General features: G+C 42.0%; 5 protein-coding genes, 1 long non-coding RNA gene and 2 pseudogenes across 10 annotated transcripts; 4 read left to right on the top strand and 4 right to left on the bottom strand.

Moving 5' to 3' along the window:
* The first annotated feature begins 17586 nt into the window (after window positions 1–17586).
* LOC116760176 (C-type lectin domain family 4 member E-like) lies at window positions 17587–23233 on the top strand. The gene is made up of 6 exons (XM_032644644.1): window positions 17587–17783; window positions 18595–18687; window positions 19289–19378; window positions 21228–21379; window positions 21992–22107; window positions 22907–23233. Exons 1-6 carry the CDS (start codon window positions 17747–17749, stop codon window positions 23055–23057), a joined length of 639 nt encoding a protein of 212 aa, XP_032500535.1. The 5' UTR covers window positions 17587–17746; the 3' UTR covers window positions 23058–23233.
* Window positions 23234–27080: 3847 nt separating this feature from the next.
* CLEC4D (C-type lectin domain family 4 member D) lies at window positions 27081–29459 on the bottom strand. Its single transcript, XM_032644645.1, is given in 4 exon segments — window positions 27081–27682; window positions 27964–28054; window positions 28057–28078; window positions 29129–29459. Coding segments are annotated over 4 exon segments (537 nt in total). The 5' UTR covers window positions 29378–29459; the 3' UTR covers window positions 27081–27507.
* A 3472-nt stretch (window positions 29460–32931) lies between these two features.
* Window positions 32932–45138, bottom strand: NECAP1 (NECAP endocytosis associated 1). Of its 2 annotated transcripts, XM_032644642.1 has the most exons (8): window positions 45024–45138; window positions 39669–39769; window positions 39409–39513; window positions 38639–38720; window positions 37486–37594; window positions 37206–37389; window positions 34970–35072; window positions 32932–34643 (listed from the first exon to the last, which is right to left on the bottom strand). In XM_032644642.1, the coding sequence occupies exons 1-8, from the start codon at window positions 45116–45118 to the stop codon at window positions 34595–34597; spliced, it is 828 nt and encodes a 275-aa protein (XP_032500533.1). In that variant the 5' UTR covers window positions 45119–45138; the 3' UTR covers window positions 32932–34594. The 2 variants fall into 2 exon arrangements, with proteins under 2 accessions (XP_032500533.1, XP_032500534.1); XM_032644643.1 differs by lacking the exon at window positions 34970–35072.
* Window positions 45139–45167: 29 nt separating this feature from the next.
* Window positions 45168–64738, top strand: C3AR1 (complement C3a receptor 1). Of its 3 annotated transcripts, none has more exons than XM_032644638.1 (3): window positions 45168–45298; window positions 49643–53834; window positions 61407–64738. In XM_032644638.1, the coding sequence occupies exon 3, from the start codon at window positions 61409–61411 to the stop codon at window positions 62861–62863; it is 1455 nt and encodes a 484-aa protein (XP_032500529.1). In that variant the 5' UTR covers window positions 45168–45298; window positions 49643–53834; window positions 61407–61408; the 3' UTR covers window positions 62864–64738. The 3 variants fall into 3 exon arrangements, with proteins under 3 accessions (XP_032500529.1, XP_032500527.1, XP_032500530.1); XM_032644636.1 differs by having other exon boundaries at window positions 61402–64738; XM_032644639.1 differs by lacking the exons at window positions 45168–45298; window positions 49643–53834 and adding an exon at window positions 57031–57143 and having other exon boundaries at window positions 61402–64738.
* FOXJ2 (forkhead box J2) lies at window positions 64239–84926 on the bottom strand. The gene is made up of 11 exons (XM_032644631.1): window positions 84549–84926; window positions 78236–78582; window positions 76244–76318; window positions 75358–75426; window positions 75035–75175; window positions 74361–74559; window positions 71749–72144; window positions 71231–71332; window positions 70213–70422; window positions 69558–69656; window positions 64239–68214 (listed from the first exon to the last, which is right to left on the bottom strand). The coding sequence occupies exons 2-11, from the start codon at window positions 78566–78568 to the stop codon at window positions 68126–68128; spliced, it is 1713 nt and encodes a 570-aa protein (XP_032500522.1). The 5' UTR covers window positions 78569–78582; window positions 84549–84926; the 3' UTR covers window positions 64239–68125.
* A 7529-nt stretch (window positions 84927–92455) lies between these two features.
* LOC116760178 lies at window positions 92456–92764 on the top strand (annotated as a pseudogene).
* Window positions 92765–107630: 14866 nt separating this feature from the next.
* LOC116760180 lies at window positions 107631–141330 on the bottom strand. 2 transcript variants are annotated; one of them, XR_004351674.1, is made up of 3 exons: window positions 141173–141330; window positions 109986–110152; window positions 107631–108700 (listed from the first exon to the last, which is right to left on the bottom strand). It is a non-coding gene; the product is annotated as an uncharacterized LOC116760180 (long non-coding RNA). The 2 variants fall into 2 exon arrangements; XR_004351673.1 differs by having other exon boundaries at window positions 110005–110152.
* Window positions 141331–141732: 402 nt separating this feature from the next.
* Window positions 141733–142456, top strand: LOC116760177 (annotated as a pseudogene).
* The last annotated feature ends 1723 nt before the right edge of the window (window positions 142457–144179 follow it).

Below are 144179 nucleotides of genomic sequence, written 5' to 3'. Positions count from 1 at the left end.
GATATATCCCTATATGTATAAGCAAATCACTTTGTTGTACACCTGAAACTAACATAATATTGTAACTCAACTATACTTCAATTTAAAAAATAAAACATTTACTTGGTGTAGCAATTTCTGAACATCAGTTATTTCCAATGCCTCTATTATTTGGGGTATGGCCGCCATACCTCTGCAGGGACCATTACCACCATGGCAAATTCCAACTTAAGCTCCAGAAATCAAGTTGGAGACACTTGCCCATGTGCACACTTAAATGATGAGCTGGCACTCGAGAAGAGCCAGCAGAAAGGGCAGCCCAGTCTCTTCCTGGTATTCCCTTCCCAGTCCACCTGCCTTCTGCCTTTAAAGACTTATATGAGGGATTGGTTTATCACTGGAAAATAAGAAATGACCTGTGCAAAGGAATTTCTTGGCCAAAAAAAATAAATAAGTAACTGAAAAACTACATCTCCCAGAAGGAATCATTCTACAGTTACAGGTCCTTTAAATTACAACCATTATCTTACTTTACTGGATTTAAACCTCATCTCCTGATTCACATCTCACCGCAGTCACATTTCAATGTCATTGTAAGTGATATCAGATATCAGTGGGGAAGAGATGAAAGAGAAGATATTTGAATGTTATGACTATATTCAAAAGCAACCCTCTTCATGAAGGACGGTTCCTCTCTCTCAGTAGGTCAAGTTTCTCCACTTAGATGTTACCAGGATCTTTGATAAAGCATTGTCTTTTTCTCCAAATAGTTCCTTCTGTTCCTCTCTGGGTTTTGTTTAAGCTTTGATCCATGTTTCACCTGGGCGTATGGAAGCATACAGGGTGCTATTTAAATCATCCAAAGCTCCAATTTCATATTGTTTTGCGTCTATGAGTGGTGTAATGATGGACAATTAGACATCACTAGCTTTCTACTACCAGAACTTATAATTCCTTAAAATTCAATTTTTATTTAAACAAGAAGGGAAAAGACAGCTAGAGTAAGACTAACAGAAGGGAAGCATGTTCTTGAGCACCCACTATAGTTTCACATAAATGATTTAATTCTCACTCTAGCCCTTTTACAACTTGTTAACCTGCTACATGTTGTTTAAAGATGAGAAAACTGTGATTCAAAGAATGTTAACTGGTTACACTGACAGAGTCAGTCAGTAGGGGTGTTGAATTTGAACATTGGTCTACCCGACCCCAGTGCTTTCTTCACTGTGACTTGCTGTCACAATGATAGTGCCACTTGATTAAGGAGCAACTGTCATTGTTTAAATGGAACGCATTTATTTCATACCACCCTTTGGAATATTTCCAAATAACATTTCCAGATTATTGCTCATTTCATCTCAATGATGCCACTTTAACACTAATTCCTTTATCTTTTGCGAGGAATTTGTTCAGGTAATTTTTCTCTTGAATTCCAATCTGATCTTAGTCGGATCACATAGTACTTGGGGAGAAATATACAACCCAATAAACCAACACTGGAAGCCAAGATGGAACCTGTTCCCAAAGGCACAGTGGCCTTTCCTTTGGTGCTCAGATATCTGGGTATGAAAGAAATCCACACACGACAGAAAACCAGCATGCTGCGTGTGATTATTTTTGCCTCATTGAAATTGTCTGGTAGCTGTCTGGCCAGAAAAGCAATAGTCAAGCTCAGAAGGGCTAGAAAGACCAAGTAACCCAGAACACAGTAGAAGGCAGTAGTGGACCCCTCGTTACACTGAAGGATGATTATGTCCAACTCTGATTTTGTGTCAATGTCAGGAAAAGGGGGAGAAGTTCCCAGCCAGATTGTGCAGGTACATACTTGAATGAGGGAACCACTGTAGATGATAGTATTTGAGCATTGGGTCACCATCCATATTTGCAGGGTGTTTCCTTGTTTCATGGCTTTGCAGCCTACAAGCACAATGAAGGTCTTTGCTAAAATAGCAGAAATAACCACAGGAAATATAAATAACTCCAAAGAACGTTTGTCCTAGGAGGCAGGTAACTAGACTAGGACAACCAAGTAAAGTCAAAAAGCAGAGGAAGCAAAGTATTAAGGAAACGAGGAAGATATAACCAACATTTTGATTTTTGCTCTAACAGTGGGTATGTCTCAGTACTGGATAAATAGTCCTAAAGTCAGAGCAGTAAAAGACAGAGGAACTATGGCCATAGAATCCAAAACAGCTCCTAGAAGATATTCATGGGACAAAAAAAGTTATAATTTGGAGGAGGCACTGCTTGCTTATTTGCATATTGGTCTTCGGGATACTGATACATTGATCCATATCTGAAAGGGATACAGCTTGATTTATTCTAGTCCATCAGTCATTTCCCAAATATATGTATAAAGCAAATGTATCTTGGACAGAAACATATTTGAATTCTGAGGTAAATGTACCTAATTACATTCACTAGATCATAACATTGAAAAATGAGTAACCACCTCCATTCATGGGAGAGATATCACCTATTATACATTTAAATCCAAAAATATACAGAAATAGTGAGTTGAAAAAAAAAAAAAAAGAAATAGTGAGTTGAATTGAGCAATAAGAGAGCCAAAAATTTAGAAAGTAACAATGAAGGAAAAACACAGACCATATAAAATCATATTTGATAATGTATGAAAGGAAGAGAGAAGACCTTCTGAGGCTTCTGGGCTTTAATTTAATTAACCTAGAAAATAGATAGTCCTAATGTTTATTGAGCATCTATGTTATAGTAAGTGCTTTCTTTAAGGTTATATCTTGATTTTGATAGCAGTTTTACAAGGAATTTTCCATTATTTAGTGTTTAAAGAATAACAATGAAAGGAAGAAATTTTAGAGGTAAATATTTTGAAGAAATTTCAAAACAAACAGTGAAGTGTTAAGTTTTGTGCATTAACATCTGACCTCATTCAATCTGAAGGACAATTACAAATGGTACATTTTAAATTAGAAAGACAATTACATATGCAAATGTGGGTTTACATTCTACAAAAACTTTACCAAAAATATTGAAAAAATATTGATCACTTCTACACTGTTAATCTCCCTTCCAAAAGAGTGATATAAATCAGTTTCTTTTAGGAACAATGACTTCTTCATAATCATTATCAAAACTTACTAGGTTTGGTGTCACTTCCACTCATTCTGCCTCTTGCTTTCTTATGTTTTCCTTTAACATGAACCTCTAGGGACTGGAGAGTCCAAGAAGAACACAGGAAACCTAACTTCAGGATAGGGGGATAGAGAAGCAGTATCATTAAACAGACTACTACAATAGTATGTGGAAATGTTTTAATAAGTATATTGAGGATGATAAGCAGCTAATGAAAAGACAATGGGCCATAATAACAAGATTGAAATTTATCTTGAAAAAGTTTTTTACGTATGCCTGTATTGTGCCTGGAACTATTTTCACTTTGCTCTTTAAAATCTGGTTCCATTTCATCACTGAGATTGTAGCTTAAATATCAACCACATAGAAACATCTTCCCTGACTACCCTGTCTACATCAGCTATCCCATGCTAATTCTCTATCATAAGACTCCATTTATTCTTTTATACCACATAACACAATTTACAATAACATGTTTCCTTTTTTGTTCATGTGTTAAATACATACTCCCTTCAATAGGCCATAACCTACATGAAAGCAGAGGCATGCCTTTTGACAACTACTGTGTCCCCAGCACTTAGTAGAGTTACTACAACTAGGAAATGCATAACAAATATTTGTAAATAAATAACTAGGCATATGTTATGGATTCAGTATCCACTGGGTCCCTGGACTGGCAGGATTGCTAGTGGACTGTGGCTAGGACAGGCTGGAACCAAGTATAAGTCTATTTCAGGATCTCTGGAGGCACAGATGGGCATGTCTGCCTCCAGATCACTGGGCCGACAGGACTGCTTGGGGACTATGGCTAGCAGGGTCTATGGCCCAATTACAGGGCCATTTCAGAATCTACAGTTGGACTAAGTTTGGCAGACTTGTCCAGGGGCTCCCAGACCATGGCTGAGAGGGGCTGGAGCCAGGTCATGGGCCACTTCAGGGCCCATAGCCATTACCGTCGTCTGTGGGCACAGATAGGTGTGACTCATCCCAAGCCCTTTAGTGTATGGTGCCGGGGGAAGGACCAACGCCAAGTGATGCTATAGCCAAGTCCACAGGGATACAGAGCCTTTCTGGGTCAGCCCACCTGGGCATGGGCCTGCATACTCAAAATGGCCCTCATCAATCTTGACCAAGAAAACTAGGACATCACAGTCTCCTACCTGGATCCCAAAACTTCCACAAAGGCACTTTTGTCTGTGGATGGCTGCCCAGTTATTGTTGCTGAGGAGGGAAGGGGTTCAAGAAGAAGACCTCCTGTTCTGCCATCATGCTGACCTCACCTGCTTGCAGTACTATGTTAAATAGAAGTGATAGTGGGCAACCTTGTCTTGTTCTGGATCTCAGAGGGAAATCTTTCAGTTTTTCACAATGTTCACTTTTCATATATGGCCTTTATAGTGTTGTGGTAAGTTCCTTCTACACATAATTGGCTGACAGCTTTTATCATGAAATAACATTGAATTGTGTCAAATGCTTTTTCTACATCTATCGAAATGATTGGGTGTTTTTTCTCCTTCATTCTGTTAATGTGGTGTATCACATTTATTGATTTGCATTTGTTGAACCATCCTTGCATTCCAGGCATAAATTCTACGTGATCATAGTGCATGATTCCTTTAATGTGATCTTAGAGGGAAAGCTTTCCATTTTTAATCATTGAGTATGATGTTAGCTATAGGCTTTCCATATATGACTTTTGTAAGAGTGAACTTGTCAAAAAAAAAAAAGAGTGAACTTGTCGATATGTAATTATATCTCAATAAAGCTGTGACTTAAATTTTAAATAAATAGCTTTCTGTAAGCCTTAAAGAATCAATATTAAAGAAGAATATTAAAGAAGAATCCTACCCCCAGGAAAAGATTTAAGAATACCATATAATGGGAAAGTTCTCTAAGCCATATGTTCCTGCAATAATAATTCTGAAATACAAATGGGACTATTTATTGTTGGAGGAAAGGATTAGAAATTTCAACTAAGATGCTTTAGAGTGGATCTGCTCTAAGAAAATGAAATGAGTCTTTGCATGCTATTGGTGAGGCTTCAGACTTATTGCATGTCCATATTTCTTTTGCTCAGTTTATAATGAAAGATTATTTATGAAGTTTACGATCAAGAGTATAGTTAACATCAGAGTCATAGTTAAGTCTTCTGCATAAAAACTTATCCCAACAATCTAAGGACTAACTTGCCATAGTGTCGTTTTATTCACATTGAAAAGCCCTCTGGGAAAAAGTTTTAAATGCCTATTTTAAACGTTTCATTTAACAATCAAACATCCATATTGTCTGTAAAAAATGTCCTGAAAAAACTGAGGTGATTCAAGAATTGAGAGACGTCTTTAAAAACAGGAATTTGTCTAGATAACTGAAAATGACAATGCATATTTAAAAAATAATTCGGTTTTGTTAGTTGAATAATTTGTTTATTATAATTAAATAATTAATATATTAATACAAGGTTTCTCAACTTTGACACTATTGGCATTTTGAATTGGATAATTCTTTGATTTGCTCCTTTGCGTCTTAGAATGTTTAGCATCATCCCTGGTCTCTACCCATTGGATGCCAGTAGCACCCCCCTCTGAGTTGTAATAACCAAAACCGTCTCCAGACATTACCAAATATCCTCAGTGGGAAGGGAGCCAAATGACCATCAGTTTAGAGCCACAAGACTATAGGTTATTTGGTTAATTGAAACCTGATGTCATCCAACCTGTATTAAAGATTTTAAAAACAAATAAAATCTTGATACAATTGTATTTATTTATTCTTTCAATAAAAAAATACTGAACACCTACGAGGTCTGAACTGTTCTATGCTCTAGGAATACAGTGATGAACAACCAACTAATTCTACGTCATGTGGAGCTTATATTCTAATGGAGGGTGGTGAAGTTGTTCTTGGGAAAGCTTGACGCATTCTCTACAATTTGGTGATAACTTATAAAGAGAGCTTGTACCTTTTGAAGGCAGGAAGCTGCTGGAGCTGTCTATACCGGTAAGGGAAAGTGTTTCATGATGTAGCATGCCTGGAAAGAAGAGGAAGAAGAAGACCCCTGGTTTCCTTGACGCCATATGAAGGCCCTCCAGAGTGTAAACAAGAAGAAAGGAGCCACATGGCTGCTCAGACAGCTTCCAAGTGAGGAAATTTCTCGCCTTGAGCTATGGGTGTAAAATTCATTTCCTTGAGGCAGTATTAGGTGACAGAGACAAAAACTGAAACATGCCTCCAAGAAAATTAGGTCCCAAAACTACACGTTATACCACTAGGGTGCAGCGGAACCAAAATCAGCCTAAGCAAATGCTTCTTCACCAGGAATCATTGGCCCAAACCATAGAATGACCACTCTCCTCTCTGTTTCTCCTCCGTGTGCCCTAAAACAGAGGCCAAATGCAGAAGCCGGAAGGAAGGGGCTATTTCAAAGAGGAAATGTATTCAAAGAGCAGAACACATCCTCCTTCCTTTGCTGCAGATTCCTCAGGCCATGGCCTATGCCTGTGGTGCAGTGGGTTAGAAGATCCACTGGAGAAGGGGGAAATAAATATAAATAAGATATGTAAAATCGGCTTTAAGATAGATAAGACTAGAGTGGAAAATTTTTTTTGTTGGTCATACCACATAAACTTCCCGAACCAGGGATTGAACCCATGCCCCTGCAGTGGAAGCACGGAGTCTTAACCACTGGACTGCCAGGGAAGTCCTAGAGTGGAAATTTAACAAGTGAAAGTGACCTGAAAACCAAGGGATCTGCCAAATTATTATTAAAATATCTGGTACTCAGCAGGGAAGAGAAGTTTGACACAGCACAGTAGAGGACGTTGCTGGGAAATAATAACGTCGTATCATGTACACACCCCCTCTGAGTTGTGACTGCTCAGTCTACCTGACTGACCAGCTGACGGTTACCCAAGTCTCTCTACACAATATCTCTCTCTTCACTTACAAAAAGATAGCCTGAATAAGCTATTAGCAAACACCTCACAATTCTGATGGGTTAAACAAATTTTTGTGTTAATTTGAGGGCCTATTTATTTCTATGGGGAGATATTTTACATATTCTAAATAATTTAAAGATTATTTAGTACTTATTAAAACCAATACTTTGGAAGCACACACAGTTGTAAATTAACAATTCCATATATCTATCCTAACTTAACTAAAGATGGCCATTTCCACATGGAAGCAACCTAAATGTCCATCAAAGAGGAATGGATAAAGAAGATGTGGTAAATACATACAATGGAATATTACTTGACCATAAAAAGGAACGAAATTGGGTCATTTGTAGAGACATGGATGGACCTAGAGAGTGTCATACAGAGTGAAGTCAGAAAGAGAAAAACAAATGTCGTATATTAACATATACATATGGAATCTAGAAAAAATGGTATAGATGATCTTATTGGCACAGCAGAAATAAAGACACAGACATAGAGAACAAATGTATGGACACCAAGGGGGAGGGGTGGGAGGAATTGGGAGACTGGGATTGACATATAAACACTATTGATACTATGTATAAAATAGACAACTAATGAGAACCTACTGTATAGCACATGGAACTCTAGTCAATGCTCTGTAGTGACCTAAATGGGAAGGAAATCCAAAAAAGAGAGGATATATGTATATGTATAGCTGATTCATCTTGCTGTACAGTAGAAACTAACACAAAATTGTAAAGATACTATACTCCAATAAAAATTAATTTTAGAAAATGATGGCCATTTCCACTCTCCTTAAAAATTCTGAACTCTTCTGTTCTCTTTGAGACCTTCTACATCTTCGCAGTTAGCCTTAGAAATTTCCAAATATTTCATCTGTTCATTGACAGTTGAACAGACCTGGGGAAGCTAAAATTCCTCAGAATTTCTATGAAACACTCCTTTAACTTACACATCAACAGTCCCTCTACAACATGAAATTCCCAACAAATTTTATTGTCTTGGGATAATATAACTAAAGTGAAAGCAAAGGATTTCAGAAGCCTCTTAAAATTATATTTTGCCTTGAGAAAGAACTGAATCAGATTATTCACAGGCATTGCTTAAATATTATTACAACAGCCTGTTTCACTCCTTAGAAACATGTTCCCGGGTTTTAAAACAGTTATACATAAAGATGTAAATTATTAAATCTGTTTGTAAAATATCATTCATTGCAGCTCTCTGTTAATGTTGACCAGAATGCGCTATTGGAAAATATCCCATGCCCCCAAATTAACCTAAGCAGGGACAGCTATTTAAGAAATTTATATGATTAAATGGTAGAATAAAAAAAAATTTCAAAACCTCCTTCTCCCAAAATTCTAACAATGAGCAATTTGGTAATTTAAAACAAAGAAAAACAAACAATCCAAGATGCAAAAATCAAACAATCAAAACAATAGTAAAAGTCAACCAGGACCCCTGCAACTGCTTGTAAGCCCAGATCTCACCCTCTCTCCTTTCACTGGCCTATACCACTGGGCTCACTTACAGTTGGCCCCTGCATCTACATACCTACGTGCCTCTGGGCTTACTCCCATCGCTGACCTCCACTGCCAAACACATACCCATGGGGAGACTGTACAGCCACAGGAGGGCACATTGACAGCCATGGCCTCTACAGTTGCTTGTGGGCACAAATCCGACGCTGCCCCTTGTCACTGGGTGTAGCACTGGGCTCACCAGCAGGTAGGCCCTCTAGCTGTATATCTGCATTCCCCCAGCCAGTCCCCATCACCAGAAGCCACTGCCATGAGCCCATGGTGAGAATCTGCAGCCACAGGAATGCACACCCACAGCCAGGGCCCCTGCAGCTGTGCCCCTGCAGTCAGTCGCCAGTGCAGTGGCCCCAGCACTACATATGTGTATAAAACTGGCCCCTGCCACTACACGGGCACCTACAGGTGGCCCCTTCAGCTCAGTGTGTGCACACCATCAGCTCCAGCCACTACAGCTGCCAGTCCTGGTCCATACTGTTGGACCTGGAGGTGCTACTGAGGATCCCAATAGCCTATAAAGTCTCTGCAGGACCCCACCCTCTCAGTGTTCACCAAGGACCACACACTTGTTGATGATGTAGACCTCAGTGATCTGAGCTGGTGAGTCACCATGACCCCCTCCTCAAAATAAAACCAACACAAGCCCCCACATTTTTTTTTTACATCTTTATTGGAGTATAATTGCTTTACAATGGTGTGTTAGTTTCTGCTTTATAACAAAGTGAATCAGTTATACATATACATATGTTCCCATATCTCTTCCCTCTTGCGTCTCCCTCCCTCCCCCCCTCCCTATCCCACCCCTCCAGGCGGTCACAAAGCACCGAGCTGATCTCCCTGTGCTATGCGTAAGCCCTCACATTTGATGATCTTCACCTCTAGACCCAGGGTCAGAGCACACTCCGGCATGCCGCCACCTACAGGTGAAGGTCTTTCCTTACCAATCATACCATAAAATCTGGAAGAGGTGACTACTTCTTGAAATGTGCAGATACATATGCAAAGCTACAAGGATCACAAAGAATCAGAGAAACATGACACTACTAAAGAAACACAATAAGGGCTTCCCTGGTGGCACTATGGTTGAGAATCCACCTGCCAATGCAGGGGACATGGGTTCAACCACTGGTCTGGGAAGCTCCCACCTGCCGCGGAGCAACTAAACCCATGAGCCACAGCTACTGAGCCCGCGTGCCACAACTACTGAAGCCCACATGCCTAGAGCCCATGCTCCGCAATAAGAGAAGCCACTGCAATGAGAAGCCCGCACACCGCAACGAAGAATAGCCCCCTCTTGCCGCAACTAGGGAAAGCCCACACGCAGCAAAGAAGACCCAACACAGCCAAAAATAAATAAATAAATAAAATAAATTTATTAAATAAAAAGAAACACAATAAACTTCCAGTAACTGACCCCCAAAAATGAAGATACAGAAATAGCTCAACAAAGAATTCAAGATAATCCTTCTAAAGAAGCTCTGAAAGCTACAAGAGAGCACAAGAGAGCACAGAAAGACAGTTTAGTGAACTCAGGAAAACAACAAGAACAAAATAAGAAGTTTGACAAAGAGGTAGAAGACATAAAAAAGAATTAAACAGAAATCTTGGAGCTGAAGAATGCAATCACTGAACTGAAAATTCAATAGAGAGTTTCAACAGCAGACTGGACCAAGCAGAAGAAAGAATAAGTGAAGACAGATCATTTGAAATTATCCAGTCAGAGTTTCAAAAGCAAAAAAGATGAAATGGAATAAATAAAGCCTATGGGACTGATAGGACAACAATAAGGGAAACAATATATGCAAAATTGGAGTCCCAGAAAGAGAAGAGAAGAAAGGGTAAAAAGCTATATAAAGAGGTCATGGCTATGTAAAGAACTTGCCAAACCTGGGGCGAGATTTGGATATGTAAATTCATGAGATTAATAGGTCACCCCAAAATTTCAATCTGAAATGTTCTTCTCCAAAACACATTGTAATAAAATTGTCTAAAACCAAAGACAAAGAGAGAATTTTAAAAACTGCAAGAGAAAAAAATTGGAAAATTTAGGAAAAGAATTCTCTCATACAAAGGAACCTTGATAAGGCTATCATGATATTTCAGAAGAAACTTTGCAGGCCAGGAGAGAATGGAATGATCTATTCAAAGTGTTGGGAAAAAACTGCCAACCAGGTATACTTTACCCAAAAAGGTAAGTCCTTAGGAAAACAAGGGAGGTAGACTTTGCATAAGAAACAAGAGCCAAGGGAGTTTATCACCACTAGACAAGCCTTAAAAGAAACACTGACAGGGCTTCCCTGGTGGTGCAGTGGTTGGGAGTCCGCCTGCCAATGCAGGGGACACGGGTTCGTGCCCTGTTCCGGGAGGATCCCGCATTCCGCGGAGCGGCTGAGCCCGTGAGCCATGGCCGCTGAGCCTGCGCGTCCGGAGCCTGTGCTCCGCAACGGGAGAGGCCACAGCAGTAAAAGGCCTACGTACCGCAAAAAAAAAAAAAAAAGAAACACTGGCAGATGTTTTTCAAGCTGAAATGAGAGTATGAAAATATACAAACACACCAATAAAGGTAAGTTTAGAGTTTCATTCAGAATGCTCTAATTGTAATATGGTAGTGTGTTAACTACTTAACTCTACTATAAATGTTAAGGGACAAGTGTATTGAAAATAGTTATAGCTACAATAGCTTTTTAATGGATAGAAATATGTAAATTGTGACACCAAAAATATAAAATGTAGGTGAGAGAGTAAAAGGGTAGTTTTTGTATGCAATAAAAATTAAGTTGTTATCAATGTAAAATACTGTTATATCTGTAAGATATTTCAAATAAATCTCAGGTAACACACAACAAAAACCTATAATAGTACACACAAAATAAAGAGAAGGTAATCAAATTATACTACTATCTAAAACCATTCAATTCACAAAGGAAGACAGCAAGAGAAGAAGAAAGTAACAAAGGAACTACAAAGCAGCCAGAAAACAATTAATAAGATAGCAATAGTAAGACCTTACCTACTGATAATTACTTTAAATGTAATGGATTAAATTATCCAATTAAAAGGCACAGAGTGGCTGATGGGGTTAAAAAATAAAAAATAAAAAACAAGACCCGGGGCTTCCCTGGTGGCACAGTGGTTGAGAGTCCGCCTGCCGATGCAGGGGACGCGGGTTCGTGCCCCAGTCCGGGAAGATCCCACGTGCCGTGGAGTGGCTGGGCCCGTGAGCCATGGCCGCTGAGCCTGCGCGTCTGGAGCATGTGCTCCGCAACGGGAGAAGCCACAACAGTGCGAGGCCCGCGTACAGCAAAAAAACAAAGAAAAAAAACAACAAGACCCAACTACATGCTACCTAAAAAAACTCATTTCAGCTTTTAGGACACACATAGGCTCAAAGTGAAACAATAGAAATACACATTCCATGTAAATAGAAACTAAAAACGTGTATTCTTATATCAAACAAAATAGACTTTCAGTCAAAAACTTCAATAGGAGACAAAGAAGGTCATAATATAGTGATAAAGTGGTCGATTTATCAAGAGGATAAAACAATTATAAATATATGTGCATCCAATATACCTCATTTCCACAATACAAACCAACAGGTGCTCTCATAGGACTCAAAAATATAACTCACTGGCAAAAATCTAGCAGCTTGCATTCATCCTGTCTATATTTGCCAGCAAATTTAAAGTATTTTCTAATATTAGTTTCATATTCAATCTCGTCATAGTTCAGGAGTGACCTCTGATACTCCACTTCACGCCTGCTTACAAGTTTTCTCATGGATTCTGGCTATCATCTTAAAATGACTTGTACTCAGTTCTCATCTAGGTTTTATAATCAGTCTCTGTTACAGAATGAGCTGTATGAAGAGCTCCTGAAATCCCAAATGTACTTGTGTCCATCAGAGTTCCTGCAGAAAGAGATGACATATTCAAAGGGGGTGATTGACAAGAGTTTAATGAGAGGACTGTTTACAAGGTGTGGGCAGGGTTAAGGAAGCCAACAATGATGATGAAGCATCCGGGAGCTAGCAACAGCTAGAGAGGAATTATCCACACACCCTACGACCTGAAGAGCAAGGGCTGCCATCACTACTAAATCTGGAGAGAGGATTCAGAACTGTAGGCAAGAGACTTGGATAGGCTCTGTACCCTTCAGCAGAAGAATACAGCCCCCCTCCCATGCCCTGAAGATGCTTCCCATGGTCAATCCTAACCAGGAAGCCAGAGAACAAGGGAACCCACTGATGTCCTCCATAACGGTCAGCCTCTCAGGGCTCAGAACAAGGTGCAGAGGGTAGAGATTGGACCTGGAAGCCAATGGGCAATATTCATCACAATCAGAATTGTATACTGTGAAAGTGTCATTTATTCCTAAATTAGTTTACAAATTCAATGTATTTCTATGTTAAAATATTATTTTTTGAAACATGACTTTAAATTTTTCTCATAAACCTGTGATGCAGAACAAAAGTGTGGAAACTAAAAGCAATGAATGTGTATATGTCTTACCAAAGAGTTAAACACATTAACACACTACAATAATAACATAATTTTGAATGTAGTGAAGGAATAGTCCAGTAGTAATGTAAATATAAAAAGGGAATTTGATGTACAAAACAGATGTGTATTTCAGTTATATGTGTAAAAATAAATAACCACTTATAAAATATTAAAGCTGGACTCCTATGTCAATTCTTACATAAAATAAATTTCAATATTATTTTATAATACTGGTGAATAATTTATCATCTTGAATTGCAGAAATCTTTTCTAAGCATAGCACAGCATAAAGGAGTCATAAAGGAGATCTTAATAAATTTTACTACTTGAAAATGTAAAAGCTTCTATACCACCACTAAATAAATAAATACATAGATAAATAAATAAATAAAGTCAAAGACAATAAACTGGGGAATTATTTGCCACACATGTGAATAATATATGGATAATTCCTAAATATGTAAAGTACTTTCACAAATCAATAAGAAACAGATGAAATATACCCTCCCCCAAATTATCTATAGTTATGAAGAGTTTCTAAGAAAATAAAGACAAACAAATTGAACTAAAAGATTATTAACGTCATTTGTAATTAATGAAATGCAAAAAAAGATTGAGATAATATTTTCTGCCTCTCAGATGGGATATTTTAAAGTTTGATAGTGTCCAATGTTGGTAAGGGTTTAGAGAAACTTGTAAGTTATATACTACTAGGTAAGCGTGTAATTTGGTACAGAATTCTTAGATGGCAATGTATTGTTGTCTATTATAAATTTTAAACATGTATACTTTTTAATAAGACAATTCTACCATTAGCAATTTATCCTGTGACTCTAATCAAACAAGTATACAAAGGTAGGAGATGTGCCGTTGCCTCTAGGCAACCTTATCATCAGAATCTGCATTTTCACGGAGGCCTTACCCTCTATCTTTGGAAGGTCAAACAGCTGAATGTCTACCTGTAGGTCATTTCTGGAGCCCCATGATTTGTGTGTCATCATTGTTCACGTAATCACATAGGTAATCATCTTAATACAAACTTAGCATTTGTTTGAATTTATTAATATTTGTACATTTGTTTAAATATAATCAAGCATTTGACCTGTAAATTGAATCAAAAAACTCTTTACATGATTTATATGTTGAAACTCTTTTCGGTGTGATGAAATATAAATCTATATGTATTATCAATAATAAAATGCTACAGTAATGGTTTTGAAAAACCTGCTAAATTTATATACAAAGTTAAATATCAAGAACTTCATTTAATAATTAACTAATATTAAATAGAAACTTTTATTAGAAAAGTTCTTTATTTTAAAATTATAAAGTTAATAAGGACATTGATAGTAGATACACTATTTAAAAAGTGAAATATCTTTGATAAAATCATTCATAAAAATTTAAATAATATACTTAACACACATTTATAAAATTTGAGAAAGTAATACAAATGTAATAGAAATTAATTGTATCATAATTCTAATCTTTGCAGAATACCTCTGTTAGACGTAATAATCTTTAAAAATGAAATAAATGATTTTTAACACTTAATTTCCATTTAAGTCTTTTAAGATGAATTCTATTGGGGAATTTTTCACATTTTACAAAGATAAATTAGCAGCAGAATATCAATTTTGCCTCACAAGGGAGAAAAATTCATGAAAAATCATATTTAATAAGGAAGAATGTTTCACTGTTGTTAAAGGATATGAATAAGAAGGGATTAAAGAAAAGTGAAGTATCCAAAAATATCTTGTTCTCTACTCTCCCACAAGGAAGAGGAAGTGTTTGTCTTGTATGGAAAATTTGCGGCATTATGGTCACAAGAGTAATATACCACCCGCCCTGTTGAGTAATTAATGTTCCTACACTATAATGTCCTGTGTTGTATTTACATAATAAGGTTTCAATATTAATTACAATGAAAAGAATTGCCTTCCGACAAAATATAAGATTTATTTTTATATCCCAGAAAGTTATTCTGTGAAAGCTCAAGCCAAGTATTGATTTTAACACTTGGCCGTGAATCACGGAACAGAAAATTGCGCACCTGCAAATATGTGTAAAGCTGTCGCCTCATTTGTTAGGGTGACAAAAAGCTGGACATGGTTTAAATGTCCTTCAAAAGTTCCTGGTCTATAAATTATGGCAAAATTTAAACATTAGAAATAAGAAGATAAACTCCAAATACATTGATGAATGTAAAAGCAATTTTCAAAGCATAAAAGCATGCATGGTATGATCTTATCTGCATAAAAATGAATACATGAATAAATGAATACTGCATAAAAATGAATATACAATATATAGAAACTGCACTTATATATAAACTTAAAAAAACCTCTCAAAGTAGATACAAGAAATTGTTCACTGTGATTGACTTTACAAGCATGTACTAAGGATAGATGGGAGGTCTTTTACCTGTCATATTTTTCTCACATTATTAACTATAAAAATATTATTTTTATAATTTGGGGAAAAGTGATAAAACAAAGGATAAAATCATATACATATTTTGGCTGGTTAAAACATGATTATTAATGTCGTTAATTATATATTCATTATATCATGAATGCATAATTGTTTATTAATATTGATTGATAATGATTAATAAATAATGGACTGTGGTCAGTGTAATTTATCATTTAATAATTCATATAACTCACCCACTAGATAATTTCCCTCTTTTTACCAGTTAAAAGCCATTTGCTGGTAGTACACATTAAACTGCATATGTTTACAAGATAAACGTGTATAATTTTTAAACATTCTCTAATCTATCTATGTAACTGTTAAATGGAGAATGCAGAGGGAATTGACCAGTACACGGAAATAATAAAAAGTCCCTTTGAAAACAGGGATATCTTCAAACACATAGCAAGTCTGTGAGTCATCGGGTGTGGGGATTACCAGGTTTTCTATATTTATATATAAATATAAAATGTGAATTTAAATATTATGTAAATATATATATATGAAACTAACATGAATTTAAATCAACTGAGACCAGTTGATCTTATTCTTAAGTATTTTATAGTAATGGGACATGACTATATCCAGCTAATCTTCCAGAAAGGCACTATATTCTAATGTCTAACTGAAATTGCTTCTTCTGACATTCAAATTCATTTTTCCCTTTAGGAGAAATAGGCTACAATATAAAACAAAAACCTCCAAATAATCCAGAACAATAGAATTAAACTTCCTACTGAGCCTCCAAAGCCTCAGAAGCTGTCATGATGTAAGAACTTGGGCTGAGTTTCAAAGTACGTAGTCAGGCTACATGAGGCTGTTCAACTGAGTCGGACCTGTAAAATAGCCTATTGGTCACCACTCGATAAAAGACATATAAATCCACAATAATAGACTGTTTAAGACTCTCAAATGAAAGAGGAAGGAAAAACATGACAGATGCAAAGAAATTCACATCACTAAGGTATAAATACATATACTATGTGTCCAGCTCTGTGCCAAATGGTGTGTCTCCTTTTCAGTTAACGAATGTGTAAAAGTAAAGATCGAAGTGAATAAAAAACTAAAAATAGAACTACCATATGACCCAGCAATCCCACCCCGGGGCATATACTCTGAGAAAACCATAATTCAAAAAGATACATGCACCCTAATGTTCACTGCAGCACTAATTACAGTAGTCAGGACATGGAAGCAACCTAAATGTCCATCAACAGAGGAATAGGTAAAGAAGATGTGGTACATATATACAATGGAGTATTATTCAGCCATAAAAAAGAACAAAATAATACCATTTGCAGCAACCCGGATAGATGTAGAGATTGTTATACCGAGTGAAGTAAGTCAGACACAGAAAGACAAATATCATATGATATCACTTATATATGGAATCTTAAAAAAAGGGTACAAATGAACTTATTTACAAAACAGAAGTAGAGTCACAAATGTAGAAAACAAAGTTATGGTTATCAGGGGATAAGTGGGAAGAGAGATAAATTGGGAGATTGGGATTGACCTACACACATTGCTATATATAAAATAGATAACTAATAAGAACCTGCTGTATAGCACAGGGAACTCTACTCAATACTCCGTAATGGCCTATATGGGAAAAGGATCTTAAAAATTAAAAAAAAAAGAGTGGATATATGTATATGTATAACTGGTTCACTTTGCTGTACACCTGAAATTAACACAACGTTGTAAATCAACTATACTCCAATAAAAATTTTTTAAAAGAGGAGATCAAAGTGAACTTGGGAGTGCAGAGGTAAGCTCCACAGGTGTCAAGGAAAAATTTAGGGATGAGTTAAGTCTGGAAGAAAGCAGAAAAGTTTTATCGACCAAAATAAAACAATATTTTTTAAGCCCCTCATATCTCCCTGAGCTCAGTCTGTTCTGTTGGTACTTAAAATGTTATCATTTCCCCATTTTGTTGTTTCCTGGAGTGAGGAGACTGATTTGCTGCCCAATAAACTCCCTTGTCCTCCTTATGCAATAAAGGAAATCCTGACTTAAACACACAGTCACAGAGCAAGTTAATTTTCTTAAGTCTTAGGGTTGAGCTTCCTAAAATACAGTTAAAGTATTCATCCTTAAAGATTCTTTTTCTTTGAATCTTAACAACAAAACACTCTTATACTTAGAAACTGAGGAGAGAGACGGAGAGGAGGAGGGAGAGACAGAAAGAGAAAGAATGGATTCATCCAAATCGTCTGCATCACAAAGCACAGGTAAAATTTGCAACTAGCCCGTTCCTTTCGTAGATCTTTTTGTGGAAGAGATGTTAAATACGTTGGGGATAGGACAATAGAAAATATCCAGTAGAGTAAAAGAGGAGAGACAGAGAGTGAAAGAGAGGAAAATAAAAGAGGATGGTTAGAAGACTAGATGTTACACCGGATTGCTGGACATTGAGTTTAGGGAGAGCCACCCTTTCCATAGTTCATTGTGTCCCATTGGGCAAGTCACTTCACATCTCTGCAACTCACTCTCCTTGTAGGTAAAATGTGTGTTGGGAGGGAGGAGGAGAGGAACTCCTAGATCATCAGTGTTTTATCTGACTCACTTACAAAGGACTTGGTAAAAGAGACACTGAAAAGAGGAGAGCAGGAGAGAGACAGGAAAATCAGGGAAGAGGGAGAGGGAGAAAGAGAGAGAGAAAAATAGGGAAAGAAGGGGAGAAATCTGGGAGAGTTAGAAAGGAAAAATTGCACATCTATCCAAGTCTATGAGTCAGAGTCTTAAAGTTTGTAACGAATTACTCCAGTGGTTGTATAAGTGTGGTCCCCAGGCCAGCAGCGTCCTCAGCTCCTGGGAACTTGTTGGTTCCACACCAGCTCTACTAAATTGTTAACTCTGGAGGTGAGGCCCCACAATCTGTGTTTTAACAAGCCCTCCAAATGATTCTGATGCATGCTGAAGTTTGAGGATTACTCAATATAGACAATGCAAGTGGAAGGAGATAAGCAGGGTAATAGGAATTTCTTATATCTCTTTTGTAGATTTTAAGGGAAGATTGACCATGTCTATGTCTTTCTCCAGAAAGAGGATGCTTCTCTTCCCAGGTGTTCTTATGGACCGTTGCTGGGCTCTGCATCTTGCTGCTGAGTGCCTGTTTTATCACCAGATGTGTTGGTGAGTTCTGAAGGTCAAATTCAAGCCCCGTGGTGAATATTAGGAGTGAATTCTTCCTTGTTGCCTGTAAGTTCTCTTCTCCCACAAAGGGTATTTCTATTCCAATTTTCCCCCTATTTATCTCAAGCCAGAAACCCCAACCAGTATAAAACTGTTAGCAAATTTCAGTGACCTGTGACACATTTTTCACGGTAAGCCAGCTTTTATCTCCTTAGTGGCCCTGAGTCCCCCACCCACACCCCCGTACCCTTGTCATTAGTGTAACCCTGCTCTAAGATCCTAGCCAGAGGCACAACAAATCACTTCTTGGAACGAAGGTTTGAGAGGTTAGACTTGGCATAAGAGAGAGCGCAAACACATTTGTTTTCTTTGGGTCTTTGGGCATGAAAAGAAGTACGTTTATTTTCACAAATCAGGAAAACCATGAAATGTGAATTCTCTCTTCTTTCTTTGAGTAAGTAAATCTCGGTTCCTCTCCATGCTGAAGGAAAAGTAGATAGTAAGGAAATATCATAATTATTGGTACTTTTATAACTACAGAGATGACATAATGTATTTTTATCAAGAGTAATGAACATTAACTGTGCCCCTTTCCTTACAGTGACATATCACACCTTTCAGCTCTGTGATGAGAAAAAGTTCCAGCCACTCGAGGATTCCACGGAGTTCACCTGCTACAATGATGGATTAGGTATAATTGTCCTCAAATTTGAACAGCTAAATTTACACATCAACATTTTCTGGCTTCTAGATTGATTGGGGGATAAACAAAGTAGTCGAGTTAGGTCCTGTCTTTTAAAAGCAAAATGCAAAATCTTGCCTGTACTGTCAGAGAATAATGAGGAGTTGGTAAGAGGAGAGGAATAAAACTTTGGAAGTGCAATTAGCATTGGGGCAGGACACTTTGCAGACATTAGAGCAAACTTTTAGAATAAATTTGAGGTATATGTCTGAAGAATTAATCTAGAAGTGGAAGGTGTTATTCCCAGAAGTGCACTTTTTGTTTTCATTCCTCACCTGCTTCCAAAATGAGGTGAAGGAGAAAAAAATGCATGGAGTAGGGAATTTGGAAATACCTCAGAGGTATGCTCCCTATACTCCTGCATATATTCCTGATCCAAGTCTCAGCAAAATTCTACATGACAGTAGAAAATGACTTCCTTCTGTGGGCCATAATTTCCTTACCATTAAATTGAGAGAGACTGTACTATTTATTTTTAATTTTTTTAATAGATTTTTTTTTTTTTTTTTTTTTGCGGTACGCGGGCCTCTCACTGTTGTGGCCTCTCCCGTTGCGGAGCACAGGCTCCGGACGCGCAGGCTCAGCGGCCATGGCTCACGGGCCCAGCCGCTCCGCGGCATGTGGGATCTTCCCGGACCGGGGCACGAACCCATGTCCCCTGCATCGGCAGGCGGACTCTCAACCACTGCGCCATCAGGGAAGCCCTTAATAGATCTTTATTGGATTATAATTGCTTCACAATACTGTGTTAGTTTCTGTTGTACACCAAAGTGAATCAGCCAAGGCATACATATGTCTCCATATCCCCTCCCTCTTGAGAATCCCTCCCACCTTCCATATCCCACCGCATCATTAGGTCATCGCAAAGCACCCAGCTGATCTCCCTGTGCTATGCTGCTGCTTCCCGCTAGCTAACTAGTTTACATTCAGTAGTGTGTATATGTCGATGCTACTCTCACTTCGCCCATCTTCCCCCTCCCACCACGTGTCCTCTAGGCCATTCTCCATGTCTACATCTTTATTCCTGCCCTGCAACTAGGTTCATCAGTACCTTTCTTTCTTTTTCTTTAGATACCATATATATGCATTAGAATACAGTATTTGTTTTTCTCTTACTTCACTCTGTGTGACAGACTCTAGGTCCATCCACCTCACTACAAATAACTCAATTTCGTTTCTTTTTATGGCTGTGTAATATTGCGTTGTATATATGTGCCACATCTTCTTTATCCATTCATCTGTCAGTGGACATTTAAGTTGCTTCCATGTCCTGGCTATTGTAAATAGAGCTGCAATGAGCAATGTGGTACGTCTCTTTTTGATTTATGGTTTTCTCAGGGTATATGCCCAGTAGTGGGATTGCTGGGTCACATGGTAGTTCTATTTTTAGTTTTTTAAGGAACCTCCATACTGTTTTCCATAGTGATTGTATCAAGTTACATTCTCACCAACAGTGCAGGAGGGTTCCCATAAACTTCAAAGACTTAAATTCTATAAGTCTAAGAACTGTAGCCCATCTGGACAACCAGTTTGGAGATTCTGTGGAGGGTACATTGTTTGGGCAACATGAGAGGTGGCTGCTTAGAGGTCACTCAGATAAAATGCATAATTTTCCTCTGAACTTGGAAGTCTATGAACAGATAATAGGGTTCCATGTCAGTAGCATAACAGGGGTTCCAAGGCTTCGGACGATAAATGAGGAACTTTATGGGCTCAGAGGAAGGTTTCTGTTATCTTACCCAGTTCTGTAACTTACCCAGTTCTGTGGGGACTCTCACAGAAACTTCTCTCCTTCTAGGTTCAGTCAAGAATTGCTGTCCATTGAACTGGGTACATTTTCAATCCAGCTGCTATTTCTTTTCCACTAACACCATGACCTGGACAGCAAGCTTAAAAAACTGCTCGAGCATGGGAGCTCATCTGGTGGTTATCAACACACAGGAGGAGCAGGTAGTTGGAGTACAGCTTCCTCCAGTGCCAATGAAACACCCTTCACAGGACACATCCCTTTTCCCATACATGTGTACTGTATTTGGCCCACAGTTACTATTTGTTAAGTGAATTTACTGAAATACATGCTGTTCTTACCATTTCTGTAAGTCAATACCAACTTTATTTTCATTACTAGAAGAAACTAGAAAAAAAGGAACTTCCATGTTCAGTTCCTTAATTAGTAAGGCAGGAAAAAAGAGGGTTGGGACTTCATTTTAGAATGACCAGTATGTTTATAAACATGTGAAAGGGGGCAAGCAAAATGTCCATTATCTTTAAGCCATGATTTGTAACGTTTTGGGCTACCAATAACAGTAGACAAATTTTGACTGTGTTACTGAGAACCTCCTTCTCTGTTGAAGGTTCTTTTTCATTGGTTTAATTTTATGTTATGTTTTACCACAGTAAACAAATCAGGAGGTAATCCTCTATGATCTTACCACTTCAGGCCCATTTTTCTGTCTTCTCTAGTCTAGATCCTACTTTATTTCTTTTAATAACAATTACATTCAACATTTGCTCAGAATTGGAATAATTGATCTCCTCATATTTTGTGTGTATCTTCCATAGGAATTCCTTTACAGTATGAAACCTAAAAGGAAAGAGTTTTATATTGGACTGACGGACCAGGTGACTGAGGGTCAGTGGCAATGGGTAGATGGTACACCTTTCACAAAGTCTCTGAGGTAACTTCCTTCTTGTAGTAGAATTATAACACTAGCCCAAATTGTAAAGTTAGACCACCGTTGAGGAGAGTCCTCAGAACTTCCTTCTGGTCCAGGAGGTATATTCAAGTCCATTCTTGGTGATATTAGATGCAAGAAGGGAAAGAGCTGATGTAGAAGACAGAAAAGAGAAGTACAAGGACCTACTGCTCCCATCTCCTAGAACTAGCTCAAGAATAAAGGGGAAATAAGAGATGAAATGAGAAGAGGCTTAGAATTGTGAAATAACTCATTGGAAATGCATGCAAGACAAAGAGTGGAATTCGTAGTCTTATGCCCACAAACTGCAGTCAATGAGACAAAAACAGTGATTTGAGAAAGACAACAGATTCTTATGGAGTGAAAGTAGGATGCTCTGATCCTTTAACACATCGTTTCACTATAGCACTGTAACATGACTGAAGTATGCGCCTCAGTTAATACAAACTCTGTAGAATAAGGGAGCAAACACGATATATGAGTATGAAGGAAACAAATCCATCAGGATATCAATCCTTCCCATAACATCTCATTCTGGATCTAAAGCCATGAGACATCATCGCAGAACAGCAAGTCAGAAAGATCCAGTTTAACTTCACTGTTCACAAACTCTGTGACTTAGAGAAATGGTTTAGCTTTTCTGAGATTCCTTTTCTTTATCAATAAGAGATTATAATCCCTGCCTCACAAAATTGTTGTGAAGTTAAACAACACAAGTGTAATTTGCCTAGTTTACAGGTCACTTTACCTCTTGTAAATCTCCCATGTCTCTCTCTTTCAGCTTCTGGGATATAGGAGAGCCCAACAACATAGTAACAGTGGAGGACTGCGCCACCGTAAGAGACTCTTCAAATCCAAGGCAAAACTGGAATGATATGCCCTGTTTCTTCAATATGTTTCGGATTTGTGAAATGCCAGAAAGAAATAGTTGAACAGAGAAAAATCACCAAGACAGAAAGCACAACGTAAACGTATAAGTGAGAAGGAACAAGCGATAATCACAGCCGCACAACTCCAACATAAGTGTGCATTGCACTTTATAAGGACTTCATAAGTGTTTTTTGCTTTGATGTAAATAAAAATACATCGTTTTGAATGTTATAATTCATGATATTGACAGAAGTGCATTTTTCTCTACATCAGTCTCAGGATTTCTCAGAATTTACCAAGCTTCTCTAGCAATGTTGTGGGTGGCGGGGGAAAGGAGTATTTCTCCTTTTGGTACATTTGCTTCAGTTATGAGTATTTGTAAGAAAATACAGGGACACAGAACAAGCACCAAATCCAGCAAAGAAGAGGATTTTGGAAAGTGCCTTGAACAATTCGAAATCAGGCTCTGTGTCATGTCTTCTTTTTAGTTCCTGAAAGGTCTGTCTTTTCTTTTCAATTTCATCCTGTTTTTCACTCCCTACCTAAGCATATCTCCTATGTTCTCCTATATAATAAGTAGGAAACTTCTTCAAGTCATGAAACGTATTCCTGCTTAAGAGACTGGTATGGACTTTCCGGCCAAAGGCATTCACTGCACCTTCTTAGAAAGATTATGCTAACCTTCAGCTCCAAAGAGACTGTCATCCAGTCTACTCATCTCAGAAACTCCATTTCCTCTCTATTCTCTTCCATTGACTAACTGGATCGCACCCAAATGTATCTATTGCTCAGCCAGAACCAGAGTCCAATAGTCAAATTATTCTAAGACAACAGTCAACCTGACACTTTCCTGTCTCAAGCCTATCCATTTATTGCATAATATTCTATCAATACTGACAAGATTATTCAAGAATATATAAATAACATGGAAGCTTTTATAACCATGTTTCTTGCACACAGCACCGTAAAGAGACCCTTGAAATCATTGGAATTAACGCGTAATCACTGAATGGGGAAATTCAACTGAACAAGTGAAAATAATATATTAGCTTTCTTTTTTTTTTTTGCGGTACGCGGGCCTCTCACTGTTGTGGCCTCTCCCGTTGCGGAGCACAGGCTCCGGACGCGCAGGCTCAGCGGCCATGGCTCACGGGCTCAGCCGCTCCGCGGCATGTGGGATCTTCCCGGACCAGGGCACGAACCCGTGTCCCCTGCATCGGCAGGCTGACTCTCAACCACTGCGCCACCAGGAAAGCCCTATATATTAGCTTTCTTTATAAACATTTATTTCTCTTAGGCATAAGTGACAATCTGTGGTTTTGAAATCAATATGCCTTTAAAACAAAAGTCATTCAACCTGAAAGTAATCCAATAAAAATATCTTCAACTTTCTAATTTCTTTTTTTCATCTCATAAACATCAATGAGGAAACACTGAAAAACATGTGGACATTTTTTTGTTCATTATTGTTGTATTTTAGGTGGCTATAATTATCTTACATTTTACATCAATATTGAAAGATATAAAAATATTAATGTATATTATTTCACCATTTATAATTTAAGTTATACAACTAACTCTGTCTTCAAAGCTTGGCAAGAAAAGAAACAATTGTTAAGGGTTTATTTGCTAAAGTAAAGATCATTAGAACCTAACTTATTTATCAGGAAAATTCTTCTTTGAGAAGGAAATCATCCAATTGAGACTGTTTTTAAATATCGTATTTTATAGGACTACATAAATACTTAGGCACCGGAAAACCCAAAAAGTTGCAAAAAATAAAGAGTAATTAATCGTTCATATTCCCAAGACCATATTCCCCAAATAAACCACTGTTATGACTTAAATACTATTACCATTGGGGTCCCCAATTTTTTAAAAAAGAAAAATCACTGTACTACATCTCATAAAAATGATACATATTTATTATTAAAAATTCCTACAGAGCACAATTGTATAAAGATGAAAGTGAAAAAAATTCAAATCCCAAGTTCATATAGTTAGAAATCATACAACAGATGAGTCTTTTAAAACATTAATTTTACTTGAATTTAACAAATAAAAAAATTGAGGTGAAATTTAAGAATTCTTGAACTTCAAGAATTTTATAGGCCTTATAGATTACCACAAAACATTTTTTCCTGAAGGGTCCCTAAAAGAAAAATGATAAGGAATCAAGTAAAATGTTCTTCTTGCTTTCCTGTTTCTTCTTCTTCCCACCCCCCTTTTCCTTTCTCAACAATATAGCCCTAAAATCATTCATTGGATGGGGCATAGCTAGGTAGTTTTTGCATGTGCATGTGTGAATGCATGGGGGGAAATATAACATATATAGATATACATATAAGAGACCGATAATCATAGTTACTTTGAAGAGGCATTTAGGGGTTCAGGGTGGATGAGAGATTCACCTTATACTTTTATTAATGTTTTTTACTGTTTGCCTTTTTAATGCAAACAAACATTACATTTTCAAACATAAAAAGTGTTTAGATTTTTTAAGTGTTTCCAAGTTCTAGGACTACTGCAATGTCCTAAAGAAATAGGCAATTATTTTTATAAAATTACTATCAGCTGTCTTAAAGAAATTGTGAAGACTAGGAGAGGTGCCATGAGACTTGAGGATAGACTGAAAGCGACCAAGTGTGGAAACAGGGAGAACAATCAGAAGGCCATTGCAATAATCCACGTAAGAGATGGTAACTTGGTCTGTGATGGTAGCCATGGAGGGAATGAAAAATGATCAGCAGGGGGGAGAAATAGATTAGAGGTACAGATGTAGACACAGATGTATAAAATCACAAACAGGTCATATTTTATTGACAACTGAATCTTTAAATACAGTCTTATACAAATGAAAAATGGATAATATTAACTATACAAGCCTATTATCATTTACATAAATTTATTTCAACAGGTTTTGTAGATTTGTGCTATGTAATTTATGGCTAACAGTTAAAGTCACTTGGTGCTATTTCAGTTAAAAGTATCAGGTTTAAACACAGACACACACATAATCAATCAATCAATCAAACACTAATATTCCAAACTTACAAGATCACTAATTTACAGAATAAATACTGTTTTTAAAAATAGTGGTAAGGAAGTTAGGTTAAAAAGCTGTCGCTTGAAATTTTTTAGCTTGGATGCAGGAAACGTCAGCAAAATGAATGTATGTAAGAAGACAGCCTTATTCTGTTGACGTTGGATGTGACTGCTTCACAATTAAAACTACACACATCGCAAACGCATAACTTCAGGTTGTTAAAGCCATGATTTCCTTGCTAGTTTGAACTGCAGCTTTATAGCTCTAAAGAAGCTTGCTAACAATTTACATAAATGGATTGAAAATATAATTTTTTTCTGATTCAAATTAAAAACACAGAAACACTAATACAATGTTGCAAGAATAATTAAGAACTATTACCTTTTAGCCGAGAGGCCACAGCACCTCCAGTAACTCTCCCATAATACCAAAGGGAACACATTTCACTTGCTATGAAAGGTAGATCTGGGCCATAGTCCTGTTTCTGTCATACACTCGACATGTGAAGGTGAGCTCTTTGGCTTCCCAAGGGTTTTGTGTCCACAGCTATAGAATTAAAGGAGTTTGGTAAAGGCGGCCTGTAAGGGACTTTTCCACTCAAAAAGAAATTAAGTCAGCTTGAGACTCCCCACTATGGGAAGACTTTTAAAGTGGAGTAAGAAGTAAATTTTTGAAAAGGTAAATAGACTTTTTTTTCTACCTGGGCAATACCATAATTCTAACTATTCTATTCTGTTATTCAGAAAATATTTTGCTCACGGAATTTCAATCTAATGGCATACTATTAAAAAGTCTGAAAATGAAGCATCAGACAATAAAAATGTTGCTTAAAAACTTTAAAGAGGGCTTCCCTGGTGGCGCAGTGGTTGAGAGTCCGCCTGCCGAGGCAGGGGACACGGTTTCGTGCCCCGGTCCGGGAGGATCCCACATGCCGCGGAGCTGCTGGGCCTGTGAGCCATGGGCCGCTGAGCCTGTGCGTCTGGAGCCTGTGCTCTGCAATGGGAGAGGCCACAGCAGTGAGAGGCCCGCGTACGGCAAGGAAAAAAAAAAAAGAAAAGAAAACTTTAAAGAGTTTGTGATATTTGGGTTAAAAACAATGATACACCACTACCAGTAGGAATATCCCACCTTTGAACTTAAAGAGCTAAGAATTGGAGCAGAGGAAACAACGACTTATAGATTTCACCATTCAAGCTACTCTTAGATACGTTAATCAATACACACTAACTGAAAAGTAAATACCTTGAAATACTATCAAGAAAGCAAAGTTCATGAAAATTGATTCTCACAGAAAAATATGATTTTTTCCACCAAAACACTACACAAAAGCACATTATCTTGAATGAATTAAAGAAGAATAACGAAGGCCATCATGACTGAAAATGTTCTATGACTGAGAATGTTTTCTCTGTTCCCACGATGCATGTACATTCTTCCCTAGTCTAATTGGTTCTTCTTTTCTGTCCTCATAACAGGGACCCCTTCCTAGGCTTCTTGTTGAATGCTGCTCCAGGTGTCTTACAAATGCTACTTGTCTTAAAGTCACAAGGAAAATCATTCCAGGCCCATTTGTCTTTGTCATTAACAAAGACAACACATTTTTCTTTCTGGTAGTTGTTGGGTTCACTCTCGTGCCAGAATCTGAAATGTGTGTGTGTGTGTGTGTGTGTGTCTATACATGTTGGGTGTGTATGGTAGAGGCCAGAGGACAAGGCAGAGAAAATGCTCCTAGTGAAACATTTAGAGCTGCACTGTCCAACACAAGCGTAGTAGTCTACTAGTATAGAGGTTACTCAACACACAATGCTCTGTTCCGAGTAAGCTTTCTTACATTGGTATACTCCACCCCAAAATGAATTCTGCTTGCTGTCTTCTTCTCACCTTTGCCTATAAAGCTCTTTTGCCCCGGTCAGTATACTCACACCATCTGTGGGTTCAATGGTGTCTTGTCCACCCAATGCCACTGGCCTTCAAGGTTCTCATCTGTGAGTCCCAGGAAATATGAAAATCGCTATCCAAAAATTGAGTGATAACGTTCTGCATAAAAATGTGGATTTTTATAAGTACATTTGCCTTTACCAGGTGATAGCTGTTATGTTAGGAACGGAGGAAAGAAGTCAAATAAAGTACTAGTTAAGCACAAAAGCATTGGCATCAGATCTGTTTTCACATCCCGCCTCTGGCGTTTATTCCATAATGTTAACAAGTGCTTTAATTTCACCAAATCCCAGTTTTCTCAACTCCAAAAGGGATGACTCCACTATTTCATAGAGTCACTGTGAAGATTAAGTGAGATCAACTTGCAAATCACTTAGCACAGTACTTAATAGGACTGGATTTCTAGGAACTTTTTTTAAATTGCCTTCTTCAGTTGTTTGTGTATTTCATTAAACTCCATTTTATTCAGGAGCTGGTGAACCTATAGTTGCAAAGCCATGGAAACAGAATCCTCCAGGAAACCCTGCTAACCAAGAACAGAATCTGAGTCATGGTATCGTACATATATGGAAATATATTACATGAGGAAATAAATTTCAGTTCAAATTGAATTTACCTTGAGATTTTTTTTTTTAAGAATGACAACCATACTTCTGAATTATTTTTCCTGTGCTCTATTCTGAGAAGCTATTTCAATCCTGATTAACCATTCATTTATCTACTTACTCATGAAATATTTATCAGGACCTATCTAAGTGTGCCCAGCACTGCAAAGGCCATTGGAGATGCAAAGATGCTTAAGGCATGGCTCCAGCCCTCTACAAAGTAGGACTCATTGGAACACTGAAGTGCGTGCCATGGTCACAGGATGCACAAAGTACCACGGAAGTATCTCCAAACTAGAATAGGAAAGATGGAGCAGAGAAGGTGGTCAGGGTAGTTTTCTGTAGAAAATAACACATGGATCAAATCTGGGAAGACCAGAAGAAGTTGGCCATGTGAAGAAAAATGAGAGAGGAAGAAAAGTCTTTCCAGGTAGTTGGAAGAGATGAAGCAAAGGCACAGAGGTATAGTAGAGCACAGAAATTCCTCTTTCTCTGCAAAGAGATTCAAACCAGCAGGGAAACGGATGTAAGCCTCTCAACATACCTGCTCAGCTTCTGTGCTGATGGTGGCCAGATGAGCCCCTGTCCCCATACAGTGTCTTTCACTCTGAGCCCACGTCTTGCTGTCATTAAAAACAGCAGTTGGAAAAAAAAAAAAAAAAAAAAAAAAAAAAAACAGCAGTTGGACTGGAAGGCTCTCCAGCCCACAAGACAGCAATTCCAGGTGACCCCTCATGTGAAAATTGAAAGGAAAATTAGTTACACCATGTATGTTATCTGTAACAGATTGCATAACTATTTCACTACGTAATATCCAACTAACATTTATGAGAATAATACCAGGATTACCAAAGTCATTCTGTCCCTCCCTTTTAAAAAATCCTGAAAATTGGGCTTCCCTGGTGGCGCAGTGGTTGAGAGTCCGCCTGCCAATGCAGGGGACACGGGTTCGTGCCCAGGTCCGGGAAGATCCCACATGCCGCGGAGCGGCTGGGCCCGTGAGCCATGGCCGCTGAGCCTGCGCGTCCGGAGCCGGGGTTCTGCAACGGGAGAGGCCACGCCGGTGAGAGGCCCGCGTACCACAAAAAAAAAAAAAATCACTGATCACAGATCACCATAACAAATATAATGATGAAAAGGTTTGAAATATTGTGAGAATTACCAGAACATGACACAGAGACACAAAGTGAGCAAATGCTATTGAAAAATGGCACTGATTTCCTCGATGAAGTGTTGCTACGAAACTTCAATTTGTAAAAAGCATAGTTATCTACAAAGTGCAATAAAGCAAAGTTCAATAAAATGAGGTATGCCTGTATAGACAACATTATATCACAAACTTCCAAGTTCCTAAGAGATTAGATCTGAGTTGCTCTCACCACAAAAACGAAATGACAATTACATGACAGAAGTGTTCGCTAACACTCCAATTATTGCAATAAATGTATCACATTTTGTACACCTAAACACTTACGATGTTATATGTCAATTATATCCCCATAAAAATTAATTTTTTTAAAAAAGGAAAGGACCTCATCATTTTGCCCTTATTCTTACCATGTTACTGCAATCCTAATAGGCAGAATTAGGATAGCCAGCCAAGCAGCAGCAGTAGAAGCAGTACTAACAGAGAATTTACCATATGCCAGGCTTTGTTCTAAGCACTTTAAAGTTTTAACTGATTTTGTTCTGACAATAACTCTATAAAGTGGGAACTATTATCTTCATTTTGCATACGAGGAAACCAAGGCAAATAAGGGTTAATTTGTCCAAGGTCAAAAAGCCAGTAAGTGGCAGAGTAAAATTTTGTGCCAAGGCAGTCTGTCTCTTTCCAAATTCATGCTCATAACCACTCCTCTTTACTTCCCATTAATCACCTATTTTGGTGGGACTGGGGAGGGCGGGGTCATTAAAATCAGTAAGTGTATTCCCTATTCAAAGATTTACTTAAGTATTAAAGTCTGAAGAAAGTATTATTCTGTTCTTCATTTTCCACCTACCCAAACAGCTGTTTTTCTACATTCCCAACAAACTTTGCATCAGGTACATGTTTAGACTCCATAGATGAAATGCCCCTTGACAGTTTTCATTTATGTCTTTAGGTGTCTCCCCTGCCACCAGGAAATCTGAGCAGTATTTGCTACCACTGCGCTAGAGTTGCTAGGGGGAGCCCGTCCTCTAGTGGTCCCATGCTGATACGCAGCTAGTTAAAGCATTCACAGAAACTGCCTCAAAGACATTTTTGTACTATTAGGTGCAGTGGCAGAACACACGTAAGACAAAAGAAAATATTAAAAAGCAAACAGAAAACTTCATGGTCGGTCTTAATGCATTATTGTGTTTAACTGAGGGGATGACACTAGTCTTAGATTGATAGGGCAGAACATGAGGTCTCAAAGGACAATTATTTCACTCCTGAGATGTAGACTTCAGTATACTAGAGCTTTTTAAAAAACATACCACCCCCCTTCTTAGTAACTTTCAAAAAGGGACTGAAAATGACAATTCTTATTCTGAAATAAATGTCATACGACATGGTTTCAACCATGGTTGCTGTGAAAACCATACCAAGCCTATACATTCCCCAGGCTGAAGGGACTTGCAAGTAAATGTAACCCTCTTTTTCCTTTCTTTCTCAAGAGAATATGTGATTGATGGGGAGCTCCTGAGTGTGAGTTCTAGTCACAAACCATATGTATTTTCCTCATGTACAGTTAAGAGGCAATAACAGAAATGATTTTTTTTAAAGCCAAAAAAAAGCTAAATATAACCAAGTGCAATCTTAGCCAGTTGTGAGAACTGAGATCAGACAGTAAGCTACCAGACTTATCAGCAGCTGCGCTACATGATATCCAGTTTTCCTTTTCCCAGGCCATAGCGTCTATGTACCAAAGTAAAATTTGTCTTCAATGCTACTTTCTTGGGCCCAAATATTAACGGACCCTGGAGCGTATAAATGAGACCTTCTGCAACTATAACAAAGCATATAAGGAATACTTATGTCCTGTAGCTAGGAACAATCAAAATGAGAATGAGTGAAAAAAGGAAAAACCCAACTTTCTGATTTCTAGTCCCTCTTCACTGAAATCACTGTTAATTCAACAAGTATATATTTATGGCATAAGGAAAATATTATTGAGTAGATAAAAATGAAGACATGGTCCTTATATCAAAGAGCTCACAAACCAGTGAGAATTTCAACAGCAACCCACAAAAACAAGGGAGATCACCTTTCAGACTGAGGGGATGAGTAACGTTTCACAAAGCAGCACTTTCCAGGACGGGAAGGATTTCACCAGGCAGGTAGAGAAGGGAAGGAATTCCAGGCAGAGGGAACTGCAAGCACTCAATGCCCACGCCGCTGATGGCATCTGCAGAACGACTAGTGTGCGGGAGCAGACTGAGTGAAAGGGAAAACTGAGAGCTGAGGATGAAATGGTACTTTGGACTTTAATCTGTAAGCAAAGGAAAATTATTAAAGGTAATCAATGAGTAGGGGAGGAAAGGGCATGAGCAGGGTTTGGTTTCAGGAAGGTTATTCTGGTGTCAACACGTAAGCTGAACTAGGCCTGAGAAAGCTGGAGGCAAGCCAACTACCTAGAAGGTTATCGGAATGGAGGAAGTGAGGAGTAGTAAAAGCTCACATGACAACCGTGAAGGCAGATGTCAATGTCTAAGCAAGGGGGTTGAGCTGGAAAAATTATCACCTGCATCTTCTACCCAAAAAACCCCCCTGCAGTTTAGGATACATGTTTATCCATGATAGTGCCTCACAACCTCAGTAATGACAAGAAAGGCCATGGTTGGGGAAGCCATCCAAGCCCTTCCGTGGGAGGGCGAATGGGGGAGGTGTATCAGAATCTCTGGAGAGAGCAGTGTTATTTTAAATTGAAAACAAAACAAGAGAGAGAAAAAAAAAAAAAGAAGTGCCCATATCATTCTGATTCATCTCCTGTGACAATCACTGAATGAGAACTCCAAGATCCTTCTGGCTTCCAAAGTCTATGACTCTCACTTGAGTTCTATCTCATGCGTTGATTCCCTTCATTTATGTTGACCATAGTTCTGGGATATGAAAGGTGGCCTAGATCACAAAGATCATTTGAAGCAAATGAAATTAACTGTACCAGCAAATAAGTAATAAATACAAATGATCTCGACAAGGAGCCTCTGTGTGTTTAGAAACATGAGGACAGAGGTCTAGCCTTAACTTCTTAAAACCTCCATTTCTTGAAAATGAGTAATAGATATAAAATGTCCTTTTATTACCTACTGGCCACCTATATTGGGTCAATTAAATAAAAAAGATAATGAAACAGGCAAATAGAAAGATAAAAGACACACCACCTCTTTCCATATTTTTAATTACCATTATTGCACCAATACAGCATACATATGCTCTATATACATATATCTGAAACTTCATTTTCAATTCTTCAGCAATTCAAATACATAATATATTATCATCTTGAGAATACAAAGAACACAACACAGAGGAAGACTGAGAAAACAGGCTCCCAGCAGTTAGTCACTAGTGATTCTATAGGCTTTCCTTTCGGTGTTTCTATTGGAATTTTTAAATGTCCTGTCGTGGCTCCGCAAGACTAGAGCTGCCTGCAACGGGAGCAAAAACACCTGGACCCAAGGTTAAAAAGGGCCAAGAAGGAGCTCCGAGAGAGAGAATCTATTTCGAAACTAAATATAAGGATTGCCTTCAGCCAGAGGGTACACATCCAAATAGGTGCTAAGGGAAGAAGGGAGATCCTCCCATTTCACTCTCAGAATTGCCCCTTAGCAGAACTGGTGCCAGTTCATCTAAGAGCGGGACCCCTTCACAGCATTGTAAAAGGAATGGTGGGCAGAGAGAGGGGAAGTGGTGGGGGGCAACTTGCTTCTGAGATACTCCCGGTGATGGGTATCGCAGCCGTCGTTTGGGCAAAACCTACCACGATTAAAGTCATGGCTCTCCAGCTTGCTTCATAAATGATGGTACATGTAATAGCAGCTTTCTGTTGAAGAGCTGGTGGACTGAAAAAATAAATGTGTATGAAAAGGAGCCAGATACCCAGGCAGCAAGGCAATGTGGGTACTGAACAAGAGTTAAGTGCTTTCAACCCCTCTGCTCTACAAATTAGGTTTAAAAACTCTAAACCCTTTAACTTTAGGACAAATAATGGGGCCATTACAAAGTAACACTGTGCTTCAAATGCAGCAACTAGATGGAGCTGCAAGAAAGTAACTGCTTCTCTAGAAAATAAGTAGGGAAACATAGTCCCTTGAACCTCCTTCACCCGAGAGACACCTGCTGATCAGAGATGCTGCACTAGTCAACAAAAGGAGAGTGGGGTGCCACCAACACAACCCTCTCGCCACAGGAGGACACATGTAAACGCACTAGAGGGTCAGGGGGCTGCACCCAGCACTGGATGTTCACTGAATAAGACAAGCCTGAGGGAGGATATATAGCAGAGACCCAGGAAACAGGTCATTCTTCACACCTACCCCTATCAAAATTCTGAATCTGTAAACACTGTGATCAGTCTGTCCATTTTTAGAGTCTTCAGTTAATGGAAAAGGAAGTTCTGAGGGTTTTGTCTCCCCTGAAATTGCTAAACAGAGCTTCACAAAGAGGCACACAAGGGTCATGAGATGATTCTGAAAGAAGTTAAAGAATTTAAAGATGGAGAAAATTTTACAGATGTTGGAGGTTATTTCCCCACCAAAGAGACCCTGGCCTTTAGAGCCCTGCAATAGCCACAAGTATCATAAGACTCACTATTCCCCTGCCCTGATAGTGAACAGGAGATAAGAAATACTTTCTTGGCTGTACAGCAAGGAACAACACCGGGGAGTGACACACCAGCCTGAACGCAATGGAGAAGCTAGGAAAACAACCGTTCAGTAATTTTGGTTCTGGGGAGGGAAGGGGTTCCGAGCTCCCCTCACAGATTGGTGCCCTCAAGGTCATTTTGATTCTTCAAGTCTGTCCTTAACATCCTGCCAGTGCTCCTCAGAACTGGACCCAGTTGGATGGCTGTGGTGCCTGGTTTGGAACAGAGCTGCAAGACAGAACAGAGAGATAGCCAAAGGCATGTTAGGATAGGGACTCCACCCTTACCAGTAAGAAATTTCTGCCCAGAATTCCTGAAACTACACTTCACAGCAATTCTACTTATTAAGGCCTGAGATATTCCACTCAAGCTTCATGCTACAGCTCTGTTATCCCACCATCCCCAGCACTCCTATACTTCCTTACCTAGAATTCCTGCTGAAGACTCTATATGACCTACAAATGCCCTGCTTCCCCAGATCAGAGACTTCATTTGACTGTACATACATCATCGATACCCTGGTTGAGAGTATGCTGGTTTCCCTATGCTAATACCTGGATGCAGTGCTAAAGTCACCCCACAAGTCATTGCTTGCAGAAACTGGAGCTGGTGCTGGTGTCGTTACAGGAGCAGGAGAATCCAAATCTAAAAGGATATCTGAATACAAGGTAAGAGAAGAAATAAGAAAAGGGGAAACATCATAAAAATTTTAGAAACAAAAACTTATGTTCACACAGAAACCTATACGTAAATGTCCACAGTGACTTTGTTTGTAACAGACAAAAACTGGAAACGACCCAGATGCTTTTCCATGGGTGATGATTAAACATACTATGGTATATCCATACCATGGAATACTACTCAGCAACAAATAGGAACAAACCGTTGATATATACAACTTGATGACTCTCAAGGGAATCATCCTGAGTGGGAAAGGTCAATCCCAAAGGTTATATACTATATGGTTCCATTTATGTAACATTCCTGAAGTGACAAAATTAGAGATGGAGAACAGATTAGTTTTAGTGACTGATTGCTGAGGGTTAGGGATCGTGGGGAGAGGCAAAGAGGTGTGGCTATAAAGGGTGACACAAGGGATCCTTGTCGTGGTGGAACCGTTCAGTATCCTGACCATGGTGGTGGATCCAGGAACCTACACATGATAAAACTGCACAGAACTACAGCCGACCCTTGAACGACATGGGTCTGAACTGCATGGGTCCACTTACGCAGGGATTTTTTTTCAATAAACACTCACTACAGTACTAGGTGATCTGTGGTTGGCTGAATCTGCAGATTCGGAACCGCAGATACAGAGGGACAACTATGAAGTTATACACAGATTTCTGACTGCATGGGGGGCGCGGGTGAGCAGGGAGGAAGTGGGCAGTGCACCTGAGCCCTGCACTGTTCAAGGGTCAACTGCACACACAAATGAGAATACGTAAAAATGACGAAATCTGGACTTCCCTGGTGGCGCAGTGGTTGAGAATCCACCTGTCAATGCAGGAGACATGGGTTCGAGCCCTGGTCCGGGAAGATCCCACGTGCCGCGGAGCAACTAGGCCCGTGCTAAACCTGCACTCTAGAGCCTGCAAGCCACAACTACTGAAACCTGCGTGCCTAGAGCCCATGCTCCGCAACAAGAGAGGGCACCGCAATGAGAAGCCCACACACTGCAATGAGGAGTGGCCCCCGCTCGCCGCAACTGGAGAAAGCCCGTGCACAGCAACAAAGACCCAATGCAGCCAAAAAAAAAAAAAACAGACATAATCTAAGTAAGATGAGGAGATGGTCTCAATGTCAATTTTGCAAAATGTTGAGGGTAACTGGGTAAAGGGTATGTGGGATTTCTTTGTATTATTTTTTACAACTGCATGTGAATCTACAATTATCAAATTTAATTTTAAAAAATAAAAATAAATAAACCTTAGATACTATCCTCAGTGCCTTCTGGCAACACTTACCAAAAGAAGTAGCCTGTAACCACTTTTACCTCAAAAATTCCAGAAGGAGAAGGTTTGCTCTTAGCAATCAATTACAAATGATTAATGACATAATTTAAAACTTAAATTATATTAAATTATAATTAAATAATTAATGATATAACTTAAAACTCCCAGATTCTAATACCAGGTTCTCTAATCTTAGGAAAATTCCTTCCCGAGTTCTAATTTGTCATCCTTTAAATGGAAGTAACTATATCTTTTTTCCCACCAGACAGTAAAGAAAAACGAAAATGTACTCATAAACACAGATGTCGTCTCATTTCCTCTCATGGCCCTTGTGAAGAAATGGAACGGATTAAGAAGTGACATTCACTGAATGGCTACTATACTCCAAGAACTGGGCTAGGTGCCACCACATCATTTCACCCTCACAGTCTTGGGGTAGTTTTACATCTCCATTTTACAGGTAAGGATACTGAGACTCAAAGAAATTAAATAATGTTACCCAACACATTCAGATAAAAAGTAGCAGAGCCATGACCAAAATCTTGTCCCATCTGACTCTCAGGTCCACTAGCATCTCTCTCACAAAGGTACAATGAAGGAAACAGTCTTCTCAATATCTACTCATTTTCGGCCAAAGAACCACCCAGAACCATGACTCTCAGCTCACTAAAAAGCTTCAGTGCCTTGCTAGAGAGAGGTTTCCAGAATCACCTTGTCAGTGTCAAGTGCCATTTAACAGCAAAACCATCGACACTCTCCTTGGCAAATAGGAGTTAAACCCTAAGTTAAACTCTAAGATATGATTTCTCAAGGTTAAAGTGCTAGAGACAGTTACCTGCATCAGTACCTCCATGACTGGATTTTGGTACGGGCGGTGGAGTGACATGATTGCTGATGGCAACTGAGGAGGACGGTGGGGGAATTGTGACTCTGCCTCCAGGTGGGGGTGGGAGTAAGCTTAGGCCCCCAGCTGCTGTAGTCTTGGGCCTAGAAGCACCTCCTTTCTTGGTTGTGATGTTCTACAAAAGAAAAAAAAGCAGCAGAGTGAGAGAAAGAAAAAGAATAAGTCACAGGCTTATGGAAATACAAGGAGGGGTGGGGGGAACCATACTCACCCCAATACTCAACTTGATGGTCTGCCCCTCCTTGAAGCCCAGATCCAACTTGGGACGATTATCCATTTCCTGAGATTCTTTGGAAATCTCAGATTCCTGCTTTACCCACCTTCAGTAAAAGAGTAAGTTATTTTAATTGGGATTCCCTGAAAGCGGAGTCTGACACACAAATTTGAGTGTAGCTTATTTATGTGAAACATGATTCCAGAAAGTAGAGTAAGGGAACATGAGATGTGAGAAAGGAAAGGAAGAAAAGCCAAGAGAGGGCAACTGGGGTTCAATACCGCTGAGGAACCATTCAAAATGCATATTAAACTTGTCCCTCCAAAAGAGGGCACTCAGCCACCAATTCCCATCCCCCACGGTTGAGGGCGGCCCCTGAGGGGGTGTTAATTCCTCAGTCCTTCCAGGTTGCCCCCCTTGCTAACTGGGTGGCCTTCCACAATTTCAGGAAGTCCTAAGGCAGAAAAGCCTGCCCTTGAGGTAGGAAGCCGACAGTGTGCATGGTGCTGTCTACCACAGCTGAGCCAAAATCGAATGGGCTGAAGAAATACTGCAACAGGCACAAAACATGTCAGCTACGTGGAGTAACAACACTGGCACATAACTCCCCACATAGCTCACAGACAGCCCTGCTGTTACTGTTATGCCTCCCTCAGCCACCTAAAAGCAAGGGCAGGGCTTCCCAGGTGGCGCAGTGGTTGAGAGTCTGCCTGCCGATGCAGGGGACGCGGGTTCGTGCCCCGGTCTGGGAGGATCCCACATGCCGCAGAGCGGCTGGGCCAGTGAGCCATGGCCGCTGAGCCTGCGCGTCCGGAGCTTGTGCTCCGCGATGGGAGAGGCCACAACCGTGAGAGGCCCACGTACCGAAAAAAAAAAAAAAAAAAAGCAAGGGCAAATTCCCCAGAGGCATAAACAAAAGCCCCATCTCAAACCACTGTACAAGGGATTAAAAACATATCCTAGCTATAAGGAAAGGATAGAATAGATACAAATATAATTTAAGAAAACAGAGTGAATGGGAAGATTTATATTCACGTGAACTAGTTTACCAAGTAAAGAAACCAGGAGGTAAAAGAGATAGTGCCCACTCAACTGAGGAGCAGTATTCCCCAAACATTTAACCTGGTAAATAAAGACAAGCTTCACTCACTTGAAGTGATCTTGCAAAGAGACATTAAAGTCAAAGGCATCACCCCGATCTGAGAAGCCAATGCCAATGAAAGCACTACGCCCTGTGAAAAAGACAGGAATCTTCAGAACAGGAAGTATCCCTTAGCGCAAACTCTATCCAATGAAAATATCAATGTAATATTTACCCTAACTAGATAACATCTGTGAATGTGAAATATTTTCTCCTGGACCAGGGATCGGCAACTGCATGCAGCCCATGGGCCAAATGCTGCCAGAGCTTGTTCCTGTAAATAAAGTTTCACTGGAACAAAGGCACACCAGTTTGTTTACATACCACCCATGGCAGCGTTCACATTACATCAACAGAACTGAGTAGTTGCAAGAGATCATTTGGCCCACAAAACCTAAAATATTTATTATCTGTGTATTTACAGAAAAAATTTGCCAGCCTCTGATTGGAGAAAAGACGATTGCCATAAACACAGATGATGTAAGATAGTCCCACAAAAAACCACCACAACAATGAACAGGCAATATGTGTCAATTCTTTGGTTAGATAAACATTTTGATTTATTTACATCTACTTTTAATAACCACATCTTGAAACTTGTGCTCATATCTATTACAAACATGTTAATCCTTCTCCTTTAGCAACTAGAGTTAACTCCGGACAAAGGGGAGGAAAAATTTAGTAAACTGAAGTAAGATAAATGCATTGGGGCACACTTCTGTTGAAGTGCATTAACTATTTTCCTAATCTCAACCCATTCAAAATCCCTGATCCCTTACCAGTACCATCCTGGATCCGGATTACAAAGTAGCGGCTGGAATCTGTCACTGTCTCCACAGCAATACCAGGATATTGTTCTACTGGTGCTTGAGCAAAGAGCTCCCCTGACAGGTAAGGAAAAGACTTCTTTGAGCAAAGGAAGCAAAATTTAAAACTCAATTAACAAGTATTTCCACACCAGTCCCCAATTTGAAGGTATTTATGAAAGAACACCAAACCAATATCCTTAATATGTTAGAGAGTCACCAGCACAGATTACCTGAAACTTTATCCTCAAGTTTGATATAAGCAATCTTCCCTTTTGAAGTGATTCGGAGACGACCAGTCCAATCAGGTTGATCTAATTTCCAGTCAGATGCCCTAGGATAGGAAAGTGGAGAAGCCTCAGGCCTCGGGTCCGCGTCTTTAATACACTGAAAACCTACGCAGAATCATTTGCCATATTTCTATTTCCCTTTTCTGAATTGCTTACTCTTTCTACGTATTAAATAATCAAAAGACCAACTCATGATTCTCTCTATACAGATGCCTCATGTTACACACTGTCCAAAGCAAACAGAAGAAATCTTACTACGTAAGTCCAAAAAGCATCAATAAAAGTAAAAAGTACAAAAAAAAAAGCAATTTAAAAATTTATCACAATGACACTATTTTATATAGTACCATAGATGGTATTTTATATAACAGTGTTTTGCTGATCAGGGAACAACAAGGTCTACTAAGTGAAATATATTAGGTACAGAAGTCTCCCAAATCCCTAAACATATTACCTTTCACTGAATTCAACCAATATTTACAGAGTGTATATTAAGTTGCAGGTACTGTTCTAGGTACTTGGGATACAAGAGGGAACCAAATTTAAAGCCGTCATGAAGCTTTCATTCTAACAGAAAATAGATAATAAAAAAGAAGCAATAAATAAGTAAAATAATTAACATCTCAAAAGGTGATAACTGCTACGGTAAAAAGAAAATGCAGGGCTTCCCTGGTGGCGCAGTGGTTGAGAGTTCGCCTGCCGATGCAGGGGACACGGGTTCGTGCCCCGGTCCGGGAGGATCCCACATGCCACGGAGCGGCTGGGCCCGTGAGCCATGGTCGCTGAGACTGTGCGTCCGGAGCCTGTGCTCCGCAACGGGAGTGGCCACAACAGTGAGAGGCCCGCGTACCACAAAAAAAAAAAAGAAAATGCAGAGGCAGAAAAGGGAGATTGGGAGGGTCGTGGGAGAATGAACAGGTTGCAGCATTCAAAAGGGTGGTCAAGGTTAATAAGGCAGGCCTTATTAACAAGGTGAAATGCGAGCAAAGATGTGAAGGAAGGGACTTCCCTGGTGGCGCAGTGGTTGAGAGTCCGCCTGTCAATGCAGGGGACACGGGTTCGTGCCCTGGTCCGGGAAGATCCCACATGCCGTGGAGCGGCTGGGCCCGTGAGCCATGGCCGCTGAGCCTGCGCGTCCGGAGCCTGTGCTCCGCAACAGGAGAGGCCACAACAGTGAGAGGCCCGCGTACCGCAAAAAAAAAAAAAAAAAAAAAAAAAAAAAAAAAAAAAGAAGAGGTGTGACATGATCCATGATCTCCCTTTTACTTTAAAAGGACTACTTTGCCATCATAGCAGAGATGCAGCAATATGAACACTGAAGCGGGGGATTAGTTAAGAGACTACTGTGCTAATCTAGGAGAGTCACAATGGTGACTAGGAAGAGAAAGGAGCAGAAGTGGCTAGACTGTGGATATACTTAAAGTAAGGCAGCAGGATTTTCTAATGGAATGGATTTGAGGTAGAAGAGAAAGACAGACATCAAAGATAAAATCAAGGATGCCACCAAGGTTTTTAGCCTGAACAGATGAATTGCCAATAATTGAGATGAGGAAGGCTACAAGTAGAGCAAGTCTGGGAAGAAAGATCAGGAGTTCAGTTTTGGCTATGCTGAGTCTGAGATGTCTTACAGATTTTCAAGAGGAGATACAGAGTATGCGTTTGAATATATGAATCTGGACTTCAGGAAGGACATGTGGATTAGAGATACAATGTTCATGGAAACAGTACAAACACTGAATCCTTATGATCTGTGTTATAAATGAATCTGAATGAAATCTAAGATATTATTTAAACATGAAACAATTTTACAAAACATTGTATTTGTGAGTTTGTTTTGCCAGCAGTGTGGAAAAGGGAGGGCAAATAAAAGTTATTAATAACTCATCCCTAAAAAAACAATAAAATAAAATAACTCATCCCTTGGGAACCTAAAGACTAATACTTGCAGGTTAGGAAGGTAACAATAAAGTATATCTGAATTAAAATAATTTTCACAAGATGGTAAGCAAATGGTGGAAAGGAAGAAATGAAAATTTAAATTAGGACAAGTTCTGAATAGGATTTACAAGATAAAATCTTCGTCGCGCCCTTCTCTCTTGATGTCCCGCCTCAAAGACCCTCAAGTACCTGAATCTGATCCAGATTAGAGCAAGCTCTAGAGGTCCTTGTCTATGAAATTTTTTTAATGAGTCATTACTTATTCCACTATACCGCCATGAGCTAGACATAGTGTAAATGGGCTACTGAAAATATTAGGAACAAGCCTACGAGACACGCTTCTTTGGACAGGTTCCTAGGCTTATTTGTGTGTCAGGTGGCCAATATTTAACAAATCCTCAGTAAATGAATGGATACTCATGGCAGCAGTATCCCTCAGCCCTGAGCCTTACCTCCTCTCCCACTCCCCTGACCTAGCCTGAGGAACTCTTGGTTTTACTGATCTTTTTTTTTTTTCCAGTACGCGGGCCTCTCACTGTTGTGGCCTCTCCCGCTGCGGAGCACAGGCTCCGGACGCGCAGGCTCAGCGGCCATGGCTCACGGGCCCAGCCGCTCCGCGGCATGTGGGATCCTCCCAGACCGGGGCACGAACCCGTGTCCCCTGCGTCGGCAGGCAGACTCTCAACCACTGCGCCACCAGGGAAGCCCTTACTGATCTTCTAAACCAACCTCACAAATTTTCATCTACCTTGGCAATAAATCTTATAGCAGCCATATGGAATAGGCATGAAAAGTCTACCACCTCTCTCTAAATGAAGAAATAGAAAATAACACACTAAGTAACAATCCCTAACTTCAAAGTCCAGCATTCTTTTCATTACATTAAACCACACTATAGGGTTAATACTGATTTAGCTGAGGAGGGTAATGATGAATTTTAAAAAGTTTTATAGCTTGGGAAACCATTTTCTAATCATTTATAAGTTTTGCATCAACCTAAATTCCATAAGTCTGGTCAGTGCAAGTCTGGGAAGTAACAGCTTATGCTAGGTGAATCAAAGTCAATCATTCCCTCTCATCTTAACTAGTCACTCAAAGAAAGCATTTCTCCTGCTTCCTACAAAGTCCAGTTTTTCCTTTAATGGCAGCCTGGAGAACAAATCATGCTTATAATGTAAAATGGACACAGACAAAAAGGGAGAAAAGTAATATTTATCAAGCACCTGTTCCAGGCATTATGCCCATTCTTGTGAAAATTGAGAGGATCTCACAAAGTAAGTAATATTATATCCATTTCTATAGATGAGGAAACTAAAGTTCAAAAGAGTTAAGTGACTTGCCAAAGGTAACACAGCAAATAAATGAGAATCACAATTCAAACTCAGTTCTGCTCTCTTCACTGACTAAGAGTGGTTGATGTAAAAAGCCTCTTGTACGATAAGATGTCAATAACAAGCATGGAAAACACAGAATGACAAGAAAAAGGGTAAAAGAGGAAAATTAAGAAATTGCTTTGATGGCTCAATGCAGTTAATTGACGTAAGGATAAAGGATAAACCAGAAGCGAAGACAGAGAAAGCAAACGGGTGAGAGAAGCTTCAAGCTTTTAAAAAGCTTGCAGTAGAAGAAAAGGAACAGAACCTCACTTCAATGTGTATCATATCCTTTAGGAAGTCTCAACGCATAAAGTTGGAGGTCATGAGCTATTTTACCTTATTTCACAGTTCAATCAATGCTAATTTAAGTGTAATCTACTAATTTCTTTCAGTCAACATTTACAGAGTCTCCACTATGTACCAGAAACTGTGCTAGACCCTAGGAATATAAAGTTTAAAAAGACCTCAAGTTGTTCACAGTCTCGTCTGGAGAACTGGGAGACCAAACAATCAATGAGAATGCAGAAGGAAGAGCTCTGTGATAGAGACTAGCTCAGGTGTTATGGAAGCACCAAGAGCACACCTAAGCCAGAATGGAGGGTCAAGGAGGGCTCACCAAAGAAGGAGAGTTCTCAACTGACGCACACATATTAGCACCTGTGACTACCATCAAAAAGCATGTAGAGTCTTATTCATGGTCAATTTGGGGTCTGATTGAATGCTTGAAATTACCAAAAGGTACAACCCACAGGGTCTAGTGCACAGGTCAGCAAGCAGAAAGATACTGATTTATGATGAATGAACCTCTGATAAGGAGGCAAAACACTGGACACAGGGAGAGGATAACTTTTCAGCCGAGGTAATAAGAAATGCCAAGAGGAAAATCATGATGGTGATGTGAGTCAGAGAGAGAAATCAAAACAGTATCTCATGTTTATATACTGCTTTACTGTTTTCCTAAATTCTTTTTAGGAAATTTATCTTAAATTCTTTCTCACATTTATTATATGATTTCATTTAACCCTCTAAAAACTTCTACAAGGTACGTAGCTAGAGCAGGTTTTATTACCACCTTTTTTTTTTTTTCTGTTTTACAGATGAGAAAACTGAGGCTTGGAGAGGCTAAGAGATTTTTCTCAAATCACACAGCTATAAAATTGCGAGGGCTCACACTCATATTTTTTAACATGCAACCCAGTGAGTTACATGTGAACTCTTTGGACTACATGACTTGGTGACTTCCTACAGCATACTCAGACCCTCCCAGTCATTGGATTACAAGGTGGTTAGTCAGCCCTCCAGTGAAAATGCTGCGTTAACGCTGGAAGTAAAAGCTATAGGCGAAGTGGAGAGAAAGGGGTAGGGAAGAAAGATTGAAAATACTATAGTAGCACCAAGAAAACACCGAAAAGAGACAGAGTGGACAACCATTGGAAAACTTACGATCATAACCTTTGCCCCCTGGCAAAAGACCGGAAAGGAAAAACCATATGGTGGATGATAAGATTTGGTGACAAGACGGAACAGCACAAAAGACAAATTAGCTCATCCAGAGAGGGGCCAACGACACAATGATTACCCACAAACACGCACGAGGTACTGGAAATGGGGGGCGGGGACAGACAGCGAGGGGAAGATGAGGGTGACAAGCTAAAGGACGCAGGGAAGAGCGAAGGAAAGGTGACTGGCGATGGAGCAGACACGACTGGAAACGGATGAAGAGCAGAGGGGTAACCCAGAGGGATCCGGGGGAGGAGGGGTGGAAGGATGCAGGATGGTCATTTTTTTAAGCGGCGGAAACAAGGATGACAGCAGTCCAGAGTGGGGGAAGAGCAGGAGGACAGAGTGACAACAACCCAGGTGGGGAGCCTAGCAAGGTGACAACCCAGAAGTGGCAGTGGCAGGGACGGGCAGCGTGCTACTGAGGAGCAAAGTGTCAGCCCCAACCGGGTACGCGCGTGCCGCAGTACCTCGGGGTTAGTACCTGTAACCGCGGTTGGAGGCCCGGGGCGGAATCCGGTAGACGCTGACGTCGGGCTTCACACACAGAACTGACTCGTACTCCAACTCCGCCGCCATCTTGGCTCTGCTCACCGCCCAGCTGGGGGCGCGGCGTGAGCACGGGGGCGGAACGTGGAGGCGGGGAATCGCGTTACGCAGCTACTTCCGTTTACGCTACTTCCGCGACAGTTCCACTGGGTTCCTGGGATTAACCTCCGGTGCCGCGGATCCGGGAAGCCATGTTGAAACCTGGAAACGGTGAGTTTGCGCGACTCACCATCTTGGGTAAGGGCAAGGGTGGCCTCCAAGTGAGTGATTCCCGTTAAGGAGCTCTCCATCCCCGAGAAGCGAGGGAAAGCGCCATCTTGCTCCGGGCAAGGGTCCGCAGTGCTCTGGGAGGGTGCCGGCCGTCGTGAATTCGGGCGAGTTTCTTTCTTCCAAGAGTCACTTTAAGACGTGTCTTAGAAACCGTAGTTTCCAAGCAGAAAAGGGGAATCCGCCCGTCGGTATTCCCAAATTGGGTACCTACAAAAACTGTATGACCCAGGCGTAGACAGACGTGGTGGATTTTAACCTTCCAGAGTCCAAACTTCAAAAATGGCCACCCAGCCTGATCCATTGCTTTATAACACCTTTTTATCTCAGTTTCGAGAACGGCACCTGTTGAAATAGTCTGCCACACTTTCGGTGTGCATTCTGGTTATCTTTTTGGAAATTTTGCCCGTGTTAAACTGTAAATGGGATCAACTCATTCCTGACCCATTGGGAAAGCACCATGAACTATTTAATAGCCAATATTTGCTCCCAGTCTTATTATAATGATCGATTCTACTGTCTCCATAAACACATGCCTCGTACACTCCAAAGGTAAACTTGCCACCATTCCATCACTTAATTGATTTAAGTAGCACAGACAGCAAATGGAAAACTGAGATACCAACTCAAGGCTGTCTGACTACAACAGCGGTGATCTTCACCACTTCATTATGTTGACTGGTTGGAAACTTGTCTCTAATTTGTCTACCCTGCGTAGCAAAGTGATATCTTAAAATTCAAAGAGAATCATAATATCTAGCCCTTATGAGGAGGTGGGGAGTCGTACACTGTGAGCAGGAAGGTAATTTGGTACAGCATTTCTGAAGGTAAATTTAGAACTGATCAGAATATTGTAGGTAACCTTCAATGTAGCAAATCCACTAATAGCTATTTTAGAGAAGTTTTTAATGTGTGCAAAAAGGTATGTACAATAATGTTTATTACAGCATTGTTTGTAATAGTGAAAAATGGAAACAACGTGAATGTCTATCAACAGAAAATGGGTAATGGCATACATTACTATAGGATGTTTTGAGGTGTGTGTGCGTATAATATATATAGTAAATAAATAAGTATAGGTATATAGATATTAAGGCCATAAAAGAGATCCAAGATTTTTTTTTAAAGCAGACATTCACTTAAAATTTCAGTAATCCTCAACTACTTAAGGTTTCCTGAGTTGTCCATGTTCTTCATATTCTTCATACCTTTGCATACATTAAACCTTCTGTCTTAAACACTCTCCCCTAGCTTGTTAATTTGGCAAACTAATATGGTCACATATCAGCTCAAATTGTACCTCCTCCTGTGACTTTGCCAGGTCCTTTAGATGAACTTTCTCTAATGCTTCCACTTGCTTCTGTTATACCTTTTCATTGTATCTAACGTGTTATTATTCTTCAGATATCTCCCACTAAACCATCTGCTCTATAAAGGCAAGAACTTTGCTTTTTCAGCACCCAGCACATTGCCCTTCACATAGTAGGCAGTAATAATTGTTGAATAATAAAAGATTTCTGCTTAAGTCCAATCATTTAACTTATTAACTTGGTCATTTCCCCAAATCCCCCAATCTAAGGACCCTACATATACTTTGCAAAAAATTCAGAGAATATGAAATTATAAAATGAAACATGAACTTCCACATCTCTATATTATTAACAACTTTATGCCAACAAATTTAATAACTTAAATGGTAATGGATGTACACAATTTACCAAAAATAATTCAAGAAGAGATAGAAAATTTGAATAGCCTTGTACCTGTTAAAGAATTTGAATTTATAACTAAAAACCTTCCCACAAAAAAACAAACCTCCATGCCCAAAATGTTTCATCATTGATCAAACATTTTAGGAAGAAATAATGTAAATCCCATACAAATGCTCTTTAAAAAAGGAAGAGATAAGACACTTTCCAACTAACTTTTTTTTTTTTTTTTTTTTTTTTTTTTTTGCGGTATGCGGCCTCTCACTGTTGTGGCCTCTCCCATTGCGGAGCACAGGCTCCGGACGCGCAGGCTCAGCGGCCATGGCTCACGGGCCCAGCCGCTCCGTGGCATGTGGGATCTTCCCGGACCTGGGCACGAACCCGTGTCCCCTGCATCGGCAGGTGGACTCTCAACCACTGCACCACCAGGGAAGACCCTCCAACTAATTTTTATAAGACAATATTACCTTGATACCAAAACCAGAAAAAGATGTTACAAGAAATAAATATATATATGAAACTACAATGAGATAACACAACACACCTAATATAATGGCTTAAAAGAAAACCTGACGACAGCAAAAAGTGCTGGCAAGAATATGGAGCAAAAATAGAGAGCAAGGGCTTCCCTGGTGGCGCAGCGGTTGAGAATCTGCCTGCTAATGCAGGGGACACGGGTTCGAGCCCTGGTCTGGGAAGATCCCACATGCCGCAGAGCAACTAGGCCCGTGAGCCACAACTACTGAGCCTGCACGTCTGGAGCCTGTGCTCTGCAACAAGAGAGGCCACGATAGTGAGAGGCCCGTGCACCGCGATGAAGAGTGGTCCCCACTTGCCACAACTAGAGAAAGCCCTCGCACAGAAACGAAGACCCAACACAGCCAAAAATAAATAAATAAACAAATGTGGGGTTTAAAGAAAAAAGAAAAAAAAAAAAAAAAATAGAGAGCAACTTTCATACATTGGTAGTGGGGAATTAAAATGGCACTAAAATGGCACAACGATTTTGGAAAACATAGTTTTGTATTTTCTTAAAAGTTAAATATATCATTTATCACATGACCCAGCATTTTACTCTGAAATATTTACCCAAGAGAAACTAAAACATGTGTTCACAAAAAGACATGTATGCAAATATTCAGAGCAGTTTTTTTTACAGTGGTCAAAAACTAGAAACAACACTAAATGTCTATCAGCAGGTGAATGGGTAAACAAATTGTGGTGCATCCCTGTAATACTGTCATATTGACATACAATAGTAATAAAATAAATAGAATAGCAATAAAGAGGATCAAATACTCACACTCAGGGGTAGCAATTTTAAAAATTGAACTACTGACACCCACAATGACATGGATAGATCTCAAAAACATTATACCGAAAAACAACAACAACAAAAAGCCAGGCCCAAAAGAGCACATACTGTATGACTCCATTTATATGAAATTCTTAAAAAGACTGACCTACAGGCTTCTCTGGTGGTGCAGTAGTTAAGAATTCACTGCAGCATTGTTTATCATTTATAGCAGTGAGACATTGGAAATACATGTCCATCATTAGGACAAATCAGTTGTGCTGTATTCATTCAACAGGATGGTGTAAATAGTGAACATGAATGAACTACTTGCTATGGACAACATGGATAGATCACAAAAACTTAATTTTAGGAGAAGAAAAAAGTAAGTTTAACAAAAGATAAAACAAAATTGTCCATTTGGACAATGTTTATAAACAGACAAATCTAAAACTGTATTGTTTGGGGGTAGCCAGTTAAATGGCAAAGCCACATTTAAAATGTAAGGAAATGATAAATACAAAATTCCCAGTTGTGGATTCTTGGGAGGCGGGGTTCAGGAAGATGATTAGGGCGGGCACAGGAGGTGCTCCAGAGATACGGGTAGCATTCTACTTCTAAAGCTGGATGGTAAGCTCATGGTAGTCATTTTATTATTATTTAAAATGTACATATTTATTATAGACACTCTTTCAAATGGATTATATACCTCACAATAAAATTTAACAGGTGCTATGTGAATCAACTAAGTTTTTAGTTATTGATTTCAACAATAAACATTTTGTATAACAATAATTATAATAATATTACCTGATATTTACATAGCAGCTTTAAGATTACAAAGTGTTTTCATATACACTATCTCATTCATTTTTCAGAACAGTCTTGCCCATAGGTAGCATTATCCCCATTTTCATTAAAAAAAATTGCTGAGATACAGAAAGTTCATTGACCTGCTCATCCAATATTTAAGTGTCAGGAGAGAAATCCTTACATTTCTGATACAAACATAACAGCTGCTTATACCTTATACTTAAATGTTTGCATGAATAATTAGTATTCTTGTGCCTATTGGTTGAATTATAGTAAAGAGTAGCATTTATTAAGTACTGAGTACTGTTCTGCATGCTTGTTTGCATTATATTATTAATCCTAACAACAGATATGTACTATTATTATCCTGCTGTGAAATTAAGTAATTATTGTCCGCAGTCACAAGTGACAGACATAGATATGTGTCTCCAGGCCCGGGTCCTTAACCAATATGCAATTCTGCCCTTACAGCTCTATCCAGTGAATGGACAGAAGATACAACTTTTGAGCTTCCCTGGTGGCACAGTGATTGAGAGTCCGCCTGCCGATGCAGGGGACACGGGTTCGTGCCCCGGTCCGGGAGGATCCCACATGCCGCGGAGCGGCTGGGCCCATGAGCCATGGCCGCTGAGCCTGCGCATCCGGAGCCTGTGCTCCGCAACGGGAGAGGCCACAACAGTGAGAGACCCGTGTACCAAAAAAAAAAAGAATATACAACTTTTAGCAAGTACAGTAGATCCTCCTCATTCATGGACTCCAATATCTGTGAATTTGCCTATTTGCTTAAATTTATTTGTAACCCCCAAATCAACATTCACAGTCACTCCCTAACATGCACAGGTGGCAAAAAAATTTGAGTCACTAGACAAGTACGTCATCAGCTGAGGTCAATCCAGGTGGCGCTCTGCCTTCTTGTTTCAACTCTCTTATTGTAAACAAGGATCCTTTACACAGCCTATCTAGTGCCAAGTTTTTCGCATTTTCGTACTTTTTGTTGGTGATTTTGCTGTTCAAAGTGACTGCTAAGCATAGCACTGGAGTGCTATATAGTGTCCATAAGCACAAGAAGGCTGAGATATATATGTGTCAGTTCATCTTGTTTGGGCATGAATTATAGGGCTGTTGGCAGAGAGGTCAATGTTAATGAATCAACAATATAAAATAAGGTTTCCCAGGACGACCTTCAAGATGGCGGAGGAGTAAGACGTGGAGATCACCTTCCTCCCCACAAATACATCAGAAATACATCTACATGTGGAACAGTCCCTACAGAACACCCACTGAACACTGGCAGAAGACCTCAGACCTCCTAAAAGGCAAGAAACTCCCCACATACCTGGGTAGGGCAAAAGAAAAAAGAAAAAACAGAGCAAAAGAATAGGGATGGGACCTGGACCTCTGGGAGGGAGCTGTGAAAGAGGGAAAGTTTCCACACACTAGGAAGCCCCTCAACTGGCAGAGACGGTGCGGGGGCGGGGGGCGGGGGCAAGCTTCAGAGCCACGGAGGAGATCGCAGCAACAAGGGTGCAGAGGGCAAAAAAATTTGATCATTTGACCAAAATGCAGTGACCAGAGGCTGGCAGAACTCAACCCCATACATCCCCTAGCAGCAGTGGTCCAGTGTCTGCTAATTCAGTGTTCCTGGTGACATTATAGAACATAACTTCCACGAGCATGGAGACAGTAGACCGGATTAACATTCACAGGGCAGCATGGTGGCTAAGAGCATAGGCTCTGGAGGCCAGCTGTCTGGTTCTAAGTCTGCCATTTACATAGTGGTGTGAATTTGGATAACTCATTAGCCTCTTTGCATCTCAGTGTCCTTTTTGACAATGAGGTACTAATATTAGTACCTATCTCATCATTGGGGTGTCGTTAGCGTTAAGTAACATGCAGCCGATGAAGCACTCAGCACAGTGTCTGGTAGATGTCCTCAACGTGTAAGTTATCACTATTATTAATATTAATTTATATTTGAAACAAGAATGATCATGTTTGTTTAGGTAACTATAAACGTAGACACATGCAGTTTTAGAATTTCAGAAGCTGCACAACAAAGAACATAATAACTAAAGTGGAGTTACCATTCTAACACCGTTTTTCCCTAAATGACTGACAGATGTGGCCAGTGTAGAAAAAAACATTTCGCCTGAAATGAGTATGCGTGCTACTGTGATTTATAATAGGAAACATATATACCTTGATCTGCACCCCTGGCTCCTAAAGCCCTTGTAAATTTTCAGGTGACAAGCATTAGGAGCACCTTTTGTTCTAGTATTTGGTCACTGACCCCAGTTTCTGACACAAGTGAAACGCTTGTAATTTCCTGGTGATAGGAGTGTCTTTTGATCCAACGAGGTGACTGGGTGGGCTCTTGGATGGCTCCTGGATAAGGGGTCTGGAGAGACCAAGCCATGATTAGAAGCTTAGAATTTTCAGTCCCACCCCCCATGCTCTTGAGAAGGGAGAAGGACTGGAAATGAAGTTAATGATCGAACTTGCCTGTGTGATGAAGCCTCCAAAAAAATCGCAATAACATGGGGTTGAGAGAACTTCCAGGTTGGTGAACACATCCATGTACAGAAAGGGTGACACACCCCAACCCTACTGCAGACAGAAGCTCCTGCACTCAGGACCCTCCCAGATCTCACCTTATGTAGCTCTTCATCTGGCTGTTCATCTGTGTCCTTTATCATATCCTTTAATAAACTGGTAAACCTAAATAAATGTTTCCCTGAGTCTGTGAGCCACTCTAGCAAATAATCGAATCCAAGGGGAAGAAAGTCATGGGAACCTCTAATTTGTAGCCAAGACAGAGAGAAGTTGCGGGTAACCTGGGGATCTACAACTTGCAATTGGCATCTGAAGTGGGGAGCAGTCTTGTGGAACTCAGCCCTTAACCTGTGGGATGTGACGCTATCTCCAGGTAGATAGTGTTAGAATTGAGTTAAATTGTAGGACACCCAGCTGATGTTGCAGAATTGTTTGACGTGGGGGAAAAAAACACACACACATTTGGTGACCACAAGTGTCAGAAGTGAAGTGTCCTGTGTGAAAGTAAAGGAGACACGTGGGAGGTGGAGACCTGTGGTTTTCCCTGCACAGAAGGAAAAACTGGGTGGTTTTCAACCCAACATCATTTTGTATCACCACTTTCTTTGCCCACATTCTAGTGGAAGTGAAATGGGGAAGAAAAGGCAAAGGATAAATGAAATGGAGAAGACATTTTCTAAATAATGCACAAATAGGATAGCTAACCTAAAAAATCCATCAAAATTTACTCAAAAATGTATCTACACTTAAAACACTTATGAGATCCATCTACCCCTCGATAATCCTGAATTCTGTCCCCCCTGCAAATTTTTCTCATGCCTTCTCATTAGATCAGATAAACACAAACTGAAACCTAGTCCCTGGTCCATTTTGGATTTCATGGAACTAAAGTCACAAAGGGTGTTCATGAAACACTCAGTTTACTTCCCCTTCAATCTCCCTTCCTTGGCTGACTGCCCTGGATACATATTATAATAGAAAATCAATCATCAATAAATCAATAGAAGAAACAAAGTTTGCTAAATTTTCTTTAAACCACTCAGATTTGAATGATTCATCATGCCAAATTTGGCTGGATTCTTTCAAGATCCAGGCATCAGTTCATCAGATATTTGTTATTATGGTTGGGTTAACAGTTTTTTGTGTGTTTTATTTTATTTACCTTTCGACTGAATTACTTTAATTTCTGGGTGACTTTGTTCTTCAGCTTGTGCTCTTTGTTTTATTATTACTATGTGCATAATTAGGCAGCTATACTATAGGGAGTAGAGAGTGTGTCAAATCTACATCCTTGAGGGCTATGGGTTAGAATTTGATTCGACAGAAAGGATGTAACTTAACAATGTAAAAGGAACATTCTGTAAATTATTTTCTAAGAGTCCAAGATGGGAGAATAGTTTTGATATGATAGGCAACTGGAAGCCACATTAGTTTTTTGACCTAATAACTGCTAACATTTATTGAATGCTTATGTGCCAGCAGTGTCTTAAGTGCTTTGCATGTATTAATTTATTTACTCCTAGCAGTCCTATAGAGTAGGTACAGTCAATATTCCCCGACTGTCATTGCCCAGCCAGGAAAACAGAAACCATTGTAGGTATTTCAAACAAGGTATTTAATACAAGGACTTGTTTGCAAAAGTGTTGGAAGGACTAGAGGAATAAAGGGGGAGAAGATAATATAACTTCAGGAAGGTACTTCCCTAAAATTGGAAGAGAAATACTCACAGGGCTGTAGCTGCTGCTGAAACCAGTAGTGCTGCCAGAGCCCACAGTTGCCCGCAGCTGCCAAGGTCACACCTGCCATCTGTGTTACAGAAACCCACCAGAGTTGTCTGCTGCTGAAGGAGCCAGAAAATAAATGATCCCCCTTTCAATCTCTCTCTTTTATATTTTAATATTTTTAATGTTTATTCTATTTTATGGTTTTGTTCTTTTATTTTTAAAACATATTTGCAAACTCTGCACAAACTAAACATCCATCAACGGAGGAATGGATAAAGAAGATGTGGTACATATATACAATGGAGTGTTACTCAGCCATAAAAAAGAATGACATGAGGCCATTTGAAGAGACATGGATGGACCTCGAGATTGTCATACTGAGTGAAGTAAGTCAAACAGAGAAAGACGAATATCATATGATATCACTTATATGTGGAATCTAAAAAAATGGTACAAGTGAACCTATTTACAAAACAGAAATAGAGTCACAGATGTAGAAAACAAACTTACGGTTACCAGGGGGAAAGGGTGGGGAGGGATAAATTGGGAGATTGGGGTGGACATACGCACACTGCTATATATAAAATAGATAACTAATAAGGACCTACTGTATAGCACAATGAACTCTACTCAATACTCTGTAATGGCCTCCATGGGAAAAGAATCTATAAAAGAGTGAATACATGTATATGTAGAACTGATTCACTTTGCTGTACAGCAGAAATGAACACAATATTGTAAATCAACCATACTCTAATAAAAATTAATCTCAAGAAAAAGAATCAAATGCAATGATTCCCTTTTCTCTTCACTTTCCAAGAGCACATGAACATGCCCCTCTGGCAGAGCCTAGGCAGACCCTGCCTGAGAGGCAGTCTCGGAAATGCAGTACCCAGGCTTCACTTAGAGAAATAATAAGGAAAAATGGGAATGGGCCTGAGTATCAATAAATAAAACCCGACACAATCCCTGTTTTGCAGGTGAGGAAATGAAAACACAGAGTCTGAAAAATTCCTGTGCAGCCACACAATTAGTCAGTGGCAGAGCTGGGATTCAAGCTCAGGCTCTATGCACCTTCTATTGCCCCCTGTGTGCTTTTTACTCCAGCCAGACCACTTTACCTGTGTCATTCACTCACGCTGGGCTCCCCTCCGCCTTAATGTGTGTTTTCCCCCTACTTGAAATGGGAGAATTATAGATTGTTAGATGTAAAAGAAACCTTAAAGATCACGCGAGCCAACCCTTTAATTTTACATCTAAGAAAAAAATTCTAGGTCAAGCATCCAGCCCAAGGTCAAGTATTTAGTTATGATTAAAACTAGAACTCAGATTCCTAATCTAGAGCAGTTTTCACAAGAATGTTCTTCCATGAAAATTTTCCAGCTAATTCTAACCTCCACCAGGTTTCATCAGATTTGTCCTTTGCTAGCTAGCCATAGCATTTGTCTATGTCATCCATAGTTTTTGGCACTTGGTTATTTTTTCACTTAGAGTTATAATTATACTTGGTCTAATAATGAATCTAATCATTCTTCGTCAAAGTCCTTAAGGACAGAAACTTTGTCATATATTTATTTTTAATTCTCTCAGACAGAGCAGGCTAGAGATTATACAATTCTAAAATTCTTATTTTGGCCAAATGACTACAGATTTCCATCACTGAAAATGTAGAATTAATCAGTGACTCATAAAATGTTTTAATATGGCTGTGTTTACAATATATATTCAAAACTTCACTCTTGCCATAGCATCTGATCTCTGCTTAGAAACTTGTAATTAGATATTAAAAAGGAACAAAACAGAAGAGAATCACATAAATTCCCCCCAAGTTTTCCACATTACACCATAAAACTAGTACTTTATAAGAAGGGACAGAAGCCATCTAGAAATAGGAGCCCTATTCACAAGGTGTTTTCAGTAATTTCCTTCCTGATCTGAAAATCCAAGTAATACAGCTGGAAGTTCTCCAACTGGTTTTAATTGCTGTATAATCTTTAGAGAAAGAGGAATCAGTAAAACTGCATCCACACCAGAAACAACTTTAAAGACTCAAATTAATTCTTTGAATTATATTCAAAAGCCAACATCCTTTTCAACCAAACTTTCATTCATTCATTCATTGGTGCCCCAGACATGTATTATTCCAGGCATGGTAGCAGGCTCTGGAGATAGGCACAAACTCTTAGTCTAGTAGGGCAGAGAGACAGATAAATTATTTTATAGCACTATTAGTGTCTGTCACATTTCTACCCAGTCTTAAAGCCCAGCTCAAGTGTTATCTCTTCAGTGCATTATCTTCATGTTTGTTTCAGTGAGAATGTCTTTCCCTCTTCCATGTTCCCAGGACTACCCTGCTAGCAGCCCTTACTCAATTATAATTATATATTTACATCTTTCATTGCTTCTGCATCTCCTACAGTGCAAAGCATAGTGTCTATATTAAGAGCAGAGTACTTGTTTATGATACTGAACTTAATGATAAAGACCTTACCTTTTGCAAATGGAATAGATACCCTTGCCACCATTGATGGAAGTGTAAATTGGTGGAGTCTCTTTAATGGGAAATGCCATACCTTTCAAAAAAATGTAAATTCACATACATAGATTTAGCAATTACAGTCCTAGGAAACTATTCTACAGAAATTTTCATAGATGTGTAGAATGCAAGAGTACTCATGGAAACATTGTTTATAACTGTTTTAAAATTTGATAAAAACAGAATATCCATGAAAAGGGGAATAATTGACTAAATGGTATAATATAGAATAATTTAAAAAGTGTGATGTGGGGACTTCCCTGGTGGTCCAGTGGTTAAGACTCTGCACTTCCACTGCAGGGGGTAAGGGTTCAATCCCTGGTCGGGGAACTAAGATTCCCACATGCCCTGAAATGGCCAAAAAAATAATAATAATAAAGATAGTAAAAGTAAACAGCTTGTCACCTCTTTCTAGAGAAGTCCCATAATTCTTGAAGAACCTGCCCAGACCTTATTTCTACCTTAAGACTTTCCTAGATTGCCTCAGGCTAAATACAGCCCTACATGTTATTTTCTACTCTTTTACTTCTACTGCTATTTCTATCATTATAGTCTGAATTGTATTACAGGTGTTTTTTGTTGTTGTTGTTGTTGTTGTATGGGTACATACTCTCACCAGACTGTGCATCTCTAGACATTAGAACATAGTTTAATTCATCTGATTTTTGCACGACAAACTTCTTTGACACATATTAAGCATATAAGAGATGTTACTTGAAATTCATGACATGGGGTTGTGCAGGTCATTCCCCCCAGTTACTCCCCACCCCCACTCTCACATACCATAGGATCATTTTTGTGCGTTTCCAAAACAAAGCAAATCCAAAAACCTATAATGTGGGAAGCTGATGTAAAAAGTACTCTCTCTATAAGCATACTCTGTGTCCTGCAGAAAATTTTTGAGAACCATGCTCTCCCACTTCTGTTTTTCTTACTTTTCTTACAAGAAACATTTAGAAATGACTCACTTTGAAACTCTTTCTGTGGAGTCAGATAGTTGTCAAAAGTGTTGGGTTTCATTTATCATCAGAAACGAAGAGAGAGAGGAAAGAGGAGGTGCTCAGCAAATTTCCTAAACATACTTGACTGTGGTCAAGACAGGACTTGTGGAGACCTCCAGATCCATACTGAAGTCTTCAGCTACTATCTCGGGTTTTTGGTAAGGAAACCTAGATACACCTGAGGACTTGTGCCCAGCTTGTTTTGCTCATTATTGATAATGGTTTGAGAGTCATTATTTTCTATTTCCCCTTATTCCTTCCCCAACTTTTATTTCTTTTGCTTTATTCCCATGTCCACCTTTTTCTTTTTCTAAATATTCCACATTCTATTTACCTCTGTTCTTAATATTTTCATTCTGGAACTAATATTGAATTTTTACATCATTTTTCCCTGTCTTAAACTGGCTGTTTCTCCTTCTCACCTTTGATTCCAGCTTTCTCCAATAGTTTTGTTTTCCAAATCATCGATTGCCTATTTTTTCTTTTTTTTTTTTTAATAAATTTATTTATTTTTGGCTGCATTGGGTCTTGTTGCTGTGCGTGGGCTTTCTCTAGTTGCAGCGAGCAGGGGCTACTCTTCACTGCGGTGCGCAGGCTTCTCCTTGCGGTGGTTTCTCTTGTTGCAGAGCACAGGCTCTAGGCGCGTGGGCTTCAGGTGGGCTCAGTAGTTGTGGCTCGTGGGCTCTAGAGCGCATGCTCAGTAGTTGTGGCGCACGGGCTTTGTTGCTCCGCGGCATATGGGATCTTCCCAGACCAGGGCTTGACCACGTGTCCCCTGCATTGGCAGGTGGATTCTTAACCCCTGCACAACCAGGGAAGCCCCTGCCTATTTTTTCTTAATATATATATATTTTTTCCTCATTCCATTTCTCTTATTTATTTATTTTGCTCATTCCTTATTGCTACTGATTCTGTCATCATATCATTAGTTCTGATTCTGGAATCTATTTTTCTTTCCCTATCATAGTTGAATTTTGGTTTCAGGAGTTTACTTATCTTTTTAATTACTTGTTGGCCAATTCAGTATTGAAAACTAAAAAAAAAAAAAAAAAAAAATGTTGAGGTACTTTTCAGCCAAAACACTTGTCGAAATATAAAATGTTATCTTGCCCAGAAAGATTTTTAAGATTCTGATTCATATATACTTTCATTTCAAGACAGATACTATGTAATATTTAAAATATAGCTCACGCCAGATGACTCAATTTCTTTGTATTGGAATTTTGCTCTTTTCAATCTTTATCACTTCCTTATTATTCTTTATTATTGTGCGGCTCTTGGTGCCTTTCCCTTTATTAGCAACACCAAAGGCTTTTCAGTTATGTGATTATTTGTAGTAAAAAGAGTATTGGCCTGACAGTCATTGGACCGAGGATATGACAACCCTCCTAGTTGTGAATATGTAAAAGTCCCCTAATTTGCTGAGTTTCAGTGTCCAAAACTACAAAATAAAAATAGAGACAAGAAGAGATGATTGCTAACTTTCCTTTCAGTCCTAGAATTCTATGACTATCGGTCTCTCAATATTTTATGGGTCTATGCGTGAATATGTGTGTAGGACAATGGATCAGGGTAGCTGCCACATACAAAAGCGAAGGAAGTGACCCTGACAGGACTTGAATATTGGAATAAGCAAGGTTACCGAACGGAGAATGAGAATCACTTCTTCTTTTTTAGTATTTTGTTGTCTTAGTTATTTTAACTTCTGCTAATCCCTATGGCAGCTGGTAAACTCAGCAGAACAGCTTCAAGTCACACAGTATTTTGGACTTCTACAAAAGGAAACATAAAATGCTGTTACAGCCAGTAAGAATTAGGAACTGGAAAACAAAAAAGGAAGTTAGAAGAGACAGCATCCTTACTGGATTAAATGGACAAGCATAAGAATTTTTCATTTAGTTGAAAAAGAAAAAAGTTAACCCCCAAAATGAGCATCTATCCATTCAAGTAATCTTTAATTGTGCTAAATTCTGCGGAACAAGCATTTAGGAACAAGATTCTTTTTTACCATTATGAAGCTTAAGGCCAGAATGATAGATAAGACAGCCACAAAAAGAATTATAGTACAAGATGAAATGCATCATTGCACAGAGAATATGAAAAGAAGTTCAACCCCCCCACACGCCCAAAAATAGGAGGCTGAAGAAATAGATTATGACTGGGATTATAAGAGAAGTTTCAAGGAAGATATATTTGAGCTTGCTCTTAAAGAATGGCTAGGATTTCAACAGATAGAGATTAAGAATGGAGGAAAGAGGAGGTTAAGGTGGAGGATATAATTCCATATAGAAGTAAACAGCATAGCCAAGGAATAGAAAATGGTATTGACTTGGAATAGTGAGTTGTTCAGGAAAGCTATAAAGTAGGGTATGTTTATGGGACTGTTGAAAATCAGGGAAGGGTAATGTCACAGAGGCCAAGAGAAGAAAGTGTTAAGAAGCCAGTGTATCAAATGACATGGATATTGTGGAGGATAAAGACAGAGAAAAAGATGCTTGGGTTTGTTATCTAGAGTTAGTTTTAGCAGCGTGATGGGGCAATTACAAAGGGTTGTGAAGTGAGTGGTGAGAACAACAGACCCCAAAACAAGCCAGTGTCCTTGAAGAAGAGAAACAATGCTACATTAAGAGACTTAAGAAACATCCTGATGCAGTGTGATCCTAGACTGGATATAACTGTTGACAAATCAGGTGTAAAGGATTGTTTTGGGGACAGCTGGAAAAAATGGATAAAGTCTGAGTATGCCTTACGGTACAATGTTACTGTATAATGTGGAGACTGCTAACTGATAAAAGTGATAAAAGAAAGCAGTTTATATCAAACAATATGCATTTACACCCATGTTCATAGCAGCATTATCCACAGTAGCTACAGTGTGGAAGCAACTCAAATGTCCATCGACAGAGGAATGGATAAACAACATGTGGTACATCCATACAGTGGAATATTATTCAGTCTTAAAAAGGAAGACAATCCTGACACACACTACAACATGGATGAAACTTGAGGACATTTTGCCAAGTGAAATAAGCCAGTTACAAAAAGACAAATGCTGTAGGATTACATTTATATGAGGTATCTAGAGGGGTCAAATGCATAGAAACTGAAAGTAGGATGGTGATTGCCAGGGGCTGCGGGGAAAGGGAAGTGAGGAGGTGTTTTCTAATAGGTATAGAGTTTCGGGTTTACAAGATGAGAAAGTTCTAAAAATTGGCTGCACAATAATGTAATATACCTGACACTACTGAACTGTACACCTAAAAATAGGTAAGATGGTAGGTTTTATGTTATATGTATTTCACCACAATTAAAAAAATTTTAAACCAATATGCACAGTACAATCTAATTTTGTTAAATTTTGCTTAACAAAAAATATACATACATATACGTGTATGTATGTGAAAAAAGATCCAGAAGGATGTAAATTAAGATACTAAAATAGTAATCCCTGACTAGTGGTATATGACATTTTTATTTTCTTATTTTTTGCTTGCTTATGTTTTCTAAGTTTCTTCATGAATGATTTCTTTTTTTGTTTTATTTTGTTTTGTTGGCCATGCCAAGTGGCTTGCGAGATCTTAATTCCCTGACCAGGGGTGGAACCTGCGCCTCTTTCAGTGGAAGCGTGGAGTCGTAACCCCTTGACTGCCAGGGAATTCCCTATCTCCATGAATGATTTCTGTCTCTGCAATAATCAAGCTATTTTTCTCGAGTTATACTCATAAAAAACAAATAAGAAAGAAATGATGAGTGGTAAGGAAATCAACGCAAAGAGGGGAAACAACTCTTGATAAATTTGACAGCAAAAGGAAAAAATGGGGTTGTATCTAAAAGATATGACTGAGGGAATTCCCTGGTGGTCCAGGGGTTAGGATTCTGAGCTTTCACTGCCGAGCGCCTGGGTTTGACCCCTAGTCGGGGAACTAGGATCCCACAGGCGGTGCAGGGCACGGCCAAAAAAGAAAAAATTTTTTAAAATTTTATTGAAGTATAGTTGATTTACCATGTTGGGTTCACTTCTACTGTACAGCAAAATGACTCAGCTATAAATATATATTCTTTTCCATTATGGTTTATCACAGATATTGAATATAGTTCCCTGTGCTCTACTGTAGGACCTTGTTGTTTATCCATCCTATATATACACTAGTTTGCATCTGCTAATCCCGAACTCCCAATACTCCCCTCCCCCATCACCCCCTTTGGCAACCACAGGTCTGTTCTCTATGTCAATACAGTAGATTTTAAATTGTCTTTCAGAGAATGTTTTTGTGTAATCCAATGTGAAGTCAGAAAATAAAACTAAAAGTGTGAGGGTCTTTGTGACTGCACATCTTTATGTGGGGAGGTTAGAATTCTAAGAATATGCATTTTTTTAAGTTAGTTTTAACATTTTTGTTTATATTTTTATAAAAGTTTAGCAATGGAGTCTTTCTCTGCTGAGACCAATTCAACTGACCTACCATCACAGCCCTGGGATGAGCCCCAAGTAATTCTCTCCATGGTCATTCTCAGTTTCACTTTCCTACTGGGATTGCCAGGCAACGGGCTGGTGCTGTGGGTGGCTGGCCTAAAGATGCAACGAAGTGTGAGCACAGTTTGGTTTCTCCATCTCACCTTGGCTGACTTTCTCTGCTGCCTCTCCCTGCCCTTCTCCCTGGTTCACTTGGCTCTCCAAGGACGCTGGCCCTACGGCTGGTTCCTGTGCAAGCTCATCCCCTCCACCATTGTCCTCAACATGTTTGCCAGCGTCTTCCTGCTGACCGCCATTAGCCTGGACCGCTGTCTTTTGGTACTCAAGCCAATCTGGTGCCAGAATCATCGCAACGTGGGGGCAGCCTTCACTATCTGCGGATGTATCTGGGTGGTGGCTTTTGTAATGTGCGTACCTGTGTTCATATACCGGGAAACATTCACTATAGACAACCATAGTATGTGTGGCTACAATTTTGGTCTCTACAGATCATTGGATTATTCAGACTTCAACTTTGATCTACTGGAAAACGCGTCTCTTGACAACTCCATTGTTGAGCTGCCTGAAGAAATGGATGATCGGTTAGATTCTTTCTCTCAACAAATAAATGCTTGTCCCTGGGCAGCCACTGCTGGCCTCTGTTCTCAAATATCTCAAAGAACTGCTGGACATTCACTCCCTACGGATTCAGCTAGATTATCTGTTCAACATCCATACTATAATGTATTTAAACCAGCGGATGAACTCTCAGCTACAATCCCCAGTGATTTTCCCATGGAAGATCACAGAACTAACCCACTGGAGAGCTCTGATGCTTTTCTTCCTGCTGATTTAGACCTTTTCGCTAGTGCCTCCGGCAACTCCTCATACACATCGGAGCTATTGGAAGATTTCCAGGACGATGATTTAGGCCAATTTGCGTATGGCCATCAAGTGCCAACACCCCAGGTAGCAATAACCATCACTAGGCTAGTGCTGGGTTTCCTGTTACCCTTTATCCTCATGGTGGCCTGTTACAGCCTCATTATCTTCCGAATGCGTTGGAGCCGCTTCACCAAGTCTCGGAGCAAAACCTTGAGAGTGGCTATGGTGGTGGTGGCTGTCTTCCTCGTCTGCTGGGCTCCGTACCACATTGTTGGAACCCTCTTACTGTTTATTGGCCCAGAAACTCCCTTTGGGGAAGCTCTGTTGTCCTGGGACCATGTATCTCTTGCTTTAGCATCTGCCAATAGTTGCTTCAATCCCTTCCTCTATGCCCTTCTGGGGAAAGATTTTAGGAAAAAAGCAAGACAGTCCATGCAGGGAATTCTGGAGGCAGCTTTCAGTGAGGACTTGACACACTCTACCAGCTGCCCCCCAAACAAAGTCTCTTTGGAAAAAAACAGTATCAGTACAGTTGTGTGAAAGTATGGAGCAGTTGACCCAAGCAGAGGTCCTTAGGCATTCACCCAGCGCATCATATTTCTAAAAAGACGACAGAGATAGGGAGCAGGGGATTTCAGAAACTGTCAGAGAATCAATCCAGAGGGTCTTAAAGTGTGGTCCCAGACTAGTGGCATCGGTATCACCTGGAAAGTTGATAGAAATACAAATTCTCCAGCCCCACCAGAGACTTGCTGAATCGGTCTCTGGGGGTGGGGCTCAGACAGTGTTTTCACAAGCTCCCTTGTTTCGGATGAATGCTAAATTCGGGAAGCATTGTAAAAATTAGTCTATCTCAAACAAAGCCACGTGAAATAACTGCGAAGGCAGTCTCCTTTAAAATGTTTCCATCATTCAATTTCTTTCTAATTTCCTTCCAGATTCAAGTTAAAACCATTTCTTCTAGTCCTACCTGAGTGAAAGGTGATCATTTATTCTATGGCTTTGTTGTGGTGATGGTGGTGGTGATAGTTTTAAATGAAAAAAAAAAAGGTGCAAAAAGAAAGTCTATAAAAACAAGGAGTTATGAGTCTGAGTCTGGAGCAGAGTACAATGCCAGATGCCTGCAACTTGGAATACTCCTGGATACAGGACGTAGGAATTCTGAGTTTCCATTATTACAACTAAATAAGCATCTATTGTGTAAAGACAGACTACTTAGGCATCTAAAGACTTTCTCATGAAACAGTATGTAAGCCACAGTTCGGGGAGTTCTCTCTTCCCTCTGTTTGCTCTATCTGCCTATTGATAGAATCATCTCTCTTTCATTCCTTTTCTTAAGCTCCTTAATTCCCTTATTCCTCCCCTGCCTCTAAATCTTCTTCCAGACTTTATGCCTCTAATAACCAATAGTTTCATAAGATGCAAATTACTCCCCTCCTCTAGCTCCACATTGGTACTTTCCAAGAAACTCATTTCAAATGAAAGGAGAAAGACAGTGGAGGATAGGGCAGTTATTCTTGAATTCACTGCAATGTAACTGAGTACCCTCTGGGCACGTTATCCAACTTTAAAAGAAAACATGACTGTAGGTGTGTATCTTTCATGCCGTAATTACCAGATATATCTTCGGGTTTCTTTTTTTTATTTAATCTTTATCTTTACCAAAGTAATACATGCACATAACTTAAAGAGAACCTAAGGCTTATAATGAAATCTAACAGGTTTCCTGCCCCACTCTGCCCAGCCCCTCCTTCCTCCCACTCCCACGTCCCAGGGATAACCTTTGAAACGATTTTAGATGTTTCCTCTGATATTCACCATGACATTTCTAAGTCATGACCTTATGCTGCTAGTTTTTGTAGACGTGATAAAATGACTTCTTGTTTTGAAAGATGACGATTTTTATCCAAACACATTCGTATTTTTTGTTTATTCAGCATCCCAATATTCATTACCCATCATCCTTTCAATTTGTTCACGATCACACATTTTTTCTTCTACTTTGTCGACCCATTCCAACCCCCCTTCTCTTTCTCTTTCATTTTTTTCAGAAAACATTATTAAACCCCCATCACCTTCTCATTTTTCTCTGTATATAAAGTTTTATGTGTTAAACCTCTAAATGTTCAGGTTTTGTTTGTACTACAACATAGCTTCATCTGTGTACGGTGATTTAATCTGAAAAAGAGAAAATGAGATGTCTTAGACTTTACAAGGCACTATTCTTTGTTCAGTGGTTGAGGGGAGGGTCTGGACTACAAATAAGTTATAAAGTACTATGTGGAAAAGTGTCAAATCACTAGGAATGCTTTCAGTTGTGCAGTAATGATATCTGACATGATGTGAGATTTGCCATGCTACCTTCCAATTTGATCTGATCATATATTTGATGTGAATAAATGCTCTCTTTCTGAATGTTTCCTTGCAAGGCTGAGAGATTCATGGATCCTTTTAATTGTTTGACTCTCAGAATATATCATAATCTCTAAACATATGGCAAATATAAATCTCATAGTGGGTAGCTGTAGGCTTACTATAATGATGATTAGCTGGGCTTCTGGAAATCCCAACATTTCTCATGGGACCCTGGGTATAAGTCCCTAACTTCTAGGGTTACTGTATAGGATACCAGGGTGAATGATTCTGGCATAGTTATAAAGATTCAATAGTTGACATTTCTGGATTCCTTTTGAGAGTTCTATTTACCCTGGAAATGTATTCTGAAGAAATCCTTACCATTGGAATTCCCTCATTTCCAATGAAAACCTCTGGCGAGTACCTGTAAGTGTTCACTGGAAGTCCCAGAGGGGGACCCAAGTCTTCCTCAAATTGTAGTATCTTTAATCTTTAAAATATCCCAGAATGCAAGCAAGATGGCTTAGCCCACACATCAAGCTGCAAGGGGGGACTGCTTCTCCCAACAATATTTCGCTATATTTAATAGCATTTGAAAAAAAGAATGTTAAAGGCATGCTTTTAATTCTTTTTTCCCATCAATCTTACCAAGAATGTCAGGGTCAACTAATCAAACCCAGTGAGGGGTGGTGAGGAGGGGCAATAGGAGACAAATGCTTTCACATTTCTCTTTTCCTACCCTGGCAAAAACAAATTTAAGACCAGCGCCAGGAAGATAAAACCATAAACATTCTTTTTTTTTTTTTTATTAAGAAAGCATGCAAACAACAACTTGTGAGACCATACACCCCCCGCCCCAGCCTGCACCAATGCAAAGCATTATGGGTGGTATGAAGGACTCACCAAACCAGAAACGTGGGGGTTGAAGAGAGAAAGGCAGGGATGGGCGGATCAATACCAACGAATTGCTCCTTCCATCCCTCTCCTCCACTTTCTCCCTTACTTCCTCTTTTAGGCAGTGAGCTCCTGCAGTTTTGTACACATCACCCAAGACAACAACAATGACAAAACTTTCACGGCCAGCAACGCTGGACCAACAAGACAAAGTAGGATTCTTTCCATTTCATGGAGGGTAGGGGAAACCGAGGCCGAAAGAGGGTCAGGTTTGTCCTGTGCCATTTAGCAAGGCTGGGTTTAGTGGAGAGGAGCTAAAATCCCAGAAGGCCTGACGGCCAATCTCCAGCCCTAGCCCCAGACTTCAGTTACTCCGGCTGCCTGCCAGAGTTCTTAATGACCCTCGTTTTCAGAAGACACAGATGAAATATAAACAAGAGACATTTACATGTCTGATTTAGTCTACCCTTGCAAATCCTATATGGATCTGGGTAGAAAAGGGGTTTAGAAAAGAGTGATGATTTGTCAAGGGGGAATCTTAAGGAGAACAGATGGGACGTTGTATGTAGGAGGCACCTTGACTGGAAGGGTAAGGAAGACACGCCTCAGATAAGGACACTGGGCAAAGGCGTGTCACCACCCTCAAGAGAAATTCTCCCTTCCCCAAGGGGAAATCTTACGGCATACTTCAACCCCACTAACTGCCCTCCGACACCATGGGGGATTCACACCACTCACACCCCTACTTCTTACAAAGAACCTCAAAGAAATAAAGTGCTGTTTAGTTAACTGCCCTTTCTTGCCCCCTGGCTTCAGCCTCACTGGACGTCTTCAACAAACTCATATAGCATCCCTTACAAAGAAAGGAAGGGGCGGATGAGGGGGACAAGCAGGAGAGCAGAAAGCATGGGTAAATAAAAGAATATGAGCACAAAGCAGAAATCACAGAGAGAATGGCCTTGTCCATTCGGTACATTTTGTCCTGCAGCTTTGAGAAAGTAAACGTTCAGCAAAATAAAAACGGAAGTAAAACTGTTCTTCCCTCTCATGACTAAGATTCAGTGATTAATATCGAATATACACTAAGTACTCTGCAGCAATAAATCATGGCCACTCCTTGTTAAAGGAGGTTAAGTTATCCCTGTACCTTTCTCTGGGCGGGGGCGGTCTCCCTTGGCCCTCATGGAACTCTTTGCTTTAGGTTACTTATTCCCCTCTACCAATTTCCCTTCACCCCTCAAAAGCCTGATTGCAAAAGCCTCAGCCCCAATGATCTGGATTCCAAGAGAAGCATTTGCCTACATTGTCAAATAACTGAAATACTCTCCACCCATGTCTATGCCAGCTCCCCTCTCCTCCCCGCACCCTCCTGCCACCAGTACTGTAGGTTTGGTTCTGCTATGATGGGTGGGAAAGAGATTCCCGTCTTGCCCTAGGCTGTGGTGAGACTACAAGGAGTAATGGGTTACTCTCCTTTCTTGAGAATGCCAGAAAATGGGGGAAGAAAATACCATGGGTGGAAGAGATGAGTAGACAACTAAAGGAGGACAAAATAATATTTGCTGAATGAGATAAGGGGGTGAAAGGATAATTGGTAAATGCAAATAAAAGCCACAGTTGATTTCCAGAGAAAATGATGTTTAAAAAGTCAGAATGGTTCAACTGAAACCATCTCCAAAAAGCTGAACCTTATGCTGAAGAGTTGTCCTCATTTCCACCAGAGAAGCAGAGTTCTGGCTAAGCCCGACTCTGTCTCCTACAGAGAACAGGCCAGGAATAAGCCAATGGCAGTTTATCTGACAGAGTAGCACAGACGCAATTTCTGACTGTTTTATATTCCATCACCCCTCTACGATATTCTACCCGACCCGACCCAGACCTCCTATTCCACTAGGATTTTATCGCCACCACCATCACGCTCGCCCTTGATGGGGAATGAGGGTCAGCAGAAGTAGGATTGGAGAGATAAAGGGACAAGGAAGAGCTCAGAGGACAAAATTAGCACCATTGAGTAAAACCTGCAAATTCATGGTTGCCAAGCAGTGTTTTAGATCCCTTCTACTTGATAACGTGGCTTCTCCAGTCCTGGATCCAATGGATATCCACAGAAAACAACGTGGGGCTGAAAGGTGGGACTAGCGCTGAGTTTCCCAAAACGAAAAGGAAATCAAAGTTTGAGACCCTTCTCTGCGGCTCTCATGGCCTCACCTTCCAGCCAGATGATTTTAAATTAGCAAGAGGTGGACGTGGTCCATGGTGGAGGGACAGGAGACCGGAGACAGCATGTAACCAATAATAATAATAATAATATAATAAGAATAATAATAAAAGAATTAGAAAAAAACAAGAAGGAAGAGGAAGAATGAGGCAGAAAAGAGGGGGTTATCTTCGGCAGCATCTTGCGGTGGCTTCTCTGGCAGAGAAAGAAAAAAAAAAAAAGAGGCTATATATCTATATACAGGCAAGGGCGGAAGGGATGGGCTGGGACTGTGCTTTCCCCACTGCCAGACTTCACCACCCAGCCCTGGGCTGATGGCCAGGCTCTCAGATGCACTAGGTAATCAAGTCCCAGTCGAAGTCATCGGGGATCTCCTCATTGGCCCCAGGAGGTGGAACTGGCGGCCGAGGGACCATGTGGTGTGCTGTGGGAAGAGAGAAGGAGATTAAAAGGAGAGTGGATGGGAAGCCGTTCTATCCATCTTGACGGATGGTGGTCAACCCCAAACACCACCGTGGGGAAGGTCTGGGGAAACTATGGTCCTTATCAGCCCAGAGTTATTTTTGTTTCCGGCCACCACTTCAGTGAGATCTCAGGAAAGACTCAGAGTAAACTAGGCCACATGGCAATGTCACGGTATGCAGCCATTAAAAATTATACTCGGGCTTCCCTGGTGGCGCAGTGGTTGGGAGTCCATCTGCCAGTGCGGGGGACATGGGTTCAGGCCCTGGTCCGGGAAGATCCCACATGCCGCGGAGCGACTAATCCTGTGAGCCGCAACTGCTGAGCCGGTGTGCCTAGAGCCCGTGCTCCACAGCAGGAGAGGCCACTGCAGTGAGAAGCCCCTGCTCCTGCAACTATAGAAAGCCCGTGGGCAGCAAAGAGGATCTAACGCAGCCAAAACAAATAAATAAAATTTATTAAAAAAAAAAAAAAAAAAAAAATTATACTCATGGGGACTCCCCTGGTGGTCCAGTGGTTAGGGCTCTGCGCTTTCACTGCCAAGGGCCCGGGTGTGATACCTGGTCGGGGAACTAAGATCCCGCAAGCCACGATGCGTGGCCAAAAAACAAAAAAAAAAGAAAAAAAAAATTATATTTAGGAAGACTACATAATAATGACCAAAAAACATACAGAATATACTATTACATGAAATAGCAATACAGAAATTTGTATATAAATCACACGGAAAAGGAATACTTGGACAAAGAGATGAACATCACCTCCAAAGTTGAAAACACTGTGGTTAGGCGGCATGATAATAGTGATTTTTCTCAAATGCACTTAAAGGTGAAGGATCTGTTCGTTCTGCAGTATTTATGGCAATTTAGGGTCTCCCCACCTACTCTCACCATCAGAGGTAGTTCAATCCCAGAACCCTGATACTAGAGGTCAGGAAGACAAGAAAGCAGATGTGGGCACAAAGCAGGTACATTTGCATAACATGTTCATGTCATTTGTCTGAGTGTACCTCCCACTTAGATTCCGAAGCCAGGCGTAAATGTTCTACACGTCTATCTTTTGTTTATAGCCATGCTTCTACTTCCTTTCATCACTGCAGGCACGAGCTCATTTTAAAGTAAGTCGGTCTTCTTTAGTCTCCCATGACATACACCTCCCCAGCAGGTGGACCACCCTCCAGCCTTGAGAATCAGGAAGGCTCACCCCCTCCCAGCAGGTGCAGGCAAAAGAGCCAAGAATGCAGGTTCGGAGCCATAGGAAAGCCAAACGACTCGCTGGTGGTGAAACAAGCTTCCTGGCTCTTACCTGGGCGATTGTATCCTGCTGAGTCCTGGGTGGCAAGTGGGTACATTGGTGACGGACCCGGGTAGAGGTGGGGGGCTTGAGGGTGCACATAAGAGTTCACTGCCAAAGCAAGACAAGAGTTAAGTGAGTGGGACCATTGTATTCAAGGAAGCAGAGTCAGACAGAGAGGGAGAAAAAAGTACTCTTCCTCCCCTTCATCTCTTCTCCCTTCCCCGCTCTGTTCTGTAGCTCCTGTGGGCATCAAGGCTTTCTGCAGAAGCTATCAGTCCTCACCACTTAGGGCACAAAGGGACCCGATACTAGTGGAGTTCAATATCACAGCTATCAGAAGGATGACAAATATGGAACCGTGATCATTGACTCTTACTTCACCAGTTTGAAGACCATATAACTGTAGAGAATCACAACTCCACCTAATTACGATCCAGGGAAGGGTTACTGAGACACAAATTGGGAACAGGGACTTTCTCCTCCCTTTTCTTCAGTAACCCTGACCTCCCAGATCAAGATCTAAAAGGAATCATACGGTCTATTTCTTTGGCATTTGGATCACTGCTCATAAGCTGATGTTTCTCAGTTCTCTTCTGCCCTTCTCGTCCCCCTTCCTTTTCATCATCCAGTCTCCACCTCCTTGGCAGCTTGCTTTGTGCGGTACCTTGGTTCATGGCTGGCTCCTGCTTGCCACTAGTGAGGGCACAGGAATCAGCGATGCGGGCGGGGGCGGGTGGCCGGTGGGAGCCCCCCTGGGGGGGCACGTGACCAGTCTGAGTGAGGAAGTGGTTGAGGGAGTCACACAGATTGGCAATGTGATGCTGGTCCAGGCTCCAGTTCTTCTGCTCTGCCTGCCGCAGACTCTCCATCAGCTCTGCAAACAGAGCAGCAAGAAAGGCTAGCCTTGCGGACGCCCCAGTGCCCCTAGCGGCTCTATACCCAACTCACTGCTCCGACTACACGGCCAACCAACACGGCTGATTACGTGCGCTACCAAAAATTGACATCCGCTAGAGGCCTACATTTTCAAACTCTCATTCCATTTCTTCCTTACTAAATTCTTTTCTTTTTTTTAATTTTTTTTTTAACATCTTTGTTGGAGTATAATTGCTTTACAGTGGTGTGTTAGTTGCTGCTGTATAACAAAGTGAATCAGCTATACGTATACATATGTCCCCATATCCCCTCCCTCTTGCGTCTCCCTCCACCCTCCCTATCCCACCCCTCTAGGGGGTCACGAAGCACCGAGCTGATCTCCCCGTGCTATGCGGCTGCTTCCCACTAGCTACCTATTTTACATTTGGTTCCTTAGTAAATTCTTATTATAATTTCCATCTTTCTGATGAGTAAGTTTCAAAGTGACTGAGTGAATTAGCCGTGGTCACAGGGTCAGTAAATGGTGACAAAACTACAAAATAGTGGTCCAGGGTGATGAGTTCCTGAGAGTCCTGTTCTCCTGAAGATAAAACTCAGTGGAATAAACCACCGTCATATTTTGCATTAAGGCAGAAATTAATTAAAACTAACTTGAAGAGAGCATCAATATTATCCACCTTGTGTGACGTGAAATCCTCCACCCTCAAGCTTCACTTAACCATCCCCTCCTGCTTCCGGTTTCCACTGGGTTTTTCCACTTCCGCTATATCCCTCTTCCCTCCAGGCACCATCCTTTGATCACTAACCTGAGAACTGTGACTGCTCAATGCTGGACCAGTTGAGCCGGTTCACCATCTTGAAGCTTTCCTTTAAGGAGTCAATATTGGAGCACCAGTCAGGAGGAAAGGCTGTAAAGAGGGGGGCGTGGTAATGAGACAGAGTGAGGGGTAAGAGAGCCGCCAACTGACAGCAGACTGGCTACTGAATGCAAGATTCTTGCGTCTCCGCAGGTTATCAGCTGCATGACCGAGATAATTTTGGACTCTCCCTCCCTGGAGATTTAGGACAAACAAAGCTATCGATGCTTTAATTACAGACAGCCAAGCTCATGGGCAAAAGAATATGGAAAACCATCCCAATTTATCCAAGAATTCTCTAATACAGAGCTCTTAGCAGCAACCTCTGTGGCTCAGACGAGCTCTCGTGGGAGAGAGGCTACAAGACCCGCTGTTAAACTTCCTAACCAGCCGCACCTCCTGCCAGAGTCAGAACAGGGGGCTCAACCCGCAGTCCTCTAGGGTCTCCCTGCACCCTCCCTACTCACCAAAGCCAGTGCTGTTGATGGGAGCCTGGCCTTGTGCCTGTGGCGGCGGCGGCGGCGGCGGCGGCTGGGCAGGGTGGGTGGGGGGATGGTGCTGATGAGGGTGGTAGCCGCCGTGCTGCAGCGGGGGTGGGTGCATGGCCATCACAGGGGGCGGCCCGTAGCCCTCGGCCCCCGCTTGCTTCCCCCCTGGTGGGGCACAACCATCTGGGCTTGGGGTGTGCAGGGGGGGCGCACCGCCCACATTGGAGGGGCCCTGGGCGGGTGCCTGCTGCGGCTGCGGCTGCGGAGGCGGCTGCGGCTGCGGAGGCGGCGGCGGAGGCGGAGGCGGCGGCGGCGGCTGCTGGTACATGTAGTAGTTGTTAGAGGGCGGCAGGTCCCCCAGGAGAGACGAAAAGCCTGCGGGGAGGGGCGGGGGCGGGGGGGAAGCGGGTACGTGAGCGGGGCAACGCATCGCTCAGGACGTCCACTGGCTGGAGACGGGACGTTCTGGGACAGCAGGGTCCCCTGGGCCCCCTTCCTCCCCCGCCCCGACAGGGATAACCGACAGACGGAGGCCCTCGACAGCACCGACAACCGCTGAAATTTTAGCCAAAAGGTCAGCATGCACCTTTTCATGCTATTTTTCAAGGATCTGGGATGTAGTCCTGGAATCACAGTTTCAAAAGACATCGGACATCAGGTAAAGTTCCAAAAGCAAATTATAAATAAAACAAAGCCATGGGCCTCTGTTCTCTCCTTTTCCTTATTGTCCTACACGCTTCTGCCTCTTGCAGTCACTATGAAAAACGGAGTCTGGGTACGCAGTAGAGTGGGGACGGATGAATTTCTCAAACAGATGGGGCAGGGAAGAGCTCGAGATGGAGACCCGGGCTTTCAGCCTTCAGCCGTGATTAAACTTGAGTGAACTGTCTGCTGTCCTCGCTCCATCTAATTTTTTCCCTTTGTTTCTGGGAGCCCTCCAAGCTCCCTGCTTCCAATCAACCAAATCACCTGAGTTGGACTCATTTCTCAAGCAAATGCTGCAATCTAGCAACACAACTCTAGATAGGAATCCCCTGGGATATAAAAGACAATAAATGACAATTAAGACAATTTTCCCCAAAGTGACTCCTAACCACTTTTTTTTTTTTTTTTGTGGTATGCGGGCCTCTCACTGTCGTGGCCTCTCCCGTTGCGGAGCACAGGCTCCGGACGCGCAGGCTCAGTGGCCATGGCTCACGGGCCCAGCCGCTCTGCGGCATGTGGGATCCTCCCGGACCGGGGCACAAACCCGCATCCCCTGCATCGGCAGGCGGACTCTCAACCACTGCGCCACCAGGGAAGCCCCTAACCACTTTTTATCATTCCATTAATCTCCGACCGCCTATCCAAGGCCACTGGACAGAACAAGATTTCATGATTCACCTAAAATCCTGACTTCATCCCTACCTCTAAATTCTTTTTAAAAATTTAGGGGAATTCCCTGGTGGTCCAACGGTTAGGACTCTGCGCTTCCACTGCAGGGGGCGTGGGTTCAAACCCCGGTCGGGGAATCAAGATCCCGCAAGCGATGTGGTGTGGCAAAAAAATAAAAAGTAAAAATAAAATAAAAATTTAAGAAACAGGAATCACAGAGCACTGAACAAGACAATCTCTCAAAAAGTCTTCCAATAGGGGCTTCCCTGGTGGCACAGTGGTTGAGAGTCCACCTGCCGATGCAGGGGACACGGGTTCGTGCCCCGGTCCGGGAAGATCCCACATGCCACGGAGCGGCTGGGCCCGTGAGCCATGGCCGCTGAGCCTGCGCGTCCGGAGCCTGTGCTCCACAACTGGAAAGGCCACAACAGTGAGAGGCCCGCGTACCGCAAAAAAAAAAACAAAAACAAAAACAAAAAACGTCTCCCAATAACGGCTTCAAATCATTCTCATATGGTAATTTGGGAAATTTGAGTATGGATGAGATATAAACTGATATTAAGGAAGCATTATTTACTGTGTTAGGAGTCATCATGGCAATGCATAGCTAAAAGAAAAGTCTTCATCATTAAGGATGCATACTGAACCAGTATTTGCAAGTAGAACGATGTGCATTAAATTCCTCCATTTAAAAGAAAAGCTGGGTGGTAAACAAAACAAGCTTAACATCGGTAACTGGTAAAGTTGGGCAATGAAAATATGAGGGTTTATTATACTATTTTCTCTATTTTTGCATCTGTTTGAAATTGTTCCTAATAAAAATTAACATAAATACGTTAAAAAATAAAATTAAATTGTCCTCACAGTGAAACGCAGGGATTCTTAGGAAAAGGAAACTACTGCTGTCCCCTAGTGGCCATCCTCAGAATGACTTGCTGGCAGCCATAAGATCATGGCCCTTAGTTCAAATAGATGGGGGATTCCTCCAACTCACTTACTGAAACTAATGACCCAGCTCGCCTCTTGAAACAGCTGTCCTTCAGAACTAAGCCAGAAGAGCTCTGACTCCACGCAGTTGTGGCTCATGACATGCTTTCCCTGACCAGTGATCAACCTCTCCTTGTGTTACGAGTAAGAAAAAGAGGGAAAGAAGAGAATGTCCCCATCTGTTCAAAAACCCAAGGACGTCTCTGCTCCCCTCCCCACTCCAAACTCACCATGCTGAGAGGAGGAAGAGGACTTCTCCAGCATGGATTTGTAGAGGTTGCGGAAGGACCAGCTTAGATCCTGAAAATTGATCTCTGAGTAGGAGAATTTGAAGTCATGGTTGGTGTTGTACAGGGGAGGGGGACCCTCGGTGCTCTCTCGGCCTGGAGCCCCTGCTGCCACTGCTCCGCCATCCACAGACCCTGTGCCCTGCAGAAAGAGATAAGAAAGACTCGATACATGTCCTACGTGAGGGACCAATACAACCCCTTAGTGGACACCAAGTTCTCTGCCTGTCCTCTTCATCCTCTCCCACCTTTTCAATGAATGAGCATCATTTTCTCCTTCTCTTCTCATTCGTTCCTATCTTGCTGTAGCTTCTCGCCCTTTTCCTGTGCTACATCCATAGTCATCTTTCCTTTCTCATAACCTTTTGGCTCTCTTTCTTGTCTTCTCACCACTTTTTTTCTGATCTTTCTTAAAACTTTGTCGTCTCTCTCTCTCTCCATCTCTCTCTCAGCTTCCCTCTTTCCCTTTCTCCTTCTTTCCCAATTTATCTGCCTACCATAGCACAGATACTCAACACATAATTTTGAACCAACAGATATATGAATCTATTCAACCATCCATCCATCCATCCATCCATCCATCCATCCCTATATCCCCTGCCACCTCCACCTCCTACCTGGCTGTAGCTGGCGATAGACGTGGGGCTCTGAAGTGGCATCTGAGGATTCCCCTCGGGAGGCAGTGAGGCTTCTCCACTCCCTGGAACGCTTCCCCGTGGGCTCTTGCTTGCCTCCTGTTCTGGTGAGTCCTGGGATAGCTGAGGGTTGTGAAAGAAGAGAAATCTATAAGCAGATGCTAAACATCCTCCCAAGACCAATGGTTCCACACCTGCTGGTATTTGACCTTGGCCCCAAATTTAGGAAATGACTGAAAAAGCAGGCAAAGATGTGGAAGGAGCAGCTGGCTCATAAATGGCATCTCATTGAGGTGGAGACTTACATCATCATCGGGAGGGTGTCTTCTCTTTCGGGAGATGTCAGGGCAGGTATCGATTGTCCAATAAGAGCCCTAGAAGAAGAACCCATCCCCATAAAGAAAAAAAAAATCATTATATACGGAAATTCCCACCTTTGGAAAAGTAGACATTTGAAGAGATTTTCACATAAAATAGGAGTTATATTTTTTAAAATATAACTGGACTGAAATTCAACTATACTTCAATTTTAAAAAATAAATAAATAACATTAACATTAAAGAAGATCATCTATCTGGAACATTAAAAAAAGAAAGAAAAGAAAAATAACTGTAAATTCACAGGACTGTAATCCTGAGGGAACCAGCTATTTTTGAGGACTACATTTGTCCTAACAGCTCACCGAGGCCTCGATCATTCTAGAGGGACAGAACACAGCATCTAGTTCAAAGAGCTGGAAATGTCCAGACCAACCCTTCCCTTCCACGTGATCTGAGGCAAAACTCTCTTGGACTTCAGCATCCACAGCTGTCAGACAAAGAGGATGATCTATCCCTTCTCCCTTTTGAAGGTAAAATCATGGGATTTTTATACAGAAAAACTCCTACAAAGGTTATTAAGCCCACCTTTTACATCTAGAAAGAGCACCATGCACAAAAAAGGGGCATCAAGGTCCATTTTTTAAATAAATATTTCTATTTAAAAAAAATTTCAGTCTTCCTTAGTCATTCACTCTCATGGGGACCCACCAGCTTGATAACCAAGCTCTTCCTTTGAGGAAAAAAATAAAGCTGCTCCTCTAATTAACATGATTTCCTCTTCTGGGTAATTAAAACAGCCATAGGACTCTAAGCTGTCAACTACTTCTCGCTCCTTCCTCCCCTCCCTTCACCGCTTACAACAGAATCTCACCTTCCCAGGATCATCCCGAGGTCTGGGCACCTTCCGGAAACACTTGTTGAGAGAAAGGTTGTGCCGAATTGAATTCTGGGGAAGCAGAGAAGCAAGTTAGATTTGAGCATCGTGCAAAGCAGAAAATTTTCCAGTAGTGCACAGAGGGACACGAAGGGATATAACACACACTAAAGTTCCAGCATCAGGGTGAACAAAGCACCTCTTAACTATACTGATGGAGGAAATTACCTATCAGATAGCAAGAGCAATGAGATAAGAAAAAGGAAGCAATTAAATTGATGAGAGGTAATGGCTGTAAATCTGACTATCAGGTGCTTCTAGAAAGCTGATTATATAGTTTTTCAATCTTTCCACCCAACTAACAACAGGTATATAAATGCCTCAAAATCACATCTGCCCAAACCTAAGTGTCCATCGATAGCTGAATGGATAAAGAAGATGTGGGGTGTGTGCATACATACACACACACACACACACAACAGAATACTACTCAGCCATAGTAAAGAATGAAATTTTGCATCTGCAGCAACATGGATGGACTTGGAGAGCATTACGCTTAGTGGAATAAGTCAGACAGAGAAAGACAAATACTGTACGATATCGCTAACATGTGGAATCTGAAAAATACAACAAACTAGGGAATAAAACAACAAAGAAGCAAATTCACAGACATAGAGGACAAACTAGTGGTTATTAGTGGGGAGAGGGGAGTAGGGGCAATATAGGAATAGGGGAGTAAGAGGTACACGCTATTGTGTATAAAATAAGCTGCAAGGCTATATTGTCCAATATGGGAAATACAGCCAATATTTCATAATAACTATAAACGGAGTATAACCTTTAAAAATTGTGAGTCACTATATTGTACACCTATAACTTACATAATATTGTACAGCAACTATACTTCAATTTAAAAAAAATCACATCTGCCCAGTTCCTTAATTCATTCTATCAGTAGTGAAAGAACAATGTTTAAAGCTGATGATGTGGTAATTCCCCAGCGGTCCAGTGGTTAGGACTCGAGCTTTCGCTGCCAAGGGCGTGGGTTTGATCCCTACTCGGGGAACTAAGATCACACAGGTCGAGTGGTGTGGCCAAGGGGAAAAAAAAAAAAAGCAAAAACTGATGATGTAAATGATAACAAAATATAAATTATGAGTGAAACAAGGCACACTTTGCCTTTGTCTTCTCAACAGCCCATGGAATGGTCACACTTGGAGGAAAGAAATATAGTTGCTACATGTCTTGGATGAGGCGGTTGGAGGCTATGGCAGCTAGCAGGAACATATTTCTAAAGGAAACACTAAATGCTTTCAACAGTCTCCAGCTCATCATCTGGTCTGTACGTCAGTCGGTGATTTACAGAGTGACAGACCTACATTAAATCCCCATTCCTACTCAACAACTGGCCAGCGAGTGATTGCTCCAAAGGACTGAGAATATCAGTCTTCCTTCTTTGCTTGGAAGAGGAGGCCCCTTTTTCCTTTATCTCCAGCCAAACAACGTATCCTCTCCTTCCTTGCATGGTGGATGAGCTGTTGGGGAAGAACCTAATTATGTTACTCTTTTTCTTCGCACACAATTTTTCAAAAGATGCTGACTATGTGGAATGAAGCTCTGCAAACCTGATGAGATGCTACCTCTAGGTAGGATGGAGCAATGCCACGCTTTGCACGTGACTTCAACAGAGTAGAGTGGCAATAAATATCTGTGAAATGAACCAGAGGATAAGAGGGTCTGATACGCGTCAGCGTCCTGTTGCCCCCATAACTATACTTAGTGGCTCGGTATCCCTGGCGTTTCCCCGATACACCTTATGGAAGTTGTTCAACTCTGGAAAAAAAGTGATGCATGGGAGATTTGAGATTTTTAAGTTCACACATCTCTGAGACGCTCAGAGTGAACTGGACCAGGTTATAGGAAGAAATAAAAGTAGAGGAAAAGGTCGTCAAGGCTAAGAATCATCTCAGGGTATAGAAGCCGTCCCACCTTCCAACCAATGCCAGCATTCTTGTAATAGGGGAAGTTATCACAGATCCAGCGGTAAATCTCACTGAGGGTCATCTTCTTGGCTGGAGAGGAGTTGATGGCATAGGTGATGAGGGTGGCGTAGCTGTATCGGGGTTTGCCATCCTGGTGGACGGCTGCCTCATCTTTGCTCAGGGTGGCGTTAGGATCTGTGGGTGAGCCTGGTGGACACTTGCGGCTGCCGCCTGCAGGCCCAGCCTGGGAGGCACTCCCAAGCTTCTCAATGGTAGCCCGGAGGGTCAGCTGGGGGAGCCAGTCTATGGAGGTGAGGCTACTCTCTAGGTCAGAAGCCATGGTACTTCTGGGTTCTGTAGAGAAGAGGAAAACAGAATAGACAAATATTACCTGTGGTTACTGGTGGCAAGTGATACACAAATCCTAGGGCTTTAAGGGAAGGAGAGGTTCTTCCCACTCTAATTCCTGTAGAAGACTCCTCCCCTGGGATAGCCCTCGACCAGGTGTTACCAGAACCCCCAAACGGATATGTCACCAGCTACCTACCAGGTGGTAGACTGGTACTTATTCTACATCTTCACGTGGAACACGGCCAAGAGGCCTCTCCCTTCGCACAGGACTAAAAAGGAGATCAAACCGCCCACCAAACTGAGCTATTCCCTCAATTCTTCTCACTTAAAGCCCTATAACATAATTTTTTTAAACTATGTAGAAATAAATTTTAAAAACAAAATACAATAAATAGGTAAAATCAGCCGAAGTCTATTCTCCAATTATGTGATGCTTATTACATGTACATTCAACATCCACAGATAGATAGCACGGGTGAATGTGCAAAGAAAAACAGAGTAAACACAAGTATACACTAATGAAGCACACACCAACACTTCTAAAGATGTATCATGTCAGTTCCATACCAGTGCTCACCCTTATCGCACATACGCGTGCACATGAGGCATATTACATACTTCCCAACATAAGTTACATGTGACAACCAGCCAAGCACAGATGCAAGACAGACACACCAACAGTGGCTCACGACCAGAGATCACAATGAGATACACGTTATAACGTTACCCATAGGGCACAGAGTCACACACAGAGCGAACGGAGCCCGAGCACAGCTGCCCTGGCACCTTTAAAGCTCCCCCTGGCGAGCTCCCGCCCACAGACACCGACACCAGGAAGAAGTCATTGGCAAGGCCCTCCCACCTCTCGGCCTGCCCTGCTACACCGAGCCAGGGAGACACCCAGCTGCGCGCTCACCGGTAACAATCAGATCTCCGGGCTAAAAATAACCACTCTGGGGCTAAGGGCTAGCTCCCCTTCTCCCGCCCTCCTCCTCTCTCCTTCCTTCCCGGCCTGGCACGCACGCTCGCTGCACCTCCATGCAAACTCCTGACGCTGCCAACCCGCCCACGCCTGCTGTCTGCACGCCCGGCTGCCACCCACGCAGCCTGGGCGCTCTTGCAGGCGGAGAGGTGCAGCTAGAGTGACGTCTCGGTGGGGGAAGGTGAAGAACGGTGGGTGAGATCTGTATCGCAGAATCTGGAAAGGCTGGCAGGAACCACTTGGTAGCCATTTGGCTCTCCCCTGGGGTCGATGCCAGCCACCCCTCAAGCGCTTGCTGCCTGACCGGCTCGTGCCTGCACAGCCGGCCAGATTCCAGCTAGGATTTCTTCCTCGGACCCCTGCTGAGGGTCCATCGAGGCGTCCAAGGCTAACATGCCTCAGAATCCTGGACAGAAAACCTATTCCGTATATAACCTCTAAATCCACACCCAGATAATACGCACCAGCGTTACATACAACTACACACACATCCACACACTTTGTAGTTAGAAGCTCAATCGCAGATATGCCTGCCTACCCCAGTCTCCGCCTCCAACACATCTTTCAGGCTATTGGCTCCCTCTTCTAGTTAGAGACTCTTCTCCCCTGGAGACATTCTCCGAAGGGTCAGCATTCTCACTCATCTCCCAATTCCCCAAGTTCCCCACCCACGCAGTCTCTGCAAGCACGCGCACGTCCCCTGCCCTGCGCTCCTCGCCAGCAACACGCCCACTCCCGAAGGCTCGAGGAAACACCTTAGCGCCTCGGGGGCTTGGGCAGCGTGAGACCCAACTGCAACCCAAGAATTGCTTGACAGGAGAAAAAACTTTAAAGGCCCTGTTCAGAAACAGCACCACGATGGGGTTTCCCCTTGATCCTTAGCTCCTCTCCCCACCACTCTCCTTGCCATCCCTCCACCACCATCTTGCCCTAAAACCACGGAAACTTGGAAACTAATAGGGACATTTACGCATTCCAGGAAGCCTCAGACCTCCTAGCGCTTTACTAAGTCAAAGCAGCACAGCTTCTGGGGTAAAGCACGGTGCGATGGGCAGCCACCTGGTCCTGTAGCTGGGTTATCCCAGCTGAACGGTGACATGGCGATGAGCGGGTTCACGATGACCAGGGTTCTCCTGGGTATGTAAGGAAGTTTTACCCTATTCCCTATTGTCTCCTGCTAAAGCTCCTTGGGAAGTCTCACCTTAAGTACACAGAAGCCTTCAGGGCGCATTTCATTTGAAACTCTCCAGACATTGGACAGGGAGGGACACGAGAGTACAATCAACGTGGTTTACAGAACCCATTTGGCAGTGCCAATCACCGTGAATTCCGGAAAGCGAAGCACCCTTGGCCTTTTGCTACTTGTTCTATGCCCTTCCCTAGCACTTCCCCAGTACCAGGTTAGGACACTGAGGTTAAATTTAACCTTTCTCCAGCACCCTCCCAGCCAGCCCTCCAGATACCGCCCCAGCACTCAAAATACCTTCCGATAGACGCAGCGAAAGATCCTTGTGATCTTTCAACACCATTCTCCCTAAACCCATCCCATTTCCTCACCCCCATCACTTCCCCATTCTTGAAGGGCAGCCCAGTATGTGGAACCTCAGAGAATGAGGTTCCTTGATTCCATTCCGAACCTTGACATTAACTCACAAAAGGTCCCGAACCGCCCCTTGCTCCCTGAAATCTTCCTGCCTCAGTTTCCCCCTATCAATAAAAGGGATGCAGTCATAAACACTGTCCAAGCTTCATTCCTGGAGGGACGTGAAAGAAGCTTAAAGAGCCAGTGGCTGCCACACATTCCACACTCCCCAAAATAATGGCACCAGGCTGATGTTCAGGGCTATTATTAGAAAGGCACACAATAGGTACTTCCATTTCTCAGTCCAACCAACCTAGTTACCCAGACCTCTCTCTCCAGGTGGGCCTCGTGCCACTGGGCTGGGGCAGAACCTGAGTCAGGCTACATTCTTCTCTTCGAGCTGGAAGACTGAAAGGAAATACCCATAGAAACTGGGAAAGGCAGCCAAAGGGCAGGCTCCATCACATCCATGGAACGTCTAATGAACACCACACTATTGGGAGAAAGGCAGAGAAGAACAGAAAGACATTCTATGTTGGGGGGGGGGGGGGCGGGGCTGATCCTGGGTGAGACATATAAGACCCAAAATAATAGGCACAGTTTTCTTCCCATTTTCTCTGAAAGGTCAGTAATTGTTCTCTGTATGGTGCCAAGGTCAGACATTAAGGAATGATAACCTCCTGCTCTGTACATAACGCAGAAACTAATAGAGCAGTGGCTAAGTCTGCCACATTACCGATTACCAGCCAGGCTGCCTGGGTTTCAATCCTGGCTTCACTACCTACTGGCTGTGCAACCTCAGGCAAGTTACTTAACCTCTCTGTGTTGTAGTTTCTCCATTGGAAAACAGAGGTGATAACCGTACCTACATAGGGTGGTTGGGAGGATTACCCTGAGTTAAAATTTTTAAAGCACTAGTGTTATGTAAGTATAGCAATTACCATTTTTGAATGAGAAAAAAAGGAGAATATTAGAAATTGAAAATTAGAAAATGGACAGACCATACAGGTAAGCCTGGAAGTAGCGAACTTGCAGTGGTTTACACCCGCACTGAGTTCTCAATAGTTTTCAGGATGTCAGAATCTCAAACTTTTCCTTTGTGGGGAGTGTCGCCCCAGGACTGACCAATGCCAGGACTAGTAAACTCCCCAGGATGAAGAAATGGGGGAATATCATCCCTTATTTTTCAGGGGGAACTAGGTCTAGTCATAAAACATGATCTGGAAAATAGCACCCTCTAAGTCATAGTTACTCCAACTCAATAGCCATATGCTTCTAACTGATTCCACGGAGGCAAGGAGAACTAGGGAAACTCAGTCCCAGCAGGGCCAGTTACACTGTGTGGCAGTGAGACACCTGCAGGTGTTGTGGTCCAGCTCGCTCTGAGCCATCCAACAAGTAGCATTCCAGCATCCGGTAAAGTACTTTGTGAGAAACAGTCTGCTGTTCCACAGAGCTGGCTCTTTTCAAAAAATGGGGGAGGGGGTTCTAGAGTTAAGAACCCAGGATCCTCACGCTATTTAGACCAGAAACATCCGAAATGGAGTTCTCTTATCAGTCCTAGAAGAAGCGGTCCTCGCCTGAGACTGGGCTGCCCTGCTGCGTGGGATGACTCTCATAGAGCCATTCACGGGGGCTCCCACTGGACAGCGCAGGCCAAGCCTTTCCTCCCAGCTGGGCATTCTCACCAGCACCCTCTCCACGTTCCCACACAGGGGCACCTGCTCTCAGAGGCCTACCAGAAACGCACAGTTTTAGGTAACTGGAGGCTTAGTCTGAAAAGCACACACGTACCTGTCCCCACACCTTGCACGGATGTGGATAGAGCCACATCCACCTGAAGTAAGAAACAGACGCGCATCATTCTACAGCACAGCCATACAAACCTGAATTAGAGCCCTGTCTCACTGACCATGACTAACAGGTAACTTCCAGGACCCAGTGGATGTACTTAGAGACTCAGTCCACCCAATGCCCAGACAGAGAATGGAGGAAACATCAAAACCCAAATAAGATGAAGCCTCCCACTTAGACTCTCTGTGGGGTCTAATGCCCCTTACAGGAGACGAGGTGTTTCCTAAAGGTGAGGCAGGAAAGCAGGCACCCAGCTAGGGATCCCAGGTGGCAAGGCAGAGCACTACTAAACCCATAGCCCAGCCTCAGCCAGAAGGAGTTCCTGGCACCTTTTTCTTGCCTTTTCTGGACAGTCTGGGCTTTGATGATTCCTGCTATTATCTTATGAAAGAAAACTTACATACAAGGTTCCAGAGACCCATAATTGAACAAGAAACAGGAAGGCAAAGGGTGAGACTATTAGGTGCTTTTCTGAAAGGAAACTCCTTGGGGGCTCAAATCTCCCTGGCAGTCAACTGATTTTTTTTTTTTTTTTTTTTTTTGCGGTACGCGGGCCTCTCACTGTCGTGGCCCCTCCCGTTGCGGAGCACAGGCTCCGGACGCGCAGGCTCAGCGGCCATGGCTCACGGGCCCAGCCGCTCTGCGGCATGTGGGATCTTCCCGGACCGGGGCACGAACCCGCGTCCCCCGCATCGGCAGGTAGACTCTCAACCACTGCGCCACCAGGGAAGCCCCAGTCAACTGATTTTGATGCAAGACTGGAAGGAGGCTGGGCAGCAACCCTCCTCTCCTCCTCTCCAGGATCTGCTTTTTCCTGGGGAACCGTCAGCAAGACAGGAGTGGTGTAGGGCACTGGGGCAGTGGTACCCGGCCAACATCAGGGAAGAACTTCAACCCAGGGCTGGCATTCCCCTGCACCCTTTCTTCTTGCCTCGGGACACGGGATCCCCATTTTCCCTGTGGCCTCTTGGTGCTGGAGGCAGGGTGAGTGGAGACAGACTGGTTTTCTTGTCGAGGGAGCAGTAATCACAGTGGGCTGCAGAGAACAGCTCTGGTGGTCATTAAGTGACCTAGGGTTACAGGTAAGAAAAGGTAATACCAACGGAAGCCCCAGACAAGGCCAGGACACCAAATGCCACCACGACTTTAGTGGGAGCCCACTCTCTGCATGGAAAGGCCCAAGGATGGAGAGTGGCACGGGAGTCTGGCTGGGACGTGGCCTGCCATCATTATTACACTGTGTGGATGGAGTGCTGAAGGTACAGTGTTTTCTGATACCCTTTTGCCCTCAGCATGAAGACATACGCTTCCCTAGGGACCTCAAATGAATCCCATCCCTTTAGTCCCCCAACACTAAGAAACCCATTTCTCAGAGCCTCTGCAGCAAGATGAGGGCTTGAATCCAGTAGCTTCAGAACACATTTCCCAGAAGGTTCTGAGTTGTTACTCTACCTTCCCCAGTAATGAAACTCAAGAGTCACCACCTCAGCCCCCTACACCCACTAGTACCTAAAGATGACAGAGAGAAGATGAAAGAAAGAAAGCACTGACCTGTCTCCAAGTCTCCCCCAGCAGAGGGACAGGACCACTTGGTACTGGAGTTTGGGGTTGGAGGGACTCCCCTCTTCAGAGGCAGATGAAGAGTCTCATCCTCAGTGGCTCTTCCTGTACTTGGCTGAGCCTCCCAAGCTGGGGAGGGGAACTGGGTCCCCTGAGGAGGAGCGGGGGGAGGGGGAGGGGGAGGAGAAGGCGGTCCCACCTGGGGAAGGTGGCACAGTCCCCACACTCGGCCGGTGACCCTGGGGACGAGGGGAGGAGCCTCTCCCAACCGGGAGTTGTCTCCTCCCCCTTGGGGGAGTCCCCCTCCCCCCCAAACTGAATCTGTCGGGAGTGGAGGGCTCTTTCTGTCCGCTGGAGATCTGAGCGGAGGGCCTCTGCCCTGTTCCACCGTCTAGGTACAAGGAAGTTGGGGGGGAGTTCTTCCCCTCTCCTGAAAGGCTGAGAGCTGAGTCCTCTTCTCTCCCTGGAGTGTCCTCTGCCGCTGAGTGTAAAAGGAGTCCTCTCCCCTGTGGGTGGGATGGAGGGTGTCTACTCCATAGGCATATCCCCCTTCCTTTATGCCTCAAAAGTCCAGAGCCGAGGAGAGTGGGTTTGGAGGAGTGGAGGCTCGCCGGGGCGGTCTCACTCGCTGCCTTTGGTAAGGATCAACCCCTCTACTTCGGGAGCTCCATCCCCGGGCCGGTACAGGGATCTTCCTCGCCTCTAGGAAGAAGAGACTCGTCCCCTAGAGAGGTCTCTTCTTTCCCTCGCCCGAACGCGAAGGGTCATCTCTCCGGCCGGGGGAGAGGAGGCTCCCGTCCCCGCTCCCGCCTCCGCTCCTGGGGCGCCCCCGAGGGTGGGGTTCTCGTACTCCCCGCTCTCCCGGAGCTGGCCTGGGCAGCTGGGGCCGGGAGGCCGCGGCTCCCGACGCCCGTCACTACTGCGGCGGCGGCCGCGCCTCTTCTCTGGTCCCGTCCCGTCCGCTCCCGCCGGCGCGTGGCGCTCCCCGCGCCTCCACCGCTCGGGCTCCGGCCAGTCCGGGCTCCCGGGGAACCAGGAGGCGGACGGACGGTGTCAAGACTCGGCCGGGGCTCGGGCTCCGCTCTGCTCCGCTGCAGGCCGCGGCTCCTCCCCGGCCTCCGCGCCGCGCTCGGCGCTCCTCCCCCGCCCCCGCCCGCCCGGCCGGCCGCCGCCGCCGCCGCCGCCTCCCCGCGCGGGTTAAGGAGGAGCGGGAGGAGCCGAGCCGCGGGCCGCGCCGCCGGGGATGAGCTGCGCCGGAGGAGCCGCGCCACCGGCCCCGCGCTCCCTGGGGACACGCCGCGCGCCTCCCGCGGCCCCGGGGACGCACACCGCGCTCGCTGCCCTCCGGCCGCCACCCCGCCACTTGGCCCCGTGCAGCTTGCCATCCACCCGAGATGACACCCTCCTGCTGTCTGTCGGGAGAGTCCCTGTTTCGCGCCGCAGGAACTGTCAATTTCAGTTCAACGCTAATTCTGCCACACTGACCTTTTTTCATTGTCTTCTATACGCAGATGAACATCGGTTTTCTCAGGAATGTCTTTGATGGGCTTCTTTTTCCCCTGGGATAGCTTTGAAAGGGGTATGGGGTTGGGCCGAAGTTAGTCTGTTACCTTGATATCATCCCGGAGTTCAGTAAATGCTTGTGGAATGACTGAGTGTAGAAAGGGAAAAACGAGCGTGCAACGGAGAAAACTCTGGGCTAAACATCAGAAGATCTAGCTTTATAAATTTGTGCAAGGCCCTCGTTCTATGGAATCTTGGTTAGCGAAGATGAGATCCTGATGCTCGCCCTGCCCACGCAATAAGGCTGCTGCAAGAATCAAATGAGCTCATTTGTGTGAAAATGCTTTTTAAACTGTACAGTATACAAAGGATAAAGGATATTGTTCAAAAATATATATTGTTCAGTTCACTTGACAATTCTATAACAAATCTTAACCAGGTCACAGTATAGAATGTTCACATCCTCTGCCCCACATAGAATAATCCTCACCCAAAGACAAAAAACGCCATGAGGCGTTTTTTTTTCCATTTTTTTCCATTTTTCCTCCTGGAATCATATTATTCCTCTGCAAATTCTTATATATTCCAGCCTCTGGCCTATTAAACTTTTCTCAAAATACTCTACTTTCTGTCACATAAAGTAATAAGAAAGCAAAAATATTATCCATGAAATATTTTAATTGCTAAAAAAAAGAACGCATACTCAGGATTACAGCTTGATCACTACATTTCACATTTAGATATTAAAGGGTTTTTTTGTCTTCTAGCTAAATATATAATACTATATATATATATAAATTACATTATATTTACAATGTGCTAGGAATTCAGCTATGCATGCATTATCACATTTAATTTTTCCCAATCCCATAAGGCACTATTATTAAACCTATTTTACAGATGAGAAAACTGACTCAGAGGCATTGACTATTTCTGAGTACAGATCATTAGTAAGAAGCAAAGTCAGGACTTAAATTAACATATCCAAAATCCAAATGACTCTTAACTTATATTCCATTTTCCTGAGCTGTCAGAATTAAAAGTCATTCCTTTAAATGTAATTAAAGGCAGTAAATTCCAACTGAGCCTTTTCTTTCTTTCCACCCTTGCAATATCCAGGATTAAAACTGTATTTTCCCTTCCTCTTTGAAACATTAACTCATTCTCCCATACACAGATAATTTGGCATCAAATGTTTCTTGCTATGTGTTACATGTTTTGTTATGTTTCTTTTTCCAACCCTTTTTTGACATTTGTTATGTATATGAAATTTGAGGAGCAGGGGTAGAGAGGTCAAAGTACTAAAAATGGGAAAGTTAGGGAAGGATTAGACTTTCTTTTCCTGGAAATTGAGAAAAATAAAAAGCTCAAGAACTTCCTTGACATGTACAAGACATTTGCTGCAGCATTATTTATAACTGTAGCAAATCAGATAAATATCCATAATAAGGTAACTGTTAAATATGCTATGGTACAGTTACATAATAGGATACTACTTAGCTTTTAAGTGAGTAATTTTATTTAACTCTGGGAAGTAGAATTAGAGAGGAAATGTTTTTCTTTTTATGTCTTCTTTACCATTTAGATATTTGCTATAGTCACGTATTATTTTAAAGAACGAATTTTTTTTCATGTATCTAAATATATTCCCGTGAGAAATATTTTTCTAAATATTTTTCTAAATCTAAATATTTTCATGAGAAAATCATGTTAAAAAAGTCTGTAGGGAGACTGTCCCCTTGGCGGATGCGCCGGATCACAGGGAGCCCGGGAAGGGGAAGGTAGAATTAGAAGATCATGTGACGCTGGAGTGTGAGGATTTATCTTGGTGACTAGGTTGCTGGTTCCACTGCAGGTATAATTATGCAAAGCTAAGAATCCAGGAAAGACTTGACAGAGAAGGAATTAAAAACAAGATTTTATATGAAAGTACCCAGCTTGATCCTGAAAGAAAACAAACCAACAGCGGCAGCAGCAGCGATTGAGCAGTCTTGAGCACAGAAAACCCAGATACAACTCACTTCGGTGGGAACAAAGCTGAAATCAACTATAGAAAGCATTTTATGTACCACAAGGCTTTCAATCAAGTAAATAAAGTATGTGTAAGTTGTAGTTTTTTTACACGTGTATGAATATTTACAACCTTATTCTGGCCCTGTATCTACTGTCAGTATAGCACATAGTGGACTCATAGTTAAAATAAACCTCGTGTTCAACAGGCTTATAAAAAAAAAAGAAAAAAAATTGTATAATATGATTATATAGTTGCTTTTTAAAATATATATGTATGTGTATGTATATATTTGCATATGTACATACACACATAGATGGATATATACCAAAGATGTAAACTTAAAGATTATTATAATTTACCTCATTTTCTACTATATCTATAATTAGCGTTTGTATGGTTGTTTGCTTATGAGATTTTTTTAAATCAAAAACAGAAACCAATAAGCTAGTTTTGTTTTGCTTTTGCCCTGAGACAGGGAGAAGCACTTGCATTCACTTTCCATTTACTTTCTATTAAGGAGGGTGATATGGAGCAGAATAAAAATATAGTCACTGAAACATGCAAGGAATAAAGATGTGCAAGATTCACCCTTCTCAATAATAGAACATATTATATAATTCTTCATGAGTGCTAGTCTACCTTGAGCGAAATGCTTCTTCATACTATTGGTGACCAATATGCCACAGTACATATTTTGGAAGCACTTATGAAAGACCTGTGTGTTATATGAAACATGGTATAGTGGATAAAATTTGTGTATTCAAATCCCAGCTTTGACACTCAATAATTGAGAACTTAAGTCATTTAACTGATCTGGTAGTCAGTTTCCTCATCAGTAAAATGGGGATAATAATATTACTTACATCATAGTGTTGGGGAGGGACTGTGTGATTTCATGCATGGAATGCACTTACATAAGTGCACGAAGGAAGAGTAACCTAGAAATTGAAAGAGGCTTAAAAGACAAGGCAACCAAATGCAATCTATATGGATCAAGAGACATATCTGTCAAATACAATATATGGACATTTGGGGGGATCCTGATTTGAACAAAGCAACTGGAAGAAACATCAAGCAATTGGTGAAATTTCAATCCTGACTTCGGTGATATAAAAGAATTACTGTTATATTTTAGATATGCTAATAGAATTGTGTTATTATTATTTAAAGATATTTATCTTTTCATGACGCATACTAAAGTATTTAGTCATGAAAAGCCTGAAATTTGCTTCAAAATAACCAAGTGATGAGGAAGAGAGGTATAGGTAATAAATGACTAGCCAAGTGTTGCTTATTACAACGTGGGTTTTTTTCATTTGTCTTTTTTTAATACTATTCTCTCTACTTTCGCATATGATTGAAACTTTACAAAATAGTTTTTAAAAAATACTGTTTAAAAGCACTGGAACATAGTAAGGACTCTGTAATTGTTTATTACATGCTTTATATTTATATTATCTAATGTTTGTTTTACACCTTTCAGATCACAGTGTGTTTTCATTTACACGAAGTCTTTTAGTACTAACACTAAACCTAGAAAGTATCCCCATTTTACAACTGAGAAGACTGAACTAGAGGCAAGACTGCAAGGCGGCCCGATATACCACCTCTGCTTTTCCAGCTTCCAGGGAACCCTCGGTAAAAGGACTAGGAGGTAACCCGCAACCTCTAAGCAAAGGGTTCTTTCTTCCCTTAGAGGCTGTCGTCAGATCTAGTGGGGAGAGAATAAACAAACATACAAATGATTCCCTTAAAAATATTTATCAGACAAAATCTGAGCCCACATTTGCGCATCAGAAAAATTCTAGCGGCTACTTTAAAAGGCAATCTCGGAAGAAAAGACTAGAACACAGAAGAAGAGATTACATCGTAAAGGAAAAGTTCTCTCCGTGGTTTGTATTTCTTTTACATAACTTTATTATTGTAAGTTTCATTAGTTTACCTACCTAACCTGTTTATTCTTTCTAAAAATAAGACTAGGACTAAGGTTAGGGGACCAGAGACGAGAAACTGCGTGGGAAGCGAAGTTGGGAGGCGGGAGGACGTCACATCCCAGTTGTTTAGAGGCCCAGCCACCTAACAGCTCTGCGCCACCTTAAGAAGCGTTAGCCTCTCCCCAAGCTGAGCAGGCCCTCGGCTCCTCCCACTCCCGTGTCAGCTCCGACCCGGGAACGTGGGGAAGGGAGGAGAGACACACTGAATGGAAAGATTGGCGCCGGGGTCTGCAGGGTCTCCCCTTCCCCCTACTCTACCGGCGCGGGGAGGAACGTGTAAAGCACGGGCCTTTGGGGTTTGGATCCTTTCCTGATGATTCATGATGGGAATGTGTTCTACTGAAATGGGGGGCGAGCGGGGGGAGGGATATGAGGGGTGGGGCTCATCTTGGGGTGAGGTCGAAGGGGAACAGAACTGGGGCGTTTGAGACACGCAGTATGCAATGATCGTTGGTCGAAAATTGTTAAGTTCAAGAGATCCGGACGCACCTTTTCAAACCATTTCCAAAAGAGGGGGCAAGTTTTCCATTCTCCGCCCAATTCCCCGTCTTCATTTTAATTGATTGGGTTTAAGGTAGGCCGGGCCCAAGGTTGCTTGTTGACTGGCTACGTATGTAATCTATCAGGATGACGCAAGCGAGAGGCGGATGTTTGGGAAGGAAGTGAAGATTATTTTAGTACCTCCCACCCCAACTGCTGATTGGTTGGGATTTGCCGTGATGTAAAACAAGGCGTAAAGATGTCCACGAAAGGGAAGGGCCAATTGACCATTCTCTCAGGGACGATGTCTACGGTGGAATTGGGAAGAGTGAGACGGAGTCTGCTATTGTAGTGAAGGACCAAATGGATTGAAATCCTCGAGATGAGTTTAGAAGAGAACTGAAGGAGAAAGGGAAATCCGCGAAATCTTCGTTGTCCTCAAACAAGGCCATTTCCTGCGTGGGATCGATAGTTTCCTGTTTACTCAGCGAAGTTAGCGGCTACCGTGGTTTTCTAAAATACACGTGATAATTAAATTCATATGAGCCTTTGGTCCCAGACTTCCCATTTACTTATACTAAAAGGATGAAAGAGACAGAAGAAAGGAAAAGCGTGGGGTTTAGCCTTGCCTTTAGGGAAGGATGGGGAAACCGAGGTTCTCATACAGAAAGTTAAGGACTGACCCTGGATCACAGTATCCTAGCAGGTGGGTTCCTAAAGAAACCATTCACAAAATAATTGGAGAGGCTGCGTGGAGGTGAAGGAAACTGTAAAAATTTGTCTGAAGGAAGGGCATTAATCACATTACAGAAAACTGCTTGGATATGGAGTGTATTTTATTCATCGTTGCATATCCAGTGTCTAGCAGTGTCTGATACATAGCAGGTTATGAACCGAACCAAAATGAGAAGACTTTTACAAAGTATGCCAGACCTTTAAAATATGTTTTTAAAGGTATATATGCCAATTTTATGATCCTGGAAAAATGTTTCACACTCACCACCTGGGTTTTTCCAGCCATAAATTGAAAGATAAATCTGCTCCCACAGATCTACCTAGGAAGCTACCTATCTGTGAAAATGCTACCATTTTCTCCTTAACACCCTGAGGCATTTAAAATTTGAAAGTAGATTTCCCCTCAACCTACCTTCCTAGAAAAATTGAAAAGATAGATGGAATTGGAGAAAAGGTATCCTCTACATCCAGTGAATGAAAATTAAGGTGTTTAACCTACAATCTGCAATTCCAGGGTAGGAAGAACTATTTGAGAGTGTTGAGAGATGCCATCTATACTGTAAATTATGGAATTCCCTTGCTTCCCAGCACAAATGGACCTCTTTTTTTCTCTCCTAGTCCAGACTTTTTCTTACAGCTACGTTTCAGCAAAGCTCTAACGCTGTCTAAAAATTGTGCTTTGAAATTGAGGGACCAGAATAAGGACTTCCCATCAGTATTATAACTGTCCCCACTGCAGAGCTGCAAGGGCTATGGGTCAAGATTCAGTAACAGGTAACTTCTGTTCATCCAAAGTGATCCCATCTTTTTATGATTTTCCAGGATCTCCTAGGCCAGATAGTTTACAAGAGAGTATATCATACTAGCCCTTCAGTATCATTATGGCCATAGTTTAGAAATAAGAGGAGGAATGAGAGGCAGCTGTATTTGCAATAATAAAAGTACCATGAGAAAATTATTACTAGGCTGTAAATAATTCTAGCATAATAAGGTATATCTTGCTTATGCCAAAGTGGGATTGAGGGTGGGGCAGGGAGGGGGAGGATGTTAAAATTTTTTTCAAGAATTGTCTAGGCTTCCGGCGCGTCGGTTACTCGGCTGGGGGAACCGTTGGCGTGGTGGTCGCCTGGGTAGTTCCGGCCACGTGAGAGGAGGGCGAGGAGGGTTTGAGCATGAGCCTGGGAGAAGGGGACACCTTGATATCAGTGGGTTATGAAACTGGGGGGAAGGCACACGGGGTGTTTTTCCGCAAATATACTCAGGCTGAGGGGCAAAAGCTGGAATTTGGAGGCTGGATCCAGAATACTGACCAGGGCACAGTATGAGGGCAATTTCAAGGTTGCATCTCCAAAGTGCGTCATATGCAGGGATGGTTGGAAAAAGAGGGAATCCCAAAACAAACGCGCATCGACAGAGCAAACTTCTACAATGAGAAAGGCATCTCATAGTTGGATTACTCAGATTCCTAACTTGTAAAATAATGGACAGAATTTAAATTTTCCAAGATAAACTAAGTGGTTTTGCTTTTTATTGTTAGTAGAGATAGAACTATTCTGTGTTCAGTATTAGAATTTATCAGTATGTTATTTTAGTATCAGATATTTGATTATTACTGCATATTATATGTATGACGGGAGGATTACAACTACAATTCTAATCAACAAAGACACATTAGAACCTTTAAAAACAATTGTGTTTATGAGAAAAAAGGGCATTTTGTTCTTAGTAATGTTAAATGAATATGTGGAAACATGCAATATTATTTTTAGGTTAATAATTCATATACTTAAAGAACTGTGGGGCTTCCCTGGTGGCTCAGTGGTTGGGAGTCCGCCTGCCGATGCAGGGGACGCGGGTTCGTGCCCCGGTCCGGGAGGATCCCACATGCCGCGGAGCAGCTGGGGCCGTGAGCCATGGCCGCTGGGCCTGCGCGTCCAGGAAAAAAAACTGCTGTTGTTCCTCACCACAGGCCCACACCCTCCAGCGAGTAAAGATAAACCACTGGCATCTTGATTAGTGAGAACATGAGACACTGAGTCATAGCCTCTCGGGCAACAGGAAAATCAGAAAAAACACCAGGACCTGCTTAGGACCTGCCGAATGAACTTGGACAAGTCACCTTACTACTGGGCCTTCATTTATTGCAAACTAAAATTAGTATTACAGATAAATATTAACATTTAAGAAAGGAGGGGGGAAAAAGGTATGGAAGAAACAGTTTGTAAAAGGAACATATACAGTCATACCCTCTTAGCACTTTCACTTTCTGAGGTTTCAGTTACCCACGATCACACTGAAAATATATTAAATGGAAAATTCCAGAAATAAACAATCCACAGGTTTTAAATTGCGCGCCACTCTAAGTAGCATCATGAAATCTCAGGCCATCCCATTTCGTCCTGCCGGGGATGGGAATCATCCCCTGGTCCAGTTCATTGAGGCTGATCACTCACTTGGCAGCCGGTTGCTTTACCAGATGTACTGTCATGGTATCACATTCACATAAATTTTATTACAGTATGTTGTTACAACTGTTCTATTTTATTGTTAGTCACTGCTGTTAATCTCTTACTGTGCCTAATTTATAAATTAATCTTTATCATGTGTATGTATGTATGTATAAGAAAAAACATAGTATATATAGGGTTGGGTACAATCTGCGGTTTCAGGCATCCGTTGAGGGTCTTGGAAAGTATCCCCCATGGATAAGAGGGAACTACTATAATAAGAAAAAAATATTAAAAAAATAAGGAAGGGGACTTCCCTGGTGGTCCAGTGGTTAACAATCCACCTTCTGATGCAGGGGATGCAGGTTTGATCCCTGGTCTGAGAACTAAGATCCATATGCCGTGGGGCAACTTAGCCCACGGGCCACAACTACTGAGCCCGCACATTCTAGAGCCTGTGGCTCCACAACTAGAGAGCCCACATGCTCTGGAGCCCATGCACCACAATGAAAGATCCCGCATGCAACAACTAAGACCCGATGCAGCCAAATAAATAAATATTTTTTTAAAAAATAAGGAAGGCATTAGATTAGTGAAGCTCTTAGTTCCCTTAAGGGTCTGAAAGTCTATTATTTAACTTTTTTTTCTGGACTCCTAATAACCTTCTACATGGACCTCAACTTGTAGACTTATGCCAACCCTACTTAGGCCATCTAGTCCTGTTCAGTGACCCAGATTTGATGAGGAGAAACACAGATTTTTTTTCATGTCACTGTATTTGTTCAAAAGCATTCCATGGCTACCAGTAAAATATAAAACACACTATTCAGCTTGGCATTCAAAGCCCTCCTCAACCTGTCCCTAACCCATATTTTGCACAATTCCTGCTCCCAAAAAACCACTGGCATCACATAAACAGGTGCCTTTATTTCAGTTAACATTTTCCCCCATTTCAACAAATATTCATTGAACTTATTAATCAATTGTATGTCCCAGACTTTATGTTGGAAACTTCAACAAGTTCAAAGATGAATCAGGCTCAGCCCCTGCTAGAATGTGCATCCATACCAGGTTACCCAAGACTATCTTGGGTTTAGTGCTAAAAGTCCCCTGTTGTGAGAAACCCCTGAGTCCTGGGGAAAGTGAGACAGTTGATTATCCTGGTCCCTGCCCACGAGAAATCATGAGCCTCTTAAGAGCCCTTCTAACTCAGAAACTCTGCATAGATGCATATTCTTTTCCCCAACTTTCTTCCAAGGGAATTATTTTGGACTTCCCTAACAGTATAGTATTAAAGACTACGCCCAAGCAATGACTTTTATTTGTAACACCTCCTAGATGATGAACTCCTGGGAGGCAGAGACATCATTCCAGGACTCCACAGTGCCTCCTAGTGCCTTATTTACTAATATAGTGATTATAAAATGAATGTATGTTGAATTGAATAGAGGAGAACATGGACAAATTAATAATAGTTAAGGCTTTTTTTTTCTTTTTAAAATAAATTTATTTTATTTATTTATTTTTGGATCTGTTGGGTCTTCGTTGCTGCACGCAGGCTTTCTCTAGTTGCGGCGAGCGGCGGCTACTCTTCGTTGTGGTGCGCAGGCTTCTCGTTGCGGTAGTTTCTCTTGTTGCAGAGCACAGGCTCTAGGTGTGTGGGCTTCAGTAGTTGCAGCACGCAGGCTCAGTAGTTGTGGCACACGGGCTCTAGAGCGCAGGCTCAGTAGTTGTGGCGCAAGGGCTTAGTTGCTCTGCAGCATGTGGGATCTTCCTGAACCAGGGCTCAAACCTGTGTCCCCTGCATTGGCTGGCAGATTCTTAACCACTGCACCACCAAGGAAGTCCCTTTTTTTTCTTAACTAAAAACATTTTTAAGTAAAACACATATGGAAAAATGCTCAGTTCGATTATTGTTTTTACAAAGTTAACAGCACCCCGACAAAATCACAGAACACACCCCAGAAGTCCTGGTGTCCCTTCCCAGTCACAACCCCCCAAAGGGTAACCACAGATTTAGATTTATGACACCACAGCTTAGTTTTGCCTGTTTTTGAACCTTTATATAAATGGAATCATTCGATATGTCCTCTTTTGCACCTGGTTTCTTCAACTTTGTGAGATTCATCCATATAACTGCAGGTTGCTATAGCACATTCACTCTCATTGCTGTATAATATTCCACTGTGTGAATATAACACAATGTAAATTATCCATTCTTCTCTTAAAGGACATTTGGATTATTTCCAGTCTGGCATTGTTATGAATACTGCTGAGATGAACATTCTAATACCTATTTTTTGATGAACGTGTGTATGCATTTCTATCGAGTATATATCTAGGGGTGGAATTGTTGGGTCATAGGGCAGGCATATGTTCTGTTTGGTTTTTTTTAAATAATTTTTACTGAAGTATGGTTGTGTTTCTTAATGAAGAATGTTGTGTTTCTGGTGTAGAGCAAAGTGATTCAGTATGCATACATATATTTTTTAGATTCTTTTCCATTATATGTTATTACAAGATATTGAGTATAGTTCCCTGTGCTATACAGTAGGTCCTTGTTGTTTATCTTATATATAGTAGTGTGTATATGTTAATCCTAAACTCCTAATTTATCCCCCCCACTTCCCCTTGGTAACCATAGTTTGTTTCCTATGTCTGTGTGTCTATTTCTGTTTCGTAAACAAGTTCATTTCTATCATTTTTTTAAGATTCTACATATAAGTGATATCATATAATATTTATCCTTCTCTGACTTACCTCACTTCATATGATAATCTCCAGGTCCATCCATGTTGCTGCAAATGGCATTGTTTCATTCTTTTTTATGGCTGAGTAACATTCCATTATATACATATGTTCTGTTTTAATAAATATTGCTAAATATTTTTCAAAGAGCGCCAGTTTATCATCTTGTACCCCCATTAACCACGTATGAAAGTTCTGGCCTCCCGTATTTGGCATTCTCTCTCTCTTTCCTTTTCCTCCTCCTTCATTTTAACCATCCTAGTGGGTGTACGGTAGCATCTCCTGTGGTTTTAATTTGGAGTTCCCTGATATGACCAATTCAGCTGCACACCTTTTCCCTGAGTTTATTGCTCACTGGGAATATTCCCTTTTGAGAAGTGTAATGCAGACGTTTAAAAAAAAAACCTTGTCACTACTGACTCAGCCCTTGCTGAAAGGCCATGCTATCACTATGAGGCTCTAAATAATTCCAAGTTAGCTAGGGGACAAAGGGGAGAACAATCTCCAAAGCACCGGTCCCTCTCTTGCCCACCAACCACTCCCTGGACAGCACCCACGAGGCAGCGCGGGACGACCTTTATTACTCCTAACCCCAAATTTTAAAGAGTCCTTTCCAGGAGGTGGAAGGAAAGACATTTGGGGCTTTTCATTAGAAAAGAGCCACCGGGTCCAAAAGAACCACTAGAAATTGCCCTCTGTCTTCTCAGCCTCGACCCCGGCCCACCCCGCAGACTTGTCTGAGGGCAACACGCCTCGGGCGCGGAGGCGCTGAGAGGGAACCGGTATCTCTTAAAGCAGAAATGTTAACACCCTCTTAACGGCGGCATCAAGGATGGTGGGGCCCAGAGTCGTTTCCCCGTAAAGGGTTCCCCGCTCTCTTCTCGAAGATGCCTGGGCGCGGGGTGGGAGCGGGGTGGGCTGCGGCCCGGCCGGTCAGTTTGGCGCGAGGGTGAGGAGTAGGACTGGGGCCGCGGTCGTGGGGACTCAAGAGCGCGACCCCTGCTCACGCCAGGGGTGGCTGCCTGCGTCCTGCTTAACGGAGGCAGCCGGACCCACGAGTCACGTTTTCCTCCCACATCAACGGATCGTTCAAAACAGAATCCTGGGCATCTCGTAGCCGCGCGGGGGGTCCTAACGGCCGCGCAGCCGGGCGGGCGGAAGCACAGTGGCGGCATCGCTGTCACCCCCGGGCGTGGCCTCCTGGGACCAGCGGAGAGGCGTGGGTGAGCCCGGAGATGGGCGGTTGAGCGGAGCCGCCGGGCCCAACCGCAGTTGCCCGGTCCCGGTGGTGGGTGCGCAGCGCTGTCCCTGTGGCTGGCAGGCGGGAGGACGAGCTTCCGAGCTGGGCTCGGGTAGAGGTGGGTGGTGACTCACGGTTGGGCGGGACTAAGGGAGAAGGGGGTCCTAGGGCTCTGGAGAAACTAGCACATAGCCTCAGAGTACTTGAGAGAATATTTGTTATTTCCTGAGCACCTACCGTGTCCGAGCCCTGCTCCGGGTGCTGGAGACCTCACAGTGAACGACGTGGGCAATGGTCCTGCCTTCCTGGAGTTTATACTCTAGGGAAGGGATAGACAAGAAAATGCGTGGATGTGTAATAAAATGCCAGACAGTGATAAATCTTATGAAGAAAATATGTAGTAAGAAATGGGGAGGGGACTGGCATATTCAATTGCAGGTGGGGGAAGGAATGGGTCTGAGGAAGTGCCTTTTGACCAAAGACCTGAAGAGAGTGAGAGCCATAGAAAAACCATCCAGGCAAAGGGAACTGTGCTGGCCTTGAAAGATACCTACCAGGAGTTTAAGTGCTATGCACATGATAACTCTGTAGGTTTTTGAAAGATGAAAATTGGAATTTCCTTACAAAATTATGGCTCATTCATTCATTCACTGCAAGTATAGTACCTTACTTTTAAAAGTATATTTATTTGAGTTAGAAGAGTTGTAGAGGTTTTTGGTTTTTATTTTCTCCCTGAATGATGATGACCTGGAAGCCAAGAACTAGCAGACAGAGGAAAGGAGAGACACTGGGGGGCAGGGGCTGCAGAGAGAAATGAAAAGGAAAGGGTAATAAGGAGGCTGTGGAATAGTCAAAGGAATGGTCTGTCCTAATTCTCCCCTTTCTCCTAATAAACTCAGGAGATAATACTAGTGTTTCACCATACATCTCAGCTGATCCCCAACTATGCATCCAAGTCAGGAGAGCTGGTCAAGGAGGAAACACTCGGACTTGATAACTGGTTAAGCAGAGTCCTGATTTCTGACTCCACTGCAGCTCACTGATGCTGTTTAGGTGAAGCTGTGAGGAGGTGGTTTATTTCAAATATTTTATTAATTTTATATGGCAAAATAAGCCACATTAAATCACAGAGTTTTATGACAGCAAGTTCACCTAATCCCTGCTCCTTTTGCTGATGGGGAAACAGTGCTAGTTGGTGACAGAGCAATGACTCAAAATATAGAGGTTCCATTTTGCACCATATTCAGCTCTTTCCGTTTTCTCTCCCTTTACTTGATAAAATTCTTCCCACTGGCTACTGAACAAGTGGAGAGAGCTTTGTTGAGGACCCCAGAATTGAGTTAATCTAAGACACTAGAATTATATGAGGTTTCACCTACTTCCACAAGTACTTATCGGTGTGCCCGTGGGTCGGGGGGCTGACACAGCCTCATCTCTGAAGGAGCTTAAGTAGATAAAGCAAATAAATAACTAGCCAATTACAATTTACAGGAAGCAGTACCTTAAAGAAGAATTGGAGGGCGAGTCAATTCTTAGTATAGCAGAGAGATGGAGAGCAACAAACAGGATGTGAGTATTAAGAATTTATGTCAGATTGGTATCAGCTTGTTTTGTCATGGTTATGTTAGTAATCTCAATACCTGTCGTTTCCCTAAACTTTTGTTGTCTTATTAATGTGGACCTACGTAAGTGGTGGCGGGAGAGACTATTGCAGCCAATAGACTCGGTACATTCCCATATTATTTTTATTCACAATTAATTAGTATTTGCCATGTGTGGCATTTTGTGCTTTAACATCAAGAATAATAAAAATGATAAAATATCCATGTTCGGCATTGTAATTGCAAACAGGCCTCGGTAAAATTATACACAACTGGACGAGAGGGAATTTCCCTAAAAACTGCCATGACTATATAGGTGTGAAGAATCATAGCTGAATTTGCACCGTGATAAGAACTCTTCTTATAGAGCCGACTCTAAAGTGTTACTGAGTCATATTACTTGCAAAGCACTGTGATGAAGAGTCACAAAAAGATATTAAAGAATTTATGACCCTTTGGCCTGGGATGGGGACAGGGTAGGGCTTCATCTGGTGACTAAATCACATATTGCCTGAAGCCAAGGGTTTAGCCCAAGTGATCTATCCAGAAAGACTTTAAATAAGCTCGTTCTCAGGGAATTCACTGGAATCTTGAATGGCGGTCTTATCAGACTGCCAGAGTCTTTCCCAATTTTTTTATTGGTCAAACTAAGGAAAGCAGAGCTGGCGGAAGAACAGGGCGGGCAATTGCTCTTCCTTAGCACATTTTCCAAAACATCGCATCTTTTGGAAAATCTTAAAAGTCAATACATATTTAAAGATGGTACGTCTACATGATAGTTGTTAAGGCTATTTTGGAAAGACATTGGTGGAGACACTGTGAGGACAAGGTGTGAGACACAGAAATCAAGGAGTGATCCTTTTTTAAAATGTGTTCACCGCTTTACCAATGGTGAGCAAAGCCACTGTGCCCCCTGTCTACCCCAGCTCCCACCAAGCTCCCCCTGCTGCATAATTATTTAATAATTAGATTTGACTACTTAAGATTGGATACTACTGTGTTTTTCCATTTCAAAAATCATAGGGTAGTCTACCTCTCTTATTTGTGGGCTTCCTAATTATGCCAACCTTATCATTATTAAGATATCGTATATCGCCGGCGTGGTGGTGGTTTTATTAAAAAAGAAGTACGTGCCTGCGAAACATCTCAATAATAGAGAAATTAAACGACAGAGTCCCCAGAATTTTAGTGGGAATTAAGGATAAGCAAAGGTTTAAGATAGTTGTTGCTGTTGTCACTGGCATTAAAAACAGTGATTTTACATCAACTGTACCCCAACAAAGACGAAAAACAAAAAAACAGTGATTTTACTTTTGACAAGGCCACTTTGACATAGCCAGAGGCAAATGGTTGTGAAAGTTTGTCCTATTTTATACCTATTAGCCAGACACTATAATTAACTCTTTGGATGACATCGATCTTTGCTGATTATTGTGACAATTAAATTAGATAATATATTCTCAGCACTTAGCAAAGTATTTGGCTGTAAAGGAAAAAAATCTCAGTTTTTCTGCACACCAAGCAATTCTCTGTGGCTCCAACTGGATGTCCTAAAATTTAACTCAATTCTGACACTGTCTAACCAGGTCCCACAAGTAAAGGTCTCAGTCCCACAAGACTGCTGCTGTCCCGACCCCCATACACACATACTTCAGACGCTGGTTACAAGCCCAGGTTATCACCTGTGCTTCTGACCAACCAGCTATAGATCAGAGGTTACAATGACCCCCTCCTTGGGTTCCATTAATTTGCTAAAATGGATCACAGACCCCAGGGAAACTCTTATGTCTACCAGTTTATTAAAAGATACGATAAAGGATACAGATGAACAACCAGATAAAGAAATACATAGGGCAGGGTCTGGGAGGGTCCTGAGCATAGGAGCTTCCGTCCCCATGGAGTTGAGGTGCGTCACCCTCCCGGTGTGATGTGTTTACCAACCTGGAAACTTTCCAAACCTCCTACTATTGGGATTTTATGGAGGCTTCCTCACATAGACACGATCAATTATTAACTCCATTTCCAGCCCCTCTCCCCGCTCTGGAGGATGAGGGGTGGGCTGATAATTCCAAGCTTCTAATCACGGCTTGGTCTTGCTGGTGACCAGCCCCCATCCAGGAACCCAACCACACTCACCTCATCAGAACAAAAGATGTTCCTAGTGCTCTTATCACTTAGGAATTTACAAGCGTTTCAGGAGCCCTGTGTCAGGGACCTGGTCAAAGACAATTATTAGAACGAGAGATGTTCCCAGTGTTCTTATGACTCAGGAAATTACAAGGGTTTTAAGAGCTCTATGCCAGGAACCGGGGACAGATATATATATAATCTCACATTGGCATATAGAAGATGTTAAATAATTGGGAATTAATTATTATTTACATACATTTATTCGTGAGGCAAATGTTACTGTCTGAAAACAAGGTTTAAGATCTTGAGATATGTTTTTAAGGTCACACAACTAGTGCTAGAGCTGGCCTGTGACCAGTATCTTCATGCCGAAGCTCTCTTTCCTTTCCTCTGTTCTACATTGTTCCCCTACAGACAGATCAAGAGGTTCAGAATTCAAGAGCAATCAGGAGAAATCAATTGTAGTGTGAAACAGATAACCTACATTATTATCGACCCATTGAATTTCAGTTCAGGCTCAAGAGGAGATCAGGGAGGAATACAGAGTTAGAAAACAAATGTAAAGACTTTCAAACATCCTTGCTCTCCAGCCGTATGTAACTCTTTTTTTTTTTTTTCATATGTAACTCTTTAGCTCTATATGTTAGGGAATGCCATGGAGGTAAAATGACACATAAACATCATTATACAGTTCATGAAGGGAATCAGACCTATTGTTCTTTCATTCAAGTATTGTTCCTCTGACAAAATAGTTTATGGGATAATAAATATCAATAGAATTATTTTTCCTGGAAAGAGGTGGTTTGCACATAGTTCTCTGTGACTCACTTATTTATTCAAGTATTTCTTGAGTGATATTATATGACAGGCACTGTTGGTGCCTGAGACTGCCCTCATGGAGCTTATTCTAGTGAAGGAAGTGATAAATTCTATGAAGAAAAATAAAGTAAGGGAGTAGATGGTGGAATGATGGGGAGGGTTGCGTATTCTAAATAATATGGTCATCGAAGGCCTCTCTAAGGTAAATTTGAGTAGAAGCCAGAATAACACTAGAGAGCCAGCCGTGAGAAGGAGATCCAAGGAAAGAGTGTTTCAGACAGAGGGAGTGTGTAAGGGCCCTGGAGTGTAAAGGTTTAGCAGATTAGAGCAGAGGGTCAAGAACCTCTTCTGTAAAGAGCCAGATAGTAACTGTTTTAGGCTTTGTGGGCCATGTCGTCTCTGTTACAACTATTCAACACGGCTACTAAAGCAGCCACAGACATTGTGTAACGAGGTAGGCATGGTGTGTTATAATGAAATTTTATTTACAAAGACAGGCAGAGGCTTGACATCAAAAGCACAGGCCTAGATAGATAGATAGGGCCTCACTAAAATTAAAAGCTTTTGCTCTGCAAAAGACCCTATAAAGGAGTGAAAAGATAGGCCACAGAAACAATATTTGCAAAGCACATATTGACAAAGGACTTGCATCTAGAAAATAAAAAGCCCTTTCAACAAAACTCAACGGTAAACTATAATCAAGACAGTGTGGTATTAGCATAAGGTTAGACATATAGATCAACGGAATAGAATTGAAAGTACTGAAATAAATCCCATGCATCCGTGTTCAACTGATTTTTCAACAAGGATAGCAAGACCATTCAATGGGGAAGAATAGTGTTTTCAACAAATGTTACAGGGTCAACTGGATAGCCACCTGCAGAAGAGTGAAGTTAGACCCTTACCTCATACCATATACAAGAAGGAACAAAAAAAAAAAAAAGGAACTCAAAATGGATCAAAGACCTAAGTTTAAGAGCTAAAACCACAGAACTCTTAGAAGAACACATAGATATAAACATTTATGGTCTTGGATTAGGCAACGGTTTCTTAGATATGACACCAAAAGTATGAGTAACAAATGAAAAAAAAAGATATGTTGGACATAATCAAGGTAAAAAATTTTGGACGTCAAAGGACACCATCAAGAAAGTGAAAAGAGGGGCTTCCCTGGGGCTTCCCTCGTGGCGCAGTGGTTGGGAATCTGCCTGCCAGTGCAGGGGACATGGGTTCAATTCCTGGTCCAGGAAGTTCCCACATGCCGCAGAGCAACTAAGCCCGTGCACCACAACTACTGAGCCTGCGCTCTAGAGACTATGCTCCGCAACAAGGGAAGCCACCACAATGAGAAGCCCGTGCACCACAACGAAGAGTAGCCCCTGCTCTCTGAAACTAGAGAAAGCCCGCGCGCAGCAACGAAGACCCAACGTAGCCAAAGATAAGTAAATAAGTTAATTAATTTAAAAGAAAATGAAAAGGCACAGAATGGGAGATCATTTTGGCAAATCATGTATATGATAAGGGACTTGTATCTAGAATATATAAAGGCTATTACAATTCAATAATAAAAAGACAAATAACCCAATTTTTTAAATGGGCAAAGGATCTGTGTAGACATTTCTCAGAAGATATAAAAATGGCCAATAAGCACATGAAATGATGCCCAGTATCATTAGCCATTAGAGAAATGCACATCGGAAATCACAATGAAATATTACCTCACACTCACTAGGTTGTCTATAATTGAAAATACAGATACTGGAATGTTTTGGCGAGGGTGTGGAGAAATCGAAACCCTGATACAGTGCTGGTAGGAATGTAAAATGGTACAGATGGCAGTTTCTCAAAAAGTTAAACATAGAATTACCCTACAACCCAGAAATTCCACTCCTAGGTGTACCCAAGAGAAATGAAAACATATGTCCACACAAAAACTTGACTTGAGTGCTCATAGCAGCATTATTCATAATAGTGGAAACAACCCAAATGTCTATCCACTGATGCTCGGATAAATGAAATGTGGTATGTCCAATAAAATGGAATTTTTTTTTTTTTTTTTTGGCTGCACCGCGTGGCTTGCGGGATCTTAGTTCACCAATCAGGGAACAAACTCCAGCCTTCGGCAGTGGACGCACAGAGTCCTGACCACTGGACCACCAGGGAATTCCCTAAAATGTTAAATATTATTTAACAATAAAAAGAGATAAAGTACCGATACATGCTACAACATGGATGAATCTTGAAAACATTGTATTGTACTAAGTAGAAGAAGCCAGTCACAAAAGACCACATATTATTTGATTTCATTTATATGACATGTCTAGAGTAGGCAAATCCATAAAGATAAAGAGTAGACTTGTGGTTGCCTAAGCCTGGGAGTTTGGGGGAAATCGGAGAGTGACTGCTAACGGGTAAGGATTTTCTTTTGGGCGTGATGAAAGTATTCTACAGTTAATTATGATGGTGGCTGTTGCACAACCCTGTGAATATACTAAAAACCACTGAATTGTACACTTTAAATGGTGAATTGTATAATATGTGAGTTATATCTCAATAAAGCTGTTATTAAAAAAATCAACAGTTAATAAAATGGGCAAAAGACATTGAGCAGACGTTTCACTGAAGAAATTATACAGATGACAAGCACATGAAAGGATGCTCAACATCGTTAGCCACTAGGGAAATGTCAATTAAGGCCACAATAGGTATAACCACGTGCCTTTCAGAATGGCTAAAATGAAAAATAATAACCCCATTTTCTGGCAAGCATGCAGAAAAGCTGGATCCTTCATACATTACTGGTGAAAGTATAAAATGGTGCAACGACTCTGGTATAGAATATGACAGTTTTTTACAAAAGTAAACACGCACTTACCATATCACCCAGCAATTGCAGTCTTGGGCATTTATCCCAGAGAAATAAAAACGTAATCATAAAAAACCTGTACCTGAAGGTTTATAGCAGCTTTATTTGTCAGAGCCAAAATCTAGAAACAACCTAATTGTCCTTAGGTTGATGAAAGGTTAACAAACTATGGTACATTCCTACCATAGAATACTACTCAGTAATAAAAAGGAACAAACTACTGATACATGCAACAACTTGGATGGGTCTCAAGGAAATTATGCTAAGTGAAAAGAAGCAACCTCAAAAGGTTACATGTTATGTGACCTTGTTATGGACTGTATGTGTTCCCTCAAAATTCGTAAGTTGAAATCTAATCCCCAATGTGATGGTATTTGAAGATGGGGACTTTGGTAGGTAATTAGGTCATGAGGATGGAGCCTTTATGGATGGGATGAGTGTCTTTATAAAAGAAGCCAGGGCTTCCCTGGTGGCGCAGTGGTTGAGAGTCCGCCTGCCGATGCAGGGGACACGGGTTCGTGCCCCGGTCCGGGAAGATCCCACGTGCCGCGGAGCGGCTGGGCCCGTGAGCCATGGCTGCTGAGCCTGCGCATCCGGAGCCTGTGCTCCACAACGGGAGAGGCCACAGCAGTGAGAGGCCTGCATACCGCAAAAAAAAAAAAGAAAAAGAAAAGAAGCCAGACAGACTTCCCTGGTGACACAGTGGTTAAGAATCCGCCCACCAGTGCAGGGGACATGAGTTCGAGCCCTGGTCCGGGAAGATCCCACATGCCACGGAGCAACTAAGCCCGTGCGCCACAACTACTGAGCCTGCGCTCTAGAGCCCGCGAGCCACAACCACTGAAGCCCACGTACCTAGAGCCCGTGCTCTGCAACAAGAGAAGCCACCGCAATGAGAAGCCCACGCATCGCAATGAAGAGTAGCCCCCGCTCACCGCAACTAGAGAAAGCCCGCGTGCAGCAACGAAGACCCAACGCAGCCAAAAATAAATAGATAAATAAATAAGAAGCCAGAGAACTAACTCAGTCTTCCTCTGCTGTGTGAGGACACAGTGAGAAGATGCCTGTCTGAAAACCAGGAAAAGGACCTTAACTAGAACCCAACCATGCTAGCACCTTGATCCTGGACTTCCAGCCTTCAGAACTGTGAGCAATAAATGTGGTTTAAGTCACCCGGTCTATACCACTCTGTTATGGCCGCCCAAACTAAAATAGGTCCCATTTATATACATTTTTTTCTTTTGTTTTTCTTTATATATACATTTTTAAATGGCAAAATTATAGAGATGGAGGACAGATTAAGGGTTGCCACCGGTTGGGACTCGGGGCCAGAGATGACCGGCTATAAAAAGAAGCACGAGGGACCCTCCTCCTCCTCCTCTGCCTTCTCCTCCTCCTCGGAGGTATCCTTCTGATAGAGCTACTGATATTTTGTATCTTGACCGGGGTAGTGGTCATAAGAACTTACACAAGTGATGAAATTACGTAGAACTGGGCTTCTCTGGTGGCGCAGTGGTTGAGAGTCCGCCTGCCGATGCAGGGGACACGGGTTCGTACCCCGGTCGGGGAAGATCCCACATGCCGTGGAGCGGCTGGGCCCGTGGGCCATGGCCACTGAGCCTGCGCGTCCGGAGCCTGTGCTCCGCAACGGGAGAGGCCACAGCAGTGAGAGGCCCGCGTACCGAGAGAAAAAAAAAAAATTACGTAGAACTAAACACACACACATAAGTGAGCGTATGTAAAACTGGCAAAATCTGAATAAGGTGAGTAGACTTATCAGTATCAGTTCCCTGGTTGTGATATTGTGACTGTGTTATGCAAGGTGTTGCCATTAGGGGAAACTGGGTGAGGAACATAATGGGATTTCTGTATTATTTCTAGCTACCTGTGAATCTATAATTATCTCAAAAAGTTAAGGGAAAAAAAATTAACGACAACCAAAAACGGGGTAGGCTGCATTTGGCCCATGCATTCAAAGAACAGCAGGGAAGGAGTGTGGTGCATCCGGAGAAGAGTGGCAGGAAGTGAGGTGGGGAGACAGCCCAGAGCAGATCACGTAGTGCCCGGTAGTCCATGATGAGATGCTTACCTTTTTTTTTTTCTGAATATGTTGGAAGGCCACTGGAAGGATTCCGACCAGGGGACAAGTAAGTGCAGATTTATGTTTTTAAGATCACTGTTTCTGTGAGTGGGAGAATGGACTGTAGGGGGCAAACGTAGAAGCAGAGAGATCAGTTATTTGCTGTTGTATTGGTAGGGATAACGGTGACTTGGGCAACGGTGGTAGTAAGGGGTAGTAAAAACTGCTAGATTCAACAGGCAGGACTTGCTAATGAATTGGGCATGGGGTTCAAGCGTAATATGGAAGTCAATATTAGTTCCTTGATTTTTAGCTTAAGCAATTGAGGTAGGAAATTGGAGGAAGAACAAGTTAGGAGCCTGGGGCACTCCTGGCTTTGAGATTCTCATTAGCCCTCCATGTGGAGACATCCAAGTCTACAGCCTAAAGACCAGGTCCAACTGGAGGCTGAGATTTGATGTAAATGGTATTTAAAGCCATGCGCCTGGAGGAGGGAACCCAGGGAGTGAGTGTGTGTAGAAAAGTGTCTTAAGGATTGAACCTTGGGAACATTCCAGCATTTAGAAATGCTGATAAAAGGCAGTAAGGTAAATGAGAAACCAGAGCAAATTGGTGTATGAAAAGCCAAGGGAAGAAATTTACTCAAACAAGGAGAGAGTGATGAGTTTTGTCAGATGTTTTGGAGTGGTCAGGTTAGAAGGATAGAGAATTGACCCTTGGATTTGATAAGATGGAGTTCGCTGATGACCTTGATAGGATTCGTTCAAACAGAGCAGGAGGGACAAAAGCCTAATTGGAATAGGTTTAATAGAGAATGGTTTGAGGAATTGGAGGAATTTACATCAAAGGGGCGCTTACCTTGAGAAGGGACTTGAGGTCAAGAGAAGAATTATTTCTTTCATTACTCTGAAGGAATGGATGTATTATAAGAATTTTTTATGGTGGAAAATTTTATATTTAGAATTAATCAGCTGGACTCAGGTTAGATGCTCCTAATTTTGTTGGCAACCTCTAAAGCATCGTAGTCAGGATCCAGTCGGACACATGCCTTCTTCCGTCCATCAGGCCTGATCAGGGGGTTGACCTTGGGCCATGTAGGTGTCACAGAGCTTCTTCACAGCCTGTTTGATCTGGTGCTTGTTGGCCTTGGCCTCCACAATGAACACAAGTATGTTGTTGTCTTCTGTCTTCCTCATGGCTGACCCAGGTCAGGGGGGCTTGATGATGGCATAGGGGTCAAGCTCGTTTCTCCCGGGGGGAGCTCTTCCAGGGATATTGGGTTGCCTTCAGAGGCGCAGTGTGTGGATGCCTTTCAGCGCTGCTTCCTTCGCTTTCAGCATCGTCTTTGTGAACAAGGCAAGAATTTCGCAGATAAACACCTTGATACCCACGCTGCTTAAGAAATCGAATCTTGTATGTATTGTAAGATTCTCCTCTAGCTTCTTGCCATGCCAGAAGTATCTACTTTTCTGAAGTTTGTCTTTATCTAAGGGAGGGAGTTGTTAAGAGACATTATGATATGGATCTGGTAGAAAAGGAAAATTTGATGATATAAGGGAAATGCTTTTAGGACAAAATTCTTGAGTAAGGTCAGAGGTAAAGGGATCCAGTTGTGTGGTGGATGGGCTAGCCTTAGGAGATGTTAGACAATCAGTCTGTTTCAACAAGAAGCAAACTGAGTGTGTGGATACTGATTCAGTCAAATTCAATTTGGTAGGGAAGTAGGAAGATGAGAAATTTCTTTAGTTTTTCAAAGAAATGCGACTATCAGCTAAGTGTGAAAAAGGACAGGGGATCCTGGAAATTTGAGTCGAGAGGAAAAGGTGTGAAACTGTTTTCTTGGACAATAGGGAGTGAATCGATTTGGGAAAATAAAACGGGAGAGCCCACTTGAGATTATCATCTAATTTAATGTGAGGCCACTTAGCACGGTTGTGGATTTTTCTCCAGTTATGTTTATTTAGTTAGTGAATGCAAGCAAGTAGAGTAATTAGAACTGGATTTAACAAGGGTTGGGATTTTACCAAGGAATACAGCAGGAGGGAAAGAAGTGCTAGGGAGTTGCAAGTTTATACAAAGGAGTGTTTAAAGTGATGAATCAAACAATTTAAGTTGGGAGGTATGGAAAGTAAAAATAGAAGGATAATGGCAGTGAAAATTTGATAGAGTCAATAGCTTAAAAATCCTACTTCAGTCCAGAAATTGTTGAAGAGGTGATAACGATCAGTGTGAGATGCAAGAAACAGAAGTTTCGGAAGGAGTGCATTTATTACTAATTACCAGGGCTAGGGTGTCACCATGAGAATAAGTGACTAAGGTGGGCTGGAAAACAAGATGATTGGAAATGAGCGGATAAGACACTGAGGCCAGCTCATGGGATGAATCGTTTCCAAGGATGACGAAGTCACTAGAAATGAGGACAGCAGGAGTTGTGTAACCAAGAGGATGAGTCAGGTTTTTAAATTTCCAGGGAATGAGGGGAAGTGGCCCAGGAGATCAGCAGATTGCAATATCCTGATGGCATGTACTTCAAAGGACCTGAGTCTTTGAGGCACTAGAGGAGGAGAAATAGTTCGGATTAGGCAATGTGGAGCTCCCTGACTTATAATGAAATGCTGACCCCACTCTGGGACTTGTAGAGGAGTGAGATCCTCTAACTCGAAAGGTCAGAAAAAGGGATCACGACATTTACACTGGACTATGAAAGATGAAATGAATTTTGAGAGAAACAGATTTGGAAGGATGTTTCCAGCCAGAGAAGATGCTGTTACCCAAGCAGAGGGGGCTAACCCTGGCAGTTCCATCCGCGACTGGTGCTTCTTGCCAATCTGCCTTCAGGCCTGTCCCCGTGTCACCGAGAGCGTCCTGGTGTCACCACGTCTGGTTAGCAATCGGCCGCCAGGTGGCGATGTGTGCCTTTGGGGCTCCCTTCCTGGTCCTGTGGGTTTACAGGGGCTGGAAATGAGAATCCAGCTGAGTCCAGATGAGGTGAGCTAGTGATGGGTTGGTGTATTTAGTTAGGCCTGAGAGTGCTGTCCTAGCAATGAATCGGCAAAAGAAGAGTAAACTTGAGAACATTTAGGCAAAAGGTCAGGCAGAAGGTAAAAGGAAAGGAAGCTGTTCATGATAAGCTTTTTTTTTTTTTTTTTTGGCTGCGTTGGGTCTTTGTTGTGCAGGCTTTCTGTAGTTGCGGCGAGCGGGGGCTACTCTTCATGCGGTGCGCTGGCTTCTCGTTGCGGTGGCTTCTCTTGTTGCAGAGCATGGGCTCTAGGGCGCGGGCTTCAGTAGTTGTGCTGCAAGGGCTCGGCAGTTGTGGCTCGTGGGCTCTAGAGTGCAGGCTCAGTAGTTGTGGTGCATGGGCTTAGTTGCTCCGTGGCATGTGGGATCTTCCTGGACCAGGGCTCGATCCTGTGTCCCCTGCATTAGCAGACGGATTCTTAACCACTGCGCCACCAGGGAAGCCCCAAGGAAGAACTGGATTCTTAACCACTGCGCCACCAGGGAAGTCCCCATACGATAGGCTTTGATGGGGTATAAGAAATAGAACCACAGAGAAAGGAAGAGATTTAGGGTGGAAGGTGGGTGCCAGAACAACACAGAAAGAAACAAGCAGTGATCTCCATTTTGGCTTGTTTACTCAGAAAATAATTTTGGAAAACTATGTACCCCCCACCTCACACACACGCTTTTTTTTTTTTTTTTTTTGTGGCACGCGGGCCTCTCACTGTTGTGGCCTCTCCCGTTGCGGAGCACAGGCTCCGGACGCGCAGACTCAGCGGCCACGGCTCACGGGCCCAGCCGCTCCGCGGCATGTGGGATCTTCCCGGACCGGGGCACGAACCCGTGTCCCCTGCATCGGCAGGCGGATTCTCAACCACTACGCCATCAGGGAAGCCCAATTTATGACTTTTTAATAGCCACTAGCAGATTTACTTTTCTAAATATGTTTCATCCAATACTGAGTATTTTTTCATTTTTTTTCATTTCTGTGGCTAAGACAGATGGACAGCAGGGAAAAATGAACCAGAAGTATGCAGGGTGACTGGAGTTGAACTTTTTTTCAGTCTATACATGGATGATTGAAAATTATCAATATCATATTCCTCAGCCTAAGGGGAAAGCAAAAAGAACTTTTATTTATTGTGTTAGGCACTTCCTCCACTTTTTCTGATTTAATCCCATGGGATGGAACAGAACTTTAGCTCCCTGTTGAGAGTTGCCACATGAAATAGTTCTGTGGTATAGGTATGTCCCAAACATTTCATGGGACATATTTATACTAAAAGAATTATTCATTGTTTACCTGAAATTCAAATTTAATGGCATTCTATTAGTTCATTTTTTTGTTTTTGCTAGATCTGACAACTCTACCTGTTTCTTTTATCCCACGTATTAAAAATAAATGACTTTCTTCAAAACACATTGCACAACTTAAACAAATTCCCTAGCTAATACTCCTTATTTTACTGGTGTTTGGATTGTAAGAGGGGCCAAAAGTTAAAGGCAAAATGTTGTTAATGTTTTGGATAACTTTTGTAGGAATCCGCTGAAGGAACTGTAGGAGATCCCAGAAATGTAACTTCTATTTCCAGATTTATCTATGAGTCTCAGGTCCTCAATCCTAATTTTAATTAAGAATTAATTAATTCTTTTAATTAATTAAGAATTATCTCGTTCTCTTTACAAATTGACCTCGTGAAAAGATATGTTGTGGAAATCTTATGAGAATTGTAAAATTTTAAAACTGGAAGAGACCTTAAAGGTGATCTAATTCTTAGAGTTTCTAGAACCTAACTTAATCCTAAGCAAAAACCAGTGTCTCCAGGCAATGAGAGGTCTTTGGAGATGGGAACTCCTGCACCTACTGCCAGGAGATGTCAACCTACCTCACCTTTCCCCTTTTCCTGCTTATGCTCTGTCCCAGACATCTCTCCTTGTCTGAGTACCTAACATTCCAAATATCTTTCATTCTTAAATTATAAAGTGTTATCTATGGCTCCACGGGGTTGGTGATAAAAGCCAAGCAAGAGAGAGAAAGTGAAATGCAACAGTTCAAGATGAAAATAAACGTGCCCCCGACGTGGGGAAGTCCCCCTGGTAAAAACTGTGGCAAGTTGAAAAAAAAAAAAAAACCTGTGGCAAGTTGGAGGAGGAATAGTTCTTTCCAACACAGGAGAAAGAGAAGGGAAGGTCAATCCACACAGCCTTCTTACAGTGGATAAACTTAAGGTTATCCTTCCAAACCCGATTCAGCGTGGGGAATGCTAAAGATCACCCGATCATCTAATGAGTATGTAACCTTGCCTCTGTTCTAGAAACAAACTGAGAAATAGCTGAAATATTTTCTAAAAGATTTTATCCTACAAGGAGGGCCCCCAGCACTCAGAAATGTTCTTTCTCCATGATCAGATAGCACATATCCTGAAGCTTAGCAGTCGCTTTAAGCCTTGATATGTCTTTCTATGGAATACGGAGAATTGTGCCTAGGACCCAATATGTAGTAGTTGATCAGTAGACGTTTATTGAATGAATACCCCACCGACAGGTTTTGTATTTTTTTTTCCTGCTTTGTCACAACTATTTCTATGCCTTATTTTCCCATCTGTATTTTCGGAAAAATAAAATCAAACAGAAAATCATAAGATCTGCCTCTCAAGGAAATTTCCTTGAGAACAGAGGTTTGCATTAAATGTACTTTTTAAGTCCTTTTGATACCTGATATTCTGAGCCCCCTGCCAGTACCTCAGTTCAAGCCATTGTCATCTATTATAGAAAGCTCCTAATTAGTTTTAGTACAATCAGTAATCTTTCTGTTCATGTTTTTACTGTACTTAACCTACTGGCTCTCTGTGGTCCTCAGACTAAAGTCCAGACTTTAACCTGGCATATCAGGCCATATGTGATACGATCCCTGCTTACTTCCCAGCTTCTTCTCATCCCTTGGCCCCCTACAGGTCAGCCATGTGGACATTTTTGCAGGATCACAAACACACCATAGTCCAACCTTCCAGCCCGTTCTCATTCTGTCCCCCCAACCTAGAACACAATTTTCTCCTATCTCCCTACCTCCTACTTTGTCAGGGCAACTACCACGGAGCCTTCAGGTCTTTCTCAACCTACCTTCTCAAAGGGGAAGCCTTCTGGACAATACCACACCCCTTCCTCCTGTGCATTTTTTATTTCTCCCTCAGGTCCTCCATGCAAGACTGGAAATCAGGCACGGCTGGGCTGGGGGAAGGAAGGCGCTATTGGCATAAACTGTGACGTGAATGGTAGTCTGGGTGTGCAGACACAATTGGCACAATGTTATGTGGTGTCACCATGGGAGTTTATGAGTCCCATAAGTCTAATATTCTGTAGTGACATTGCCTATTGTTCTCCCCCTCGGAACTGCAATCTTGGTAATCTAGGCCCTGTTCTGAGCACCGGAAGAAAACAAAGGGACTCTAAAGGAATTCATATGTGCACTCAACTATAGTACATAAGATTATGGTTAGTCCTATAATAGAACTGTAAAAAAAAATAAGGGGGGGTACTGTGTAAGCATGCAGGAGAGCATAATTAATTGTTCCTGAGGATTGGAAAGAACGCAAGTGGAGGGACTTTTGAGCTGGGCCTCGGAGGTATGGCAACAGGCAGAAAAGGTAAATAACCATATTTCAGGCAAAGAAAATCACAATAAAAAGAGTACAGATGTATTTTGTGTGATCAGATTAGATAGGAGTGAATGAAATTGTGTAAGGCCTTGAGTGCTTCCTGTATCAATGTGAATTTTCTTCTGTAAGCAACAAATCATTGAAGAGTTTGGAGCACAGCAGTGATATAATCAGATCTGTGTTTAAAAGTATTTTTCACTGAAAACAATGTATACTTATTCTTTTTTCTTTTTTTTAAGTTTATTCCAGAAAAATAGATATCAGATAAAGTGAAAGGTCTCTATAATCTTACTCACTAGAGTTAATCATTTGGTGTAATGCTCCATATGTTTTCCTGTGCACACGTGCATGTGTTTATGTGTTTATATATAACTCGTTTATTTATAAGGAATGACATCATTCTAACCATACTTTTGACCACTACCTTTTTTGAAGTAATGTTGTGTATATTCTATGGGGTGGCAGATCACACAACATTATCAACTACAACAAAAGTGTGAGGCACGTGTACTCATATTTTTACTACTTCAATATTAATGCACATAGAAATTATATCTTATTTTACCTAGGAGATGCGACAAATTAAAAAGAGTGATCAATATTCTGTTTTGGGGGCTTCCCTGGTGGCACAGTGGTTAAGAATCCGCCTGCCAATGCATGGGACACAGGTTCGATCCCTAGTCTGGGAAAATCCCACATGCCACAGAGCAGCTAAGCCTGTGCTCCACAACTACTGAGCCTGTGCTCTAGAGCCTGCGAGCCACAACTACTGAAGCCCAGGCACCCTAGAGCCCAGCCCATGCACTGCAACTACTAAGCCTAGGCGCCGCAACTACTAAAGCCCGCGTGCTCTAGGGCCTACGTGCCACAACTACTAAGCCCACGTGTTGCAACTACTGAAGTCCCCGCACCTAGAGCCCGTGCTCTGCAACAAGAGAAGCCACCGCAATGGACAGCCCGTGCACCTCAACAAAGAGTAACCCCCGCTCGCCGCAAGTAGAGAAAGCCCTCGTGTAGCAATGAAGACCCAACGCAGCCAAAAATAAATTAAAAAAAAATTTTTAATGTAGACAAGGACTTATAAAAATAAATAAACAAAAAATTATACATGTATACAAACAGAGCATGCATATGTATTCTATAATGTGCATACATATATAACATGTGTGTTCATATATGTGTATACACACCCTCAAAGTTTTTAATAATGGTTAATCTTGAAATTTAATAGGAATGCAGTGTATGTCTTTAACTTTTTACTTTTTAGATTTGTGTATTTAAATTTTTTTTAATAATGAACATATGTATTATTTTTAAAATATATACCTAGACATATTTTCGAGTCAATATATATAGTTATATTTCATTCTTTTTAACAACTACATAGTATTTCATCAATAGCTACACCATTGATTTATTCTACAGTTATGGAGAGTCCACTCTCCTGCAGATCTCAGGCTGAGCATTGAAGGAAGCAGTGAACACTTAAAATAGAAATTAACAGAGAATTCCCTGGCGTCTGGACTCTGAGCTCTCACTGCCGAGGTCGTGGATTCAATCACTGGTCAGGGAACTAAGGTCCTGCAAGCGGCCAAAAAAAACTCAGCAACTGCAAGAGAAGGAGCTTCATAGGAAGGATGACTAGGAAAGGCCTTTCTCAGTAGTGAACATGCTACAGTGATAAAAATACAACTTTTTTTTTTTTTGGCTGCGTTGGGTCTTCATTGCTGCATGCGGGCTTTCTCTAGTTGCGGTGCGGGGGACTACTCATTGCGGTGGCTTCTTTTGTTGCGAAGCACGGGCTCTAGGCGCGCAGGCTTCAGTAGTTGTGGCTCACGGGCTCTAGAGTGCAGGCTCAGTAGTTGTGGCGCACGGGCCTAGCTGCTCCACAGCATGTAGGATCTTCCCAGGCCAGGGCTCAAACCTCTATCCCTGCATTGGCAGGCGGATTCTTAACCACTGCGCCACCAGGGAAGCCCTGTATGGTTCTTATTTTATTGTTCCTTTCTCTTTGTATATTATGAAAACGAAGACTTTGTCATGGCTTTCACACATTTTTGCCAGTTTTTCTTTAAAAAAAGTTTTGATGATGTTTTATCACAATAGAAAGTTTTAATTTTATGTGGTTAGAAGTATAAGTTTTATCCTTTATAATTCACATATACTTTCCTTAAAACAGATCTGTATTAAAAAGGCAACTGTAGTTATATGGAGGTATATGATAGGTGGGTGGGGAGGAGATGTTGAGGAAATTTAAGAAAATGAGACCGTTTAGTTATTCACTGTAAGCTGAGGCAGTGGCTATGAGCATGGGGAATAGAAGAGAGATTTGAGGGATTTTTTTTTTAATGTAACACCTTTACTGAGATATAGTTTACATATACAGTTCACCTACTTAAAGTGTTACAGTTCAAGGGTTTTTAAGTATATTCACAGACATGTGCAACCATTAATCAATTTTAAAACATTTTATCACCCCCACGAGAAGCCCCATAACCATTAGCAGTCATTCTGCTTTCCTCTTTAACTGCTTCCAGCCTCTGGTAACCAGTAAACTACTTCTGTCTATAGATTTGCCTGTTGTGGACATTTCATGGGTGGAATCATAAAATATGTGACCTAATGTGACTGGCTTCTGTCACTTAGCATGACGCTTCAAGGTTCATCCGTGTTGTAGCATGTATTAATACTTCATTCTTTCTATGAACAAATAATATTTCATTGCATGATGATTATTACTGCATTTGTTTATCCATTGACCAGTGGATGGACATTTGGGTTTTTTCCATTTTTGGCTATTACGAGTAATGCTGTTATGAACATTCTTGTTCAAGTTTTTATGTGGATATAGGCTTCCAGTTCCCTTGGGTATATATATTGGAGTGAAATTGCAGGGTCATATGGTAGCTCTGTTTAACTTCATGAGGAACTACCGAACTATTTTCCAAAGCACTGTACCATCTTACATACCCACAAGCAATGTATGAGGGTTCTAATTTCTTCATATCCTCACCAACAGTTGTTATTATGTATCTTTTTTTAATTACAGCATTCTAGTGGCTATAGAGTGCTATCTCATTATGAGTTTGACTTTCATTTCCTCATTGACTAAAGATGTTGAACATGTTTTTTGCTTATTGGTCATTTGTATACCTTCTTTGGAGACATGTCTGTTCAAGTCTTTGTCCATTTATTAATTGTATTGTCTTTTTGTTCAGTTGTAAATTCTTACATATTCTGGATGTGCCCTTTATCGGGTATATGAGTTATGTCTGCTCATGTCCCTTTTCACTTTTTTGGTGGTATTCTTTGAAGCACAAAAATTTTTATGTTGATGAAGTCCAATTAATCTAATTTTCCTCTTGTTACTTGTACTTATGATGTCATATCACAAAAGCTCTTTCTAACTCAAGTCAGAAAGGTTTATGTTCAGATCTGTTATCCATTTTGAGTTAATTTTTATTTATGGTGTGAGGAAGGGATCCGACTTCATTCTTATGCTTGTGGATAGCTAATTGTTAACAGCATCTTTTCAAAACAAGATTTGATTTTGTCAATAACTATTCAGGGATTGAGGGACATTTTTTGAAAGCAGACTTGAAAGGACTTGACAACTGGAAGGTGAAGGAGATGCAAGAGTGAAAAATTTTTGTTTGGGAACTAGATAACCAGTAATGCCATTAACCAGTGTGGGCAAATCCACTAGAGGAGGAAGAGCAGAAGCAGCTTCGCAAGACTGGTTTGAGGCGTGTTGAGCTTGAGATACTTACAGGATGTACAGGCCGTTGTACATTTGGCTTGGAATTCAAAAGAATGTTTGGAGTGAAAAACCATAGATTTGGAAGTCCCCTTCTTCTGTGGGAAAAGTTGAGATAACCGAGAATCTGGTCAGAGATAAACCTGACATTTAAGAGTCACTGAGGGGGAAGAATCAATGAAAAAGAAGTAGAATTAGGAATGAGAGACATTGAGAAGGCTACCTAGAGAATGGTGTGGGTGCTGAGGGAGGTTGGGGAGCTCATTAGCAATTTAAATGATGAAGAGAATTTGAGTAGGATAATAGCCAAGGAGGTCACTGGCTCTGCAGTTAGGTCATTCCTGTGTTTTGCAGCTGAAGAAGCTTCAACAGAGATGTTGCGATAGAATGTGGGGAAGAGTGCTTGAACCTTCAAGCAAAAAGTACATGTGTCCCTTGGAAATTATTGCTAAGGACTATAACTACCATCTTGGTAGCCTAAGGGAAGGAGCACGAAGAAGGTCGAATGCTTCTCTTTTCCTTTGATTGTGGCTGCATACTCCAGTACTTAACACAGCTGAGATAAGCCTGGAATGTTGTAGCAAAACTTTCTAAAGACTAGGAGATAAAAGAAGAGAAAAAGAATACTACAAGAGTTATGAGTAATAGATGTTTTACTTTTAGTGAGGTGATTCATTACAGAGCTATCTTCCTGAGAAGCTCCTGGCCTAGTTCCATTTGTCAGAGGCCAGCGTTACCTTGTACCTCTTGGGAGGGTCCTCAAACACCTCTAAACTCAAAGTCTAAGGGAGCAAGGTCAAGTTTCCTTATACATATGTGTAAGAGTTCTGGTTTTCTTTTTGTGCACCCACCTCTTTTCTCTAGATATGGGAATGTCCACTTTTTTCAGGGAGAAGCTACCTTCTCACAAAGGTGTGGCCATAGGATTAATCATTATTTCAGTAAAATAAATAAGAATTCCAGTCACACCAAAAATATTGTTAGTAGCAGGTACGTAATTTCATATAGAGGGCTGAACGTCTGTGAGACCACTAGAGATTCTGAAATAACTTGATGTTGAATGGGAGGGAAAGAAAAAGGAACAGAGTGTAGGTCACTCCTTGGAGGATTTTGACAGTGAAGGACGGAGTACCTTATGGGAAGTAGAGGTATAGGAAGAATGAGAGTGATTCAGGATGGTGGCACTTTAGAATCCCTTGGCAGCAGGGATAGATAAGCAGGAAGTGAGAAACTTAAGGCAGAAACAGGAATAATGGACAGAACAGTGTCTTGAAGCATGGGTGGGATAAAATATGGAGAGGAGGATGGAAACCTCTAAAATAGGCAGGATTCTAGAAGGAATGGATTAAAGGTGAGGTGAGGGTAAGGAATGAAAATTAGCAAAATATATTTTCTGAAAAAGCATGGAGTCTGGTCATCTGGGTAAATGGGGAAAACAAGGGTTTGAAGAGGCTGGGAAAAGGTTTATTTCTCTGAATGCAATATTTTCTCCATACCCTAACACCTTGAGCAGTACTTCTGCAGAGAGATGTCATTTCCTGTACTTAACCCTCCAAAGGTAAATGCTTTTGGTTGAATGAGTCCCTTGCCTAACAGTCCTTGTGTTTTACCCACCTAAAAAATCCCCAGGATTGGTTTAGCCTTCTTTGATACTACCCCCAGGATGCTAAAAAATATAAACACAACCTGGAAGAGGATGGTACCATTATAAATTCATAGTCACCCATCTCACTGAGATATTAATAATGTTCAGCAGTCTGTAATCATCTAATCCAAGTTTTTACCAAATTGAGGAACAATAATCCAGTTTATCTATATTATTATTTGCTTATCCATTTATTCAACAAATACTAATTGAGTGTCTAGTACGTACAGGCTCCTTCTAGATGTTAAGTATATGGGACAAATAATGTTGATAGACAAGGTCCCTGTTGTAATGGGGTCAGATAATAAACAAAGAAATATTTCCAGATAGTGATAAGACCTATGAAAAAAATTAAAACAGAAATGTGATAAATGGTGAGTGGGTAGAAGGACAACATAGATAGCCTGGTGAAGGAGACCTCTTTGAGGAAGAGGCTTTGAGCTCAGACTTAAATGACAAGAAGGAGTCAGACATTTGAAGACCTTGTGAAGATATCTCCAGGCAGTCCTGTGCCAGAAGTGAACTTGATATAATAGAAGGACAGGAAAACAAAACAAAACAACCCTCCTATGGCTAGAGCTTAATGAATCAAGGGAATAGTGGTAGATAGTAAGGCAGGAAAAAGAGGAAGAGGCCAGGTACAGTTTTGATACTTCTGTGAAAAATGAGTTATAGAAGAATAGGAATGAAGTCAGTAAGACTGATTAAGAGACTACTGCAGCAGATCAAATGACAGATTTTGATGGTTTTGACAAGGGTGCTGCAGTGGAGATAGGAGAGTGGAAGGAATCTGGGTAGATTCTGGAGGTAAAGCTGACAGTTCTTGCTGTTGGATTAGATGTGGGAGGTGGGAGAGAAATCCTGCATAGCTCCTAGCATTTTGGCTTTGGCAAAGGGGTGAATAGTAATAATGTTTACTAGATGGAGGAGAGTAAGGAAGGAAAAGATTTGGGGGGTTGGAAGAGAAACCGGTACTTCTGTCTGGCTTTGCTTGGTTTGAGATGCCTTTTGGCCATTCAGATGGAGATATCAGACAGGCTATAGATCTATGACTCTGGAAATCAGGAAGTAAGTCAGCAGTGAGAAACTTACTACCTTTCAAGGTAGCCTATTATGTATTGGATAGCTCTAATTACCAGCAAGTTCTTTCTATTACATTGAGATGATTATAAGTGTAGTATAAATATGACGCCCATCTCCATCTGAGGTTACCGAAAAATACATATTTTTGGAAACACAGCAAATGCCTGAAGGAAATTAGCATGCTCTCTCCGAATGTCTTTTATTCTCTAAGCTAATAATCCTAGTTTCCCCAGCTGCTCTGCAGGACCTTGTTTCCAGACTCTTCAACATCCTGGTCATATCCTTTTTAAAGAAGGATGCCAAGGACTAAAGTGACCTGAATAACACACCCAAAATGTAGGACTGTTTTCCCTCTGATTTGTTATTCTTTCAGAAATATGTTCACTTTTTATAATTTGTCTGTGTTCTGTCTTGTCATTCATGTGTTAGGGTCCCTGCCTGAGGCATACGACATTTCTTCTAATTTTCTCCTAATCTGTTGTTGATTTGAAAATCAAATAACCAACTTATGCTTTGTATCAGATATTAACAGTTTGCTTTGTATGTTTGGAATATTTTATAATAACTTAAAATGGAGAGAGAGTATGTGCTTTCTGAGAGGGGCCACCTGAGCCGTTCTGTGAGTAAAGCTTTGAACTCTAGTGAGGAATTTTTTTTTTCCTTACTTTGTTTTTCTAATCTATATTCAAAATAAGTGAGTTTTTCAAATAGTTGATTTCCAGATGGGTAAGGTATTTCAGTCCTTTACGAAAGGAACTTGTTAGAGATTTTCTCAGTCTAGGGCACTGGTTCTCAACTTGCAGTGATTTTGTTCCCCAGGGCCATTTGGTAATTTCTGCAGACTTATTTCATTGCTATGACTTGTGGCAAAGAGAATGCTACCTACATCTAGTGGGTAGGGTCCAGGGATGCTGCAAACCATCCCACAATGCACAGGACAAGCCCCAGTAACAAAGAGTTATCTGGCCCCAAATGCCAGTAGTACCTAGGTTTACAAACCCTGGACCATGATATCTCCCTGATGTTGTTTACTAACCTCACTGAAAAAAAAAAAAGGTTAATAAAACCTACGTGAAAAAAATCGACACAATTTAAACTTAATGAATTAATTCTGCTTCCAACTAATCACTGCTCTCTCCCTTTATCTCATGCCAACCATCTGTTAATAATCTTTCTATAATTTAATGGGACAATATTGAAGCACAACTTTTTTTCACCTAAGAAAATGTTTTCAGAGCCCCAGTTTTCTGTCACCGCTCTCAGTCTCCATCCTGTTTAGAATATTGACAATGTTCAGTGATCACATTTGGACATTATTTTCATAGGCTCTCATTTAAAGCAACATCAGGGAGTTCCCTGGTGGTCTAGAGATTAGGATTCAGTGCTTTCGCTGCCAAGGGCCCGGGTTCAGTCCCTGGTTGGGGAACTGAGATCCCACAAGCCTCAAGGCATGGGCAAAATAAATAAATAAATATTATAAATAGAGTAAAATCACGGTCTCATTTATCTCACTGACCTTTCTGGCCCTTCCTTTCTCTTCCCCATATTTTGCTCATTCTTTCCATCTGTAAGGTCATGTTTCTTGAGAAAAGGAGCAATCCTGCTTTTCTACTCGATAAATACAACACAACTTAAACCAGAAGCTCTGTTCTCCTTATCTTTCAGGTGCCCCAATGAGGCATGTGGCTATTCTGGGACGTGGCTGTGCAGACATGTTCACTAGTTTGCTATTAGTGAGACAGGCGGAGGCAGAGTCACTGTCCTGTCACTGGCTGTACTTAGAGGCCAAGGTGTGGGCACCAAGAGGAATGCTTTTTACTGCATGTGCTCCATGCTGGGAGCAGCTCCAGTCTTTTCCTGGGGCCGTTTTGTTTCTTGGTATTGATGGCAGCTGTCAAGATCAAAGAGGAACTAGTGAGACAGGGGTAAATAGCTTCACTCTCAGGGTACCTGAAAGGAGCAAAGGCTGATGGAAACTCTGAAGTGCCAGGGGAGCAGTAAATTCTTTCTTTAGCCATTCCCAGAAACAACAACTAGGTAGCTCTTTTCAGATGCTTCTAAGTTTTCAAATTACAACTGTGATGCCCCTCAGAATCTAGTGGCAAAAAATAAGCCTTCCCCAGTACCTTTGTGTTTTAGAGCTAGAGATTCATTCATTCATTCAGATATTTATTGAGTATGTCTACATGTACCAGGCACAAAAATGAACCAGGGAAACTTCTAAACATTTGGAGATTTCGAGCGTGTGTTTGAGAGAGAAATGACGCGTGCATACCTAATTAGTAGTCAAAATATTTACATAATTGATCTCCTTTCTTCCATGGGGTAATAATTGCTCTGCATACATGAATCCCCAAGTATTTGTACAGACGGTGTGTTTGAGATGGCAGAGAGTGAATCAGCTGGGGTCCTTCCCCTTCAGCCTTAAGACTACCTTTCAGGATTGGAGAATTGAGACACAGATTTAACAACTTAACTAATTATTAGCATAGTGTATAGCACAGCAAGTTAACGCCATAGTCCGAGCAGCTACCTGGGTCTTCTAACTTTCAACCTTGTCATTGTTCTAAAAACATACGTGAGAGAAGATTGCAGAAAACGCTCTCCGCCACTGTACCAAGTTGGTTTCTATCTAGAAAGCCTTCTGGCTGAAACAATGGATAGGATAATGAAATGAAGCAACAGAGTTTGGGGTTCAGAGCTGGGGTGGAGGGATGAAATGGAGAGGGGAAATTAGAAGAAGCACAGAGTGAGGAGACTATATTTTAGTTGTGGCAAAGCATGTAAGATAAAAGTGATGCATTTGGTGTCTCTGGAGTACAAGTGGTATGTTGGTGCTGTAAAAAAGGGAAAAAATGCGGTAAGATTTTGCTTTATTCTTCAACTAAGGGCTTGCACTCAAAGTAGCATGTCTGGGCTTCCCTGGTGACGCATGATTGAGAGTCCGCCTGCCGATGCGGGGGACACGGGTTCGTGCCCCTGGTCCGGGAAGATCCCACATGCCGCGGAGCGGCTAGGCCCGTGAGCCATGGCCGCTGAGCCTGCGCGTCCGGAGCCTGTGCTCCGCAACGGGAGAGGCCACGACAGTGAGAGGCCCGCGTACCGCAAAAACAAACAAAGTAGCATGTCCAGTATTCAAAGACTGCTGCAGCAGAGCCTGAACTTGGTTTCAGAAAAGTGTTCTCTCTTACTAGATTCCTGTAAGGACCCTACTCTTCAGCAAAATTGGACAAAGCACTCTTCCCCAGTCCTCTGCACAGACTTCCTAGCACCATTCCTTTGCCCAGGCCATCCCATCTTCCTGAGATGCCCTTCTCTAATCTCTGCCTACCTCTTATCTTACCCATCTTTCAAGAGCTATTCCAAATTCTTTTTTTTTTTTTTTTTTGCGGTATGTGGGCCTCTCCCTGTTGTGGCCTCTCCCGTTGCGGAGCACAGGCTCCGGACACACAGGCTCAGCAGCCATGGCTCATGGGCTCAGCTGCTCAGCATGTGGGATCTTCCCGGACCGGGGCGCGAACCCGTGTCCCCTGCATCAGCAGGCGGACTCTCAACCACTGCGCCACCAGGGAAGCCCCCAAATTCTAACTTCTGGAAGATTCTAACTTCAGAAGCCTTTCTGGATTGTTTCCACATGAATAAAGTCTCTCAATTCTCTGACTTCCTTAAGCATTTTCTTTTCCGGTCCCCTCCATGGGCCAAATTGTAATCAAGCCGATGGCAGGAACGTGGGGGGCTCTGCACTGTTCAGCAGAGTACTGTGCGATTTTATAGGCTCTCTCAGCATATATGTATGTATATATTTTAATTTTTCTAAAAACTGCCTTTAAAAAACAATTAAAATCTTCTCAGAGTTAGAAAACTGTTGTTTTTATTAGATGTTATCTTCTCCAAAGATTGAGAGGTCCAAGAATGCAGCTAAGGGGCAGAAATAGAGAATGGATTTGGAAGAAGCAAAGTTTCTGGCTAAGATATGGGGACAAGTATAACTTTAGGTACAGGGAGATATTGGCAAAGAGAATCAGAGAGACAAAAGGAGCCTGAAGATGGTGGCTTAGAACCTGGGGAGATGGAAAGAAAAGACAAAGGAGCCAGAAAGAGAAGGAACTGTAGAAATTTTGAGATACAAATATTGAGATGGATGGAGGAACAGTCAAGAGACTAAAAGGGTTATGTCAAAGGGAAAGACCTTAGCTTTTGCTTGTCTTTGGGAGGTTCCTTTTCATACATGTCAGAAAAGGAAATGAAAAACAATACAGAAGTAAGCAAGTAAGCATATCCTCTTTATAACCTCCTGCTGGTCCCTTCCTTGGAAATTGAAATGACTCATGGAGGCATATGAGAATAAATAAACACTTCCCAGGAACAGTCTCTGTTCTTAGCAAGGTTCTGTCTGCAGCTGTTTCCTCCAGAATCCTGCATGATCTGGTTCAAGACATGACTGTGTCTTTCCCCTCCGTGTCTCTACATATATTTCAGGTCCCTGGGTTTGCTTATGTCTATTGCCTTAATGCCTCTGTTCTGTTCCTCTAACTGTGGGCTGTACGTCTCCATCCATTTCTGTAAGCTGTTTATGGTATCTTATCACTTGTGCAGTTCCTCTTATTTATTTATTTTGGCTGCGTTGGTCTTCGTTGCTGCCCGCAGGCTTTCTCTAGTTGCAGTGAGCAGGGGCTACTCTTCGTTGTGGTGCACGGGCTTCTCATTGTGGTGGCTTCTCTTGTTGCAGAGCACGGGCTCTAGGCACGCGGGCTTCAGTAGCTGTGGCAATGTGGGCTCAGTAGTTGTGGCTCGCAGGCTTAGTTGCTCTGCGGAATGTGGGATTTTCCTGGACCAAGGCTCAAGCCCATGTGTCCACTGCATCGGCAGGCGGATTCTTAACCACTGTGCCACCGGGGGAGTCCCTGCAGTTCCTCTTTTGACTGTCTGAAGTCTCATCTATGTCTGTGCCTTTTCCTTTTGCCTTAGTCTTTTATTTTTCTCTCTGTACTCTCCCACTCTGCTTCTGTCACTGCTTTTCTTTACCAGTTGGCTTGCTGTGGTCCCATCCCCATAGCAACCCCTCTCTGGGGAGGAATGAGGGGAAAGGGAAGGAAGAGAGAGCCTAGAATTAGATGGACAGGGAGAAGCTGGATTGGAGTTGGAGGGTGACCTTTTGGATTGAGTCCTGAAACAGAGTACAGACAAACTATGTAGGTGGATGTCAGCCAAATTACACAAAATCCTACCGGAACATATACTGGGTACCCAAATCCAGCCCCAGCTAGTAACTTCGTTCTGTTTTTCATTCTGCCAGTCTTGTCATTTTTATTCCCTCTCCTGTGATCCAGATTAACTCTTTCCTTCTGTTTATAAGCTTTATGATTTTTATACCTGTGTGGTTTGGGGTGTATTTTACTTTGAAAAGTGATTTTCTTAAAGATTCATGAATATTCACATTGGAACCACGAGGTCTTTCTTTAGATGTGCTAGGGTTTTTCACTAGGATTCCTTTTGGACACCTTAATTTTTTTTTTTTTTTTTTGTGGGCCATGCTGGGAGGCTTGCAGGATCTTACTTCCCCAACCAGGGAGGGAAACCAGGCCCTCAGCAGTGAAAACGTGGAGTCCTAACCACTGGACTGCCGGGGAATGCCCTGGACACTATAATTTAAGTGATAGTGGAGAACAATTGGAATGGCCTTAGAAAAGGACAACAAAAAGTCAACTGTAAAATGATATTGTACATTCTCATTAGGACCAGAATGGTAGATAAGAGATTTAATAAGCAAGAAAGAACATTTTACCAACAATGGGATTTGTTTTACATAAGGAAAGTTTACTCAGTGAGATAATGGAATTATTCTGCCCAGAGATACCTTTAAAACCAGATAGGATCCATGTCTCTGTAAAGGAAATGGGCTAGATAAGTACTTCTCAAACCTGAGCTCCCTTTCCCATTGCTTCCCTTGACCCCCACTGGAGAGCTTGTTAAACACAAATTCCTGAACTCCACCCCTTAGAAATTCGGATTCTTAGGTCAGGAGAGAGGGGAGTGTAAGAGGAGGGGGTAGAGGGTTTTTATTTGCATTTCTAACGGACTTCCTGGAGATGCTGATGCTGCTGGCCCAAGGACCACAACTTGAGTAACACGAGTCTGGATGATTTCGAGAGTCAGGGAACACAACTGACATACATGGTACATAAACGTGTGGATATTGCATAGCTCTGTGATTAAAAGTATCCTTTTCTTTGGGGATGGAGGAGTGTGAACGAGCTAAATCAGATAGGTTTTGTTTTTTTGTGCCCAGCTGCAAGCTGTGATACCCATTTGACTCCTTTCTTTGTTCTGTAGAGTGACCAACCATCCCAGTTTGCCCAGGGCCTTTCTGTGCTAAACTGGGACAGTTCAGGGAACCTGGACATTTGGGTGACCTCTCCATTCACATGAGGCTGGATAACATCTAATAAAAACAATAAGAAACAGCAGTTTTCTATATCTGAGAAAAGGAAAAATGAATTTGAGTCATAAATTAGGACTAGAAATGTGGTTTTCAGTCCTAGTTCATAACTTATTAATTTTATGACTTTAAATTGGGCATTTAAATCTCCCTGTTTCAGTTTCTACCTGTAAAATGGAGATAGCATTACCTACCCTTCTTACTTCACAAAAAATTTTTTGAAGATCAATTAAAACAATGTATATAAAAGATTTTTATGAAACTACCATACATATATTAAGACAGAGATGTCGCTCACTTGTTTTTATTTAGCATTTGTTATTTATTGCCAAAAAAACAGCAACACAGCAATCCAATTCCTAAGTATACACCCAAGAGAAAAGAATTCATATGTATGGCAAATGACAGGGATGATTTATAATAGCTCAAAACTAAAAACAATAATGGAGTAGTGTGAATGTGTACATCAAAAGGAGACTGGATACATAAATTTTGGCATGTCCATAAATGAGATACTACTCAGCAGTAACAAGGAATGAATTGCTGATTCACACCACATAATACTCATAGACACTATGTTAAGTGAAAAAGAAAAAAATCCTAGCACAGAAGAGTGCATACTATATGATTCCATTTACATGGAGATCAAGAACAACAAAATTAATGATGATAAAAGTCAGTATAGTGGGTTCCTCTGGGGAGGGAGGCTATAGACAGGCACAAGGAAACCTTCTAGGGAGCTAGAAGTGTTTTAGAATTTGGATCTTAATCTGGGTGGTGGTTGTACTGTACAGGTGAACATGAATGTAAATATTCACCCAGCTGTATACTTAACATTAACCCATTTTTACCTGCCCACCCAGCTGTATACTTAACGCATTTTTACCTGCTTTCCTGTTTGTGTTTTATACTTAAGTAAAGCAGAAAAAAGAAAGAAAAAGACATAAAAGGAAGAAAGAACTCACCCTCACTTCTAACACCACTAGAGGGCAAATTCTTTTTTTTTTTTAAATGTTTCAACTCCAACAGCTCAGCACTGTTAAGAGGCTCGGTTTTGTAATTTGAACATCTACTATGTGAATCTACAGGTTATCCCCTCGCTTGAAGTTGGTGGTCAGACATCTCCGTTTCTAGACTTGAGCAACATGTGACAGTAAAGGGAAGTGGAAGCCCTGTGTCACTGGTTCAGGAAGAGGGCTGTGTTTACATCAACATTGCAACCAATCTTTTTGTTGTTTTTCCTTCCTTCTTAGTTTTCACCTTTGTGTCCTTATGCCTGCTTTTCTTTCTTAACGTATTTTTTTTTTCATTCTCTCTTTATTTCTGTGGCTGTGCATCTTATGGGATCTTAGTTCCCCGACCAGGGATTGAACCTGGGCCCTCCGCAGTGGGAGCGTGGAGTCCTAACCACTGGACCACCAAGGAATTCCCATGCCTACTTTTCTTAGATTGATTTTTCACCCTCCCCGCCAAATAGCATACCCTTTAGGGACGGGGGCGGTCTTCAAATTTTCTTCATCTCTGGTCAGTAGCCTACTTTCCCATCTGTTCTAAATGTGTCTGATTAAACTCAATGGTATATGCTGACATTTTCTTTTATGAGTCTATCCCAGGGACTTACATCCTGTCCCCCTGCCCAAAGAGCCTTCCAGTAGGCTTTACAGCTGCATTCTCAGACTTTATTGGTTTGGGAACAGTGCCTGTGACAATTCCCACTCTAATTAAGCCTCCCATCCACACCTCCAGGGCATTCTCCCCATTTTAGTGCTTTCCCACCCTGCTTTCTCCTCAGCAGCTGTTCTGGGTCTCCTGTGCTTCCTTCACCTTCAGCCTTCCTCAGGAAAAAAGAAAACTTAGGAAGAAAGAAGACATTTATTTCTCAGGAAGGATTAGTCAGCTGACCAAGTTGTCTGAGGGTCTAAAAAGGGGGTGGGGGGATGATCAGAAATACATAAGTGGAAGTAGAGCAGAAAGCATGAGTCGCATTATATTGCCTTCCCTTTTAAATTGAGTAGTTGTAGTTTTTAATCTCTGTAACATCGGTGTTTGTTTCATAGAAGGCACTTAATAAATATTTGCCGATATATGAAAAAGGTGAATGCATGAGACTAAAATTATACAGTATGATTAAAAAATGACAGGAAGTGCAGCAGGAATCAGGGTGCTGGGGACACTTTGTAAGATGCAAATCTGTCGGGCGGTGAGTGCATGGGTGCGTATACCTGTCAAAAGTCGCCGCCCTGGACACCCAGCATGTAAATGAAATTGACTTCAAAAAAAGTCAATTCAGGGCGCTGCAGGTACGTAAAGAACTGGACGCTTTTGTAAAGATCCGAGGCCGTGTGGTAATGTGAAATGTGCAATATACACAGAAAAGAGAAGAGGGGAGAAGGGAGGCAGAAGGGGAGAGAAAAGAACAGAAAACAAGACCAGACCAGACCCGAGGCTAAACAGTCGGGGTAAGGTCGAGGAACAGGGGGGATGCAGACGGACACTGCCGAGTGGCGCTGAAAGGGCGGTTTGGGATTAGCTGCCTAGAACAAAAACCCGCCCTAGAGGCAGAACCCTTGTGGAACATTTTGCATCTCCCTAGAGATGCTTCAGATTCAGGAAATTACAGCTTTCTCCGAAGACCGGGGCGGGCGCGCCTGCCGGGCCTCCTCAGCATCTGGCCGGGGGCGGGGCGCAGGCGCGGACGTGCGGGAAGGCACAGCGCCCCCGGCGCAGCATCCTGCCCAGCCCCCGGCCGTGCGTCCCCGCCCCAGACGGTCACTGCACGCACGTGTGTTTTCCGTGTGTGTCAGCTCTTGATCTCTTCATCGGGCCAATTTTGGCCAAGGAGGGAGAGATACCAGTTGGCAGGGGCGAGGCCGGCGGGGGCGGAGTGGTGGGCTTAGAAGAAGGAGAGTAGAGAGCAAGTGAGGGGAAAGGGGGATTGGAAACTGGATGGGGGGATGTGAGTGCAGGAGAGGGAGAGAGCTGGTACCGAGAGAAGAGGTGATTTAGAACGAATAAGTCGCTGAGAAAGACGCTTCAAGATTGGGAGGGGAAGAGCAGTTACGAATTAACGCAGGGGGCTTCCCTGGTGGCGCAGTGGTTGAGAGTCCGCCTGCCGATGCAGGGAACACGGGTTCGTGCCCCGGTCCGCGAGGATCCCACATGCCGCGGAGTGGCTGGGCCCGTGAGCCATGGCCGCTGGGCCTGCGCATCCGGAGCCACGGGAGAGGCCACGGCAGTGAGAGGCCCGCGTACCGCAAAAAAAAAAAAGAAAAAAGCAGGTTGCGGGCAAACAGGGAGTTGTTTGGCGCGCTGCCATGGCTGAAGAAGTGCTTGAGAGGAGAAACCAGGAAAGTGGAAAAAACTCTAATTCTGGGACTCTTCTTTTCCTGCCTCATTCATTTTCCCTTCAGTTGAGATGTAAATACATTCTTCTATTGGTGTTTATCTTTCTCTTTTTGTACCGTGGAGAAAAATAAGCCAGCGCCCCGTTTTAAAAAACGAGGCGATTTATGTATCATGACATTCTGTTTGTGCATTATATTTTAGTTATGAACTTGGTAGTGCCCCTTCATGTAAACTTTTTAGGACTTTGGGTAAACATAATCAGCAAATAATATGTGTCTTCAAAACAGCATCCGACATATTGTAGAAAGTTAATCATTAGGAAATTCAACGTGTTCAACTTTAAACACACCTATTGTGCCACATTAAAATCTTGAATTTGCAAAGAAATTAATTAGAACAATCATTTATATTGATATTATAGAATTATGCAGGATTTTAAAAAATTATGTAGAGATTGACTTTATTTTTTAAAACAGGCTCCCATAGTGTGTTTTAAAATACGACTCAGCAGCAAGCAGTGGTAGAAATCAGTAAGTGTAGAATAAGCAAATTAATGATCTAGGTTTAATAATGTGTTCTATTTATAATGATTTATCGAGGGACCTGATTCCACTAAGGTCCTTGTTCTCTACTAGTCTCCGCATCCCATTTCTTCACACATGATTTCATTAGGTAAATGGGTGATGGGGGTGGTAACATTTTGGCTCCAGTTTCCAACTTTTGTGACTTCCACTTACCAACTGTAGAAAGGAATATTAGAAGACACAGAAATCCCTGGCAACAGTCTCGCAGTGCATCACTGCACACTTCAGCCGTCCTTACAGCCCTCTTCCCTATACCATCTTCAGCACTGATATAAAATGCAGTGTGACTGCCACCTTTTTGGGGGTCACAGAAAATGACATGTAGCTAAGGAAGATAGGAAGACTGCATCTGGAGATCATCCATCAGTCCACCAAGTTAGCCACTCGATTAGCCACTTCTTTAATCCAGTCCTGAGTTTTCCCCTCCTTAAAAGAGGGCAGTCTAGGTCAATTATATTTCAAACACAAACAAATTATAGAAAGAGAGATTTGTGGTTACCAGAGGCAGGGAGTGAAGGGAGGAGGACCTGGATGAAGGTGGTCAAAAGGTACAAACTCCCAGTTATAAGATAAGTAAGTACCAGGACGTAATGTACAACATGATAAATATAATTAACACTACTGTATGTTATATATGAAAGTTGGTACAAGACTAAATCCTAAGCATTCTCATCACAAAAATTTTTTTTTTCTATTTAAAAATTTTTTTGTCTATTTGAGATGATCGGTGTTCACAAAACTTACTGTGATAATCATTTCATGATGTACACAAGTCAAATCATTATGGCGTACACCTTAAACTTATACAGGGCAGTATGTCACTTATATCTCGATAAAATGGAAAAAATATTTGGAGGGAAGTGCTATGTTCAAAGTAGCTGCTTAGGGATTTAGGTGTGATACTGCGTTGGCCAAAAAGTTTGTTCCGGTTTTTCCATAAGCTCTTATGAGAAATCCCGAGCAAAGTTTTTTGCCAGCCCAATAATATCTATACTGTGTTTCTATATAGATAAGTAAAAAGAACAGGTGAACCTATCGGCCCTGGGTGAACCTAGGGAACCAGTTTGGGAGGTCACACTCAACCTTGGTAAGTGTTTTTCTCAGTCCCTATTACGTGGTGTGAGAGAAATTTGGAGAATTTCCTATTGCTTAGTCTCCGGCCTTTTGCATCTCCATCTTGGTGGGCCCACTTTGTTGCATTCTCTAACAGGAAGTCCTCAGAGGTTTTTTACTTCTCGGGATGTCTGTATCCCACCCAGATGTATTCCATTCTCTCTCTCTTCACCCTCTCCTCCTGCTGCACTGCCCCATCCCATTCTTTCCCCTGACTTGGGCCTAGTATAACCCTATACTATGGGTTTTTACAACTTTATGGCCCTATTCCACTTGATTCATCAACTGCCTAACTCGGAAGTTGGCAAACTTCACTGTAAAGCATGGGATACTAAATATCTTAGGCTTTGCAGGCCATAGGGTCTCTGTCATAACTACTCAGCTCTGCCCTTGTATAAATGAGTGAGCATGGCTGTGTACAGTAAAACTTTACCTATGGACACTGAAATTTGAATTTTATATAGTTTTTACAAGTCAACGAAATATAGTTCTTATTTTTATTTTTTTCCAAAAATGTAAAAATGTTCTTAGTTTATGGGTGGTACAAAAGCAGGCACTGGGCTCCCCAAATCCATTATTCCTGAAGGATACCCTTCTTTTTTTTTTTTTCCTTTTGGTGTTTCTTGTTGACAAAGACAACCCTGATAAGTAGCAGGAGTGCTTCTTCCCTCAGGTAGGCTCCACCTAGGAGGATGTCTGTCTACAGCCACTTATCCTCAGCCCCAGACTTACTGCACCCAGCTATGCTTCCTGTTTATGATCAGCTGTTTAATAAGGGAGGAAGAATAGGCCCCATTTCTAGGAGGAAAAGGGTAGGGAGTGAGAACAGGAAAACACTGGCTATCCTAGATAGTTTTTTCTGAACCTACATTGGCTGTATCTGTCTCTTAATCTACAGGAATATACTATAGTACAGTCAGACAGCTAGTTCTGCCCCAAATCGTGGGTCCTTGAGCAAATTACTTATAGATTTCTCATGGCAAATGAGGATGATAATAATAAATTTAAACTATTGTTGTGAATTGTAAATGATGTAACCTGATAAGAACCAGGCATGTAATAAAAACGCCTTCAGTTTATCAAGAACCTCTTACTACTACTATAGAGGAGAATAGTTCTGTGATGATTTGTTTGAACTTCTCCCATGTAACTGGAGAATCTTTGGAAAGTCTTTAGGTTCTTGGAAAAAATGGGGATCTAGGCTTTAATTCATGACCTGCAGTAGCTTCTATAGCTCTGAGCATATGTATTCTGCTATGAAATTAAATAGATACATTTGTTTCTTTTTTTTTTTTTTTTTAATTTGGCAAACACTTAGGTGACACTTAATATATACTGGCACTATTCTAAGTACTTTACTCATATTAAATGATTTCATTCTCACAATGAATCTTATGAAGTAGACTCTATTATGACCTTCATTTTACGGGTGAGGAAATAGAAGCACAGTGAGGCTGAATGACCTTCCCCAAATCACACAATGCAAGTGTCAGAGCTAGGATTGAAACCCAGGATGCCTGGCTCCGGAATCCATGCTCTTAGCTACACTTGCTTTAAAGGAATTTTGGTCTTTTTGTTTTTTGTTTTTTTTTGGCTGCACTGAGCAGCTTGTGAGATTTCAGTTTTCTGACCAGGGATTGAACCTGGGTCACAGCAGTGAAAGCGCTGAATCCTAACCACTAGGTGGCCAGGGAACCCTCCCCCCCAAAAAAATTTTTTAATAGAAATAAAAAGTTAAAACGGGGCTTCCCTGGTGGCTCTGTGGTTAAGAATCCACCTGCCAATGAAGGGGACACAGGTTGGAGCCCTGGTCCAGGAAGATCCCACATGCCACAGAGCAACTAAGCCCGTGCACCACAACTACTGAGCCTGCGCTCTAGAGCCCGCGAGCCACAACTACTGAAGCCCGCGCACCTAGAGCCCGTGTACCACAACAAGAGAAGCCACTGCAATGAGAAGCCCGCGCACAACGAAGAGTAGCCCCCGCTCGCCACAACTAGAGAAAGCTCACATGCAGCAACGAAGACCCAACACAGCCAAAAATAAATTTTTTAAAGAAAGTAAAAACGTGTACATAACCCCAATCCACTTGAATTTAAGCTCCACGAGAGCAGGGACTGGCATTCTCTTACCACCACAATATCCCCAGTATCTAAAACTGGGCCTGGCAACATAGCAGAGGTAAACAAATGCGTAAATGAATTAACCCAGATCTATATCCCATTGTGGGCTTTTCAGGCCATTTATCTTTCTTCCTCCTTCTCACTATCAGTATGTTGATCTGTTTCTGCTTATTAACAGTATCCAGAGGAAGCTGGCCTGAGAATATCAAGCTAAGACTCAAAGCTCTTAAAGGGCCACTTGTCAAGAGTATGAAATTTAATGGATTATCTTGCTCCTCTTAATTTTGTAAAAGCATGTATAAACTTGTTTATTTACAAGTAGCTTAAAACAGCCATTTATGTGTAATTGGAATTAAGTTGGATTAAAAAGTCCACCTGGAACTTAATATTTAAAGAATTTAGACTGTGATTGTAATCAAAGTAACTTCCCCCCGATGTGAACACTTAAACAGTTATAGGATTATAGGGTCACACCATCAAAGTAAACACTCGTTCGTTGCACACATTTTTGAAATAAGTACACATTCATTCAATAAATCTGCATCCCACCACGGAAGAAGTACTCAGGGCTTTACACCATGGGACTGTGCAGATTCATGTCCAATGGAGAAGGAGAGGCAAAGAGGATGAGGGAAAACAGCACAACAGGGGAGGTAAAGATACTGCCTGCATCCCTGGGTAGCATTAGCACGAAATAAATGCCGTTGGAGGAGAGGAGAAGCAGAAGTATAAAGGGTGGGGAGACTTTGGTCAGCTTTGAGTGATGGAACTGGTCGCCACGGAGATTTGCCTGATGGTCTACGGTCTAGGAAGCACGTCTGCACCCTCTTACGTAGCAGCCTCCTAAAAAAAAACGCGGGCAGGCGGGGCTAACCTACTGGGTAGACACAGACCAGAAGAGATTCTTGGGTTTCTGGGCCCGCCTCATCCAAATATTTCTGTGACTGCCTGATTCAATTTGAGGCTGAAAACAAGAAGTCCGAATGGCCTCAATGATTGGTAAGAAAGCTGTGTAAATTAGGGAAGCCGATTTTTCACTACACAGAAAGACCACATGGCGCTTGTAAAGGAAGCATATGTGGGAGACATAGAATGATTACAAGTACAGTGGCCAGAGCCCTGTGTGGCACCTGCTTGGCACTGGGCAAAATCTGTCGTCTGCATATGGTGTGGACAGTTTTAATGAGGAGATCTCACGATTCAAAGTTTAGCTCGAGAGACCTTTGCCTTTACTGTTTCACAGCTCTTCCTCTTTGAGTTGCTAAAGGCAATGCTAAAATATTACCATGACCGAGTGTATGCGTAAAGGTGAAGATTTTTAGCCAGTTCAGACTACGCCGTGTTCTGAGGATTGGTTTTACTTCTTGCTCCAGTACCTTAGTAATAGGGAGAGCTAGTCCTACACTCCAGGAGGGCATTGGACTCTTGCCCTCCCCCCGCTAGGAGGGAATTAGAGCCCAGGCCTTCTCTAAGAGTGGGCGGTGAACCACTGGGAAAGCAGACAATGCCGGAGGTCTCCACACTATAGTTCCTCTGATGACCCAGGGGAGGTCAGATTCTTCTCCTCCCCCTCGTACACACCCAAGGTTTGGCAGCTGCTTTGGCTGTTTTCTGATCTTGCACTGTTTCGGGGACTGTGATAAGAGCTTATCATGGTCCCCCACCTCTCAGAAAAGTACACTGAAATACAATCTTTGCATTTACTTTTAGGGGCTTTGTATACCTGCCTGGTCCATCTTAGAACCCCATATGAATAAACACCACCCTAGAGCTTCAGTAGCTTTTTTCTTCGCATAGAACTTGATGGATTTTTTCGGCGGAGTTGGGCTCACCAAAGTTAGGGAAGACCACTGCTTAAAGAACATAGACATTTAATTACGAAACGTACTGAAAAGTAGCTTTGCTTCCTCCGTCATCAATAGATTGGCACTTGCTTACGGTTTTTTGAAAAGGTGGATGTGAGTCAGCAGGAGCACTTGAGTTATCGCTATTCAGTGGCTGCCTTCCTGTAAATGAGCCGGGCAGGGGTATCCTGGCGATAGTGTCAGACTAATAGTAATACAGAGAAGGAAGGGCATTTATAGTTTTAGAGCATTGCTAGAGTAAACTTAAGGACCTCAAAGAGAGCTCTTTGCTTCCTGCAAGCAATAGTCTGTGTTCCCTGTTGGCCCTTGTATAGAAATTGACACTGAAAATACTTGCTTACAATCCAGCAATCACATTCCTTGGTATTTATCCAAATGAGTTGAAAAGCTGCGTCTACACAAAAACCTGCACTTGAGTATTTGTAACAGCTTTATTCATAGCTGCCAAAACTTGGAAGCAACCGAGATGTCCTTCAGTGGGTGAAGAGATAAAATATGGTATACCCGGACAATGGAATATTATTCAGCGCTAAAAAGAAATGAGCTATCAAGCCATGAAGAGGCATAGAGGACCCTAAAACGCACATTAGTAAGTGAAAGTAGCCAGTCTGAAAAGGCAACATACTGTATGATTCCAACTATATGACGTTCTGCAAAAGGCGAAACTGTGTAGAGAGTAAAATGATCGCTAGTTGCCGGGGATTGGAGGTGGGGGATGGGTGGGGGGGAGGGATGAACAGCTGGAGGTTTTTCAGGGCAGTGGAACTATTCCATATGATACTGTAATGATGGGTGACTGGTCCAAATTTGTAAAATGTTCAAGACCAAGAGTGAACCCTAATGTAAACTATGGACTTCGGGTGACTAAGCTATGTCAATTCATGTTCATCAGTTGTAACAAATGTACGTACTAATGCAAGATGTTAATAATACGGTAGGTGAGGAAGTATATGGGTACTTTCTAAGCAATTTTTCTGTAAACATGAAACTGCTCCCCCCAAATAAAACCTATTAATTAAAAAAATTGGTTTATATGTCACTCTCCACCCCCTTCCATGAGACCGTAAAGGCAAGAACCATATCTTTTGTACCTGTATATTGCCAGAATCCGGGGAAAACAAGGAGAGTGTTCTATTATTAGTGCACTATTATTAGTGAGTATCCTAACAATATCTCAAACTTCACATGTCTAAAACAAAACTCTTGATTTGACCCCTCCTCTCTCTGTTTTCCTGACTGAAGTAAATGGCAACTCTGGTTACCCAGGCCAAAACCCTTAGGATCATTCTTGACTCTTTTTTTTCCTCACGCCCCACATCCAGTTAGTTACTCCTGTTGGTTGTATCTCAAAGATATATTTCAAATACAACGACTCACTACTGCCACTACTACCACCGTCGTCCAAGCCCTCATCATTTCTCACCTGGACCAGTGGCCTCCTAGTTGGTCTCTGTTTGCACTCTTGCTGTCCTCTCTCATCTTCTCCATTCAACAGCAAATACCTTTTTAAAAACATAAGTCGACTAAGGTTACTCCTTCACCCCCAAACCTAAAATGGCTTTGCAGCTTCCTGGCTTCCTGTCGCATTTAAAGTACAATCCAGGATCCAAGCCATCACTTACCATGCCCCTGCGTGATCAGACTCCTACTTCTCTCTCCAACAGTTTTTCCATCCTCTCTGCCCCTGGTTCACCGCACTCCTGCACCTCAGTCTTTTGGCACCAGGCCAAGAGCACATCCTTCGCTTGGCGTCTTTGTGTTTGGAATGCCTTCCGTTTGGAACAGTCTTCTCACAAACGCTCCCAAGAATTGCTCCCTCACGTCATTCAGGTTTCTGTTCAAACGTCATCTCTGCTGAGATCTACCCTCAGCACCCTGCCTTAAATAACCCTCCTCCCCAGCTCTTTATTACCATACCTTGCTCATATATTCTTCCAAGTGCTCCCTTATCATTACTTGACATTATGTATTTGTTTGTTTGTTTGTTGTCTGTTGTAGTAGTCTGCTAGGGCTACCATAACAAAATACCACAGACTGGGTGGCTTTTTTTTTTTTTTTTTTTTTGGCCACTCCGCACGGCAGCATGCGGGAATCTTGGTTCCCCGATCAGGGATTGAACCTGTGCCCCCTGCTTTGGGAGTGTGGAGTCTTAACCACTTGACCTCCAGGAAGTCCCCGGGTGGCTTAAATAGCAGAGATTTATGTTCTCATAGGTCTGGAGGCTGGAAGACCAAGATCAGGGCTGGTTTCTCCTGAGACCTGTCTCCATGCAGGTGGCTGCCTCCTTGCTGTGTCCTTAAAAGGCCTGTCCTCTGCGTGCACACCCCTGGTGTCTCTTTCTCTTCTTATAAGAACACTAGTCACGTTGGATTACATCACATTCTTATGACTTTGCTTAAACTTAATCACTTCCTCAAAGGCCCTGTCTCCAAAGACAGTCACATTCTAAGGTACTGGAGGTTAGGGGTTCAATATGTGAATTTTAGGAGGACACAGTTCAGTCTGTAACACCCCACCCTCTGGCCCCCCCAAATTCATGTCCTTCTCACATGTAAAGTACAATTACCTTCCCCCTAACAGCCCCCAAAGGCTTAACCCATTCCAGTATCCATTCCAACTACAAAGTCTCACCTGAATGTCATCCAAATCAGGTGTGAGTGAGACTCGAGGTATGATTCAACCTGAGGCAAAATCCCTCTCCAGCTGTGAACCTCTGAAAGCAGACACGTTATGTGCTTCCAAAATGCGGTGGTAGGACAGACGTAGGATAGACCGTCCCTTTCCAAAATGGGAGAAATCGGAAAGAAGGAAGGGGTGAAGAGGCCCAAATAAGTCCAAAACTTGGCAAGGTAAATTCCATTAGATTTTTTTCCCTTTTGTTTCTTATTGTGGTAACAAACACATAACATAAATTTCACCATCCTAACCACTTTTAATTGGACAGTTCAGTAATGTTAAGTATATTCATATTGTTGTGAAACAGATCTCCAGAACTTTTTCATCTTGCAAAACTGAAACTCTGCACCTGAAACTAACACACCGTTGTTAGTCAACTATACTTCAACAAAATTAAACAAAAACAAAAACAAAAACCTGAAACTCTGTACCCATTAAACCACAGGTCCCCTTTTCTTCCTGTCACCAGCTAGAGGCAACCACCACTCAACTTTCTATGAGTTTGATGACTTTAGACACCTCATTTAAGTGGAATCATACAGTGTGTTTTTTGACTAATTTAGTTCAGTTAGCATAATACCCTCAAGGTTCATCCTGTTGTAGGATGTGACAAGATTTCCTTCTTTTTTAAGACTGAATACTATCCCGTTGTGTGTATACACCACAGTTCATTTATCCATGCATCCACTGATGGACACTTGGGTTGCTTCACCTTTGGCTATTGTAAATAGTGCTGCTGTGAACATGGGTGTGCAGACAGCTCTTTGAGCCCTTGCTTTCAATACTTTCAGTACCTAGAAGTTTTTAATTTTTTGAGGAACCGACATACTGTTTTCCATAGCAGTTGCATTATTTTATAATTCCACCAATGGTGCACAATAGTTCCAATTTCTCCACATCCTCACCAACACTTGTTATTTACTGGTTTTCTTTCTTTCTTTCTTTCTTTCTTTTTTTTTTGTGGTACGCGAGCCTCTCACTGTTGTGGCCTCTTCCGTTGCGGAGTACAGGCTCTGGACGCGCAGGCCCAGCGGCCATGGCTCATGGGCCCAGCCACTCCGTGGCATGTGGGATCCTCCCGGACCAGGGCACGAACCCGTGTCCCCTGCATCAGCAGGCGGACTCTCAACCACTGCGCCACCAGGGAAGCCCCTTCTTTCTTTTTCTTGATGGTAGCTTTCCTTTTCTTTTTTTTTGATGGTAGCTTATCTTTTTTTTTTTTCATCTTAATGAGTGTGAAGAGAGATATCTCATTGTGGTTTTAATTTGCATTCCTCTGATGATTAATGATGTTTAGCATCTTTTCATATGCTTATTGGCCATTTTTATATCATCTTTGAAGAAACATCTGTTCGTGTCCTTGGCCCATTTTCTAATCAGTTTATTTGATTATTTTGTTGATGAGTTCTTTATATAATCTGGATATTAACCCCTTATCAGATATATGATTTGCAAATATTTTCTCCCATTCCATATGTTGCCTTTTCACTCTGTTATTGTGTCCTTTGATGAGCAAAAGTTTTAAGTTTGATGTAGTCCCATTTGTTTATTTTTGGTTTTGTTGCCTGTGCTTTTGTTGTCATATCCATGAAATCAATACTCCATTAAATTTTAAGTCTCAAAAATAATTCTTATTGGCTCAGTGCTCTGACCTCCAGGCCCACTGAGGTGGCCCTGTTGCTCCCTCAGCCCTGGCCACTGGCCTGAACCCACTGAAACTGAGGAAGAGAGAGCCTTGCCCTAATGGCCTGTGTGCTCTGGGTCTGTGGTGGGAGTGGCAGCTCTCTGATATCATTCCCATGATACCATCATGAATCAGGGTCATTCTTCCCTTAAAGGATAACACATGTTGATAGATCGATTGCCCTATCCTGTGGAATCTCAGAAGTCTGATAGCCTTCCTTCAATTTGTCTTATCTCTCCACCTTTTAGTCTAGTCTGGCAGTGTTTCTGCTGGTGTAACACCAACTCTATTGCTAGACTCCGCTGAGATGGCTGATTAAACCCAGGAATTTCACTCCTAATCCCTTTATCAAATGATTTTCCAGCTATACCCACGGTGTCCTCTCCAGAGAAATCTTTCTTGTTTTTTGCCATATGGATAGGCTGAGGATTTTCCAAATCCTCAATTTCTGGTTCCTTTTTGCCTAACAATTCCACCTTCAATTTGTTTCTCTCCTCTCACATTACTATAAGCAGCAAGGGGAAATCATACCTTTAACAGTTTGCTTAGAAATCTCCTCAGCTAAATATCCTATTTTATCACAAAGTTTACTTTCCACAAAACACTAAAACACAATTCCACCAAGTTCTTTGGTACTTGATAACAAGGATCAATTTTCCCCAAATTTTCAATAACATGCTCCTCATTTCCATCTGAGACTTCACCAGAATCACCTTTATCATTCATATTCCTACCAACAATTTCATCCTGGTGATCTAGGCTTTTTCTAGCGTGTGTCTCAAAACTCCTCCAGCCTCTACCCACATTTTTAGGTATTTGTTATAGCAGCACCCCACTTCTTGGTACCAAAATCTGTATTAGTCAGGGTTCTGCAAAGAAACAGAACCAATAGAATGTGTAAATACAGGTTTTCCCAGTTATCCGGAAGTACGGCCACCCTATGAAACCTTTCTTAAGCTGAAATGGCATAAAACAAAGAGGCAATTACCTTAGGACACATCTTGCTAACGGGTGCACAAAATAAATCAAGACAAAGCAGAGATGCTCAGAATCGTAGTTCAAAGCTATGGCAGCTTGACGCTGAAATGCTGAGTGTAAATCCTGGGGAAGGAACTTGCAGTGCCACTCTCAAAGCTGGGGCTGGCTGCTGTCTCTATAAAGGCTCTTGCAAAACAAATGCTTACTTAATGCTGTTTTCACTTTTCACCTTTTTCCCTAAAAGTGCAAATCCTCTTCCGATTTCTTTTGGTTACTGAAAACAGGTACTAATGTTTGTATATCTTTCATGAAAGTGAAGTGGCATAAAGTGTACTTTCGAAAAGCAGGGGACACTTGTATGTAGAAAAAGATTTTTTCTGAGGGATTTTTCATGTGATTATAGAAGTTGGCAAGTCCAAAATCTGCAGGGTGGGCTGGCAGGCTGGAGACCGAGGAAGAGCCATTGCTGCAGTTCAAGTACAAGGGCCATCAAGCTAGAGCCTCAGAAAAGCTGGCGTTGCAGCTGAAGTCCGAAACAGTCTGCTGGTAGAATTCTTCTTGCGGGGGACCGGGTTGGGGTGGGGAGGAAGGTGTCCCTCCTTTGTTCTTTTTAGGTCTTCAACTGATTAGACAAGGCCTACCCACATTATGGAAGACAACCAGCTGTACTCGAAATCCATCACTTAAATGTAAATCTCATCCCCAAACACCCCCCTCTTTCCATCTCCGGCCGTCGCAACGAGAGGAGGTGCCACCATGTCCGCGCATCTGCAATGGATGGTCGTGCAGAACTGCTCCAGCTTCTTGATCAAGAGGAAGAGGCAGATGTACGGCACCGAGCCCAATAACCTGAAGGCCCGCAACTTCTTCCCCTACAATGAGCTCATTCACCGCAAGACTGTGGGCGTGGAGCCGGCGGCGGCCGGCAAAGGGGTCGTGGCGGTCACGAAGCAGAGATCCAGCCCGCGAAAGCTGGCCACCTCCTACGTGCGGACCAGCATCAACAAGAACGCCCGGGCCACCCTCACCAGCATCTGGCACATAATCCGAAACAACAAGTAGCGCCCGGATTTGCGCACGGCCGCCCTCTGCAGAGCCAGCAACGTCCTGCGCAGCCAGAAGCCTGTGGTGGTGCCGAGGAAGCGGACCCATCCCACCAAGAGCTCCTGAGCCATCTGTCCCCGTCCCCACAGCAATAAAGCTGTCAGCCGGGGGAAAAACAAAACAAAACAACAACAGCAAAACACCCTCACAGAAACATCCAGAGTAATGCTTGACCAAATATCTAGGTATGATGGCCCAGCCAGGTGGCTCATAAAATTAACCTCTCACAGGCCTTCTACACTAAATTTTAAGCCCTATGAGGAGAGGGACATTGTCTTAGCGACGTTCATATAGCTTGTGCCTAGAACTGTAGCTAGCATGCAGTAGGTATGCAATAAACAGTTGATGAAAAATGCATAAATGACTGAATAAATGACTGTTTGCTAGGGCTTTACAGTTTATCAGGTTTCTTTCCACTTGCATTATCTGATTTCTTTATCCCCAAAATTCTTTGAGCTGGGTATTATGACCTCCAGTTAAATACTGAAATTGAGATATAGAGAAGTTAAATGACCAGTTCAAACGTCTAAACAACTCTTCATGTTCCAGAGGTGGGACTCAGATTTCACTCTTTTGACTTCTAATCCTCTGCCCAGTCAACTACACTACATTGCAATTGTTCTCTCACTTTACCTGTTCGTCCTAGTGTTGATAATAAGAGGAAATAGGTAGCTTAATAGTGCCAAGTCTCTGCTGGGTGTTAAAAAAGGGTAAACAGGGCTTCCCTGGTGGCGCAGTGGTTGAGGGTCCACCTGCCGATGCAGGGGACACGGGTTCGTGCCCCGGTCCGGGAAGATCCCACATGCCGCGGGATGAGCCATGGCCGCTGAGCCTGCGCGTCCGGAGCCTGTGCTCCGCAACGGGAGAGGCCACAGCGGGGAGAGGCCCGCGTGCCGCAAAAAAAAAAAAAAAAAAAAAGGTAAACAGTGAGTGAGGAGGATATTTGTGTTCCTGCCCAAGGCAGCGCAGTAAGGGGAGGTGTCAGAGAGGAGCTTCTGCTTCAGTGGTGGGTGATCATTTCAGGGGAGCGCTCAGGTGCTCAGCAAGGAGAGAGAGTCTCTTTTGGCTCTAATCCTGGAAGAAGCCCAGTTATGAAAACACTGGAGAGGGTCTCTCTGTATAAACCCAGAGGTTTTTCTCTGTGCTGCTTACTTTCAGAATTAGTCTAGCATGTCACTCCCCAGGTGGGACGGAGAGGGATGACACAAGATTTCATCATGCTACTCAAAGCAGCATGCAGTTTTAAACTTATGAATTATTCCTGGAACTTTCCATTTAATATCTTTGGTGGGGTGTCTGTTGGCACTGGGGAGAGTTTGGGGCTGAACTGTGGGCAGTTGTATAAGGTAGTGGGTTTTGTTTTTTTTTTTTCCTTGGTTTGAATTGTGACATAGACACTCACTTCCCCCTCTTAGTAACCTGGTTCCTCCTTTTTCTTCAGCTCTGCCTTTGTCAACTATAATGACCTATTTATCTTCCTCACTATTGTTTAGAGCATATTCTGACTTATTATTGATTATTAGCAATAAGTATAATAAACATGATGCTATGGTATGGTAGAATCAATTTAATTTCTGCAAGTATTCAAGAGTACTTGATCCAAGGAGTTTCCTGGTGGTTCAGTGGTTAGGACTCCTCGCTTTCACTGCTGTGGGCCCAGGTTAAATCTCTGGTTGGGAAACTAGGATCCCGCAAGCCATGGGGTGTGGCCAAAAGAAAAAAAAAACAGTACTTGATCCAAAAAAAATTACTTCGCATTGACGACAGACTTAAAAGCATGAAATGAAGTTTCTGAAGAGACAGTACTCAATAAGGGCATATGTTCAAAGAACTTTGGGGTATGGTATTAAAGAGCAAAGTTCATTGTTGTTTTCATAAGACATTCTTATGAATTAATTGTTCAATAGAAATTA

Source organism: Phocoena sinus, chromosome 10, assembly GCF_008692025.1.
Source record: "Phocoena sinus isolate mPhoSin1 chromosome 10, mPhoSin1.pri, whole genome shotgun sequence".
Taxonomy (NCBI): domain Eukaryota; kingdom Metazoa; phylum Chordata; class Mammalia; order Artiodactyla; family Phocoenidae; genus Phocoena; species Phocoena sinus.
This window is presented reverse-complemented; position numbering and strand designations above follow the sequence as displayed.

Coding starts and splice junctions, on each gene's coding strand:
- LOC116760176 (XM_032644644.1), top strand. CDS start 17,747: ATGGATTCATCCAAATCGTCTGCATCACAAAGCACAG. Junction 18,688..19,288: donor TTTTATCACCAGATGTGTTG/GTGAGTTCTGAA, acceptor CTTTCCTTACAG/TGACATATCACACCTTTCAG. Junction 19,379..21,227: donor CTGCTACAATGATGGATTAG/GTATAATTGTCC, acceptor CTCTCCTTCTAG/GTTCAGTCAAGAATTGCTGT.
- FOXJ2 (XM_032644631.1), bottom strand. CDS start 78,568: ATGGCTTCTGACCTAGAGAGTAGCCTCACCTCCATAGACTGGCTCCCC. Junction 76,319..78,235: donor ATGCTGGCATTGGTTGGAAG/GTGGGACGGCTT, acceptor CTGCTTCCCCAG/AATTCAATTCGGCACAACCT. Junction 70,423..71,230: donor TGAGCAGTCACAGTTCTCAG/GTTAGTGATCAA, acceptor CTCTGTTTGCAG/AGCTGATGGAGAGTCTGCGG.
- C3AR1 (XM_032644638.1), top strand. CDS start 61,409: ATGGAGTCTTTCTCTGCTGAGACCAATTCAACTGACCTACCATCACAG.
- NECAP1 (XM_032644642.1), bottom strand. CDS start 45,118: ATGGCGGCGGAGTTGGAGTACGAGTCAGTTCTGTGTGTGAAGCCCGAC. Junction 39,770..45,023: donor GCCTCCAACCGCGGTTACAG/GTACTAACCCCG, acceptor TTCCTATCCTAG/GGCATCTGACTGGAAATTAG. Junction 37,595..38,638: donor TCTTTGCAAGATCACTTCAA/GTGAGTGAAGCT, acceptor CTTTTACTGAAG/GTGGGTAAAGCAGGAATCTG.